Source organism: Stegodyphus dumicola, chromosome 5 (genome assembly GCF_044657685.1).
Source record: "Stegodyphus dumicola isolate Sdum_Otavi_A_Nest chromosome 5, ASM4465768v1".
In the NCBI taxonomy this organism is placed as follows: domain Eukaryota; kingdom Metazoa; phylum Arthropoda; class Arachnida; order Araneae; family Eresidae; genus Stegodyphus; species Stegodyphus dumicola.
Window position 1 is genome coordinate 158,219,214 of NC_140772.1, and position 144,179 is coordinate 158,363,392.

The 144,179-nt window shown below is 33.4% G+C and overlaps 2 long non-coding RNA genes across 5 annotated transcripts; one reads left to right on the forward strand and one right to left on the reverse strand.

The window, feature by feature from the left end:
- Positions 1-3,176: 3,176 nt before the first annotated feature.
- Positions 3,177-90,313, reverse strand: LOC146997304 (uncharacterized). Of its 4 annotated transcripts, none has more exons than XR_015041310.1 (3): positions 89,578-90,313; positions 79,213-79,418; positions 3,177-4,538 (listed from the first exon to the last, which is right to left on the reverse strand). It is a non-coding gene; the product is annotated as an uncharacterized LOC146997304 (long non-coding RNA). The 4 variants fall into 4 exon arrangements; XR_015041311.1 differs by lacking the exon at positions 3,177-4,538 and adding an exon at positions 8,757-9,896 and having other exon boundaries at positions 89,578-89,786; XR_015041313.1 differs by lacking the exon at positions 3,177-4,538 and adding an exon at positions 75,402-75,922.
- LOC146997305 (uncharacterized) lies at positions 7,995-109,122 on the forward strand. The gene is made up of 3 exons (XR_015041314.1): positions 7,995-8,031; positions 71,204-71,266; positions 108,708-109,122. It is a non-coding gene; the product is annotated as an uncharacterized LOC146997305 (long non-coding RNA).
- The last annotated feature ends 35,057 nt before the right edge of the window (positions 109,123-144,179 follow it).

Here is a 144,179-nt window from a genome sequence, read left to right on the forward strand (position 1 = left end):
TATTATGCTCGGAGGGGGGTGGAATCAAATGTGCATGCGTAAAACCTAGGAGAAAAATGTTGTTGGTGGTTTTGAGGTCCGGATTTTAGATCATTTCGGATAATGGACGTCTGGATTTCAGACTTTGTACTGAATTTCTTATTTATTTTGATTAATATAGCAATTGGATTATATGGATGATCTTTAACTTTGTTAGAGATTTCTTGCTGGTAACTTTATGCTTTCTTGACTACTGTTATTATAATGACTTTTGAAATTGCTTGTTTTCATGAATGTGTTTGATTGATTTAGAAATTCTGAATTTTCATCCACAGAGAACCCGTTGGCGCCGTTGCTGTTTTACTCGCCAAGTTCACCTATGGTTGATGGGCGTTGGTTATGAGATATTAAAACACATGGAAGTAAGCCGCGTAAACATGATATTTAAAGAATATAATCAAAGTAATTAAAGAATAAGTAACATAAATTCACGTTAGCAGAGAAAACAATATATTAAGCATATGAAAGTGAAAATTCAAAATTAACTGGTTAAACACGATGCACGAAAATAAATTTGTATTTAATTCAAGTTAGCACAGAAAACAATATGTAAAGCTTAATGGAAGTAGAAAAATCATGTAATATTGAGCTTTGTAATAATGACCCTTTTTCTTGGCAATTTCTTGGGAAAATTGAGATCTGTCTTTGAATATCTTTCAGTATTATAAAATTCCAAAATATTTATGTTTTTAACAGTGCAGTTTCTAAAGAAATTGTGAATTTACGATTAATATCTTCATTGCATAATTTTAAAGTACTTCCAAAACTACGATTGAAAATCCATTATGATCGCATAAATGAAATGAATAGATATTCTCATTTAAATAGAAACTTAATTGCAACTGATTATATAAAAGTTTTTTTAGTAATAAATTATATTCTGCTCTGACTTATTTTTTTAAATTTTATGTATATGTTCATGTATTGCACGAAAAAACCAACGTATTAACTTTACATTTGGCATATCGATTTTTATTAAGACTTGCTTTTTTGCATGTAACCAGGGTTCATAGCGGTCCTTATAAGTGCTTATAAGTCCTTATATTTGAAAATAAAATATAAAGGCCCTTATAGGTGCTTACTTTTTCTTTAAAGCCCTTATTTTTTTGTTTTTAGTGCTTATTTTTTGCTTTTAGTGCTTTTTTTTTAATGAACGCGCTATTTTCCCCCTACCAAAGCCGAAACTAAATAAACAACTTTTCTTAATATTGAATGTCAGGTGGTGAATCATACTCCCGGAAATAGCTTTTCCCCCTTTCTCTGCATTAACATAACCTTTGGTGCGCACAAAGAGTACAGACAGGTGCCCGTCGTTATATTGGTCAAAGAATTGCGAAAGCAGTAGAAGATTTCGGTACATTCGGCATTCTTTTCCTCTCACCCAAATACTATACACGTTTAAATTTCTATCCAGATCTTTATAATTTGCATTCTCGTTCCGCTTGGTCAGTTCATATTTGTGTTTATTATGATCATTTTGCTTATATTATGAGTATATGTATGAATGTTTATAATAAGAGTTGCAGTAACTGCTGAAGTATAGTAAACTTCCAAAAATGGTTGTATTTTAACACAGCGTTTTAGGAATAATACTCGGAATGGCTTAAATAAAGGGAAAGTAATCGAATAGTCAAAATAATTTAATTTTTTTTGGCCAATACATTATATAGTGCGAAGATTGGGAGGTTCTCCCCTTTCTCCGCAAAATCTCAAATATTGAAACTGTTACAAGTTCGCTGCAAAACAAGCAACGGACTTTTTTTTTTTTTTTTTGTCACTTTCCAATCTGGATTGAATAGGACTAAAAGTTCTGCGGTCTACCAACCCAAGCGAAGAATGATTCTATTGCGGAAATTTAACGCCGTCTGTTGAAAATTAGAATGAAAAACACCCCAGTTACTCATATTTAGTTCTTTATTCTCCCAATTTCAGCAGCTGTTGATTCCGATTGCGTAATATCACGTAGGGAAGAATTATGGCAAACGTATTGTGCAATAACGTTTGCGATATTTCGCAGAGATAATTAATTAATTAATTTTGATGTTCTGTTTGAGATTTGTTTATGAACACTTAAAAGAGTTTTACTGTGCTTGCTAAGCAGAATATTTTTCAGTTCCATTGGTTTATTTTTATATGATTCACATATCAAAATGTCAAAAGCATTTATTTAGCGGAAAAATCTAAAAAGTGGCTACAGTCAACCCCCCCCCCCTCCGCTCCTCTTTTTCAAGTTACGCTCAACTGTCCGAATATTCGCCAGTTTCCAAGTATGCGGCTTAGTTAAGCTTTTACTGTTAAAGGATGACTGCATGAAGCAAATTTCTGTCTTCTGATTTCAGAAATGTTCCTCTTTTTTACTTAAATTACTTTGCTTGCAATATCTGTTAAGAGAAAACTGATATACAATGAAAATTTAGAAAATATTCAGAATTTAGATTTAAATTATTTAAATATTAATATGAGTGGAAAAATAAATTGTATTTATTATTAGGTTCCAAGCAAATACAATAAATATGCCTTATTATTATTTATTTTCTCTATTTTGAACTGAAATTTCATCATTAAATCTTGTAATATAGTTTAGTTCTGCATAGTTTTTTTTTTTCTCTCATTGTAAACTAGTTCTGTAAATTGAACTGTTATTTAAAATTTAAAGGGAAAAAAAAAGTAATTATTTTCCATGGTTGAGGTAATGCTTATTCTCTCTTAATAAATACTGCATTTCTCATATTTTAAATTACAAGTCTAATTAAGGTTATGCAGTTGTGTATAATGTCATTAGACAGGTGCTTATTTTTTTTTCTTAAAATGTGCTTGAAAAGTGCTTATTTTTTTAACTAAAATGTGGCTATGAACCCTGTGTAACTCATAACGAGAACCAAGGAATATATCATTTTTTGTGCACTGCTTTGCAACTGATATACAGCTCATCAGCAGCTAAACAGTAAAGTGACTGAACTCTGGTAGTTTAGTTAGCCAAGCTAATGGGCAAGTTGTATGATTGTTTTCATGGTATTCCCAATATGTAACGTGGATTCAAACCAGTGTCCTTCAGAAAGACCTCCTTGAAGGCATCTTTTCTTTTAGGCAGATATCTCTCCCATGCTTTTCCATAATTTAAACAAACCCAAATGATGTATGCTGCTAAAAATTTTATTTAAAGTCCATATTTAATAACATTACAAAAATTGCAAATATGGTCCAAGTTAGATCATTTTTAAATGCATATATTTATTTTAATTACACTAATTGTATATATTTATTATATGAATATTTTAAATGTCCATTTTATCATTAATTATTATTAATATATTTATGGACAACATTTCTTTTTTGATTGTTCTGTCCAATGTATCCTTGATTTTAATTTCACATTTAAATTTTCACACCATAATTTTATAAGTCTTCTGAAATTTAGTCACAATTTCACTCAATTTAACCGCGTAGTTCACAAATGCAGCATAAAAACTATGTTAATATCAGTCACCAAGGATGTATGGATTAGGTTTTTCATGCATAACCATGAGTTTTTGAGTATCCATAAAACTATTCTGTCATTTTAGAGAATCAATAATACTTTTTATTTCAGTTTAATCATCTCTTTGTGTGTCACACCTGAAATCTTCTCAAATGTTATTGTTTTGTTTATTTCATGCTTATGACTGCATAAGAAGACTTAAGTGAAACAAATGTGTCACAAGCAGTGACACTGAGATGTTATTTCACATATAACTGAGAAGTACAGCACTAATTAGCACTGTAATTGTTAAAGAAAGTATCCTGGCTTGTAAAAAGCTTCGTTGCATGTAATGTGAACTTAATAACTTTATCATTTTAAAATTAAGAAGGGTTTGTGTGTACTTAATTCAATATACAAAGCATGTGAGAGCTAGCTGAAAAAGGCATGCTTTTGTGAATATTTTCTAGGGTAAATAGGCTCATGGAAAACCACGAAAATGTCACAAAATTCACAAAACACATACGAAAAAAATAACCTGCACAACCAGCTCGTTTTTCAGGATTTGAGCCGAGATTGAACTACCACTATTCAGCCTTCTTAACCACTCGTAGGACTAAATATGTAATATGTAATATCATGTAATCAAAAGTTAACTATGTGTTGTGTAACAGGATTGCTTTCTCAAGTATCGAGGTAGGAAATACTTAATCTATTCTTTTTTTTAAGTGTTTGGTCATGGTATTATTCATTACATGTACTTTCCATAATTCATATAGAATATTAATATTTCTACTACAAGTGTCTTTTTTAAATTTTTAAGTGTTTTGCTTGTTGATATTCTCAAAATTATATCTGATAATTAGTATAATAGGTATAAATACAGTAGACATATATAATCGATCAGGAGTGGCTAAACTTTATGTCAGTGAGAACCACAACTGCATATTTACATCATAGGTGAAGTAGGTTTCAGACAGCAAGAAATGTCGATTCCAAACAATCATTCAGTGACAGTCTTAGTTCAATAAGAGCCATGTGCCTGTAATAAATTAATGAATGCATGACTTTTAATACATCCATTTTACATAAACAGTTTTTCAATGTTATTTTTATCAATTTACTTGTAAACAGTTTAAAGCATTTTATGTTGAAACAACTGCCTGTCTTTCATAGTATATTTGACAGTGCCAATAATTTTCAGTATTGAAATTCTATTCAGTGGCATTGTTAATAAAACTTTTGAAGAGTCATTTGCACTTGGATTCATTACACAAGTAGTGGTTTGCTAATTTTGATGACTTTGAGTATCCATAAAACTATTCTGTCATTTTAGAGAATCAATAATACTTTTTATTTCAGTTTAATCATCTCTTTGTGTGTCACACCTGAAATCTTCTCAAATGTTATTGTTGGAAAAGCATTAACAATATATTATCTGGTTAAAGTTTTAAGCCATAAATATTGTTTTTCTCATAATTTTAGATGACCATACCAATAATAAAAACATTACTTAATTAATTATTTAAAATGCATATTTTGGCAGGTGATGAAGTCAAAATATTTTATCGGTTGGAAACCTCATGATTCTGTGTGCTTAACGCTACGTTAACAGCCATGTTACCAATTATCATTAACCCCTCTCCCGCCATATTTTCTTCCACAAACTAGCATCTGTCACCGAAAACTTCCTTTATTATATGAAAATATTTCTATCTATTTGTTAAAAGTTCATAAATAATAACGTGAAAATACAAAAAAATAATAATAAATAAGTGAAGAATAATTTAAATTGGCAAATGCGAACAATGACGGTGATAATTCAACAAAATGAACGTTAGAGGAATGGTTGCAACCTTCTTACAAGCGAATAGGTTGAATCTGCCGGATTACCAGGTTTGAACTATTATCGCCAAAGTTGGCGATGTTTACATTTGCCGGGTTCTTTGCGGAAGTGTTCCGAAATTCTAATTAGATGTAAACAAATTTCATTTAATAATAATTAAATGCCGTGTAAAGGTTCAAACTTATTTTTTTTTAACTAATACTTAAAAGATCTAACATTGTGGTTCTCAACCTATTTTGCCCTATTCCACCCCTTTCACTATTGCTAGAAGATCATTCCCATCATGCCCTTCCTTTTCAGTACTTGAAAAATGCATATATATATTTATTTAGATTGCTTTTGAACTTACTTTATAAATTAAACCAAAAAAAGTACAGAAAATGTTGGTATATACCAGGATTCGAATAAAAATAGTTTTTTATATTTATAAACCACAGCTGCCAACTCTGCTTTTTCTTCTGGTCTCCTGGTAGATCACCAAATCTCGATAAACTTGTCTCAGTTGCAACAAACAGGGCGAAAAGAATGACCGGGGTAAGAAACGTTTTTGTTATTATTTTGAAAGGAAAAATCAGTGACAAGATCTTACTTACCATTGTATCATTCATCAAGAAGCGCTTTGTGCTCGACATTTCCAGAAGAAATTTGCAAAGTTATGGAATTCATAATTATATTATTGTTAACCTCATTATTACTACAGCTTTTAATCATCGCCAGTTTAAAGAATTTTTAGTTGAAATGGAGAGCGAGTACTCAGATCTTCTGCTGAATAATAAAGTGCGTTGGTTATCAAGAGGAAATGTTTTGAAATGTTTTGCATCCTTATTAACAGAAGTTAAAGCATTACTCCTTGAAATGAGTGTTTATAATCCAGAACTAATGAATGATCAGTAGATCCAAAAATTTTATTTTATGGTAGACGTTACATCTCATCTAAATCAGCTTAATCAAAAAACTATAGGGAAGAGGTGTGTGTGTGTGTGTGTGATTATGGCAAAGCCTCGAGGGCTATCTGCCTAAGAGGAGGGATGCCTTCCTGGAGGACTTTCTAAGGGAAACTGGCTCGTTTTTAACACGTTACACATGGGGAAAACCACGAAAACGCCCATGCAGCCAGCCCGTTCGCGGGATTCGAACCTCCTATAGGGAAGAGGAAACACAATTTTTCTGATGTTGGAAGAAGTTATTTCATTTGAAAGCAAATTATCTCTTTCTGCTCAAGATTTTTGAAACAGAAACTTTGGTTCACTTTCCAAGCCTGTTGAAACATTCTCAAGAAAATAGATCTAATATTGACATTTGCCATTTCAAAACAACAGTTTTATGACAGAAGTTTTTCTCAGCAGGTTTCAGGAATTCTGAATCAGCAAAGCAACATTAGCCTTTGTTAAAAAACCTCTTAATACTAGTGCAACGGAATTGCATTTCTCTGTTTAATATTCACATTGGCAACTCTGAAATCAATTGCTGAATTTAAAAAAAAAAAAAATTATGAAACTTGAAATTTGAACATTTTAAGTGCTGATGTAGAAACATTGGAGAAAAATAAATGTGTGCTTAGTTCACAGCACAAGTAATCTGGAGAAGGAAAACATGTGGAATAATATTATTCCCGACTCATGTAATCAGCTTAAAAAACTAACGTTTGATGTTTTTCTTATTCGAGTCTACATATTCATACGATCAATAATTTTCAAGCATGAACTTTTTGTCAAGAGTAAATAGAGAAGTCATCTTATTCATGAAAACTTGTAATAAGGCTTAAAATGAAAAACAACATACAAAATGCAAACTTTTCAAGAAGATGCAAGGCCATTGTTTACATTAGTGTTTTGTTAGTCATTATTGCGATTCAAGTTTTTCAATATATTGCAATTCTCTTTTATCAATAAAAATAGTATCGTTATTAAGTATAATATCAAGTTTTATTCGACATATATATATAGTTTAACTAAGACTTAAAAACTGAAATATTGAGTTAATTTTAGGGAGTGTTGTGGAGCGAAAGAAGATGTAGTGTTGAGAAAGGTATAAGATGGTTTGGACATATGCAGAGAATGAATGGAAGAAGATACTTGAAAAGAGAATACAAGTATTAATAAATGCAGTGCTGAACTGTTGATAATTGACTCTGTTGACTAATGAGTTTGCCTTCACTGGCCAAAGGGATATAAAACTGAACTGAGAGCAAATTGTGTGCCATCTCAAACCTTTTCTGCTGCATGTACTATGCCCTAAAAGGCTGAATTGTTATTATGCCCAACAGTGTTATGTTGTTATATGTAAAGATTTTAAACAATTATTTTTTTGTAACTGTTTCTGAAATTATTAACTTAGTGTTTTATGTTCAGTTTCAGCAGTTTTCTTAGTGTTGATTAAAGAGTTACTGTTTATTACATTTGCTATTCCTTATTACTGCACTAAAGGCTATGATTCTGTATACATTAATTAGCAGCATGTTTAAATTCTTAGTTAAAGGTCTTCAATTTAGTTTCATAATTATTTATTGTATACCTTCTTCATATTCATCTTAAATTTCAGAAGAAATTTACTTCCCAGTTTAGTCCTTTGAAGCAACTTATATGTAAATATTGTATAGCATATTCTGTTATGTACTGACTATTGAAATGCATTTTTATTTCTTTTTTGCAGGACATTTTGCAGTTTGAAGTCTCTATGTACTACTGAGGTAAAAAAATTCTTTTATATCTAATCTGAAAATGAAATATTTTTTCATAGGCAATAAATTCAGTTCTTGACAACTGCATTCTAAATTAGAATTTTAAGCACATGTGAGAAAACAGGAAAGTGCTTTCCAGTATTTAATTTTAAAAAAAGTTGAATTTTTATTTTCAGAAATCATCTTAAATTTATTTAATAAAGATCATGGCAAATGATTCCAAAATTTTTGGTGCATGTTTTACTTGTCCCCAGAACTTTCTGAGTTGTCCTGCTGTGGATAATTTCTACATAACCACTGAATTTCTGTGATTCTGATTAATTCAGGCTCCTAAGAACTTGATGTTTGTGTCATTATTTGATTTTTAGGAAAGTGATTATTCTAAACCTCATGTTTATAAAAAAATTTACTGTAGTTTGAAAATATGAGTCTTGGATGATAATATCAGCGACTCTTTTAAATATAAGCTACAACTTGCTTAAAAGTATCTTATGCAGTTAATGCCACTAGATACCTTTCAACATAAAAAACATCTTCAGAATTATTTTTATTTCTTGCATTTGCTGCAAACATGAAAGAAAAGAAAAATCTTATAATTAAATTTTGTTGCTGTTAAACATTTCTGTAGTAGAAGATAAGCATGTTTAATTTATAATACTTTTTATGTATTGTTTGACATATTTAGAAGTATTAAATATGTATATGATGCACAATTTTGAAATCTACAAAATAAATTTTGTTGTATATAAAATTTAATTATAAATATTGAAGTAAAATAACAGACAATAACATTGCAAAATTAAAAATTTACTCTTACAAACACTTCAAAAAAGTGAGAATAAAATGCATTAAAAATTTAAGCAATATTTTTTATAATTTAAAAAAGTATCTCTTCATATAGTATTAATAAATACAGTACAAAGTTCGAAATCCGCACTAGCCGATTCCGGATTTGGGATATTTCCAAATCCTGTGGGGGGCTGTAAAGTAATGTTGCTTTCTTACATTAAATTCAAACAAATAAATTTGTAACAAGTTTTTATTTTTAAGCAATAATATAATCACCCTCGTTATCAGCAACCTTTTGCCATCTAGTATGCAGATTTCAATCCCAGATCAATAAAAATCAATTGGTTTTTGAGTAAAATATCTCAAGATGGCATTTTGGACATCATCAAAATTTTGAAATTTTTTGTTACTAAGAAAATGTTGTAGGGATTGGAATAAATGGAAATCCGAGGGTGCGATATCGGTCGAATATGGTGGGTGAGGCAGTACCTCCCACCCCAATTCATTATGTTTTTCCAGTGTTCGTCTTGCACAGTCGTGTTGCAGAATGACGCCTTTTCCGTTGACAATCGCCGGATATTTTCCAATTAAAGATTGATTCACTAGATCCAATTGTTCAGAATAAAGGTCTACATTAACAGTTTTTCCAGATTTCAGCAATTCAAAATGAACAATTCCACGAATACTCCACCAAATACCCAGAAGTGCCTTTTCGGGATGTAAACCCTTTGTAACCCCTATTAAAACTGCCTTTTGAGTTTTGGATTATCATATAGGACTTATTTTTCTGTCTCCACTAATCAAGCGATCAAAAAATGGTTCTGTATGGTGCCGTTGAAGCAATACATTGCGTGTGATGGATAGGTTGGCTTTGTTCTCTTCGAACAGATTATGGGGGACTCAAACACCTGCTTTGCTTATTTTTCCATTCTGCTTTAAATGTTTTTGGTCGACCAAGGTTGGTTAAGAGTGTTTGACAGTTCCTCGATTGTTTGACATTGATTTGCGTCCACTTCTGCCCTTAGCATGTTGTTGTCTATCGTTGTTGTCGACATGCGTAGAAACGACATTACTTTTTGGTCCCCCTAATAATAGATCATCAATTTAAATCTGGTAAGATGGCATGCAGAAATTATACAAATAAATTATGAAATTGTAATTTATGAAATAAAGAACAATTATGATCTAAAGGGTATCAAAATTTACAAAAGAAAGCTTAATATTTGTTTACTTTATTAAACATTTCGTTCAATGCAAGTTGTTTAAGATGCTCCCACAAAAAATTCAAAAAGTTCCTTTTTCTTTTTTCTTGTGTCATATACAGTGGACTTTCCAATGCCATACTCCTCACATAATTTTAAGACGAATATGCCTGTATGCATTTTTTGCAGCAATTCCACATTTTGTTTAATGGACTTCTAAACATGGTTTCGCTTTGTAGATCCCTTTTGTAACTCCAGAATTGGAAACTCTTTTCGACATAATCGAAAGTTCAAGCTTAGTTTTTATAAAATTTCTGTAATAATAACAGTCTGCGAAAATTAATAAACTGGGTCAAATTAGAAGGTCAGGGAGCAGCGCAGTCTGCTACATTAATTTAAAATGCCTTAGAATCAGTAATGATAATTTTAGCCTAACTTAATAGCGTGTGTTATACGTTATTGGCTATGTATCACAAGATTGGCAACGAAACCCAAGTGGTTTCGCTAAATTTTGACTTGCTCCTATAGCGTTCTGAATTAAGCCTGAATTGTAATAGTTTAGTTTTTTACTATACCTACGTTTATTTCTTGCACATGCTTCAAACTAATATGAGTCCTGAATAAATAAACTCCCACATATATACTTAAGGCTTTATCTAGGGCTGGCGCTTGAAACCGCCTGGTATCGCCTCTACAGGTCCTAAATTCTGCTGCAAAGCGCTTTTGTAAGTTCTAAATTTTAACCATGCCTAAACTTTGGATCCCAGTGCTTTCCCTAAATCATAAATACTTCTCATCCCTTAATTTTGACACTCGGTGCTTTCCCAAATTCCAAAAATTTCAACTTCCCTAAATTCTGCCGTCCAATACACACATATCTATAGTGCAGGACGGGTTTAAAAATTTTGCTTTTAATTTTTAGCCTATTATTATGTTTTTTTTATATGTATGTATATAGGCATAAATAAATGCAACAAAATAAAGAACAAGGTTATAAGGTATTTCTCCCGCCTTCCTAGCATCCCTTCGTGGTATAGTGGTTCTGCATGCTGAGCCGGTATTGTCAGAGGTCCGTGGTTCGATTCCCAGCAAAGGCGTTGTTAATTTTTCATCTTGCCTGCTTCCAGAAAAAAATACCTAATGTCTCTAAAGTGGCGCCCGAACTAAAAGGGTGTTTCATGAGGATTCTCTGCGCCCAGGATTTGGCGATTGGGTCCCCTAAAAACCTCAGTCGCCCTTTCAAAAGGGGAGTATGTAAGGTATTTCTCGTGCCTTCATAGCACCCCTTCATGGTGTAGTGGTTCTGCACGCTGAGCCGGTATTGTCAGAGGTCCGTGGTTCGATTCCCGGCGAAGGCTCTGTTAATTTTCATTTTGCCTGATTCCGGAAAAAAATACCTAATGTCTCTACCAGGTATAAAATATCAAAGAAAAAAATCTTAAATATACAATGTTCATTAATGTATGTATATGTATATAATATCAATATAAATGTTAGGTTCTGAAGCAATTAGAAAATTTTTAATTACGCATACACACACATATATATATACATTTTATAAGCATATATAAAATAAAGCGATTTTTAAATTACTTATATGGTTTGTTGTGGTTTATTTAAATATAGCAAAGCACTCGACGGCTATCTGCCTAAGGGTAAGGATGCCTCTGTAGAGGACTTTCTAAGCAAAACTGGATCGTATATGCGTTATACATGGGGAAAACCACGTAAACGCCCATACAACATGAAAATGGATTGTCTGGTCCGCACTTCTTAAGCAGAAGTATCACCAGAGCCAATAGGCTAAGGAAATTTTCAATTTTGGAGCAAGAGCTCAAAGATCAAATAATGCCAATTAGAATTTTTGAAAGACCTAGTTAGAATTTTGAGGTCTTCTGACTAGGAGATGTGTTGGCCTCGCCAACGTCTTTATTGAAAAAATACATTACATAGCATGTTTTTATATTTACAAAACAAATTATTTTTTGAACATAAATTGAGTTATACAATGCAACATAGAATGATAGGAAGAACAAAGTAAAGAATCAGTATTAAGTATTACAATAATTAAATGATTAATAACATGGCAAATAAAAGTACAAAGATATTACATGATACGATTGAATTTACAAGTACAGATCTAATTCATTGTGATATGAGTATTCCAATATAAGTACAATAATATTATATAATACAATCAATTTATAAGTACAGATCTGATTCATTATGGTATATGTATTCCATAAAACTTGATAACAAAGATCGTCCCTTGTCGTTCTTAATTAGTTGTTTTAGAGTTTCTAAAGTTATATTTTGTTTGAAAATTTCTCTACGTTTTGTTGATACACTGGAACAGTCTATAATCATATGAAGTGCATCTGCGGATTCACTACCACATTGACACTTGCATGTAGATTCCTTTAGTTTGAATCTGTTAATATAAATCGGAAAGGCTCCGTGATTAGTGATAACTTGATTTAAAAAAAATCACTGAAATGCCGTTTCTCCGAAACATTCGGTAGAAGAGTGAACGTTTGTCGTCCTGTTTCTTCATCGTTCCATTGTCTTTGCCATAGATCGAGAGCTTTCATCTTTGTCGTCCTGATGCTATTACTCATAGGGATCTTGCAGTCTAGGTACGTGTTCGAGTAAATCCCTTGTTTGGCTAGCTCGTCGGCTTTTTCATTGCCGGCAGTGCCTTGGTGTCCTCTTATCCAATGAAGCTTTGCTTTTGTAAAAGCCAGTAATTTCTTTATGGCGATAATGTTCTGATTATAGATATTGTATTTATGGATAGACTTTAAAACAGCCTGGCTATCCGAATATATATGCGCAGGACTGGGGTGTGATTTTAACCATAGTAATGCCGACTTTAATGCTAAAGTTTCAGCTTGATCAGTATATCAAGCTGAAACTTTAGCATTGATCAGTATATCAAGCTGAAACTAGTCTTATCCAGTTTAAACATAAATTGATCGTGACAAACTCCATTCATGAAGGAACAGAAGCCAGCTCCAGTGCCGTCTTCACTTTTTGAACCGTCCGTATAAATTTCTAAACCTTTATTGATTGGAGGCTTGTTGTCCCATCCGAAGACTTGAATATGAGCTGGATGAGAATGCCATTTAGGTACTGGGAATTCAATCTGATCCCGTGAAAGTTCTAAGTCCTCATATTTAAAGTCAGTCCATCCTCGTTTGGTACATTGGATGATGCTTTCCATGTCCAATTTAAGATCAAGCGGTATAATTCCAGCAATCACTTGAAGAGCTGCAGTAGGGGCAGTCTTATAGCTTTTGGTCATTGCAAGAAGTGCTATGCGTTGTATAGAGTTTGTTTTGTTTCGCATTTTTACCGTAGGTGGGTACCACCAGGCAGGACATGTGTATACTATGGTACGCTCTATTGCACGTTTATAAAGTTCTTTCAGAACTGGTTTGGGCATCCCAAGTAATCTAAGAAGATTGTTCATTATTTTACAAACTTTAGATTTAATATAATCTAGATGAGGTAGCCAGGTAAGGCATTCATCTATGACTATTCCAAGATATTGAATGGATTTTTGTTGCTTAATGGTATGATCGTTCATCTTTATTGTCGGTGCTGAATAGGCTGCACCACGCTTTTTGATTGCTATAAACATAGACTTTGACTTTTCGGGAGAGAATTGAAGTTTGCACTTGAGTGCCCATTCTGATAGTTTTTGAAGCGCCAACTTTGCCTTGGTTTGAATTTGCATATGCATAGATCCTGTTACTAGGAGTGAAACGTCGTCCGCATAAGCTTGGATGTGGATTCCATCTTCAAATTCGAGTTTTAAAGCTATATTCATTACTATATTCCAGAATAGTGGTCCAGAGTTGGATCCTTGTACACATCCTTTTTCTTGTTTTATGGAGTATTGAACATTATTTATTTCATAGATTATATGTCTATTATCCAATAAACTTTCAATAACTTTATAAATATTTAGAGGACATCCCAGATTGCGGAGTTCCTGTAGTAGGAACGGCCACCAAATATTGTTGAATGCACTCTTGATATCCAAAGAGATAACATTGGTGTAATTATTATTACGTCGGTTTGCTTCTATTTGTGAGACTATGTTGTCCTTGATGGCATCTGCTGAGCATTTTCCCGCCGTGAAGCCATATTGTTGTTCACTTAATTTGGAATTCGATACTAAGAAATAAGTCAATCTGTTAGTGATTAATTTATCATAGACTTTACTCCATGCGTTAAGCAAGCAAATAGGGCGGTAAGCATCAGGAAGCTCACCATTTTTTCCTTCTTTTGAGAATAATACTAATTTCGCTGTCTTCCAGCAGTTAGGAAATATTCCTCGACGGAAGAGTTCATTAAGTAACGCTACTTGTAATTGTGGGTTAGCATAGAAAACTTCAGCTATAATTTCTTTAGATATATTGTCCATTCCAGGTGCTTTGCCTGGATTGAGGGATTTGATAGCATTTTCCACTTCTGGAATCGTAAACGGAACATCATTTATTGAATTATATGGATTCCTTAAGTTGTTACGAATTGTCGTATGAAACTCCGTGTCTTCGCTGATTATATCTTTAGGAAAGTGGTAATCCATTAGGAAACGTATAGTTTCTTCTATTGTGGAAGTCTTGGTTTTATCTGGTTTGAGTAACGCTTTTAATTGTAGAGGGGATTGCATAGTCCCCTTAGCAATGTCATAGTGTACCCCGAAGGGTGAACTAGGACTTAGACGCTCCAGATATCTTTTCCAGGTTGTTCTTTTGGCTTGCATAAGTTTTCTTTTATAGAGAGCAAGGTCTTTTTCATAGACTTGCTTATAGTGTGCTCTTAGTTCGTCATCATGAATACATTTGTGATAACGCTTTCTCAAAGCGAGGATTCTTTTTCGTAATATTGAGAGTTCCGGGGTCCACCAAGGGACACCTTTGTGTTGAGTTTTAACATATTTTCCCTTGGCGTGGGTTGCCAAGTCACAGTATTCCTGTATTTTCTGAGTCCACTTAATTATAAGTTGATTAAGATCAACTGTATCTTTAGGCAAGTAAGATTCCATTGAACCAAAAAAGTGACCAATTTTTGCCTTCAGTAAGAGCCAATCCATTTGTGTAAGTTTATATTTGACTCTTTGAGTTGAGCTAGAATGTTGATACGTAATTTCAAAAGAGATATAACAATGATCACTTAAAGTGATACAGTCCATAACTTTCCAATTATGAATGAAAGACGTGGAAGAGATTGATCTGGAAGCTGTAATATCAATCCAGCTCTTTCCCCTTGTGCAGTTGTAGGTAGGGGGACCATCCGGATCGTTTTCAACAGCCAGTCTATGCATTGTTAAGAATTCTCTAAGTGTGCGTTTTCTGGGATCCTTGAAGGGGGAGCCCCAGAGCACACTTTTCGCGTTTAAGTCGCCAAGGAGAAGAAGATCATGTTGATCGTCAAAGTAACGTTCAGCTAAGTTTAACAGAGTAGTTAAATCTGTTAAGTCCGTTATAGGTTGAGTATAACAGTTAAAAATGGTTATTGTCCTATGTTCAATCTTTAATGTAATAACATTTAAAGTAGAAGAAGCGTAAGTATTCAGAACCGTAAGTCGTGGGTTAACCACCACTGTGGCTGTTTTGGGGTGGTCATTTGGAGAAAAAATGTTTGAGTCGGAAAGCCAGACGGCTTGTCATTGATACAGTATGGTTCTTGAATAAAAATCAAGTCGTATTCAAAGATACAAGTCTTTAGTTGTGCTGTTGCGACATGTGATCTCGCTAAATTAATTTGCAACGCTTTTATATTTTGAATAAGTTCTCTAGCCATAATTGATTTTTCTTCGAAGATCTTCAATTTCTAGCTGTCTGCTAGGACAGTCTTTTGAGAAACTTGAGTGCTGCTCGTCAAGGTGCTTATCACTATTCGCATTTCTTTCTGCACAATGAATACATCTTTGGTAGTTATTGTCACAATTTTTGTGGGAATGTCCCACTTCTCCACAATGTCCACATGCCTCTTCTGTTTGGCATTGTTTAGAAATATGTCGGTATTGGCAGCATTTAAAACACTGCGTTGGTCTGATGTATTCTCTTAAATTGAAACGTTCCCAATTAACGCACAGTTTGCGTAACTTAGTAAGTGTTTGAAAACCTCCGGTGAGGTTTCACAAACCCAATGATTTCCGTTCTTATGCTTGATAGGAAATTTAACCTGTAGGCCATCACCATCGATGCCTTCGTTTTGGGCTAAAATGGCTTCCTTAAGTTCTTCCTTAGTCAAGTCCCTTGGAATATCATATATTATAATTTTAGGAAGCCTACGTGTAGGACGAACAATTTGTAGGTCCTTTTTAAGTTCTGGTACAGTATTTATTTCATTTTCTAGCGTCTCTATGTCTTCCGCTTTATTGGTCTCTATTAAGAGACCACCTTTTGCCTCATTTTTAAGTCTTTTCACTCCAATGTGGAGCTTTGTGGGATCAATAGTTTTTAAGAGCTTCTTTCTGATGTTGTCTGGTTTATCCCCTTCATTTGTGGGGTATAAAATAGTGACATGTTGTTTATCTGGTTTTCTCCATGTTTTGGATCGGTCACGAGCTGGACGTTTAAGTACGTCCGCATAAGAGTCTTTAATGTTTGGCGTTTGATGAATTTGTCCTTCCATGTGTGCCATCTCGACACACTGTTCAGTTAGAAGGTTGAACATCAATTGAAATTGATGTCGAATATCAGCGGCTACTGCCTTGTTTATGCCAGAAGCTTTATTTGTCAATATTGTCTCTAAGGTGGCAATATATGCCTGTCCTTCTTTGAGAATGTCTTTAGAACTCATTTTGATGTAGGTAGAGTTATTCAACGCTTAACTAAATAAGATGCACTGGGTCTGTAGACCGACCTGGTACCCTGGGGTTCACACCAAGTCAGTAAGTAGTAGGCACTTTTGCTCAGGCTTTCGACCCTCCTTGGAGAGGGAGCCCCCCGACCTTGCCAAGGTACCCGAGCACTGGGAAAGCACGAATGAACAGGTGAAACAAATATTCAAAATTATATCAATTTTGCACATTAATATCGCATTTCAATTGCATACAAATCGTATTTCTAATCGCTTTCCCCGGGGAGCGTAAACGCCCATACAGCCATTCCGTTCACTGGAATGCGAACTCCGGACCGAACTATCACTGTTTAGCGGCTTTACCACTCAGACGCTAATGAACCTTCTCCTCACATATACATGCATATATATATTATAATATTTACATGTAGAACATATGTTATGGTGAAATACCGAAATCTGGAGAATGTCGACTTTCACCGGTGAATGTTGAACATATAAGAATATATTTCTTCTCCGTAATTCAGTCACGAAAAAAAGCACTTGAGACTTAAAATAAGAACTTAAAACACACAGTACATTGAAAATGAGAAAGGAAAATAATAGAAGTTAAAAACTTACTTAATTATACAGTGCGTTCTAAATGAGAAAATAAAATAATAGTAATAAAAAGCTTACTAAATTATGTGACTCAAATCTTATTTATTGCAACAACTTAAACTATTATGACTTCTTATGAACTCTCTTTTCGACCTACACCAGAGCATATCTGTGATTGTCGACATAACACCGGTGAGGGTCCGAATGTACAAGAATGTAATGCAATATTCGATCTTTCACCGATGTATGTGGTAAATGTTGTCATTCTCCGGTGAAAGTCGATATTCTCCAATTTCGGTGTTTCACGGTAACATATACGTACACATTAAATTATTAAATTATATTTGCATGTCGATAAATTATATTTACAGGTTGATCATTGATAAAAAATTATAAAATATTGTACGGAATTACTTCGCTTCCTAGATTTTTCGTAAGCTTCATCATATTTCTAAAACAGAATCTAAGTGGTGATCCCATTTGCAAGCTGTTTATATATCTTATTTTTTCTGCACTGAATTATATTTAGAGAATTATTTCACATGATTATAGCTGAAAATGCAGTTTTACAAATGAAGAATTTAAAGGCAAGAAGAGAATTAGGTCCTTTTCTAATTATTCTTGAAGCATTTAAATTAAGAAAAACAAATGGCAGATTAATAGAGATCACTGAAATAAAGTGCTCATAGAGGACAGATTAATATGCAAATAAATTTTAGTTTTCATTAAGTAAAACAGAATTCATCTGGCTTCTGTGAGAAAGGAATCAATCCAAGAAACTATTTTTCTATTTTCGCAATCATAATTTTTTAAAAAAATATTCAAAGAATTCATATTCAAACATTGCAGTCTATTATAATCAGTAATAATTACCTAAAATGCAATTTTAATCAATATTAATTCTCATTTTCTCTTTGATAACCCCTCTTTAGAGTTAAATAGCAGTCACAGCATTTTTCGGCTACATTTTCCTTTATAATATGCTTACGTTTTCATTTACAACTTTTAATACTCTGGGAAAATTTCAGTATGAGAACCCAGAAAATTATTCTTAGTGATGCTAAGATTATTGATCATTGTCATGCCGCTGTGCTTCAAAAGAAATCCTATTGTTTAAAGGTTCATATCCTTAACCTTCCGACGTTCATATCCTGGCCTTAACATTACATTCATATCCTGACCTAAAAATAAAAGCTGCGAGTCAGAATTAAAGGGGTTGCTCATAGGCAACCTTAGTTAAAAAGAAGTTAGAGGAAATGTTAATCAATGCATAATATTATCTTTTGAATTAAACACTAACACACTATTTGATCAAGTTCAAATAGAAAACAGATATTCGGCATTTGATTTGAAAACAGATTAGACTTGCAAACAGATATTCGGCATTTGTAAAGAAAATAAGGATGAATCAATATGAGTTTGTTTTCTGATTGCAAAACCATCTTAAGATACTATCGGATTTAATCTTTAAATTATTCCAATAATATTCAGAATAGTGGGGAGCCACTATTCTTAACTAAAATTCACTAACGCAAATCCTATTTTGGGTTGAAATGATTTTCATTAATTACGTTTTAGAATCTATTAGGTTATTTTTTTATAATACGCCGAGAGGTATTTTTGAAAATGAGCAATGCCTTTTGCCAGGACTCGAACCTGAACCTCTCGAATACGCGCCTAGTGTGCTAACCGTCACACCACAAAGGCATACTGGAAGGAGAGAGAAAATACATTATCCCTTTTAAAGGGCAAATGGAAATTAGGAAACCCGATCGTTAAATCCTGGTTGTGAAGAATCATCGTTCACAACATTTTAGTTCGAGCGCCACTGTAGAGTCATTAGGTTATTTTAAAGGAGCTGTGAAAAATGTGCAAAGGAGTCGCCGGAACTTGAACCTGCACCTCTCGAATACGCGCCGAGTGTGCTACGGTTACACCACGAAGGCATGCAGAAAGGAGGGAGAAAATACCTTATAACGTTAATGAAAAAATACTAAAAATATCTAAAAAGTTAATTTTTTAATTACCTCAGTTTTTGTACTGATAAATGATAAACTATTATAATATGAAAGAACAAAAGGAATAAAATTAATTATTTACTGATATTTGAGAACTCACTTTTTTACTTCCTTGTACGAAGTAAGTTGTAAATAATGAGACAGACAGTGAACGAAGTAAGTTGTAAGTAAATCAAACGAAGTAAGTTGTACTTTTGTAAGAAGTGTCGCAGCCATGAAAATTTTCGGGTATCATATTTCAATGAAAATACCCATATATTAACTGCTATCAGATACAATGAACGATGTTTTTGCATGACATCTGTAGGTAAGAACAGAATAAAGGACTCTTTTTCCCAAAACGGTTTGCAAAAAGGATTTAAAATGGATTCAGGACAGATTTTTTTGTGATGTCTAGATGTACGTATGTAAGTATGTAGCTCGCATAAATCAAAAACGAGTAGACTCAAAACGTTGAAATTTTGTATATGATATAACATGTAGTTGTGCACCTACCTTTTTGGTTGGATTCGGCTGCACCAAAAGTGTATAAATAAGCAAATATACCCACTTTGTAACTCAGCTGCGTGAGCTCAGTTTTTTTTAAAAATATTTTTTATATATTGGTAAATTGTGTATGTTTTGCTTTAAAAATGATTGAATTATGTTGTTCTTATCTCCCAGTTAAAGTTCTTATGCCTTTAGTTAATCTGCATGCAATAGTTGTAGAATTATTAGCTATTTAAAAGTTTTTTAAGTGCGGCTAAGCCTAATTTTTTTTTACTATAGCTGCCATATTTGTTTGCATTTGAAACTTAGCGAAATAGTGAATTCAGTTTCTGCACTTTTAGTGTCTTTTTGCCAAGTGGGACCCAAAGTAAAAGTTTTGTGCACCGAAAAATCTGCCTTCTTGTCGCTGGCATAACTACTTGTTTTTGCGTAGAAACAATAATTTTAATTGTAAAAATTGTTTTTTTTTAATTGTTTTAATTGTATTTGGTGTTTCAAGTCTCTATATTTTGCAATTTTTAATAAAGCTATTTTGAGGTTTTATGTATTTTTGTCTTGTCGCAAAGTGAGAATTGAATTAATTGAAAGAGAAAACTATCTCTAATGAGAGAGGAAATAAGTTTCAATGAAATGCAGAAAAAAAATGTGCGTATAATTTAATATTCCGCGCAAGGGAAGTCGTGGTCTACATATCAGACTTTTTAATGCTGTGCTTACAACAAGAAGTGAAATAGATTTTGACAAGTAAATATAGCAGTACAAAATTGGGTGTGTTTCATTCACTATATGCGTAAAGTTCTTGATATTATCTATATCCATCACATTTAGGAGCTCACTTTCAGTTATATTAATACCAAATAATTCAGTGAAATACTTAAACCAGCTAATTTAATAAAAAAAATTCACACTTGTATTTTCGTACACTGAAAATTTTCTTATCCGTAATATAAAACACAGCACAAGAAATAAATATTTTGCAAAACAGACAAATATATATATATATATATTAATATTTAATAAGAATAAATCTTATTATGCAAATTTGAAAGGTAGTTCTGAATATTTTTTAATTGGCTGTTACATTGGCGAATGGCAACTGTGTGATGAAATGACTTGAAAAAGTGGTGGCGCTGTCTGTTACAAAAGTAATAACTAAGTACCAAAATTCGCCACATCGCAAGTCACGACAATACCCCTTTCCTGGCTTCCGGCCACTTTATAGTTGAGAAAAACGGGTCATACCAGTACAGCAGTAAAGTCGCTGAACGCTGGTAGTTTGACCTGGACTCAATTTTGGGCGAACGGGCTGGCTGCATCGGCGTTATCGTCTTTTCCCCCATACATAACGTGGGTATGAGTCAGTTTTCCTTAGACATTTCTCCAGGAAAGTATCACTGCCCTTACTGAGGTAGTGTGCTATGCCGTAATCAAATAAACCAAGCCAAAAATGTGAAGAAAACGACGAAACTGCGATGCAGCTAGGATATGAACCCTGTTCGAACTACCTGTTTTCACCTATTTTTCCGCTTTGCCTCTGGTGAGCTAAATACAATTTGAAATGAATTGTATTAAGGAACTGGCAGAATTGAAGACTTTTAAGATTATATGACTGAATGTTGCTAAACATGATAGAAGCGGTAAAGCCATGTAAGAAATTATTTGACTTTATATGATATATCTCAAGATTTGTAAGCAATAAAAATAAACAATTCTCCCTGAATAAAACAAAAATCGGCTGCGTTTTCTTTCGATCTAGTTCCTTTCCAGTTTGTAGAATTAATAACTAAATTACGTTTAGACTTTTTAAAGGTTCATGTCGTAACAAGCAAACCTTTTCTTTATGTTTGAACGTAAAGAGCTCTTTGTCCCCGCTAAGGTCTTTGAAATATTAAATTATAAACTGTTAGCTAAAAGTTGATTACGTTCGATTAGTAATTTACTTAAATAAGTGATTAGACAGAAATTATAATTATTTAATCGTCCATGTACTCGTATGAACTTTTTAAAAGTCGCACAACATATTAAGCAGCAAGTTTTCTGTTTATGCTTCAACCTAAGACAGACAGAAGTCTTTCTTCCCGCAGGGTGTTGATTTTGATTGATGTATTGAGATTACGGTAAAGCACACTAGAGCTATCTGCCTAAGGAAAGGGATGCCTTTGTGGAGGTCTTTCTAAGGGAAACTGGCTCGTATACACATTACACGTGCGGAAAACCACGAGAACGTGCATGCAGCTAGAGGATTCGAACCTCGCCCGAACTGCCAGTGTTCAGCAACTTTTACCGCTCGGCCGCTAGTGGGCCTCTCCTCGCAGGTCGAAAGATCAAGCTTAGAGCGAACAAAGGGAAATTCTGTGTGAGAGAAAGCTAATTGTGCAGCATTTTAATACAGAATTTTTTAAAGACCAGATAAAATACTGCATTAAAAAAATGTTTGATTGGAATGTATTAATTTCTTCTCATTCAAGGCGATTACACTTAATTAACCATTCACTTTTTGTTGGGAATTAACAGAAATATTTCGAAAACTAGATCATTTGGGATACGGTTTATATGCTTTCACTATAAAGAATCAAATTGGAAAAAGGTTAAAAAATCGCGAAGAAAAGTCTCTTTTTTGTTATAAGGGCAAAAAAATATCTTTTACTTATATATGCTATTAAAGAAGTGTGTGTCTTAATACAGTGTAAATTGATGGTTTAAAATTCATTTTATCTGGTAGTATCATTTAACTTTTACAGTGAGTGTTATTTTATCCTACGAGTATCACCCATAAGGAAGGTTTCTTTCTAGCAAGTTGTAAAAAAAGTCGATTGCAAAATTTGTGTCGTATTTTTAACTGCCTACCTTCAAAGTGAAAATCTGATCTTTTGCTTTTGTTTATTATTTGAAAGAAAATTACTAAGTAGTAGCATTATTTTCAAATAATAATTGTGAGGGAAAAAATCAAATAAATATAAATAAAAAAATTTTTGAAAGCATTCAGATTTTACATTACGCCCAAAGGGGCGCTTTTTTAACATTTTGTATGTTACCTTTACTTATTAAATATCATGTTCTTCGCATTTAAACCATAAAATTCAGTTCGTCAGCAATATTGCAAAATAATGTTAAACGGGGCATAGCTTTAGAATTTCCAATACACAGTCTCGCGCTCTGGAGATAAAAATGATTTTTCCTTACAGTCTTGCCGTTGTTCGCTTTGAAATCGTGGAGTTTGTTAATAAAAAATTTGTTAAAGTTTTACAAAATATAAAATCGAGAATTAAACAAATTCTAAATTTCGGCTTCCAAATGCCCATATTTGGGTGGAAATGTTCAGTATTCAAAGTTTGATGACTCTAGGTATTGTTGTTTTATCACAATGCGAGAAACATACAGGGGTTGGACAAAAATATGGAAACACCTTTAAAAAAACATGTTTCTTTGCTTAATATGAGGTAGGAAACCCGTTGGTATCCAAAACAGCTTGCAGTCTTCTCGGAATGGATAAATACAGTTCCTGTATGTTTGCCAAGGGAATATTATACCATTCTTCCTGCAAAACGGTGGCAAGTTCAGATAACGATGTTGGCGGTGGATAACGAGAACGCACTTTCCGTTCCAATGTAGACCACAAAGGTTCGATAATATTCAGGTCTGGTGACTGTGGTGGCCAGGGGAGATGGGACAACTCATCCTCGTGCTCAGAAAACCAGTCCTGGACAATGTGAGCTGTGTGAACAGGGGCTTTGTCATCTTGGAAGACACCATCACCATCGGGGAACAAAGTTTGTACCATGGGATGAACTTGATCGGCCAAAATGGTCACATAAGTCTTGGCAGTCATGTGCTCTGACACAGTTATCATGGGGCTAGCAGAGAACCACGATATGGCTGCCCAAACCATAACAGAACCCCTGCCATGTTTCACTCTTGGCAACAAGCAGTCTGTATTATAGGCTTGAGATGGCGTTCTTCAGACGTAAACTCGGCCAGAAGTGGGAAACAATGTGAAAGAAGACTCGTCAGACCATATTACTCGCTTCCACTGCTCTGTAGTCCAGGCTTTATGACTTAAACACCACCTTTTCCTGTTACGGGCATTAGCATCACTGATGAGTGGCTTCTCAATTGCAGCACGGCCAGCAATTCCCTGTTTATGAAGCTCCCTTCTAATTGTTTTGGTACTCACAGGGTTTAATAACACAACATTCATTTCAGCAGTAACTTTTGGAGCTGTGGTCTTCTTATTTTTCGTCACAATTGCCCTTAATGATCGTCTGTCACGATCACTCAGGACACACTTTCGTCCGCGCTGTGATTTAGCAGATGATGTTTTTCCGCTTTTCAAATATGCGGAATAAATCTTTGATACAGTACCTCTTGAAACACTAAACACCTCGGCTACCTTGCTTACGGAAGCACCTACCATACGTGCTCCAACACTTTGCCCACGTTCGAAGTCTCTTAACTCTGACATAATGCAGTGACAACCTCACATAACTGTACTCCGACAACAACTGAACTGTTTACCACATTTACGAAGTTGTATAGGTGGCGTCAGTAGTCAAAAATGCCAGCGCCACCTACATATTTCATTAAAATCAATCTTTCTTTTCAAACGTGCATTTCACAAGGTGTTTCCATATTTTTGTCCATCCACTGTACATAACATTCATGCAGACTCTTCATTAAATATAACACAACGGGGCTCTAATATTCGGCGGCAACAATTTAAAAAGTGAACCGACATTTATAGTGAGCCAACGTAGAATGCTGAAACGAAATTAATAGTCCTTCTGGGCAAATCGCCTCTTTGGAAAAATAAAAATACAATTTATTACAATGATGGGAACGAAAAGCGGAATATTGGGACATTAATTTATTCAGAAATGCTTATAAGGTATTTCTCCCACTTCCCTAGCGTGCCTTCATGGTGTAATGGTAGTACGCTGGGCCGGTATTCCAGAGGTCCGTTGTTCGATTCCAAGTGAAGGCGGTTGCATATTTTTGCATCTTTTCTGCTTCTAATTAACCTAATGACTCTACAAGTGACACCCAAATTAAAAGGGTTGTGGATGAAGATTCTCCACACCCAGGATTTGGCGACTAGGTCCCCTAAAACCCTAGTCACCCTTTCAAAAAGGGGAGTATATAATGTATTTCTCCCACTTTCCTAGCGTTCTTCGGGTGTAATGGTTCTGCACGTTGGGCCGGTATTCCAGAGGTCCGTGGTTCGATTCCCGGCGAAGGCGGTTGTTAATTTTTCATCTCTCTGGCTTCCAAAAAATCCTAATGATTCTACATGCTTTATTAATGTCGCTTTTAATTTAGATGATTTTGTAGAGTAAACCATTAGGCCAAATTTTGTCAAATGCGATGTCCAGGAAGCAGGCAACGAAACAAGATTTATTATTAAAAGCTTCTGCAATTTTTTTCTGCTAAAATTGAGAATTAGTTGTTGAATGTCCTTGACGAAAGCCGAATTGATTATTCTGAATGTTGGAGTGGGATCTGACCTTTCAGGTCAGGTCAGGTCATAACGTTATACTTCAAGTTTTGTACTAATAAAAGTACATTACTTGACCTGTTATATTATCCATTAAAGGCCTTAGAAATGTATTGGTGCTTGTCTCATAAGGATGCATGTAAGTAGTAAAATAGATTCCTGAATCACAGTGTTAATTCGAGATGTTGATTACAAAAGTGACATCTATGCCAGGGATGTAATTTCAATTTACTAACGTAAGTCAGAGGTGCTGGTCACGTGTGCTATTTCCGTGATGTTGATTGGCAGAGTCGAGAGATGCTCAAGATGACATATTTTGCTTTATATTAAAATAAATAATAGACTATTTACAAATCTGATGAATAGAATTGTATTCTAACATTATCAGTAAACTTAGAAAAATATCAGTATGATGATGCTGATGCATGATGATTAAAGAAAAATATAACTTGAGTATAGAGGTGTAGCTGCTAATCGGCCAATACAGTTGCAGATAAATAAGGTAATTCCTTCAATAAAAGTTCATTCAAGGTTCAAAAGAATTGAAGTATAGCAAAAATCTTGAGTAAATACTGAATAATAAAATAATAAAATACGATGATGAGTATATACATATGTTACCAACGAACATTGTGATGAATTGTCCTTGGTCTTTTGTACGGCTGTTCTATAATGTAATCGTAATTGCCCATGTTTTTGACGAGATTTGAGGGATGATTTTCGATTTTATTGTAGAATTTATAGACGGTCTTTAGTATTTCTTCGTTAGTTGTGTTAATTTTCATATGTCTATGTAGGACTTCATTTCTTACGAACCACGGAGCACCCAGCATGGTTCTTATGATTTTATTTTGCAATGTTTGCAGAGGCTTTCTGTTCGTGCGTGCTGCTGCTGCCCACTGGCGAACCGTAAAGCATTACAGGACTTATGAGTTGTAAATAGATAATTTTTTTTGTATTTATGCTCAGTTTCGAGTGTCTATTGATTATTGAATATACACTCATAAAAGCTTGCATAGTTTTGGCTTTGGTAGCTTGTGGATGAATTTTAAAATTAAGTTTGGAATCTAGGTTAATGCCAAGATATTTGACTGAGTTATCTGTATTGACCGGTTGATTATTAATGTACAGATGATCGCATACAGGTCTTCTATTAGTGCGTTTGAAGATGATATTAGTACTTTCCTGTGAATTAATTTTAATCTTCCATTTTTGAAGTCAATCTTGGATATTATTAACAGCATTTTGCAATTTGTGTTGAGCATAGGTAAGGTTGATGGATGTAGAAAAGATAGCAGTACTATCAGCATACTGAGCTAACTCAGTACCTGGATAATTTGGGAAATCATTTATATAAATAATGTAGAGATAAGGAGCCAAATTTGCTCCCTGAGGGACGCCAGCATTAATTTTTCTTTTGTTTGAGTAGTCAGAGTTGATTCTAACTTGGAAGTATCTGTTTTGCAGATAATTGAAGATAATGATGATTAGAGCAGGAGGGAAATTGTAGGTAATAAGTTTGAATATAAGGCCAGTATGCCAAACTTTGTCAAATGCTTTTTCCACATCGAGGAAAAGAGCAGCTACTGTTTCCTTTTTATTAAAGGCTTCACCGATCTTTTCAACGATGCGGGAGACTTGGTGAGTGGTGGAGTAATTTTTCCTGAAGCCAAACTGATAAGGAGAAATTATGCTATTATCTTGAGCATATTGTTGCAATCTTTTTTGAATGATTTTTTCAAATAATTTGGAAATAGTAGGTAAAAGAGAAAATGGTGTAACTTGTGGTTAATTTTTTGTCCTTTCCAGGTTTTTTAATGGCAATAATAGTAGCAATTTTCCAGACATTAGGGATGTAATTATTCCTCAGGCTGTCATTGAATAAGTTGACAAGAAAGATCATAGCTTTTTTAGGAAGATTCTGTATGGCAGTATTTGAAATTTTGTCATAACCGCTGGCTTTTTTAGGATTTAAATGCTTAATCAGATAGAATACTTCAGAGGGAGTGTTAGGAGGATTAGCTGTGCTCCTATTGGAATTAATAAAGTTATGAACTTGTTCTTTAATGTTGTTGTCTTCCGGGTGCGAAAAGTTATTTTTGAATTGTTCTTCATAGACATCTGCAAATTCATTGGCAATATCTACAGGATGATAAATAACTGTGTTGTTGTTCTCAATAGGTCCAATTTTCTGGTTGGTATTTCTTAGTTTTCTGGCTAATTTTCAAACAGAATGATCTGTATGAGATAAGTTTTCTACAGAGTCGTTCCAGCTGTCTTTTTTAAATTCAAAGATAGAATGATCTGTATGAGATAAGTTTTCTACAGAGTCGTTCCAGCTGTCTTTTTTAAATTCAAAGCATAATTTTTTGACTGTGTAGTCACATCTTTTATAATTATTATGATCTCTCTGGTCTCTAGTTCTCTGCCAGATCTTCCTTAATCTGTTCTTGTTTCTAATTTCTTCTACAATATTGATAGGAAGGGAGTAGTCTTTTTTGGATGAATTTCTAGTTGCTTTATTGATGGCATCCAGAATTTTATTGTTAAATTTAGTAGTTGCTTCTTCTATTAAGTCTGGAGTAGTCATTTTAGCTGCAGCAGAGATATTGTTGTATAAGATATTAAACTAGTATATTTAAAGTCAGTCGAGTTTACTTGAGTAGGCTGTGGGGGCATATAATGCTTAATATTATTCAAAATGAACATAATGGGATTATGATCAGAGTCCAGGTCTGTGATATTGATAAGGTCTGGAATTTGAGGGATATTGCAGGTAATAAGTATGTCTATAACATAAGAGATGTGGTTATTATTAGCCGAAATGTGTGTTGGCTCTGTGGTAGCTAGAATATTGATAGGAGAGTTTTGCATATAATTATACAATCTAACTCCATTACTGTTAGTAAGTCTGGAGTGCCATGCTGGGTGTTTGCAATTTAGATCACCTGCAATGATGATAGGGTATCCCAAGTTGGAGATATAGTCAATTTCGGCAGTATTGATAATTTTTTGAGGTGGTTTGTGCACTGAAACAATTAGATATGGAGTATAATTATTGCTTTAGATTAGGCAGGCACAAGCTTCTATTGTAGAAAAATTTGGCAGAAGATATTCAGTATGTTTGACAGAATTTTTTACAATGATAGCTGTACCTCCTCCACTTTTGTGCATTTTATCATTTCTATAGACTCCATAATTTGCAACTTTGAATTTTTTATTGGGCTTGAGATGTTTCATTGAGTAACATCATATCTAGGTTGTTTTCAAACAAAAATTTAGTATTTTGTAAATGCTGCCTTAGTAAACCATCACAATTGTAGAAAATTATCTTGGTGTAGTTTAGTCTATTAAAATTTGAATAATTTTGGAAATTGTTTGTATTAGTCATTATTGATATTTTTGTAGATCCTGAGTGCTTCAAATCCTACAGTCATTTTGTCAGTGACAAATTTAGCATTACAGAAGTCATCATAAAGATCATATATTGAAGCCATGAAAGCTATGAATTTGTCTAGGTTTTCCCCTGTACGTCGTTCATGCCTGTTATTTATATTTTTTCTCGGGATTGTTCCTTTTTGGCATTAGAATTGGAATTTTTGATGGGATTTATTTTATTTTAAACTTCAGTTGCATATGAGTTAGTGTTTTCAGATTGGTTAGCAGTATCACGTGACCTGTCATAACTTTTTTGAGAGTTTTCTGAGGTAGCATTGCTTTGAATATTTTCCATTTCAGAATATTTAATATTTTTTTATTTCTTCATTGTGGTTATCCTTACTATTTAGATTTCCTGGTCTGCGTGGGCAAGAGATAGAGGATGCTAGGTGCGGTCCCAGGCATAGGATACACTTTGCATTATAATTTTGGGTGCCCTTAAAAGAGCAGAGATGGGATCTGTGATTTTCAGCACATCTTACAAAGAACAGACACTATAGTACCATATGATTCCTGCCGCGCCTGAACACAGCGAGGTGTATTATGACACGCTCGCTGTGTATGATTGTATCGTTGACAGTTATAACACTGGGTAGGCCCAGGTTTAGATTTGTATTTAATAATGCGGACCCATAGTCTTATGATTTTTTCGAGGACTATGGGTCCGCATTATTAAATACAAATCTAAACCTGGGCCTACCCAGCGGTACAACTGTCAACGATACAATCATAGTGATAATTTTTCGCGTTTTCACTCTTCTCATTTAAAGCATAGTTGCTGCAGTGGACGATTTTTCACCAAATATAAACAAATATTTCACTTCTTTTCTCATGATTCACTCTTCCACACATGCAGATGCAACTTTTAAGTAATTTAAGGGGCGTTTTTTTAACATTTTGTGTGTTGCCTTTATTTATTAAATATCGTGTTCTTCGCACTTAAACCATAAAATTCAGTTCAACAGCAATATCCAAAATAATTTTAAAATCAGCATATTTTTAGAATTTCCAAAACACAGTCTCGTGTGCTGGAGTGTTTCTTTTTTTTTTTTTTTTTTTTTTTTTTGTTTTGTTGTTGTTGCCAATTCTCGCTTTGAAATCGTTGAGTTTCTTAATCAAAAAACTCATAAATGTTTTACAAAATATGAAACAGATAATAAAGCAAATTCCAGATTCCCAATTTGGGCTTCCAGTTGCCTATATTCGGATGGAGACGTGCGTTATTCAAAATTGGATGGCACTACGTACCGTTGTTTTATCACAATGCGAGAAACAAGCATACATTTATGCAGATTCTTCACTATTTAATTTCTTTAAATATAATACAGGGCTCTAATATTTGGTGGGAACAATATAAAAAGTGATTCGCCGTTTATAGTGAATAAACGCAAAATATAAAAACGAAACTAACAACCCTTCTTGGCTAACGCCCTTTGGGCTAAAAATGTGTTTATCTGTAGGAATAAGCGCGTTTGAATAGAGTAAGTAAAAAAAAAATAAAAAAAAAGTTCAGATTTTAATGATTGCCCAGATGAACTATTTTAAAGTTAATATTTTTTAACAGTAGGAATTATCGATCGAGATGTCCATGGATAACATGGGGACGTTATGTATCTTCTCTATATTTAAAAAATGACAAGGTGTGGAAAGTAATTCTATAAAAGTACTGAATGTTTTTTATTATATATATCATGAACGAAATATGCTTATTTTTTTAAATAAGTCGGATTAAAAAGGGAGGAAAATAATATTTCTCTTAAACAGTTTAGTTTGTTCATGAATAATAGATAGATTAAATATGAAATAAGAATGTCACGTTTGCGAACGGGAACAGACTCGAAATAAATAGAAACGACGCAAAATCTCTTTTCGAGACCAATAGCCCTTTTAAGTAAAAAAAGAGAAAGGTAACTGGGTACAGGACATTTAGTAATTAAAAATTCAACTATTATTAAAAAAAATGTTTTTTGTAGGTAATACTGTATTAAATCTTTTACGATGAAATTGATAAAACTAATAAAGGATGAAATTAAATAAAACTAATAAAGGAATTAGTTATTTTGTGTATTTAAGTATTTTGTTTATTTTATTTATTTTATCGTTGGAAAATTAAAGTTAAAAATGTCTTGGAACATTGCGGTAATAGGTATGAGAAAGAACCAGTTCTGATAGGCTTTTCTTGTAAAACAGCTGGAAGAATTTTAAACTTTTGAAAATATAAGATTCTAGTTTTTCTTTGTTAAAATGCGTCGAAAAAATTCTGAGATATTTTTTTGACGAGAGAAAATATACAACTTGCTTTTTATAATCGTGGAAAATTGAAGAGAAAAATAAGTGTAAAGTAAGCGTGCATGAAATCTACTAATTCAAAATATTTACTTCGAAATACAGCAGAAATTTTTTTTAAAAAAATAAATTGCGAACAAAGCGTCCAAGGCATTTCAATAGCCGTGGAAGCTGGATCATTAAAAATAATATTAGTAATCTTTTAAAACGATAGCAGTTAAACTGAACGAATATTTAGAAAATCCGCTAATTAAGAAACCGTTGGGCCTATTTTAAGAAAAAATAATTTTCATGACCAAATAACTTGAAATAACCATTTCTCGTTGAAGCGAATTGAAAGGCAAATTTACACTTCGTTAAGATGTTTTGAAAACCTTCAAGGTTCTTCGTATTCAGTCAAATTGTAGGATTTTATGGTAAAATTAACCGGTTATGATTTGAAATTTTACTATTAATCTTTATCAAAATGAAACTTGATGATTATTTAAGTTGATGTTTTGAATGTTTCAGAATTAGAGCTCGCTTACAGTTACATATTATCGCCAGCTCTGCCAGAATTTAATCCGGCTTTAGATATTTTGCTAGCCGACTTTTGAAAAAGCGCGCCGTTATTTACTTAAGTAAACTATTTTGTGTGTAGTATCAGCCTTCTTTACTTGAATTTAAACGCTCAGTTCTATGTTATTTTAAGTACCGGAGGTGGTAGAGTTTCATCTGTACACAAGCAGTGCCTCCTGTTAATTTCAACAGTTCAATAAAAACGTTATTGCCTTTAAAAAAAAAAAAAAAAAAAAAAAAAAAAAAAAAAAAAAAAACTTTAAAAAAGACCTTTTTAAGAAACCTTAAAAACCTTAAAAAAATTTCTGTCATTTGAATTCAAGCTGGAGCGATAACTTATTGTCATTATAATAGGATCTGGGATAGGTCTTACAAGTTTGTTATTGTCTTACAAGTGAAGCTTTTCACATTGAGTTAACATAAGCTTCTATGTAAGTAAAACCCTATGATATTTGTAGGTAAAAATGAAGTCAGCATTTTTGGGAGTGATAGAAATCGAATGGTGTGAGGTATGGAAAAAAAACCCCATATTGAACTTCAAATGAAAATTTTACATTTATAAGGTATTTCTCCCGCCTTCCTAGCGTGCCTTCGTGGTGTAGTGGTTCTGCACGCTGGGCCGGTATTCCAGACGTCTGTGGTTCGATTCCCGGCGAAGGCATTGCTCATTTTTCATCTTGCCTGCTTCCAAAAATGCCTAATGTTTCTACAGTGGCGCCGGAACTAAAAGGGTGTTGGATGAGGATTCTCCACACCCAGGATTTGGCGATTGGGCCCTCCAAAAACCCCAGTCGCCCTTAAAAAGGGAGTGTATAAGGTATTTCTCCCAGCTTCCTAGCTTGCCTTCGTGGTGTAGTGGTTCTGCACGCTGGGCCGGTATTCCAGAGGTCCTGGTTCGATTCCCGGCGAAGGCGATTGCTCATTTTTTATCTCTCCGGCTTCCAAGAAATACCTAATGTCTCTACAGGTTAGGTTATAAATATGGTAAAGCGCACTTGTCCAAGGGGAGAGATGCCTTCATTGAGGATATTGTAAGGTAAACTGGCTCGATATGCGCATGGAGTTCAGGATTTACGCCAGCAAAATGCTCTATCTACCGATTAAAAAGAGTCCTGTACCACCTTAGCGCGCGATTTCCGCGAGCGTATTCTATTATAAAATTTGCTTATTTTGGTCCCTTTGTACACTGCGCAAATAAATAAATAAATAAAAATACAAGGACAATTCTAAATGTCCCATTCTACTGGGCCTATTGACGAAATTCAAACTGTATTTTTCATGTCTCGAAAGTGCGACTTATGATATATATTAGATAGAAATGGGAGCTTTAGAACTGTCTCTTTTTTTTTTTCCCAGTGTACATATTTATTTTACTCCCTTTTTACCAGGAATACATACCATATTCCCGCGCATAACAGGCACCTGTAATTTCAAATTGCATTTTTTAATTTTTAGGTATATTCGCTGCATAACGGTGTAGAGTTCTTGGGATTTTTGAAGGAGACATGAAAAATGAGCAGTGCCCTCTCCCGGAGACGTAGCTAAGGTTTTGAGCGCTCGGGGACAACTGAAGATTTTGCGCCCATTTCTGTGTGCAAGAATGGAAAACATTTCATTTTAAAATTCGGTAACATCAATTTGGCGCTCCCTCGTTGCTGCGCCCGGTGACAGATGTCTCCCGCCACTGCCGTCGCCGGGACTCGAACCTGGACCTCTAGATTACGCACCCAGTTGCTAATATACTTCATACTACAAAAGGAAAAAAAAAAAAAAAATGACATCGTATGTTAATTAGCACAAGACACAAAATGTGTTCTAAACCAATGTTTCTCAACCGCCGGTCCGCAAAAAAATATTTGCCGTCCGCGAAATATCCAGCTATGTGTCCAAAAATTGTGCCAATGGGTCGAATTATTAAACTTACCGGTCCGCTAGAACGTACCGAAATATTTTACCGGTCTTTGGAGTAAATCTAGTAGAGAAACACTGTTCTAAACTACAGATAGATATTATTTTTATTATCTTTTTACTTCTGCAAATAAATCTTTCCTTCTACGTAAATTAGGTTTAGAAATTCGATGAATTTGAACAGGCTAGTCTATTGAACATGAAATTAATGGTATATGTCTTTAAACAAATTTTATTCAGCGAAATTTTCTGCAAAAATTTGCATTAAGATCATGTTTATTATATTCATACAAGTGTTTGTGGCTGTAATATCCCAGCTTTACTTCTTGAAAATCGTTAATCGCTCTTTACAATTCAGATGATTTTTTTTTTCATTTAATTCGCATTTTAGAAAAGTTAATTTTTTAAGAGAAGAACTCGGTCTATCTCAAATAATTTATGATAGAAATCTAAACTATAATCACATAACTGAAAACTATTACAAAAAAAAAAAAAAAAAATTCCAGCGCACGAGACTGTCTATCGGAAATTCCAACAATATGCTCTTTAAAACATTTTGTGATACTGCTATTGAACAGATTTTTATGGTTTAAGTAAGAACATGATATTTAATAAAGAATAAAGGTAACACACAAAACGTTAAAAAACGCCCCTCTGGACGTAATATAAAAATCTGTTTTTTTTTTTTTTTTTTTTTTTTTTTTTTTTTTTTTGAGCCCAAAGGGCGTTAGCCCAGAAGGGCTATTAATTTCGTTTGGCATTTTGCGTCGAAAACTTTAAATGTTCGTTTGACTTTTCAAATTTTTGGCACCAAATATTATCACCCTGCGTTACATTTAAATAAATTATATAATAAAGAATTTACATAAATGTGTGTATGTTTCTCGCTCTGTACACGGTACCTAGAGCCATCTAATTTTGAATAACGTAATCCTCCCTCGAATATGGGCATCTAGAAGCCCTAATTTGGGATTTAAAATTCATTTTATTATCGATTTCATATTTTACAACACTTTAACGAATTTTTGATTAATAACTGAACGATTTCAAAGCGAGCAATGGAACACTATAGGGAGAGGGGGGAGCAGTTTCATCTCCAGCGCGCGAGACTGTGTATCGGAAATTCTAAAGATATGCTCATTTTAAAATTATTTTGCGTTATTGTTGTTGAATTTATGGTTTAAGTGCGAAGAAAATTTATTTAATAAATAACGGTGACACACAAAACTTTAAAAAAGCGCACCTTAGGGCGTAATGTAAAATCTAAAAGCTTTCAGATTTGTAATTAAAAAAAACATCTTTTTTCCCATAAATATTTTTGTTTGCCTGATTCCTAGAAATAAAATCAGGAGTAATAATCACTCTTACTTGGAAATTCTGTTTTCCTTTTACGAAATCGTTTACATTTATCTTATCTAAAAACAATAAATTGTAATTTAAAAAGTTAAACGTTATTGATGCTACAGATTTTCAAATAGTTTTATAAGGTAAAAGCTCCGTTAAAAAGGATGATGTCAAGCAGAATGTAATTGTTTAGTTCATTAAAATCACCGCACTTAGCGTTATTTATTCTCAAGAACTAATAAATTTAGAAAATATTTTAGGAATATAATGATAACAAATTGCCAAATCAGACTGGAGTGAAAAACAAAAAAAAGTTCTAGAAATACAATTTTGGAACACGTTGTTTATGTTCAGAGGCTATATTCTCTCGTCAATGTATAAGGCTTAAATGCTTCTGATGAAGTAAAACATGTTAGAGTATTAATAATAAAATACTGTGTAAGAATTTTTTGCAAGCCCTTTTTACTTCCTTGTACGAAGTAAAAAGGAAGTATTGTAATCGCGAAAAGTTTCAGGCAGCATATTTCAACGAAAATATCCATTTTGACCGCTATCGAATGCAATTTAACGATGTTTTTGCGCGATATCTGTGCGTGAGGACAGAATAAAATACTCTTTTCCTTCAAAAAAATTATAAAACTGCTTTAAAATTAATTCTGAAGAGAATTTTTCGTCGCGTCTGTATGAACGTATGTACGTACGTGCATGCGTACGTACGTATCTCGCATAACTCAAAAACGAGTAGCCTCAGAACGTTGAAATCTTGTATATAGGACTGCTATAACATTTAGATGTGCACCTCGTATTTTGGTGCAATCGGCCGCACCAAACGTATATTTATATATATATCCACTATGTTACCCGGCTCAGTAATGTCAGTTTCTTTACTCTTATATGTTTGTAAATTGTACATTTTTTGCTTTAAAAATAATTGAATTATGTTGTTTTTATCTTCCGGTTAAGGATTTTATGCCTTTAGTAAATCTGTGTGCAATATTTTTAGAATTATCAGCAATTTTAAAGTTATTTAATTGCCGCTAAGCTTTTTTTAATGGCGGCCATTTGATGTTTACATTTGAAACAGGAGACTAGTGGATTTGTTGCCAATCTAGAGAAACTTAGCTTCGCAACAACAAAGATAACGCCTTCATTTATTATTTAAATCATGCTTAATCCTTTCTGGAATTTTTTCGAGGAAATAAGCGTTTAAAATTTACTTCGTAATTTTTAATATGGATATTTTGAGTTTTTATGTATTTTTGCCTTCTCGCGAAGTGAGAACTGAATTAATTAAATGAGAAACACTCAATCGTCTGTGAAAAACTATTTTTTTTTTTTTTTTTTTTTTTTTTTGCTTAATTTCTTTTATACATCATTCTAGCTTTATTATAGTATTTGAATAGAACATGTGGCAACGATTAGATAATTCTATTCTTTAAATGATATAAATTTTGTGCATTATGAGTTATAATATGAACGAAATATATGAGTTAACTGTTATATAATTATTGGATTATATAACAGTTAACTTAGTTTCCGTTATAAAATTATTATATAAGTTAACTGTTATATAATTATTAATACTGTTAAGTGAACCTAGCGCCAGAGTGTCGCTATGGTAAACAAATACTAGAGTTAATTTTAAAGAATGCATTTATTCTATTGTGGTTTATGCGCTGTCGGCGAAGTAGATTTAATTCAATCCAATAAGTTTAAATGAAATGCAAGAAAAAATGCGTATAATTTAATATTCCAATACAAGGAAGTCATGGTGTACACATCAGATTTTTAATTCCGTAAGAAAGAGAGACTGTAATAAAAAATTCAGATTTTACATTACGGCCACACAGCCGTTTTTTTTTAACGTTTTGTGTGTTACCTTTATTTATTAAATATCATATTCTTCGCACTTAACCATAAAATTCAATTCAACGGCACTATCGCAAAATAATTTTTAAAATGAGCCTATCTTTAGAATATCCGATATACAGTCTCGCGCGCTGGAGACAATTAGCCCATAGGGGCTTTGTCCCTGAAGAACTATTGTTTTCGCTTTGCGATTTTGCGTTGGATCACTATAAATGTCCGTTCCACTTTTCAAACTGTTGCCACCAAATGTTAGAGACCTGCATTATATTTGAAGAAATTAAATAATGAAGAATCTGCATAAATATAAGTATGTTTTTCGCATTGTGATAAAACAACGAGACCTAGGGCCATCCAGTTTTGAATGACGTAATCCTACTGCGAATATGGACATCTGAAAGCCCAGATTTGAAATTTGTTTCATTATCGATTTCATATTTTGTAAAACTTTTACGAATTTGATTAACAAACTCTACGATTTGAAAGCGAGCAATGGCAACGTTGTACAGGGAAAGAAAAGAAAAAAAAATAAATAAATAAAAAATAAAAAATAAAAAAAATATATATATATATATATATATATATATACACAGTAAGACCCCGCTTAACGCTGTTTCGTTTAGCGCTGTTTCGGTTTAGCGCTCTTTTATTTCAACCCGGGGATTCCACGAAATCGCTCGCAGCATAAGGGGATTCCCCGAAATATTATGCAGCGATAGGTTTCAAATACATATCCGAAAGAGTGTACTTGTATTTCTTGTTTGGTGCGGTATTGTACAGACATATTTTTATTATTGAAAACATTTGTTGACATTATTGTAAGTATTAATTTACATATTTAATACTATATTACAGTGTCAAATATTTTGATCTTTAGTTTTTTACTATGGGTGATAATGAAAAAGAAAAGAAAGCATTCAGAAAAAGCATTTCACTCAAAACTAAAATGGAAGTGATTAGAAGATTAGATTCTGGTGAACGTCAAACTCTAATTAGTGCTTCATTGAATTTGCCAACTTCAACAATAAGGACCATCATGAAGAATAAAGAAAAAATACTGTCATCGGCAACTGCAACTACGTCAAGCTCTGCAACTAAAATTACCCGTTCTAGAAATAATATCATAGAGGAAATGGAAAAACGACTGTCTATATGGATTGACGACGAAATTGACCGCAATATGCCATTAAGCCAATCTATCATAATGGAAAAAGCTAGAAGAATTTTTTATTACATTCAGGCTGAGACAATTGACAAAAGTGAAACTTTCGTTGCTAGTCGAAGATGGTTTAATAGATTTAAACATCGAAATAACCTTCACAACATAAAGATTACAGGAGAAGCAGCAAGTGGTGATACAAAAGCGGCGGCTGAATTTCCAGCGATATTAAAAAAAAAATAATTGAAGAAGGAAACTATCCTCCAGAATTGGTTTTTAATGTTGATGAAACAGGCTTGTTTTGGAAAAGAATGCCGAAACGAACATTTCTATCCCGTGAAGAGAAACGGGCACCAGGATTTAAAGCTGCAAAAGATCGCTTAACCCTTCTACTAGGTGGTAACGCAAGCGGAGATTTTAAATTAAAACCATTACTAATTTACCATTCCAAAAACCCAAGAGCGATGAAAGGCATATCTAAATCAACTTTACTTGTAATTTGGGAGTCTAATAAAAAATCATGGATAACTGCGAAAATTTTCCAGGATTGGTTCACTGAACATTTCTGCCCGTCTGTTAAACGTTATTGCAAAATTAAAAAACTTGAACAAAAAGCACTTCTGTTAATTGATAATGCTCCAAGCCACCCAACAAATTTATCAGACTTAACAACATGCATTCCAGTCGAAGTGGTTTTCTTGCCGCCTAACACAACTGCCTTAATTCAACCAATGGACCAAGGCGTTATATCAAATTTTAAGGCTTATTACTTGCGGCGAACCTTTAAGCAAATGTTTGAAAAAACAGACGGAAAAGAGAACCAGTCCATAAGAGAATTTTGGAAAAACTACAACATCGTGGATGCTGTAGAAAACATAGGCCTTTCTTGGAATGAGGTAACAGAAAGATCTTTGAAAGGAGTATGGAAGAATATTTGGCCGGATTTAAGTAAGAGCGATGACGTTGGACACTCTGTCGATGTGGATGAAATAGTGGAAGAGATAGTGAAATTAACGAAGCAAACCGGTTTTGAAGGGGTAAATGTGGAAGATGTCGTAGAAATAATTCAAGAAGCAGCGGCTAGTCTTTCTAATGATGAGCTCAAGGAATTAACTGAACAAGAAGAAAACAAAAATGTTGACAGCAGTGATTCAGAAGAAGAGCAAAAAGAACTTTCGATGGCGTTTGTAAAAAGGAGTTTGTCTACCATAACTGAAATAATGGATCAATTCATTGAAAATGATCCGAATTTTGACAGGAGCTCAAAAGTAAGGCGTGGTTTTAGAGATGCTCTATCCGTTTATGAAGAACTTTTAAGAGAACAACGCAAAAGAAAAAAGCAAACAACATTAGATGCTTTTGTCACAAAAAGGCAGAACACTGAAAACGCGGAAGGCTAACTAAATATGACTGACTGAGAATTTTATTTGTTTTTTTTAAGAATATTCGTTTTGTTATTTATATTTTGTTTTTATTTTTGCAAGAAATAATAATGTGGTATTAATTTGGGCTTTAAGAAATAAATGTTTGGTTTTATTTTTATTAAAAAAAACATACTTTTTAAATTTAATACCTAACCAATTTCCTAGCCATCTTCCCCTAACCCCAATATTTACATGTAAAGATAGCCTCGTTTAGCGTTGTTTCGCATTACGCTCTACTTTGATGGAACGTATCCCCCGCGTTAAGCGGGGTCTTACTGTATTTTTTATCCTGCAGTTGTTTCTTATCCTTAGTTAAAATTGCTCTTCTTGACCGAAAGAGAAATTCACCCCACCTCATAAATTATTCACTTCCGAGGTTGGGAAACACAAAGCTTGGACCCACATAAGCTTTGTTTTTCCCGACGTAGTTAGTTTTTACAGAAGATTCGCTGCTTCTGACGTAAAAGGAGGTGCATCACTAGTTTTCCGCTGATACCATCACTGACCAGAGTTTTCTGCAGATTATGCTCTTCCAGCGTAGTAAATCTTCAAGGGAAACTCAAATTTTAAATTCTGAGAATTTTTTTTTTTCAGGTGTACAGGAATATTAATTAAAAATACTGATAAAAGTGTTAAAATATCAAACAATAACGGCACTCTTCTGTTATCGGGACTGGATTCAGAAATGTATGTATGTGTGTGTATGTATGCATGTAAGAAATGTATGTATTCAGAAATGTATGTGTGTGTATGTAACATATATACGTCCATACATACTATGTATGTATGTATGTATGGACGTATATATGTTAGAGTTGCCACGCTACCTGCAAAATCGGGAAAACCGGAAAAAGTCAGGGCATTCGAAAATTGACCAAAAAAGTCGGGGAAAAGTCAGGGAATTTAAATATTTTAGTCAAAATCGGGAAAAGTCAGGGAATGTCATACGGCCCAAGGCGTTTGACTTCCGGAGTACCTTCGCAACTTAATGCAATTACCTCCACAACTTCGATAAGGAAAACTGAGTTGAATAAGAAAAAGCAATGGCTAAAGAAAAATGAACAAACCGTTAAGGGTTTACTATGAAAGAAATGAATAAGGAGTCCGCGCAAGGGACGAGTAATTCTCTCTGCTTTCAACTTGTAATCCAAGATTGAAAGAGAGAGAGGTGTTGATTGAGGCGAATTCCAGAACGCATTGCATTAATGGAATCGGAAAGGTTGGAAGAGAACAGCCGGGAAACATGTTGTTCCAGGGCTTGGGAAAGGTAATATTAGGTAATACGGACAGCCGCAGTGATGGCTGATGCCTTGGGGATGAACGGGGGGGGGAAGAGTCTTGCGACTAAACTGGAATCCAGGGAAGAAGGAGCGAAGAGGCATGGAGGTAGGAAAGGAACTTCCTACCTCCATGCGAAGAGGAGGGAGGGGATAGCCTATTCAGGAAGGCGAAAAGTTCTCCGACCGCCCGTGGCGAGTAGAGAATGGGAGCAACTTTTCGAGCGGAAGAGAACCGTGAAGAAAGTTAACTGCGAAAAAGACGGAGAAATTTTTAGAAGAGGATTTAAAGGGACTGGTATTGAGCAAAAGAAGGAAAGCAGGGAAAATAAAGGAAGGATTAAAAAGAGAAATTATATTAAATTTAATTATGGAAAAGGGTCGTGAAGTGATGAAATGCAAGCTTGTAATACCTGTGAAAAAATAAGGAATTGGAACTTAAATTTAAATAAAAGGTGGTCTGCAGGAATGATTAAATTAAAGATAATTTATTGCAGGATTATTTAAGTCTCAAATTTAACGAAATTTTACTAGAAGTTAAATTAGTTTAATAAGTTGATGTTTAATATTGCTTATTTTTAAAGTTAACTTTAATGCTATAAGTCTGGTCCGTGAAAAATGAAAAGGTGAGGTCCTGATAAATGGGGGGAGGTCATGTTTAGTGGTACAGGTGTAGGTCGCGATGAACGAGGCCAGATTAGATCCGGCGGGCAGTGATGTAAAAAGGAGAGTTAGTTAAGGGTCGCCGGGTTAGGCCCGTGAAGTGCTGGTTAAAGTTTAAAGTTTAAGATTAGAAAGAATTCCTAGTCAAGCAAGCACCTCCGCTTTGGCTTCCTAGGAAAGATGTTAAATGTTCTATCAAGAACGCTCTTAGGTCGCTTAGCAGAGCTGGGCTCTGCTGGATTATAGGCAGGAAGTGAATGCAAGACTGGGTTTTCAATCTGAGAAAGTCTATTGAAAAACTTGGCCGAATTTTGCCGAAAAAAGGCATCTAGGGGTAAAATTTTGAGATCGTTATGGAGCACTTCATTCCGGACGAAATAATGAGCATTGGTGAGTATGCGAAGCGTGACGCTCTGGAATACTTGGAGTTTCTTTAGGTGGCTGTTGGCTGCGGTTGACCAGATGATAGCTGCATAGGTGAGGATGGGAAGGATGGTACTGCGATAAAGGAGGATCTTGTTGCTGAGAGAGAGGTTGCTGGTTCGGTTGATAAGTGACATTAGTTGGGTTCTGACAGTTCTTGCTTTGGCTATTGTATAGTTGATATGGGTACTCCAGAGCAGCTTCGCATCTAGATAAACTCCCAGATATTTATAGGAATCCACCCAGGGTATCTCCTCTTCAAATAACCTGAGTGGTTGGAGTTGACTATGGACGTTCCTCTTTCTGGAAAAGAAAACGGTGGCGGCACTTTTTGCGACGTTAATTTTGATTTTCCAGGTAATGAGCCAGGACTCCATGTCTGTTAAATAAAGTTGAAGGTGATTGAGAGTGGCGTTAAGTGTTGGCTGCTGAGAAATGATGGCTGTGTCGTCCGCACAAAGGGCTAGATCGACACTTGGTGATTGTGGTATGTCATTTACATACAAGTTGAAGAGCGTAGCGCTAAGAATTCCTCCCTGAGGCACCCCCGCCAGGATAGGCCGAGGAGAAGAAACAGAATATTTAACTTTGACAGAAAAGGTACGATTATTGAGGTAAGAGTGCATTATGTGCACGAAATTAGCCGAAATTTCAAGTCGCATGAGCTTGAATAAAATTCCGATATGCCAACACCTGTCGAAAGCCTTTGCTACGTCTAAATAGACTATAGTTGTAGGCTTTCCACTGCGAGATCCTGTGTGAATGATTTCTACTACCCTCAGTAGCTGGGTCTGAGTTGAGTGTTTTGCGCGAAAACCGAATTGTTGAGGAATAATAATATTTCGGTTTCGGCAGAAATCATTCAGGTATCTAAGCAGTATAGCTTCGTAGATTTTACTAAGTGAAGACAGGAGGCTGATCGGTCTGTAATTTTGAGGGACTTTGGGTCCATACCAGGTTTTAGAATAGGAATGACTAAAGCATTCTTCCAGCTATTAGGATAATATTTTAACCTTAGCATTGAGTTAATCAAAACTGCTAGGTAAAATATGAATTTAATAGGCAAATTTTTAATCATGCGATTAGAAATCCTATCAAGGCCAGGTGCTTTTGCAGGGGTGAGATTTTTGACAATTGCAGAAATCTCAGTCATGGTTGTGGTAATGGGTTCCTCAGAATGTGTATCTGAGGAGAGAAATTCTTCAACTTGGTGTTGGACTTCATGCGTGTGCGTTGCACAGGTATCGAACATGAGTCCAGTGTTTAATGAGAATTGTGTTTGAAGACTGTCCGCTATGCGTTCAGCCTTCTCAGTATCTGTTAATGCCATCCGGTCATTGACCGTGCTCATTAGGGGGGGAATGTCATGTTTAGGTTTGCGAAGCCGTGCGCTAGCAACCCAAAGGCTATTGTCAGAAGTCTTTAAGGACTTAAGATAATTTGAGTATTTATCATCTGCGTACTTTTTAATGTCAGACTTGATCTCATTCTGGATTCTTCGCAGTTGTACTCGAAAGGATTCTAAAAGTGTGTTTTGCCAATCTCTGCGAAGACGGTTTTTAATTTTGATTTTATCCTTAATGAAGTCAGGTAATTTATAGTGATTAGGCTTGAATTTGGGTTTGGAAGCAGCCGTGAACGCACTTCCCAGGGTTTGGTTGAGCCTGTCAATGGCTAAGTCAACCTCCTGATTATCGTTAATTTTGATAGGGGGGAGAATACTATTTTCCAAAACATACCGAAAGTTGTCCCAGTTAGTCGAGACTTGCGCCGGTAAATTTTGATTGATTTTGGTAGTTTTAAGGGTGAAGTGAACCGGATAATGGTCAGAGGACAATTCCGGAATCACTTTGATCGAATAATCTAATGGAATATTTTTAAATAAAGCCAAATCAATAATGGAAGGAGCACCTAACCCCCCAGGAAACTGGTAATGGGTAGGTGAGTTCGGCGCTATAATTTGGGTACGGGCGTCCTGAGCCCAAATTTTGAGTTTATCGCCATAGTTGTTGGCATTGACACAATCCCAACTTCTATGACGGGCATTTAAGTCTCCTGCGATAATCAGGTTATTTGCTACACCACTTAATTTTCTGAGATCAGAGAGAAAGGCAGGTCCCTGTCTCGGAGGCATATAGCAGGACGCTACTGCTATTGGGGGGGGGAATTTTGAGTATGAATTTGAATAATTGTCGCTTCTAGGGCCTCCAGTGGTGGCGTGGGTATTCTAGAATGCTTTAATGAGCGTTTTACATATATGCTAGTACCGCCACTAGCACGAACAGTGTCACTGATGCATACCTCTCTATCATTTCGGTAGCATAACATAATTCGCGATGTTCGCGCTAAGTCCCTCAACCAGATGTACAATCCTGTACGAGGAAGAGGTCCATGTGGTGCTCATTAATAAAATCCCGGACTTCGTGGATCTTGTTCTTTATTCCGTTGGCATTCCAGAACGAAATCAGTAGCTCTTCATCTCTATTTGGATCGTTGAACGTGCTGGTTTAGTTGAGGAGTCCAACGTAGGCCTCGTAGATAAAAAATGCTCGCTCAGGTCCGGTGGAGACTGTCCGTAGCTGAGGCAGGGCATTTCTGAAGGCTTGTAGTAAGGTTTTGTGGTCGATTCCGAACTCAGATGAGATCTGGAATACTCAACGGAGAGTGTCGGTACAGCTGCAGTCCTCAGGAGTTGGGGCTAGAGCCTGGGCCGGTGGTGCTGGCTGTGATGCAGGTCGCAGTGCCGGGGCTTGCTATGTCATACGGTGATCCTCCAAAAAGCGAGTTTTGCGCCAATGTTGGAAACGATCACTTTGTTGGCGACTTATGTATCGGATGAGTGTCATTCGGCCAGCTGGCGTAGAGCCAATTTTCGCATTGTCTTTTAGAAAGGCAAAGCAAGTTTTCGAACCGCGAGAATCCTAAAGACTCGCTTGTGCAGATTATGTTGAACTGAAGAAAATACTTTTCCATTCTCGTATGCAACAAAATCGGTTTAATCCTAATATACGGTACCATGGACTCTGATCTAATGTAAGAATGTCTATGTAAAGAAAGAAAGGTTCCATAGACGTAATGTAAATCAGTTTGCTAGAGTGTCGGTAGAAAGCGGAGGGAAAAACTCGCCAAGGGAAAAGAATGCCAAGGGGATTTGGCGACGGAACCTGACGGCCAGAATTTCCCTTTCCGCGATGTTCTTAGACTTTCGTGATAATTTATACTCGGATTTTCGTACTTTTTTTTGCTCAAAATAGCTAATCTATTAATTAATTTACTCGCACAAAAATTATTTTCTTTTCCTTTAAAGGAAATTTAAAACGATGTTCGTTTTATGTACTCTTGATAAACTTGACCTTTGAATTTCGCGAGCTCCGGCGACAGATATTTCGCGCATACGGAGCTGTTTCCCTCAACGTTGAGACGGAGCCATTTCTGTTGCAGAGAAGTTTTTTTTATCTTAACAATACATATTTAGTTTATTCTAACCTCCATGTACGGTACACACAGGATTTGGTGATATTATGATGAGCAGTAACAACAGTTACCTTTTTCTGTCTCTTAGTCTCTGTTTAAGAAGATGTTGGGCAGTAAACCGGTCATTTTGGTGTTGGCGGCAGTTTTCAAAATTCTACCAAGGCCGTAGCAAAGACTAGGATTTTATCGCAAAATCTTTTGAACTTTTTTTTTTTTTTCATTTTAATAAATGCCTTATTTTTCATTTTGCAGTAAAATAAAAAATCGTAATCAGTCAGTAAAAATAGTAATCGTTTAATCTGACTATATTCGCCAAAATATCATTGATTATGGTAATTCAATTTTTAAGTAATTAACTTCATTTTAATGTTATTTATAGCATTTAATGTTTAAATCCTCTAAATTTATTTATTATTAGTTAACAATACTTTCAAATTTAGGCAAATTTCTCTGGCATAATTCTGAAACTAAATCTAGCAGTATGATGACATACTATCACGAAATTTAATGCACATATTTTTGTTTATGTATGCTGCTAAATAAATATAAAATACCTGAATTTATTTTAAAATATCATTAAATAGATTTATTTATTTCGTTTAGCTGCAAAATGTCTGCAAAAAAACTCGTTTTTTAATCCAGATCGGGCAGATTCTAATCTCAATCTTCAGTGGAGAAAACAGCTCCTATTATAGCTATAATAGTAATTCTTTCAGGATTTTATTATATAATGCCTCTGATGCAATTGACAAACTTTTGTGTTTACAAATGGTACTATAATTAATTTACTTCTCAGCGCAGCCAACACGCACTATGCGAATAGACTGGAGTTTTCTCAAAACACACCTGGAAAATCTGGAAAAGTCGGAATTTCATTCTCCTCTTTAAGAGGCATACATACTATGTATGTGCTTATATGTGTATATGTATGTGCGGACTTACAGTTAGTCAATAAAGTCTGCGTACATCAAGAAAAGTAATATCAAATCCAAATTTTAAGGTGCGAAAAGGGTAGTTTCTTAAAGTTTTTTTTTTTTAAATATTTAGTTTCAATAAGGGACTTTGAAATTATTTAACTGTAATATTTTCATATCTAATAATTTATGCACACTAATTTTTAAAAGATAAGTGGCCAGAAATTAAAGCCTATAAAGTTTGCGTACAATGCGAAGGAGGCAGGGGATTTCTTATCTAACTTTTAAACTTCAAACTTGAGAATGCAAAGAAGGTTACACTTTGAAGGTCATTGACTTCCGAAGCAAATTTCACGTTGATTGGAAGTTGCTATTTCTATTTTCTTTGACGAAAATTACAACCAATAAAGAAATTCCTTTAGTTACGAGACAACTAATTATCAAATTGAGAGATGAAGGTAAAACTCTTCGTTATATTGGTAAAACCATTAGAAAACCATTTTCTAGTGTGCAAAGAGTTATTCAAAACTATCTTGACACTGGTAGTCTTGCTGTAAAACCAAGATGTGGGAGACCGAAGAAGCTAACGCAGAGAGAAGAAAGAAAAATTCTTTTACGAATTAAACAAAATCCTAAACTTTCTTCTGCAAGCATTGCAAAAGACATTTTTTTAACTAGCAACAAGGAAATTTCTACTGAAACTGTACGAAAAGTGCTGCGAAAGTCCAAATATCATAGACGCAAACCTAGGTCTAAGCCATACATTTCCGAGACAAATAGAAAGAAAAGAATTGCTTTTGCCAAAACATATTTAAACTCTTCGCAGGACTTCTGGAACAATGTAATTTGGTCAGATGAAAGTAAATTTACAATATTTAAAGTTAATGACCACCCTATTGTATGAAGAAAACCAGGAACAGAACTGAATCTGAGAAATTTAAATCCAACTGTCAAACATGGAGTTGGCGGTGTGGTAGTATGGTGGTGTATGTCGTCGAAAGGAGTAGGAAATTTTCACATTATTGATGAAGTCATGGATAAGTATGTTTATCTGGATATTCTGAAGAAAAATCTACGAGACAGTGCCCGAAATTTAAACCTTTCTAATACCTTTATTTTCCAACAAGACAACGACCCGAAACATACAGCTAAAATTGTGAAGGAATATCTCCTCTATCACACTCCAAAACAGTTGCGTACTCCACCACAGTCACCAGACCTCAATCCAATCGAATATTTGTGGGCAAAATTGGAGAAATGAATTCGAAAACACAATATTACGTCGCGAAATAAGCTAATTAGTAAATTGCAGGAAGAATGGGCGAAATTTACGTCGGATGACACTGAAAAACTAGTTCAGTCAATGCCCAGACGTCTGCAAGCTGTTTTGAAGAATAAAGGATATCCTACAAAGTATTGAAGTAATGTAAAAAACTTATATTTTGCTTTTTTTTTAAAGTGTACGCAGACTTAACTGGAGGGAATTTCTGAGTTTTTTTGACAAAATATATTTTTGAAAAAATGTAAAAAGTATTACACTGATATTATTTACTTTTTATTTAAGCTTACAATTTTAGATAATAGAAGAAAAAAAATGCAATGATTAAAATACATTTTTCTATGCTTTAAGTGTTTTTTTAATTTAAAATTTAGTCTGTATGCAGACTTTCGTGACTAACTGTATGTAGGTGCCTGTATGTGTGCGTGTATACACAGACATGCATACGTTTTTACACTGCGCGAAAAGCGGGGGGGGGGGAGTTCTTTATACCTTGTTCTACTGGGCCGATTGACAAAATTCAACTTGCGTTTTTCATGTCTCGAAAGCGCGACTTAGGATATGTATTAGAGTTATATATAGCATTGCTCTAACATAGGCATTTTGACACAAAATCGGACTTTTTCTGAAATAACGTACCAATTTTTTTCCCCTCTATATTTCGATTCTACGAGTTAATATTAAATTTTCTAATTTATTCTACGAGTTAATATTAAATTTTCTAATTTTTGGTGAAAAATTTATGGAGAAATTTCAAAAATCCACCTTGGAGCATTTTTTTTTTTTTTTTTTTTTTTTTTTTTTTTTTGTTTCCCAGTTTGAGCCAAGATTAATTCACTCAGCGAACTTCTTAATTGGTACTTACGTATTATCGCAACCAGGTTGGCGCTATTTGTAAGTTTGAGTAAAAAAGTATGAATAGAAAGAAAATGTACATTTATTAATTACAGATAATTTTTAATACAGTTTTTTATATTATTTTGTTTTAAAATATAAAATAGCAATTAAACCCTTCCGGTTTCGAATTTGAATAAGTTGCAGAATTATTTTTTCGGCGGAAATCTTTTGGCTATTGCTTTTAGCACTGATTGAAAACCGTATTCGCCATAACCATGTACACGTCGACTTATTTTTACTTAAAAAAACATCCCAGAATTGCACAAAAATGGCACTGCGCACACTGTTGACTTTATCCATGTACACTGCTATTTTCTCATAAATTACAAAAATTTGCACGAAAATGCAGGAAAATTTTGTGAATTTCCACATGCTCTTTTTACAAAACTACGTATAACACGTAGGGGTGCCGTAAGTAGGGTAGCCAAATTTGGCAATTTATGCGAATTTTGGCCTGGTTGCGATAATACGTATGTACCTCTTAATTTATTGCAATCTATTTTCCGTTCCTTTTTTTTTAATTATACAGGAGCGGGAAAAAGTCATCGTTCTTACTTTCAACTAATTTTAACAAAGTGCGTAAATGAGATTTGGCGTTATTATCGCTTATAGCAAATATGCCAAATTTCAAAACGCCCCAATGTGTAAATTCACGTATATCTTAGGAAATTCTGGATAAAAAAAACTCGAATTTTCGTAGATATGCTTAGAAATACAACTACTTTAAGATGATGGTAAAAATTTTATAGGTCAGAATTCAAAATTTGTTTCGAAAAATTGATAAAATTTGTTTAAAAATACAAATTAACAAATAAATCATAAAAAATGGGTGAATTTGATTTGGAATGAACTTAAATTTCGAAATGTGGAAGGAAAAATACAAAAAGTTTAATAAAAAAGAGATATTAATAAATATATATATTAAATTCAATTAACATGGAGGAGCTAAAATTTTGAGAGCGAATTTTTTAAAAATTCCCGTGCGAGTTTTTACAAAACTTGGCAATCTGGCATCATTTGAGTCGTAGAATCGAAATATGGAAAGAAGTAACATACTGTGGGTAAAAAAAAGTATTTGCACACCTACATTTTTGTTTGCAATTCATAAAAAGAAGCATTAAGAAATAAAAAAATTGGTATTTCCAAATCAGAATAAGTTTAATCATCCGAAACAAACAGAAAAATTACAATAATATAAATAACAATGCTTTTTTGTAACAAAATTAAAATATCTCATATCAAAAAATATTTGCACACCTGCATGAATACAAAAGAAATAAAATATATAAGCAAATTTCAAATAACTAATATTTAGTATGCATTCCTTTAGCATCTATTACTGCTTGTAATCTTGCTGGCATTGATTTAATTAAATTTTCTGTAACAGTAGGGTCAGTATTCGACCACTCTTCAATAAGGGCTTAAGAGCAGATTTGCTTGAAATCTTCCTTTTTCTTATTTTTAAATCCAAAGAATTCCACAAATTTTCCAAAGGATTTAAGTCTGGTGATTGTGGTGAAGTGGCAAGTTTTCTGGGTACATTATAAAGCAACCACATACGTGTTATACCGGCAGTGTTCTTGGGATCATTGTCTTTCTGAAAATAGTACGAATTACTGATACCAATTTTATTGCACTTTGTGGCAAATTATCTCGCAACACATCAATATAGGTTCGAGCTATCATATTCCCATCAATAAAACACAAATTACCAACTCCTTTGCTAGCCATGCACCCCCAAATCATAACATAACCTCCTCCATGTTTAACTGTAGGTAACACATTTTGGGTATGAAAAGCAGTACAAGGTTTTCTCCAAATTATTTTCCTGCCATCTGATTTAAAGATATTGAACTTACTCTCGTCGGAGAATATGACATTTTTCCAGAAATGAATTGGCTTATTGTTATATTCCTTAGCGAATTCAAGTCTCTTCAGACTATTTCGTTCAGTTATGAGAGGTTTTTTTTCCTTGGTGATCTCCCATAAATGTGTGCTTCCTGCAGGACATTTCGAACACTTTGGGCACAGGTTTGAACTCCAGATGTTGAAGCGACATCATTGGCTAAAGTAATTGCACTAACAAATGGACTTTTTGATGCTTCTCTTATGAATTTTCGCTTCATTCGCAGTGAAAGTTTCTTTGGGCGTCCAGAGCGCAAGTTATTTGATGTAGATCCTCTTTCTTTATAACGTTTTATAATATACCGAACAGTAGAGAAGCAAACATTTACTTTTTTACCTATTTCTCGATAACTTAGGCCATTTTCACGTAGAGACACAATTTTTTCTCGCAACGAAATCGGCAATTCAGATTTCTTAGGTGCCATTACAATTTGAATCGACAATCAACTGATAACGTTTCGACAACACCTAGTCGTCTTACGTACGTTATTTACTGCGGGATGACTGTCAAATAATAGCATAAAAATGCAAATTTGCTAAAGTTGAGTTGAGTGTGCAAATACTTTTTTGACATAAGCTATTTTAATATTGTTGCAAAAAATGTTTTTTTATTAATATTATTGTATTTTTTAATTAATTTATATAAATAAGCTTATTCTATTTTTAAATGCCAATTTTTGTATTTCTTAATGCATTTTCTTATAAATTGTGAACAAAAATGTATGTGTGCAAATACTTTTTGTACCCACTGTACGTATCTTAAGTCGCGCTTTCGAGACATGAAAAACGCAATTTGAATTTTGTTAATCGGCTCAGTAGAACGGCAGATACGGGAAGTGTCCCATTTTGTGTTTTTGCGCAGTGTACTTCGCCAACATCACGCCAAAGTCGCCTAATCTGTACTTTTACTATTTTCACTTAAACGCATTTCTTGTATTATTTTCAATGCTTCGCATTGTATCAGAAGGGAACACGCATATTTTGTGATAGTATTAGAAGAGATATTTTTTCTAGGAACGATAACTTGTTCGGTTTTCAGTCTCTTGAAGCAAACATTTTTAAATATTCTTGATTTTTGGTACGATGTCGACGACACATAAATCCACATGGCTCAATTTCTCTTCCTTGTTCTAAATCATGGGTATCTAAACTATGACCGTTTGAGGGCCACTTTGTAAAGGATAAAAATTTGCGAGGCCGCATTGCAAAGAAAGAAAAATTTGCTGGGCCACACGTACAATATTTTTAACAAATTGAAATAAAAATTAGCTCTATGTTGTTTTATTAAAATTAATTAATTTCTTTTTATTATTAATTTATTAATATTTGAATTAGATATTTATGTTATTATTAATTAGTAAAAGTTTCATTTCATTTAGTTCGGATTTCATACAAATGGAAAAAGTTCGAATTAATGAAGATGGTTGAATTTGCTTTTGTTGAACAAGCAAATCGATATCGGGTTCAATAGACGAGATAGCAATTCTTAATGCATTTTCAGGATGTTTGTCAGTGATCTTTGTTCTATATTTGTATACTTCATTCTTGAAAATAATTGTTCACGAATATAAGTGAAGACATTAATAAAGCATGATTGTTAAAATTAGGATATTTATCGCGGGGTAGGTAATCTTTATAAAACTCCAGTAAAAAAAAAATTTCAAATTTTTCTTTCAGTTGAATGTCACTTTGCATATCAACATGACATACTAAGATGTTTTTATTTAAATTTTTATTTTAAAATAAATGCCAACGAATCGAGTTCAAACATTTATTTTTTAATAAAAAAGTATAAATTTAAATACTTTCACAATTTGCGTTTGGGCCGCACTTTAGACACCCATGTTCTAAATGTGTGATAACAAAATGGATTGCGAAAATGCGTATAAATCTAATTAAAATTAAATACAGTAGAATCCCGCAAACATGACTCCCCATATCCAGACATTCCGTATAACTCGACAACCTTTTTAAGATATTTCTAGGCCAAACAGAGCAAATATTACGTACAGTACATATAATTATTGTTTACGCGTTTATCTTTCCTGTTCTCTTCAAGGATTTGAGTGTTCTTTTTCCGTAATTTTTGCCGTTTTTGCATTTTGCCATTAATTCTTGGAACTGTCTAACAAATTTCAAGGTATGTTGTAATACATGGCAACGCTGATTGCTTCTTTAGAGGTGGTGGTGGTGTAATTAATTATGGCAAAGCACACTAGGGCTATCTGCCTAAGGGGAGGGATACCTTCGTGGAGGCCGTTCTAAGGAAAACTGGCTCGTATACACGTTACACATGGGTAAAAACCACGAAAACACCCATGCAGCCAGCCCGTTCGCGGGATTCGAACCTCGGACCGAACTACCAGTGTCAGCGACTTTACCGCTCGGCCGCTGGTAGGCCGCTTCTTTAGAGGATACGAAAAAAGTCGGGTAGCGGCTGGCCGCTGTCTCACATACCTTTATATTGTTGCGAAATCAGAGCTTAAATTGCACGGGTTCTGGTACTTAATTACCGGAACTCGGCTATTAAGTACCGGGTTCCGGTACTTCTTAGTTTTTAGGATAAATAATAATGCTAGCCGGAGCCCTAAAAAAGAAGGCTTCGGTACTTCTTCTATGGAACTGAACAACAATTTCAGTGGAAATTTGATATCGAAAATTTTATTTTAAGCAATAAAATTATATTAAAAATTACTTATTAGATTTATTAAAATTAGAGATAAATTTAAAAAAAAAGACAAAAAAGAAAATCTGAAAGGTTTCAGATTCTAAAGTACGTCCAAAGAGGCGTTTTTTTAAACATTTTGTGTGTTACCTTTACTTATTTAATATCCTGTTCTTTGCACTTAAACCATAAAATTCAGTTCAAGATAAATATCGCAAAATAATTTTAAATTGAACATATCTTTGTTTCCGAGACACAGTCTCACGCGCTGGAGATAAAAATGTTTTTTCTGTACAACGTTGCCATAGCTCGCTTTGAAATCGTAGAGTTTGTAAATCAAAAATTCGTTAAAGTTTTACAAAATATGAAATCGATAATGAAACAAATTTCAAATCTGTGCTTTCAGATGCCCATATTCGCAGTAGGATTACGTCATTCAAAATTGGATGGCTCTAGGTATCGTTCTTTTATCACAATGCGAAACACATACTTACATTTATGCAGATTCTTCATTATTTAATTTCTTCAAATATAATACAGGGCGATAATATTAGGTGACTACAGTTTGAAAAGTGAAGCGGGCATTCAGAGTGATTCGACACAAAATCGCAAACGAAAACAATAGTCTTTCAGAGACAAAGCCCCTTTGGACTACTAATCTAATATATAGTACGTATATTTAATCGAATAATAAATTATTAGATTAAATTATTATCTAATAATAAAGTTATTAGATTAAGTTATATTTAAAATCACCAAAGAAATAAATTTTAATATATTTCTTTTATTATTTATCACTTTGATCATTAATTATTTTAATGATTAACAATTTTATTAATTATTTTATTTATTTATTTCTTCTTGTTCCTCTTTCCTGAGGGTCTACGGTAGGGCTTCGGCTCTCCTAATCTTAGAAATTAAGCCCTGTGTGAAACGTTAGAACAGCAGTTTTCAACCTTTTGTCTAACGCGTACCATCTAAACAAAAATTGATTGGATTGGATTATTTAATTATGACAAAGCACACGAGGGCTATCTGCCTAAAGGTAGGGATGCCTTTGTGGAGGACTTAAGGGAAACTGGCTCGTATACACGTTACACATGGGGAAAACCACGAAAACGCCTATGCAGCCAGCCCGTTCGTGGGATTCGAATCTCGGACCGAACTACCAGTGTTCAGCGTCTTTACCGCTCGACCGCTGGTAGGCCCTAAACAAAAATTGAAAAACTTTAGTTCCACCACTACATTTTACATTGATTATTTTTCAATTTCTCAAATGGAGGAAAAAAAAGTTTGCCATTTGCACAACCTGTTGGCTATTTGCATTAAATATGCACGCATAAAAAATATTCGATTAAAAATGGGTTTCCATTTTAATTATCAAAATTTAAGTTATAATAATTAAATTCTAAAATTGAGTGCGAAATTGGGGCCCATTTAAGAGAGATAATTTTCATTATTTCTGGTTTTATTTCACTTAGTTTTAACCGTAAATTAGGATCCACTTTTAATTTAGTTCTGTATTTATTTTTAAAATACAGCATGGAAGAAAATCCTTATTCACACAAATAGGTTTTGCAAAAAGGCAATAAAATTTTAATAACTTTATTTGAAATGCCTTTAATTTTTTTCCACGGTTGAGCCGCTAGTTAGCCAGTTTTCTTCACGAGATTTTTTTGTGTGTGTGTGTGATTATGGCAAAGCCTCGAGGGCTATCACAACGAGATTTTTGAATTTAATATTTAAAAATATTTTGTTTCTCTTGATCCCAAAAGTGGCTCCCAAAAGTGTTCTTACACTTATGATTTTCATTGAAATAGGGCTCTATCCATTAATTAAAAGTAAACTTTCTGAATCAGATTTTAATAATAAGAAACTATAATCTATTCGTAACAAAATGACATGTAATATATTTAAAATAAGCGAAACTTTATTTTTAAGGAAATAATAATCAAAAAATGACAAACATTTTATCTCACAAAAGTCTTCGTACACTTCAAAAAAATCTTGACATATTATTAAATATTTTCATTTTTCGTTCAATTAATATTAGTAGGATATCCTTTAGCATCCACAACAGCTTTTAAATGTCTGGGAATAGATTTTAATTTTTTTTGTAATTTCTGTATCAATGTTCATCCATTCTTCCATCATGGCTGTTTTGAGTTCGCTTTTCGTTTTGATGTCGTGTTTTTGTACTTTAACCTCTAGCTCTTTCCAAATGTGTTCTATGAGGTTTAAATCTGGCGACTGAGTTGGTGTTTTCAAAACCTGTGGACAATTGTAGAGACACTACAGGCGAACGTTGAGAGAACTTAGAATCGTTATCATGAATAAAAATAAAGTTGTTTCCAATACCCAAATTTTGGGCTGATAATTTTAAATTGTCTCTTAAAATATTTAAATAAAGAGAATGATTCATTATGCATCAATTAATACCAAATTACCTAGTCCTGATGCTGTTATGCCCTCCCCCCACACAAGTACACCTCCACCGCTTTGCTTAACTGTTCCAACTAAGTTCTTAGAATAAAGTTCCTCATTTTTTCTTCTCCATACAGTTATTCGACCATCGGAACCAAAAATGTTAAATTTGCTTTCCTCAGCGAATAGGACATTATTCCAGTACGTTTCGGGTGTATTTATCTCTGATTTTGCGAATGAATGCCTAAGCTTTCTGTTTTTCTCACTAACAAAATTTTTTTACGGGGTGAACGCCCATGTAATCCAGCTTCTCTGAGAACTTGTCGAACAGTTTAAGGTGAAATTGAAGTAGAAAACTTTGCATTAATTTCTGCAGAAACTTTTACAGCACTCAAATGTGGGTTTTTCACAAATTTTCTAATAATAAATCTCTCATCACGTTTAAATAGTTCGTATATCACGTTTAAATAGTCTCATCACGTTTAGTTAACTTTCTCGGTCGACCTTTTTTTACCTTGTTTTCAATCCGATTTTCTTCTTTAAAGCGTTTTATCACATACTGCACTGTAGAATGTGATACGTTAACTAATTTAGCGATATTTCGAATTGATTTAACTCTACTGTGGTGACAAATTATCAATATTCGAATGCTGTTTGTAATTTCTTTACGACTGCAACCCATTTTTCAATAATAAATAGAATATTATGAAGTAAACAATAAAAAATTAAAGCAAGCGATTTTTTAAATGTCACCACATTGCAAAAGTTAAAAAAAGCGGCGAACTGTAATTCTAATTTTGATTTTATCTAAAAATATTTCAGTGTACAAAGACTTTTGTGAGATAAAATGTTTGTCATTTTTTTATTATTAATTTCTTAAAAATAAAGTTTCGCTATATTTTAAAAATCATGTAATTTTGTTATGAATATGTTATAGATCTTATTATTAAAATCTCATTGAAAAAGTTTACTTTTGATTAATGGATAGAGCCCTATTTCAATGAAAATCATAAGTGTTCGAACACTTTTGGGAGCCACTGTACCTAGCCAACCGGAAAAAAGAAGAAAGAAACAAAGTTCTTTCATTTCGTTAGAGATATATCCGAGTTCTTTAGGGTGAAAGGCAACAGCAAGAGCAAAGTTAAATTCCCAGCGAGTAACTAAAGGACATGTCTGAATATAATAACAGAAAATACGAATAAAATTCTGTTGACTTTGCATCTTTCGATACGCGCCAAAGCGGAAAAATAGATACTGTTTATGAGCTTTGCATCTGCCTTTTAAAACACTGCAGTTGAAGTGAACTAACTTCGTGATTCATGGATTTCCTTACATCTACCTTTTCGTTTCCAACGTTTTCGTATAGTAGCTAGGGTTGCCATAAGGTAACTAAGATTAATTAGGAAAAAAAAAAAAAAAAAAAGAATACTATTTAAAACTGTGTGATTACTTTGAAAATGGCTAAATTTCTTACAGATACAAAGCATACTGATCGGAAATCATATCCAAGAAAGCTAAGCTAATTCTCATTCTAGCCCACGATGCAAATTTCCAGAGAATATTTTCATTAATGGTCCTCAGGAATCGGATAAAAGTAACAAGTTTGCAGTGGAGGCAGTTGAAGCAATTCTGATTTGTCATTACAATGACTCACGCTCAATTTTGAAATTATGTGAAAGAAGAAAATGATATAAGTAAGAAAGTAAAATCAACATAAAATATGACTGGCATAAAAAGGATTGGTTTTACATCTTTTTTATTACTCATTGTTTAGGTTCCAAAAACTTTATTCATTTTTTGTCAGAGTAAAATAAACCATTTTAAATGTAGCCTGTAAACATCCCCTATCAATGCTTAACAGTTATGCCATTCCTATTCATAGCAGTTAAATTTTAACGTAGGAGGTCCACCAGCTGCCGAGCGCTAAAGTCGCTGAACACTGGTAGTTCGAGTCCTGGCTAACGGGCTGGCATGGGTGTTTTCTTAGTTTTCCCCAGTTTGAGCCAATTTCACTTAGGAACTCCTCCACGAAGGCATCCCTTCTCTCAGGCAGATAGTCCTCGTGTACTTTGCAGTAATTTAACAAAACATTAATTTAGGAAACCTGCCGTCCAGACGGGAACGTACCGTAACCGAAGAGCCTGATTTCGAATCCCGGAGAAGGCATGTATGTAAATTGTCTGTGCCTTCATAGGACGTAACGGTGGCCGCCGGCCCCATAATAAGACGACCTCCTTTTCTGACCTTAGTAGGGGGCAACGCCTATAATCGGTTAGTACCCGCCATAATTTAAAAAATAAATAAATAAATAAAATAAAATAGAAAGGCTTTCACGTGTTATATTACTCTCAAAGGAGGTTTTTTTTTTTTTTTTTTTTTTTTTTTTTTTAATTACGTACATATACACGTTTGTGTTGGTTGTGCTGCGTTAACCATGAGGCCTATTATTATCGGCTAGGAGGGTTGCAGTACACTCGTATATATTACATTACGTTACACATACACATTTCGAGAGCATTTGGGCTAAAAATATTTAAAAACAGCATATCTTTAGAATTTCCGACAGATAGTCTTGCGCGCTGGAGATAAAAGTGTTTTTTCAATACAATGTTACCGTTACTTGATTTGAAATCGTTGAGTTTGCTAATCAAAAATTCGTTTTGACAAGTTTTACAAAATATGAAATAGACAATAAAAGAAATTCTAAATTCGGGTTTCCGGGTATCCATATTCGGGTAGAGAACTACGATATTCAGAGTTTAACGTCTCTAAGTAACCCCCCCTTTTTTTTTCCCGCACGATGCGAGAACCATACATGCATTCATGCAGATTCTGCATTATTTAATTTCTTTAAATATAATACAGGCTCTAATATTTGGGGGCAACAATTTAAAAAGTGATTCGCTGTTTATAGTGAATCCACGCAAAATGCCAAAACGAAATTAATAGCCCTGCTGAGCCAACGCCCTTTGGGCTAAAAAAAATAGGAAAGCTAAACTTCAGTCCACTTCAGGTAGTTTTTATTAGAATTTACGACTACCTGGATTTAGTGTCAAAATGGTCTTCAGTTTTTAATTTTTTTCGAAATTGTTTATGTCGCCAATATCGCCAATTTAAAAAATAATAATGAAAAATCTGAAAGGGTTGATTTTACCGATCGTCCAGAAGGGCCTTTTTTTCCCTTTGAAAGTGGAGATTATGGGCAGAGACGTCCCAGGTGGAATAACGGAATATTTTAAAGGATAATACAGGTACATAATACATTTAGGGTAACACAGGAATGTTCTGTATCTCTTGTGTACTTAAAAACTGAACGAAATATAAAATGCAATTCTATATAATTAGATGTATCATGAATTAAGTGCATTTTTACTTAAACATATTAAAATGTAAATAGATAATATTCTTTAGAATTGCATCTATTTCTTTTAAATAGCTTAGTTGTTAATACTGGACAAACGAAAGAATTATATCTTCCGTTTTTCCGAAAGGCAACTGACTCGCATGAAAAGTGAAACAACGAAAAATCTTGTTTCAAGCGGGGGGGGGGCGACAGAGGCAAGACAACACGCGCCAAACAATTTTCTCTAGACTAAGTTTCGATCAAGGTTAATTTTTCTAAACTAAAGTTTAGTTTAGAAATCTCTATTTTAATTAGTTACTGAAGTTATCTTTAGTTTCTAAACTAAAGCTGTCTTTAGTTATCTTTAGTTTTTATCCCTGTCTTGAGCTAGCTGTAACGATCTGTAAACAAGTAACGAAGTAAGAATCATATTCAGTTGCTTTGAAAATGTGGAACACATTTAGTTTAATCTTGGTTAAATAAATAAATAAAAATATTTTTTTTTAAAAAATCAATCTTAGCTTTTCCAAAACCCCACGAGTGACCACTCAATACCGGTAGTTCGACTAAAATTGCAAACCTCTTCGAACTAGTGGGCTACATGAGTACTTCTCTTGGTTTTTCACTTGTCTGTAACATGAGTATAATCTAGTTTCCTGAGAAAGACCTCCACAAAGGCGTCCCATCCCTGAAGGTGATACCCCTACAGTACTGTGTGTATTCAGTTAACATAACCTAATTTTTTAACCCGAGCGGGCGGTGAGCCAGAAGGGCTATTAGTCTCAAAACGGCATTTTATGGCGTTTCACTATAAACGGCGAATCACTCTTTAAATTGTTGCCACCAAATATTACCGACCTGTATTATATTTAAAGAAATTAAATAATGAAGAAGCTGCATGAATGTATGCATGTTTTTAGCACTGTGAAGAAAGTACGGTACCTACAGTCATCCAATTTTTAATAACGTAATCCTCCACCCGAACATGAGCACCTGGACCCCCGAATTTTGAATTTCGAATTTTTTCCATATTTTGGAAAATTTTAAGGAATTTTTGATTAACAAACTCAACGATTTTAAAGCCAGTAGTGGCAACACCGTACAGAAAAAAAGTGTTTTTATCTCCTGCGCGCGACACTGTCTACAGATGTTCTGTTTTTAAACATTTTGCGATATTGCTGTTGAATTGAATATTATGTGGCCTGAGTGTGAACACACAAAACGTTAAAAGACGCAGTTTTAAATGTCATATAAAATCTGAAAACTTTCAGAATTTTTTTAAAATTTTACTTACTTATTTGTTTATGTATTTTTCAAAATTGGTTTCACGCTGATTTCCTTCAAATGTTAGGTTAGGTTATTTGGCCAAGCACATTGGCCAAATAACGTAGGTTTGATTTCGCGGAGTAATTTCTAAGGAAAACTGATTGCATAGTAAAAATCACAAAAGCCAACGCAGTAGTCAACTGTTTTAACTACTCGGGTACAGTGGAGCCAGATTTGCTTCTAAAGAATTTGGAATTTAGTGACAGAATATTACAGCCATGCGCCAAAAAATGGATAATGATCCAATTCCAGATGAAAAAAAAAATCATATTTTCTTGAAAGGAAAATCATGCAAACTGTCATTCTGTCAACCAAGAGTTTGAATCCCCCCCCTGTTAATCAGAAATTGTAAAATACAGTAAATGCCCCTTAATGTTATCATTTGGATATTGTTATCGAACTGCAGAAATTCCTCTAATTTGTATATGAAAACATGAAAAATACATCACTCATTGCGATTAACAGTTCGGTTAATACGATCCAAATATTACAAATACATTTTTTAAACAAAGGTTTCTTTTAAAGTTTAATATGGTTTATCAGTTTGAGTTTATGTATAAACATGGCTCAAGTGGAATAGCGACACATTTTACAGGATATTAGATGAATTATGCGTTTAGACTAACGTATTTCGTCCATTTTACGCCTATTTATTTCGTTTTTTCATAGTTGCCGGTTTTTCCCGGTTGCATATTTCCGAATTCTATCCCACCCCCTTTTCGAATTCAAATAAAATCGTGACTGTTTCGTATGATTTAAGTCGTTATTGTATTTTTCTCCATGGATAATTGATGTCATTTTTATTGCCGAAAAGGAAGATTGAGCGATTCTCCAATTGTATGAGGTTTTAGATTTTTCGTAATTAAATATGAAATTTGTAAGGATGCCGATGAAACCTCAGGAACTGTTGTATATTTTCTCAAAAATACATTTTGATATTTCACGCTGTTAGTTAATTTCTTAAAAATTAATCAGATTTATTTACTAAATCGTTATGTTTAGTTTCCAAATATAGTTTTAATTTAACAGGTTTCATGCATTGATTTTTCATTGCATTTAACACACAACGGATATTCATTTTCCACTGATAATGCAACATGTAAAACAGTATCTAATAAACTCTTCTTGATATTTACTTGATTTTTTATTAGAAGTAGAAAGAAAAATGTTTATTAGATGTCTGGCCATCATTCCCATTTTCACTCTTGCCGATTTAATCCCAGTATACGTTACACACGGGATTGGGTGAATTTTGCGACATTATTATAAGCAGTAAACGGGTCATTTTGGTGTTGGCGAAAATTTTCAAACTCGCGCCAAGACCATACCGCGTTCTAGGATTGTACCCTCTTTGTGTAGCCATTTATCCATCGAACAAAACTGATTTTTTTTTTTATCATCCTTCAAGCACGCAATCGAATTTTCCAATACTTCGAAAATGTTATATGCTTGCTTGACAACAAATTTGGTTAGAAATAGGGAACACAAGTGTGTAAACTATGCATATTACAATTATCGCTGCGCGCTTTGAAATTCGATTCTCGAATTGTTCAAGCATAACGCCTGAATCAAGGGGAAAACAATACAATCAAAATTAATATATGGAAATGATTAATTTAAAATTCCTAGTAAATGTTAAACATCCAAAATTCTTTTCAAATGCCGTTATATTTTTTGTTGTCAAATAAATTTTTTTTGAATTTAGCGACCCCCCAAAATTTCTTCGCGACTTGCGTACCATTGCCATAATAACGCTTTGTATTCATGTAAACCTGATTAATTCTGAAGTGGTTTAAATTCTGTCAGAAACAGTACAAGTGATCTATTTTTCAATTGCATTTGGAAAAAATGATTTCAGACTTGTTTTCAACTGCATGTAACAGAGTATTATCAGAATTACGGGAAAGTGCGACTGTGAAAATGGATAAACATCAGCTGTCCAATGTGAAAAATAATGTTATCATTTGGATATTGTTATCGAATTGCAGAACGCCCTTCAGTTTGTATACGAAAACATGGAAAATGCATCGCTTATTGTGATCAACAGTTCGGTTAATACGATCCAAATATTACAAATACATTTTTTTAAACAAGGTTTCTTTTAAATTTTAATATGGTATATCAATAGAGTTTATGGATGGACATGGGTCAAGTGGAATAGCGACACATTCTACAGGATATTAGATGAATATGCGTTTAGACTAACATATAATATAACATCTTTCATATATTCCAAAACGAAAAAAGACTTTCGGCCCGCCGCGTATTTAGAGTGCCCCCCATGCCGCACAGACACTATACATTTACAAACATCCATGCAGTCTCCGGGATTCGAGCGCGAGTCTTTCGGTACGGTACTCAGAGTCACTAATCACTATCCCGGTTGGAAAAATGTGATCACATTTAATGGAGTCTTGGTGTATCACGATGGAACGGTGTTTGGACACAACAGGGTGCCCAGGCACAGTCGCCTTAACCCTTCTACAACAAGTAAAAAATTCCTAAATAGTGCACGAAATAACTAGAGCAACGCATATAATTTATATGTATATTTGTATCTAATTTAATTCTTGCTTTTAATTTATTCCTTTTACAATTGAAATTTTGTTATTCATGATTTAATTCCAGTCCCCGTTAAACATTTTTAACAATTTTCATTCAAGTTGCTTAAAAACATCTTTCGAAATAGAACTTACTAAGTATGGATTCACTCTTTTCAGATAAATCTACTATAATTAATCTTAGAAGATAAATATAATCAATATTATTTAGTAAATAAATTATATATATATATATATATATATATATATATATATGGATATGGTATGTGTGTGTGAGAGAGAGAGAACACGTTTTAATTCTAGTTTGCAGTACATACGGGATTCGGCGGCATTATGTGTCATTTTGGTGTTGGCGACGATTTTTAAAGTCGCGTCAAATGCTGTTCCGTATACTAGGATTTTACCTAGAACAGGGTTTCTTAAACTGTAGGTCACGACTCCCGTGTTGGTCGCGGGACCTGCAGTAGGATGTTGCCAAAATTTTAGCAGTTTTGATATTTCTTTAACTTAATATAATAATTTTACAGTTATCAAATATTTTTACACAATGTATCTGAAAATAAAAAAAGCTAGACAATACAGACAAAGGGAAAAACGAAAACGTTTCGACGCATTCTTTTTATAATATAAACGTTCATTTTCCTTGCTTTGTACGTGAAGCTGTCATTTCGTTTGTTACATATTTAAAAATTTCACATCGTTCTATGTCTTAAAATTAGAAATTAAAGGGAATGACCTGAAACTGCAATAGTATATTACAGTACAAGTGAAAAAAATTGAGAGTTTCGCTCACGCGTGTGTCTTATTTGCGCAATACTTATGGAGTCCCACAAAATTTGTGTAAATATTACGGGGTCCTGAGGTTTAAATGAAAGTTTATTGCAAGGTGGTAGTAGAAAGTTTTCCCTGCCATTTATATAACCGTACTTGCTACAATAAGATATTCCGCCTCTCCCGAGTAGCTAGTCAAATTATTTCGTTTGTCTAAAACTGAAGTGAAACTCATTTCAATTTAAATCTGACAGTTTTCGGAAGCGAAGTGTTTGTTTTAGACTAAAAAAATCACCAGCATTAATTGAAATGGTAACAAAGGATTCGAATTTGCAATGACCAATGCCTTTATCCCCACATCATCAAAGAATTATTTTTATCGCCAAAAAGAGGGTTCCGCAAAGAGGTAAAATTTAGTGCCAAATGTTAAATTTAACAAGAGTAACTGCCTTCTACAGTGAAAAAAAGGTAAAAACACTGAAGGACTTAATTTAGTAAATTTTTTTGTGTCAAAAAAGGGCCAGAATCAATTTTGTGAGGGGTTACATCATGAATTTTGACAAGCATCGACGTTTCCTTGATCAGTGGTTGTTAACAAGAGCAGAGTGAAAACGCTCGAACTTTATGTCGCCAAGTGCTTCGGGTCTGGGAGGGGGCCGAAATTTACAATTAGCAAACGGTGCAAATCCATCCAATGAAATTTTAGTGTAATTTTTAACTGATTTTTCTGATTGGCTAGAAAGGGCACATGACCGTTCGCCACTGACTTCGCGACGAAGTGCAAAAGCTTTACGGCTCATACTAAGGCTATACTAAGGTTTAGAGGAGCCTTAGCTCATACTAGACTTTAACTTTGTTGGATCTAGGTGCTATTCTTGCGATTATAAATTCTCTATATATTTTTCATTGTCTAATTTGATCTAATTTTCTAATTCTTTTTAAGATCTTTAATAGCTTTCTGTTTGATATATTTTTTGTATAATTTTCTAATTCTTTTTAAGATATTTAATCTTAAATATCTTTGTATTTTTGATTTTTTTTAATATAATTTTCTAATTCTTTTTAAGAATCTTTAATATTTTTGTATTTGATATATTTTTTATAAATTTTCTAATTCCTTTTTCAGATATTTTATCTTTGTATTTGATATATTTTTTTATATAATTTTCTAATTCTTTTTCAGATATTTAAGCTTTAATATCTTCGTACATAACTAACCTTACTAACAGTTGTATATAAATACTAATTTTTCTTACTAACTATTAACATTTGTATATAATATTTTTGTAAATAATCTTTGTAATAAATACTTTTTTTCTTGCCATTAAAATTTTTGTATTGTAGTATATATATTGTAATTTACTTGTGTAATAAAAAGAAAAATTTCTGAAATGGAGTCCGAGCCTTTCAGCTCCAGGTAATGTATATTTTCGTATTTATATTGTTTTATTTATTTTTTAGCACTTCACTCGGTTTGTCGGTACTACCAATGTCCCGGTTAAATCTTTGTTGATGAAAATTAAATTATCTGCATTAAGTTTTTCATAATAAACTGTAGTTAAATTCTTTTAATGTATTGCATCAGTCTATTCTATTGGTTATCTATTTAATTAAGTGTTAATATTTGTGTTTAATTTTTTACATCAGTAATTGTTACTTAACGAAAGTTCATCCACTCATTAGTATGTACATGATTATTAATTTTATTTTCATCGTATTTAAAAGTACAGTTGGCGTCGTTTGATTTGCGTAACGTTTGTCTAGAGCTATTTTGTTAACTATATATATCGTTGAGCATAGCAGCAGAATTCAATTAATTTACTATAAATATAACTATAAACGGATAAATCGATGCTTTCACAGTATATTAGGAAAAGGAAACAATTGGTTTAATCCTCTGTTTGAAACAACGCAGCAAATATAAAATTAGGGTGTGAAGTGCAGAATCGCCCACTTATTTGGCGCTTTTTACAAGAGTAAGAAAAACTGGATTTTTGTCAATTTCCTTTGACTTTTTTACATCAATGTGTACTTGAACAACGGAAGATGCACATTGCCGATATTGTGCAATTCTCTGATGTTTTTTTAAGTGAAAATACGTCGATGTGTTACCGGATAGGGTAAATCATCTTTATATGTCACAAATTTCATTTACATGATCAGCGCAAACTGATGCAAAACGGTGATATACAATCTTTTCTAAATTTGAAAAACTGAGATTTTAGTTGGAAAATGAGCTAGACAAGTTAAGGTACTGCTAAAATGCAGCTTTGTATTAACAAAACACAGAATCACAATGAACAGTATTTCGATAGACTTGCTTTCGATCGAATTTCGGATCCTTTAAATTCGGTGATATCGGAAAAGCTGTGATAGAAGTGGCGGTACGCCTCAATGCCGTATAGGCTATCTATCTTGTCCGGAAAAGGTCTAATATTTTTTGCCGATTTGAATATTTTTTTTAAAGTTTGTTCAGCATATTGTGAATTTCAGAAATGTTGCATGAGTATATGAACACAAGATTCATGTAATGAGAAGTGCAGTGCATATGGATTGCTTTTGGAGCAAAAGCTTTAATCTGAGCTCCAATTCCCTTTTTTATCACGTTACCTGCTCCATCATAACTCATAGCTAATGTTGCTACCATCTAACCCGGATTTTGAAATTATTGAGATTATAGAATTATTATTGAGTGGACCTGTAATCTTAGCTAGTCTGAGAAAATGTAGGATGTCTTTCTTATCTAATATTTTTTGACTGTTCACAAATCATCTTGTACACCATCATAAAGTTTCCTTATTATTTGAAGTGACTTCATCAGTTATAATGGAATAAAAGTGAGCAATGGTATTGCTGTATGGGAAAAAAATTTCTTTACCTCTAGCACGCAAGGCTATTGGAAATTTTGAAGATAGGCCTTTTTTAAATATTTTTTTTATATAGCTGTTTACTTGAATTTTATGTGATTTATGTACGAAGAACAGGCTATTTGAGAATTAAAGGTAACACACAAAACATTAAAAGAATTCCCTTTGGGTGTAATATAAAATTTGAAATCTTTCAGCTTTTATTTTAATATTTTTAATTTTATATTTTTTTCTAAAGCACAAATGTGAATTACCCCAGAAGGGCTATTAGTTTCAAAATGGCATTTTGTGTCAAATCACTTTAAATGTCCGAAGCACTTTTCTAATTGTTGTCACCAAATATTATCACCCTGTATCATATTTCATGAAACTAAATAATGATAATTTGCATGAACATATGTATGTTTACGCATTGTTGAAAAACAATGTTACCTATAGTCATTAAATTTTGGATAACATAGTCCTCCACCCGAACATATAGGCACTTGGAAGACTGAATTTGGAATTAACATATTTTTATTATCTATTTTATACTTTGTAGAAATTTAACAAATTTTTGATTAAAAATCATAGTTTTAAAGTGAGCAGTGTAATTATTTTACATTTTGTAAAAATTTAACTAATTTTATATTGTAAACTGAAATTTAATAAAAGTAGTTAAATAAGAAATTAAAAGATCCAACTCAGTAAGTCAGAGCCGGAACAGCTAATGAAGGTTATGAGACTGTGATATTACTTTTGGTTTTGTGAAACGAAGGATTACTAGGATACTTTCAGATTGAAGTTCTGTAGAAACAAAAGTTTAAGTACCCTCCCCCTTTCTGAAGCTCTTTATTTGTTTATTGACTTTTGCTTATTAAAATGTCACTAAAGGAGATATGAGCAGAAAAACGTACATTCGGAGTTGCGATTCGTATGTTACGCTGTAAGAAAGAAACGTAGTGCCAGAGTGTCACTATGGTAAATAAATGTATTGAAAGTAAAAGTGTTATTTTCTGTAATGTGTGTGGTGTTATTTTATTGTGATATATAGCTATTCATGAGAAATAGAATAATTCAATTCAAGTGTGTTTGGTGAATTGAATTATTCTATTTCTCGTCAATAGCTATATATCGCAATAAAATAACACCACACACACATTACAGAAAATAACACTTTTACTTTCAATACATTTATTTTCCATGGCGACAGTCTAGCACTAGCTTTCTTTCTTACAGAGTAACATATGATTCGCAACTCCGAATGTGTACAACAAGAATCAAGTTTATCGAAAATATATTTCAGCGGCGATTCTAGTGGCGCATGCGCTATTAGACAAGATTCTGCTCTGTCGCCAAGTATTTCTCAGCTAATACAAAACAAAGCCACTGTACTGAAGATAACACAGTTCAGTGAAAGAGTCTCTAAATGTCAATTACATTTAATGTTGCTGACGCAGACTCATTTTGCGTAGGATGCATATTCATAAATCGTTTCAGATGAACATACACTTGTTCGTGGTGATTAGAGAACCTTTCTTCTAGTAATGAAAAGGCTAATTTATAATTAGAGTCAACTATGGATATTGACTGAACAATACGATTAGCATCTCCTCTTAGCTCAGATTTTAAGTACTGTAATTTGACCACATCTGTTAAATTAGGATTTGAATCAACACTGGCTAAAAAATATCTTTAAGTGAAAGCTACTCGTGTAAGTTACCCGAAAACGTTGGCAAAATAATTTTGGATAATTTAACATTGACCTAAGCATTCGTGAAAACCAAAGGTTCCTATTCAATTTCTTTGGAAAGCTTAGCTAATTTACGATTTAATTCGACTTCTACATCTAAGACAATATCGTCAATCTCTTCTTTCTCTTTTACATAAGCATCAATACAATCAAAAGTCTTTAATCCGGACTTGTCAGGACTTCAGCGATTCCAGATTATCGGTTTTCCCGGATTATAGATCATCAGTTTAAATCTGGTAAAATGGCATGCATAAATTATAAAATTAAAAATATAAAACCGTAATTTATGAAATAAAGAGCAATTATGATCTAAAGGGTATCAAAATTTACAAAAAAATCTTAATATTTATTTGTTTACTTTATTAAACATTTCTTTCAACCCGCGCATGCGTAAAGCATACATTATGCATAGAAATTAGAAAATTGCAACCAGAAAACTATTTGATGTGTATTCGTGATATTTATAATGACGAGGAATTTGATTTAAATCATATCAAAGAGGGAGCAAATCGAGATGAAATACTACATTTAATAAGGAATTATAAGCCGATTAAAATAAAAACATCTGCCATGAAGATGAGGATAGTGCTGAGAGATCAATTTCCAGTTCATTGCACGCCGTGACGTCCCCCCCCCGCAGAGCAGCTTGAAATTGATAAACAGATTTTGGAATGGTTAGAGAAACAAAGGATATGCCTTTATCCATTTTTTTGCAGCAATTCCACTTTTTGTTTGATGGACATCGAAACATGCTTTCCCTTTGTAGATTCTTTGCAGCTCCAGTATCGGAAATTGTGTTTGACATAATCGAAAGTTCCAACTTACTTTTATTAAATTGCTCTAATAGTCTAAAAGAAAATAATAAGCCGTATCCAATTAGAAGATTAAGGAACAACACAATCTGCAACATTAACTGAAATAGATTATTTTAGCTTAGCTTATACCGTCCGTTATACATTAAACGCGCATGCGTAAACGTATTATGCATATGCGTAAACGCATGCGCGGAAAATTTGTAGCTTTGAGGTCCGGATTATAGATCATTCCGGATTATGGATGTCCGGATTAAAGACTTTTGACTGCACTTTCTTCAATACATAACCCGAACAAAGAATCGAAATTGGAATTTATCTTTGTCTCGAACACTTTAAACTTATTCTTCAGCACTTCCAAATCACTTCTTTGGATATTTTTGTCGGCAACGTTTTGTTTTAACTTTGTTTTCAATGTATGTTTTTTCGCTGATATCTCCTTTAGTGACCTTTTAATTACCAAAAGTCAATAAACAAATAAAGAGCTTCAGAAAGAGGGATGGTACTTACTTTTTTGTTTCTACAGAACTTCAATCTGAAAGTATCCTATGTAATTCTTCATTTCACAAAACCGAAAGTAATATCACAGTCTCATAAACTTCATTAGCTGTTCCGGCTCTGACCGCCTAAACAATTAATTAAACAACGTTGAACAATTTAATTAATTGTAACAAATTGCCTCAGGCTCTTTTATAAGTATTAGTTTATGTTTTATAAAAATTTAGCAAATTTTTGATTAAGAAACATATTTTTAAGGCAAGCAGTGTAATTAATAAAACATTTGTATTTTAAGTGTGCAAGACAGTCTGTCTGAAATTGTAGCTTTTAAATACTTTTAGTCCAAAGTAGCATTAGCCCAAACATCTAATGATTGTCTGTAAATGAAAAAAATTGCCCGTTTGGACCTAATTTTTATCCTATAAAATCTGAGATTGTTTTCATTATTTATTTGAGGGGTACTGAACCCAAGGTTTGCATAACTTTTCAACCACAAGGTTTGTGCTTACATTATTTTCTTATTTTTTATAAAAAGTTTTAGAAAAGTATTTAAAATAAATGGATCTTATATCGAGTTAAAGAAAGTGCTTACAGATTGTATTTTTTAAATAAGCTAATTATCTTTAAGATAAATGCTATTATTTTTTTATGATGACAATAATAGGAAAATAAGGGGAATAAAGTCTCCTGAATATTTCTTTTTGCAGAGTTATTTATATTAAAATAAATTTCATAATCCTTAATTTTATTTGCATGAATTTCACATATTTCATAAAAAAACAGATGCATATTTGTATCCTATAAAATAATTTGTTAAAATTCTACAGGATATTTGAGTGGGCTTCCCAGACACTGTTATTTCATAAAATAACAAGCAAATATTTATATTGTATACATCAATGCCTTTAAAGATTACGTTATTTCATGTAATTGTAAGATACCTGTTTAAGTATTTATTCCATGCTAAAAGAAATTATTTGTAAATTAGGTGATATTAATTTCTTTAAAAGTAATTCATGGGTTCAGTGCAAATTGCATTTTATTTTATAGAAGAAATTTTGTTTCACAAACTTTTTGCATACACAATGCTTTCGGTCGAAGGCTTCTTAGTATTTTTCGGTTTCGGCACGAAAATCGCCTACAGGTCGGCAGATAGTGTGGCTGGATACGAGGTTTTTATTTATGAACCTCGCGCTGTAACATCTTTCTCTATTGATTGCTATTTCCCTACTGCCAGTTGCCGCATTCATTCGAAACCATTTCGTATTTATCAAAATCTGACAAGAATATTCTGCGTGTCGTGATTTGGAAAGCCATCTTTCAATACGAAATAATCCGTAGATACACCTAGAAGATTAAAGGTGCCATTTAGTTGTTGAGTTATCGATGAAATGGTTTCATTTCATGGTTCTTGGACTATAGTTTAAGCCTAATTTTCTATCACGAATGAGGCCCACCAGCGGCCGAGCGGTCGAGTCGCCGAACGCTGGTAGTCGGTCCGAGGTTCGAATCCCAGGAACGGGCTGGGCGTTTTCATGGTTTTCCCCATGTGTAATGTGTATACAAGCCAGTTTCCCTTAGAAAGTGCTCCACAAAGGCACAGGCAGATAGCCCTTGAGGCTTTGTCATAATCACACACAATCATGAATGATGCCTTTTCTTTGTCAAAATTTTATTGCAAATTTTTCATCTCTGGCAATTTCTAAATAGATAGATTCGATGCACTTTTAAAAAGTTTAAAAAGTATACCAGTATTTCAGTGGTAAATTAAAATTTAGAGCTATCTAAATTTATGTGCAGTCATAATTCACTTGCATTTAGAAGTATCTAAATTTATGTGATGTCAATTTATGATTTAAATGGATGTGTGTGCCAAGTTTGGTGCTTTTATGCATGTACTGTCACTGTGGTTTATTATGGTCTCGGTAATAAAATTGTACCTATTTTTGTTTATTATAGGAATGCGAAGCGCCCAAGAAGAGGATGTGAGCAAACAAGCCCTGTGGATGTGGAGGCTGAGAGGTAAGATACCAATTTTTTCTCTTGGCTTCTTTTTTTTGTTATTGTTGCTTCTTTGTCTTTGAGTATGGTAGTAAAGTCATGCTGCGATAATGATGTTAATGTCACACTGCGACTTTTGTATAACTTCACAAAGTGACATAAATTTAATTGCTTTAAAGCAGCGGTTCTCAACCTTTTGACTAACACATACCATCTAAACAAAAATTTAAAAACCTTAGTACAACCAGTATAATTATTGTACATTTTATAATACTTATTCAGTTTCTCAATATAAATAGAAAAAATAAATGTTTTGCCATTTGCACAAGCTATTGGCTATCTGTATTAAATAGGCACACATAAAAAATATTAATTAAGAATTGGTTACCATTTTAATTATCAAAATTTAAGTTATATACTTAAATTTAGTGTAAAATTTGGGCCTGTTTAAGAGAGATCAATTTCTTTGTCTGGTCTTATTTCACTTAGCTTTAAGTGTGATCCACTTTTAATTTTATTCTGTATTCATTTTTCAAATAAAACATGGAAGAAAATCCTTGTTCACACAAATAGGTTGTGCGAAAAGGCAATAAAAATTTAGCTTTATTTGAAATGCCTTTAAATTCTTTTTTTCGGTGTAGCCAAAAGTTGTTATTTATGAAATCTTCAGTGGAAGTGCAATCACAGGAATTTTCTAACAATTGTTCTTTTTTTCTTCATAGAATTTTTGAACTTTGTTTCTTTGCCTACCACCTATTTTTTATCTTGTGTACCACCTGTTGAGAATTGCTGCTTTAAAGATCTGTGTGGGTGTCGCACAGTGTTACATTAGTTTAATCAGTATAATGTCGCAATAGCAGTATTTCAGACATCTCCTCCAGTAAAACTGATAACAGCAGAAAAGTGTTTTATTGATCCAGTAAGAAGTTACTCTTCCAGTTATTAAAATCTTACTGGAATCTTTGGAATTTTTTAATTATTGAATATAGTCATCACAATCATATCAGATTTCCTCAGTGATTATTGTTATATCTCATTGTATTGAAATTATATAACAGATGCATTTATGATTAATTTACATTTTTATGTAAAACTTTGCTCTCATAAATTGCTATAAAACTATATGCTCATAGTTTTTGTGTATCACTTTTGTGTACTTGCGTGTATTGCTATAAAACATATGCTAATAGTTTTTGTGCAAATAAAACTTACATTTCTTCATTCAAATATTTAGTATAGCCAATAACTACAGTGAGCATAGTTATGTGAATGAAATTAAGCATATAAAACAATTTGTTTTCCAATAAATGTAAGAAAGTTTTAAATAGCAAATTTTCTAGTGTATAAGACGCACTTTTTTTCTTTGAAAATAAGTCGGGAAAAAAAGGAGGTGCATCTTGTATGTCGATACTCAGTTTTTGATTGCATTAATTTCTGGAAATTTCCTCTTTTTTTGGAGTTATGTGATTTTTTTCTTGTTTCCTTGCGATGTGTGGGAATATTACAGTTACGGAGAGCTTAGTAAATGTGCATCTGGCATGAAAACTGCAATTTTTGCGAACGACTTTTAAGTGTGGGAAATTTCAACTGTTTGGTGTTTCTTAAGTTTGTTGGCAAATTATGGTTCAAAAACAATGTTGAAATTGCTGTAACAAAGCATGCAAGCTGGATGCAGGCTTCAAATTTTGAGGTTACACCATCAAGAAGAAGGGGAAGGCCTAACATTTGGAAAGTTTGTGAATGGGTCAAAGCATCTTGGGATGCTGTGAAAACAGAGGCAGAGGTTAAATCATGTATGAAGTGTGGCATTATTAATACACTGGATGGTACAGAGGACAATCTGTTGTATAAGGACTCGAATGCTGATTTAGGAGAGGTTTCAAGTGACTTTTCATTTAGCTATGGTGATGAGTGTTTAGGTTTTGATGAAGAAAATTAAAAGCTCTTCCCCAGATGAATTGTGGGTATAAAGTATTACTTTGTATTTATATTTAAAATACTGTAAATTCATTATAATGAAATGTGTATAAAAAAAGGGGGATGTGCCTTATGCGCCTGCAAATACGGTAATAAAGATATAAAAATATCCATTCACTTAAGAGAAACTTAAATTCATTTCCTGCAAAAATTTTAAAAGATTCTTTTAATATATTTAATGCAGCCTTTTCTTAATTAATAAGAAGTTAATATTGTTAATAACATATTTTATTTATATCGGCAATTCTGTCAATGTATACATGTTTTTCGAATGGCCTTTCATCGAATTTTACAAAATATGACTCGTATTCATAATATAAGTTTACAATGTCTCCTTCAGCCTCATGAAATTAAACAAAATATGCATTATTATTATAAAAAATTATAATGCTATTATATGCATTGAGATGAGCAGTGACTGGCAAGAGTTTTAAAGCTATTTATTAAATTTTAAATTACTTTAAAATTGAAAGAAAGCTCCAAATTTTTAAATAGGTACTAAACATTTTGATGATTGTTTGATTTACTATTTTGAAGCTTTATTATTTATCATTTATACTTTTATTATTTTTGAAACTCGGACGCTTCCAAACATATGAATTTATAATACTTACAATTCAGTAAAAACAAATACAAACTTAAAATTTTAGATTCTAAGCTTTCAAGACAGCTTCTGTACACAAAAGTACTCGCTGTTATACACTCATGTCCATAAATTAAGGATAATGCAAAATCAGGCAAAGGAAAAGTTAGAAGCAAAACAAATTTGACTTATTTGTAAAGCTTATTTATTAAACAAAATTTAAAGAGCAAAAACAGATGCTATATGTTTGATATTATTAAAAAAATTAGCGATTTTTTTTCTCCCTGGAGCAAATTACCAAAAAAAAAAAAAAAAAAAAAAAAAAAAAAAATATTTACAAAAAACCAATATTACATGGTTGGTTTGATTGTTAATACATTGTATGTCTCCCAGACGATGCAATACAGTCCGTACAATGCCTAGGCATCTGAGTATCAAATTATCGATCTGATCTTGGGGGATATCACATCACTCAAAAAGCAATGCACTCCGAAGTTCTGGTACACATGTAGAAGGAGGTTGACGGGCTGCAACTCGTCGGCCAAGCATGTCCCACACGTGTTCTACTGGTTCAAGTCTGGTGAGAATGCTGGCCAGTCTGTACGGGTGATATCCTCCGATTGAAGGCATTCGCTTACGATATTTGCACGGTGAGGACTGGCGTTGTCATCCATAAACAAATTGTGTGCCCATGGCACCCCGAAACAAATGTACATGTTGTTCCAGAATGACGTCCCGATAGATATGGCTTGTCATGATTCCAATTTGAACATGAAGGTCAGTTCTGGAACCCAGAATAATTCCACCCCAAACGAGCACTCCTACACCACCGTAACGGTGTCGTTCAATGATGCTTTCTTGGTGGTAACGAATACCTGGAGCTCTCCATATGAAAGTCCGGCGAGAATCAGACTGCAAGCTAAACCTGGACTCGTCGGAAAACATCACACAAGCCCACTGTTGCGGTGTCCACAGTGCATGCTCTCTACTCCAGGCTAACCGCAGGCGACAGTGAGTTGCAGTAAGTGGAACGCATCTGACAGGTCTACGAACATATAAACCAATCTGCCCTAAGCGTCTGTACACGGTCTGCCTTGAAATTGTCGTACCAGTGGCTGAAGAGAGCTGACGAGGCAGGTCTCAGGCTGTGCTCCACCTGTTTGTTTTGGCAGTAACTGCCAAATACCGGTCCTTATTCGGCGCTGTAACTCTGGGGCGACCTGTGCTGTAACGTCTACTCACATTACCATCATCTGGGAATCGTTGCCAAAGCCTGGAGATGACACTCTGGGCAATTCCAAGTTTGTCTGATACTTCCAGTTGGGTACGCCCACATTCCAGACGGCCGATAATTCTACCACGTAAAAAATCATCCAAATGCGTCCTTTGTCGGTTATTGCACTGAAATGCTTATAAAGCCCCTGCGAACTATTTGGTTATTGCACTGAAATGCTTATAAAGTGCCTGCGAACAATTTTACTTCTTTGCCTGTATTCGTTATGTATCACTTTCTTACATTCTCGTCATTGTGAAGTACCATCGGTGTCATCTGGTTACTTCCTAAAATTTGCATATGATTCTTGAAGATGTGTGTTGTGATGTTACAGGTGATATTTTAGTATATTTTAGAGTTCGATTTCCGCGTGACTCCGAATTATCCTTAATTTATGGACATGAGTGTAGTAGCAACTTTGTTGCAGCATATTTTGGGTGCCCCCATGCTGCACAGACACTATACATTTACCACCCACCAACCTTTTTGAGATTAACTGTTATAGTAGCACCTTTCTTTTCAATTGTTGCAGGGAGATGAGTTTGCACTATCTCTAAAAAATACATTAAATGGAAAATTTACTTGTGAATTTTTAATTATAATTACTGCATATTTAAACAGAAAGTCAATTAATTAAAAACCATAACATTTTTGCGATGCAACTATCACACGGAGGACGAGTCCAAGGATTTTCAAGTTCTCTTTCCCTACGATCAGCTTCTTGAAAGAACTTTTCGGCTTGCAGCATATTTTGGGTGCCCCCATGATGCACAGACACTATGCATTTACAACCCCCGAACCTTTTTCGAGATTCGAACCCGAGTGCTTTGGTACGGCAGTCGGCCTGATCGAGCGGTAAAATATAATGTAAAAGAACAAAGCTTTACTTAATTTAGCTCAATTACTGACAAATGGATAGATAACAAACTAAGTAACAATACATCATAAAAATTAAATAGCAGAACAAATGAGGATTAAACATCATTTTAAGAATAAAAAAAAGTTAGACATTTTAAATAACATTTTAAACATTTGCGATCAGATAAAACTGCTATTTTATGTTGTCTTCTAATTCATTTAAAGTCTTCTTGACATAACAGGTTCATACACTAAATATATTACTCTTCCTTCATGCATTGGGATATCTTTCCAGATGCTAATATCTACCTGCTTTATTTCTTCTGGGATGGTCACATATGCATTTAGTAGCACTATGCACTATTCATGGAAGTCTGGTTTTATTTTATTCGATTTTTTGAATAATTAAGATTTGACTCAGGCTGAGAGCTACGGGTGCTGGGTGTGACTTAATTTGGCAGATTTCATATTATACGTAATGTAAGTTATCAAGATATTTTGTAAATGATGATGTACATAAAAATATATTTATAAATGTTGACTTATGTAAAATAACCTATGATAACTTCAGGGATTTAAATGCCCCCCTTTTTTTTTCACTTACCCAACTGTACTCTTCGGCTAGCGTGTCCGACATCACTTCAAAATATTTGTTACGATTACTATTAATATGTTTACGTTAGTCTCCTTTAACATTAATATGTTTCAATTCATTGACCTAAATAAATAAATATATAAATAAAAATTGACTTTAATCTATAAATGCATAACCAACAAGATTTCTTATTCTATCATTTAAGAAAATTATTTCAACTTCACAGAACACTCAAGAAATCTAACTTTCCTCAAAATAAAATGCAAATGTAATGGAAACTTATTTATAAAATCATAACGTTTTCATTGCTTTGAGTTCCATATTTGTATTTTAGTACATTTTATGCAGTTAGTTTTTATATAAAGAAAATAAGATAATACTGAAATAGAAAATTTCATTTAAGCAAAAACGTAACAGAAATTACTTTATAAAATGAAAATGTGTGCAAAAAGTAAACAAAATAAAATAAAATAAAAAAAAACTATTAGGATTAATGTAAAATATTATTTTACAATACCACAGAAGCTATGTTGTTGAGAAACATTCTCTCTAAAAATTGAAGTTCTAATTCAGTTTTTAATTGGAATGTATTTAATTCTGAATTTTTCGGTTGATTGCACAGTTAGGAGTTTTCAGCAACTCCACCTTTTCTTGCAATATTTGTAATCTACTTGATAAAGAATTTAAATTTTTTAAGATTAGATGTTGAAGTTCTGCGGAAGAGAAAAGGTCAGGGTATTACATATTTAATTCAGAAGTCAAACAACAAAAATCAGCGTTATATTTACAAAATTTTCACAGTGACTGTTTACTGTGAAAATTTTGTAAATATAACGCTGATTTTTGTTGTTTGACTTCTGAATTAGTATTTATTCGGCATGTTATTGTGTCTTTATTACATAATTATTCTAAAAACCTGAAAACAGAACACTTTTAAAAAATTGACTATTGGCAAATTCAGAAAGTTACTGTTAAAAAATTTCCAGCTGCGGTAAGATAGATTTCCCACAAAGCAGGTTTAGGATTTGCTAGATTTGGCGAGAAATCACCCATTTGGCAACATCTTTCAGCGAAATTGGCAATATGCCGTAGACGGATGGAGAACCATTTAGAACGAGTTCTTACTGGTTTGACTTAGAATGTTCTCGAATGCATGCTAAAAGCTATATAAACCCTGCCTGTATGCGGAGTAGCAGTAGTATCTCGAGTCTATCGAGTTGATTTTCAGTCTAGTATTGAGTTGATTGGGGAGTGCGTAGAGAGAGTCTCTTAATGTATCGCGAGTTAGTGCATCATAGAGTCTTATCTTGGAGTGTGTTGAGCTCCAAGAACGATTGAACTGAGTCAGAAGCTGTATTCTAGTGCTTATTGTGGAGTGCATCGCGAGTTGTAGCGTCGAGAATCTCGACAGTACGTCGAGTTCTGAGAAGACTGAACCTAGTCGGGAGCTGTACTCTAGCACTTTGCTGTGAAGCTGTCTTCACTGTTACAGCCTAAAGGCTCTGTTGCTGATTGTTTCAATGTGCTAGTCGCAGTTTTTGGACGACTGTAAACATGTTTTTGGAGATGTCCTGAATAATACTGGCAAATACATTGTGTGTTTATTAAGTGTCATCGTTAATCACTCCAAATTGCATGAACCTGTACAGGAATGCAACAGTACGAAACCTTTATTGGGTCTTTCTGATGAGCCTGCTTTTGGAGTATTAGTCCTCAGATTTGCAGTGAGGACTAGCTAAAACAGATGCAGAAAATTCTGGTTGAAAATATTTTCCTTGTGTGCACTCTGGTAGCAATGGCAAGCACAGCTCTGCTAGCTTTTTTACTATAGTACTTTTTTATTGTTTTTTACTTGTTTACTTTTTTTACTCATCTGAAGAATCGGAGAATTTAAATCGCTGGTGTTTTTTTTTTTTTTTTTTTTTTTGTTGTTGTTGTTTCCGCACCAAATTCTGCACTTTTCGATGTCTGAAAACTTCATAGCCAACTTTAACTTTTCTATGCCTTTTTCACTGAAAATTTTAAATTTCCGTTATCACTCATAAACAATAATTTAACATAAAGCAAAAAGAATGAATTAAATAATCGTTTAATGTTAGATTAAACATCTAAATGTTCTAGCAGCATTTATTTGCTCATGTATAATTATCGAAATATTTGATGTAAAATTAAATTAACAGTCATGGCTACATTATTTTATAAAATTCTGCAAATTTCAGATATTTTGCAACAATTTATTCAATAAATAAATCAAATAGAATTTTTATGGGTTCGAATTGTAGAATTATACTATTTCATTATTTTTCCACTGCAAAATTAAGGTGACCGAATAGATTTTGAGAGCATCAAATTTGTATAAAAAAAATGCAGTTAAATGTTAAAGCAAATATATATTATATCCTGATATGATTGTTAATTTTTGAATTTTTTAATACATGCATTCCTATTTTTAAACAACTAGTCTGGTAATTAAAATAATGTTAAGATTCAAAAACCAAACTACCAACTCGTACTAATAATTTATGGATAAAAGTACTAAAAATGGAGATGTTACTATATTTTAAAAATATTTTGGTACTGATGTCATTCATAACAGCATTTTCCATGTTCTATTCAGCTTTCTAAATTATACAGTGAGAAAAATGAGCAACAAGAACACATAATTATAGAAAATATCATACTTGTCGATGCAAAAATTTAGAGAACCCGGTGAAATTGCCAAAGTTCTCAATAATCTGGGGCTTGATGTGATGCAATCATTTTGTTCAGTTTGATTCATTTTTTCATATTACATATGTCATTTATCCATATCAGCCCAAAACCAAGAATTTGGCACCGTTTGTACACCTTCATCAAATTCAGCAATGTAAAAGAAACTCTTGAAAAGCTAAAATAATTATTTTAGGTATTTTAGGTAAATTTAAAATAGATCAAGTCTTAAAATAAATAAAAAAGCACTATTTCATTCAAAATATTTCAGGTTCAAAGCATAAGTTTAGAGAAGAACAATTTACAAATAGATTTGAGTTTTAATACAATTTATTCCTGTGTTCTTATTAAATACGCATTACTGTTCTTTTTTAATCGATACAGATTTAAGTTTTGGTAGAGGGATAATTTTTTTTTACTTTGGTGTAATAAAGGCGTTTCTTCGAAAACATAAATTGGAAGAAATATTCTTGATGAATACTTACAAAATAATCTCTCTCTCTCTTTATTTATTTATTTATTTATTTTTAAATCTTAAATGATCATAAACAGCGTTTTTGTTAAAAATGCTATCTGTAAAATTTTCTTTAGTAAACACCAGCAAAATGGAAACTGCCCTAACATAATTAGAATTTTATTTATTTTATTAATGTATGTATAATGATGTATCTAAGTATGAAATCAATAAAAAATCAGCTTGCCATTTAAAAAAAAGCCTTGCTTTTATCAATTAACCCAAGTACATTTAGAAACAAATTTAATTGGTTTAATTATTCAGAGACTACTTTTAAGGAATGACTATATAGAAAATATTTCATATGAAATAAAGTTGCAACACTTAACTAATAGGATCACGTTCATTATTCTTTGCAGAACTTTATTGACATAGCTAATTTTATCTGCATATACATGTTTATGAATTAAATGTATATTCAACTGAGTAAAAGGAAATAATTATTTAATTTAAATTTTGTATATTTTGCTCTTTAAACAACCTGTTATTAGTAGTATATTCTGAGGCAGGAAAGTGATGTTCTATTTTTATTGCATTGCATGATTATTTTCGTGTTATTTAAAAAAACATTAGCAAGCCTTGTGAAAACATAATCGAGTATATTTAGTTATCAATTAAATAAATTACATCATCAATTAAATAAATTACACAGACATCAGAAGTATGCAACCTGATAATGTAATGAAAGTATGTAGCATTTATGAAAAATTGTGGCTCGAATTGAAAGAACAGGAAATTTCTACAAATATTCTCATATTTAGAGTTGATTTTGGACTGACATCACTTTCATGAATTATTAGTTTTTTCTTCTTGATTGGTATGATGTCTCTTTCATCACTTGAGTATTCGTGATACGATTCTGCTTCAATAGATGATAAATTAGGGGAGATCTCACATCGACTAGACTTCATGATGAAATCCATAATTAACAATTGCCTGTTGTTTTTTTGTCCCCCTAAATCTTTTTAAACATCCGTATATAGATTTAAACACTTATTAAGCTCCCCTTGGAATCGGAGATTTCATTCGACATTTGTGTCATATTGTAAAAAATGATTACCTAATTTTCTTCCCAATTCAAGTCCTACACTGATGACTTTAGCTGTGAATGCAGCTGGTTCAGATTGGTCTTCATCATGTTTATTTGTTTCATGAATCATGTTAACTAACTCATCCTCATTTAGTTCTTCATCAACCATTATTCCTTTAATATATGCTTGAGCTAAATCCTCAAAACCTTCTCCTACTACAGTTTGAGCCAATTTAGTGATCTGAGAATATTCACACTCTAATGGTAATCTATCATTCTCATCTTTAGCAACATCCAGCGTATTGCTTTCCAGCATGCGTTGAGCATTGATTGTTTAATCTGAGTATATGACAGTCCAACACAATCTAAGATTGTAAATTTCTTCCAAGCATCCATAAGAGTAAGATTCATTATTCTCCATTTTTTCTAAAATATACCTAAAGGTTTGTTTGATATACACAATGTTGTAAAAGCCAGAAAATATTACTTGATTCAATGGCTGTAATAAAGAAGTTGTATTTTTTGGGCAAAAAGACTATTTCTACTTTTTTGTGTTGTAAATTTTGAAGATGACCAGGTGCATTATCTATTAAAAGAAGAGTCTTAAAAGGCAATCCTTTTTTACCTAAATAATTTTTGACATCTGGGACAAACATGGTAAGAAATCATTCATTGAACCTTATGGCAGTGACCCGTGCTTTCCTGTTAGGCATCCAATAAAAGGGAAGGTTATTTATATTTGTTCCTTTAAATGAACATGGTGTTTTTGATTTGTTAATAACCAATGGTTTCATTATATAATTGCCTGAAGCATTGCAACAGAAAAAAATTGTATGACTTTTCACTACCTTATGACCACTAGCTGATTTGCAAGGTACAGTCAAAAGTCGTTAATTCGGACACCTATAATCCGGAATGATCTATAATCCGGACTTCAAAGCTAAAAACTTTCTGCGCATGTGCCGCGTTAGCACATGCGCACAGGCGTTTTACGCGAGCGCGTAAGAACTTGACTACTGCGCATATGCGTGTGAGCAAGCGCAGAATACGTTTTCGCCTGCGCGTTTAATGTATAACGGACGGTGTAGGCTAAAATTATCTAATTATCTATTTCAGTTAATGTTAATGATTGCGTTGTTCCTTAATCTTCGAATAGGATCCCGCTTATTATTTTTTGCAGACTGTAAGAGCAATTTTATAAAAGTAAACTTGAACTTTCGATTATGTCAAATAGAATTTCCGATGCTGGAACTTCCAAAGAATCTACAAAACGAAAGTATGTTTCAATGTCCAACAAACAAAAAGTGAAATTGCTGAAAAAAATGGATAAAGACATGAAGAATGTGACAGAGAGGTTAGTGAAAACGAAAAAATTTCCATTGACCAGTTAGTCGGTATTCTCGGCACAGCAATTAACGGGACTTGAACAGCAGAACTTTTTAACTGAAAAGAAATTATGTCTGTTTATAGAATTAAAGAGAAAGTATTAGTATCACATAAAATGAAGCAACTTAAACAACTTACATTGAAAGAAATGTTTAATAAAGTAAACAAATAAATATTAAGCTTTTTTTTTTTGTAAATTTTGATACCCTTTAGATCATAATTGTTCTTTATTTCATAAATTACGGTTTCATATTTTTAATTTTAAAATTTCTGCATGCCATCTTACGAGATTTAAACTGATGATCTATAATCCGGAAAAATCGATAATCCGGAATCGCCGAAGTCCCGACGAGTCCGGATTAACGACTTTTGACTGTATATTTTTTTTTCAGAACAACGTAGACACGTCAGCATTGAAGATCTGATCAGAAATGTAGGAGATCGTGGCAATTGATTTCAGCAAATTTTGCTGGATATTGTTGTTACATTCGAATCAGCAGATGCACTTTCTCCTTTCAATCTTAGATTATGTAAAGAATGCCTTTGTTTAAATATTATTAAATCTCTCAAACCAACCATGACTTGTGGAAAAAGATACCTTTTTTTCATCTGACAAAGTCGATAGTGACCGATTCTTAAGTGCTTTATAAATTTTTAAAGCCTTGTTTCTAATAGCATCAGTATCAATTGGAATCCATTTTAAATTTTCGTCTTCTACCCATATCTAATTCTTTTTCTAGTAGAGTCTTCATTTTTTTTTTTAATTGTCCTTATTGTGGCTTCATTCATGGAGTAAAATTTAGCAACATTTGTTACTCCTTCTCTATTACATAGATGATCTAATATTTTAATTTTTGCTTCTAATTTCATTTTTGATTTTTTTTTAAAAATCGTTTTGGCATTATAATACTTTAAAAAATTTACATAAATTATAAAAAATGCCACAAAAACTATAAATGTTGAAAACTTGCTAGTAAACATTCAGATATGTAGATAAAAATGATGTAATCCTTGCTGCTAAAATACTGATACTGCATTAGTTCGCGTGAACCATATAATTTAAAATTTTACTGTTATGAAATACATATACATACTATTGAGATTCCCCTAACACGGGGAATCCCCATCCTTGTTGTTGCCACCAGTGTTACCAAAGAAATGAGATTAAAAAATGACTTCAAATGTATGTATTTGCATTTATGCAGCAAATACTATTTTACTAAGTTTTTGAAATCTGTTAATTTTTAAACTGTGTAAAACTGAAATCATGTAAAACAGGTAAGTACTGTATAAATCGAGGGATAGGTGTATTTCCACGAGATGTTAATACATCAGAACTTTAAATGTCTGTACATATATACTTGAAGATGAAATCCTGCAAAGTTGACAAATGTTTTTAGGAAAATGAAAATTAAAATGGAAATACAAATTTAAATTTCAATAAATTTGACTTTCTTATCGTCAAGACTGCACTTGCATTGTTTTAGAGTGGAATTCATACAGAAAAGCTTCTAATTTCAAAATTGTCGTGTAGTTTTTGTAGTAAAATATATTCCTGTTTCTAACTTTTCCAGGTCTAATAAAGAATACTGCTTTAACATATGGTTAAATAAAATGAAAAGGCATGATCTTTTGTAGTATTTGTAATAATTTGTCTGTCATGTTACCACAAGTTTTTGTTGGTGTTAATTGTTTTTTATTTTCATTTTTTACTTAGAATTGCAGAATTCCAGGTCTTTAAATTTCTAAAAGATAAGCAACAAAGCATAGTATTTAAGAAAAATTTTTATTATTTGCACTTCAAATGCCGCATATGTCAACTAAGTTTAAAGTTGTATATTTTAATACAGAATTAAAAAGAATTAACACCAACGTGCTGCTAATTTGTGTGTGTCCAGTGAATTAGAGGAAAGACCATTCTTAATGCCCATCAACCATGATTTACCAACAATGCGAGAAACAGGCCATCTTTGGAAATCAGAATTTATTTTAGCAACATAAACGTTATTTATACTAGATTTGCATTTGCTGTCATGTAAGTTTTTGATGGGCTTCTGAAACAAAATATTTGTTGGTGGTATGATGAAATAAAATATTTGATACTAATACTCTCCGACTGTCATCTAAAATCACACAATCGTTTCCTTTGTTGAAACAATTTATTGTGAATAGGTTTTCTTTTCCTTTTTTATTTGGACATCTGCAGCTTCATTTAGAGTATGCCCTTCCTCGATGAACTAATGTTCAGTTGTAGTGGGTTCCTGGGCATAGCCTTATCCCAGTGTAGTAAGTTAATACTTTTACGAATGTTAAAGAAATAATGTTGCTGAAGTTCGTAAAAATAAAAATTCGAAGAGCAGTTATGGCAGTGAAATGAAATGAAAGCAATTGTGACATTATAATCAGTAGTAATGGCAGAGTTTGCAGCAAATATAAGATGATGAGTTTTGAAGTTAAAACCTAGAGCTAGTTGGAGTGTGAGCAGCAGAGGCAATCGGGGGCGGAGAGAGAAGAAAAAGCCCTTTTCTTCTTTTTTCTTCCCCTCTCCTCGAGTATTCAAGGCTGAATGGTTCAGTAGTCAGGTGGTAGGCGGGAGCTTGTTGAACTTCTGTTGGCTGGCAGAGGAGTAATCCTATTGGGTGAAGTGTGATTTACAGTGTGCTACGGGGAAGGCCTAGGCTGTTTTCAATCCATACTCCTTTAGAAGGGTACAAAGACACACATCATTTCCAGGTTCCTGGGTTGTACCTTATCCTGTGTATAGCACGTGAAATACACTGGTGTGCAAAAATTAAGGACGAAGTCGAAAAATTAGCATATCAGCTGAACGAAGAGGCAGAGCGGACAGAAAGACCAATCCCGAGATTAAGTAAGGTGATCTACGGTAGCACTTGCGCAGATATGCAGGTAGACATAATGGGGGAGTGTCTGAGTTGTATAAAGCATGTTCTCGGTGAAAGATCAGTATTTCTGGCAAAGAGATTGCACACCGTATAGCAGTTAAAATCACACTGAGTTGCTGCCTCGGCGAGAAATGGCGAATAATCAATCTGTTAGATGACATCTGGATGCTTTTACCCGAGGTCATTGGGAAGTTGGAGGAAGGCCGCCGTGTGACAAGTGTGGCTGCAGAGATCGGAATTGCTCACAGCATCGTTTCACGACTTTGGAGACAATTTAAAACTACAGGAACAGCTATCCGGGGGTTTAGTAGTGGTCGTTCACGAGGAACCACACCTGCAGATGACCGGTATATTGCCTTACAGGCCAGAAGAAACAGGCGGCAGACAGCGGGAGAAATCGCTAGACACACGACGCAGGCGACTGGACGACAGATATCGCGTTTTACCGTGGCCAGAAGACTGCAGGGTGGTGGTCTGTTTGCACGACGCCCTGTACGGTGTGTACCTCTAACGCCTGCCCATCGGAGAAGGCGTTCTCTGTGGTGCCGGGAACACCGGAATTGGAGAGACAATGAATGGGGACGAGTACTCTTTACAGATGAGAGCAGATTCAGTCTGAGTAGCGATTCTCATCGCATACTCATCTGGAGAGAGCGGGGAAGCCGCAATAATCGATCGAACATCATTGAAAGGGACAGGTATGGAGGTGGCGGTGTTAACTTCCGAAGGTTTAGCAAGACGGATGTTGTCTGTTTTTGGTTATGAAAAGTATAAATTGTTAGTGTAACTAACTGTGCGTTCTGTGTCTGGGTGTGAGATGTTAATGTAAAACTGAGTAGCGTAGTGATCAGCTAGTGACTCAGCTTTCTCAGTTTCTGTGTATGTGATCCCAGAGGGGCCATTAAGGGGCAGAATATTTGTGTAGCATCTATTATATCTAGAAGCAGCTTTCCATATACATGATCATCAGTAGAGAGTGATTCTAAATATCTAGACCATTTGTTTTGTGCGTGTACTGACTTCCTGATTCAGCCGATTTAAAATTCTCTTAACTTCTGGGCATCTGGTCCTCTGCCATATTTTTCTAGCTCTCTTTCTGTTAGCTAAAAGTTCTCTAATAGCAGGATCTCTGGCCCTACCAGTCAACGGGACCGCCTTGCTATTTTTCAGAGCACGGTTAAGTGTGCTAGTAAAATCTTCGATAACTGCGTCTAACTCGTCTTCACTGTGTATCGCGGGTAACGGGTACTGAGTGTTGTTTAGAGCTACCCAGTTCATAATAAAGGCTCTTTTGTGTGATGTACTATAGCTACTGATATTCACCTCCATTAAAACAGGGTTATAATCAGAGAATAGTTCACGTAATCTTTCTATCCTTGATGGTTGATAAATATTTTTTAGCAGGAAAAATTCAATAATGCTTGCAGATCTATAGCATGTTGGGTAGGAGGGAGCTACAACAGTAAAGTTGGCCGTTGAGGCAAATTGATTAACAATGTGACCATTTGAATTATCATTTCTGCAGTTCCGATTTTTGTGGTGTGAGTTAAAGTCTCTACCTATGATAATTTTATTGTTTAGTTTGGATATAGCCATTAAATCGGCGAAAAATCCTTCTGTGGTTTACGGTTGAGTAACTAGATCGAGACGAACGTGATTGGTTGTAGAGTGTGTGGTATGATTATGATAGCTACCGCCTTCATGGCCGAAAGCTGTTGAACTGTGATTACAAAGTGAGAGATGGAGCGCTTAAGGATCCTCGTTAAGCGCTCCATCTCTCACTTATTTCAATTTTTTCCACCAGCATTTTTTGTGATTGGTTGAAATTCTTTCTTGTCTTCAATCCATACTAATTTAAAGGGATGGCTGAGTGAATGAGGGGGTAGAGGACATGATGGAAAAATTAAATTAAGCCTGCTTCAATATTAATTAGTGATCCGATAGGAATAAAAATTTTAATTTTCCCAATTTTTGGTGCTAAGCTAGGCAATTAGGTATATTACAATAATTAGTTAAAGAATAATTAATTAGTTTTTTGGGTCTTTTTTAAACTGGTGTAAAGGCCCTTATTTTCGTGAGCCCGTCGTAATCGCAAAAATCAAAGCTTTGCGAAATACTTTTTTTTTCCCCCAACTTTACTTAAGTACTTTTAAAATTTTTCAACTTTCTGTTCTGTTCATATAAAATTCGTGAAATTTTCAACTCGCGAAATCACCGATATATTCATTTTTGTGAAAATTACGGCCTGCAAAAATAAGGGCCTTTACAGTAATTAAACGTTTATCAAAAACCTTTATTGTATGTCTCTGAGGATGGTTTTAGGCCTTTTCCTGTGTTCTTCGGATTTGATATGATTTAAAATTGGTATTGTGGACTTGTTTGCCCTGGTTATATCATTGTAGAATTTTTGACTGGAGGAACAACTTTTGGTTGTGGTGGTGTAGGTAAATTTTGACTTGAAGTGCTTCGTTGATTTACAGTGTTAACTGCATTCTGGACATAATTAGTATTGTTTTCAGGGTCCAGAGGACGAAATATATTTTTCATGGCAATGAAATTTGATGCATCTCTAAGAATTACAGTTTTTTAAAATCTGTTTTACACGGGAACCGATTGTCCGATTTTGATGCGGTTTCCTGCATTCAATAGCAATTTCATGCTCCACAAATTTTATATCTGCATCTCAAATAGGATGCAAGTTGTAGGAAAATGCTTTTGAAAGCAGCAAGCCGCATCAAAATCACACGACTCGAAAGTTAATGATCCATTTTGATGCGTTTTGCTGCTTTCAACTGCAAATGCATGCCCCATCATTTTGATATAAGTTTTATGTCTGTATCTCAATTAGGGCGTAATTTCGTCGGGTTGTCTGTCTATACCAGGGTTTCTTAAACTGGAGTCGCTGGACTTGCAGCAGGGGGTTGCCTAGAATTTTAGCAGTTTTGATATTTCTTTAATTTATTATAATACTTTTACAATTACCAAATATTTTTACATAATACAATACATCTTAAAATAGATATGGCAATACAGACAAAGAAAAAAAAATGAATCCGTTTCGACGCCTTCATTTTATAATAGAAACGTTCATTTTTCTTGCTTTGCACGTGACGCTGTCATTTCATCTGTTACTTATTTAAAATGTTCACATTGTTCTATGTCTTAAAATTAGAAATTAAATGTAGTGACCTAAAACTGCAAGTGTACAAAAGAAAAAATTGACAGTTTCACTCACGCATGTGTCGGATTTGCGCAGTACTTATTGGGTTCCACAGAATTTTTGTAAATACAGTCAAAAGTAGTTAATCCGGACTCGTCGGGACTTTGGCGATTCCGGATTATAGATCATCAGTTTAAATCTGGTAAGATGGCATGCAGAAATTATACAATTAAAAATATGAAACCGTTATTTATGAAATAAAGAACAATTATGATCTAAAGGGTATCAAAATTTACAAAAAAAAGCTTAATATTTATTTGTTTACTTTATTAAACATTTCTTTCAACAAGCACATGCGTAAAGCATACATTAAGCATAGTCGAAATTAGAAAATTGCAACCAGAAAACTATTTGATGTGTACTTGTGATATTTATAATGACAAGGAATTTGATTTAAATCATATCAAAGACGGAATACATCGGGATGAAATACTACATTTAGTAAGGAATTATAAGCCGAATAAAATAAAAACATTTGCCCTGAAGATAAGGATAGTGCTGACAAATCAACTTCCAGTTCATTGCGCGCTGCGATGTCCCCCCCGCAGAGCAGCATGAAATTGATAAACAGATTTCGGAATGGTTAAGAAACAAAGGATATGCCTTTTTCCATTTTTTGCAGCAATTCCACTTTTTGTTTAATGGACTTCGAAACATACTTTTGCTTTGTAGATCCTGTACATATTAGTAAATATATATCGGAAATTCTGTTTGACATAATCGAAAGTTCAAGCTTACTTTTATAAAATTGCTCTAACAGTCTGCAAAAAATAATAAGCCTGATCCAATTCGAAGATTAAGGAACAACGCAATCTGCAACATTAACTGAATTAGATAATTTTAGCTCAGCTTATACCGTCCGTTATACGTTAAACGCGCATGCGTAAACGTATTATGCGCATGTGCACAGGCAAAGTCACAGCCGTAAAGGTCTTACGAGCACACGTAAACGCGACGCATGCGCAGAAAGTTTGTAACTTTGAGGTCCGGATTATAGATCATTCCGGATTATGGGTGTCTGAATTAATGACTTTTTGACTGTATTATGGCGTCCTGGGAATCGCAAAAAATTCTCAGTGGTAATAAGGTATTGCAACTGAAAAATATACTATACGTATGTATGCCTTATAGGCTTACCATCCTCGTGGTTAGAATTAGCGTTTGAATTATCCGAGATTTCATGTTGTTTTCTTTTTATATTTAACGTAAAATTATCATTAAAAGCATTAGCAAGGCTATCTAAGGTTTTTTTTAGCATACTGAGATATTTAAAAACACACTTACCCTTAAGGGGCTCCAGTACTTTCAATGTATCACAGTTTGCTTTTGCCGTAAGAGGTGTATGCTGGTCCATGTCCGATGCGACTCGTACAGCATCCAATTGTTGCTTGAGGAGATGAGTATTCTCAATCTTAGCTTCTAAGGGGATGATTTGAGTATGGAACGAGTTAAGAGAAGATTAAGAGACATATCCTAAAATAATATGTCCAATTGTATCAAAATATTAGCAGTTTACAGCTATAAGGTGAATTATTCAGTATAATGATTTTTTAATGTTGACACTGATGGCAAATTGCTGCTAGAAATTCTGTGGTTTAGAGATATATAATCGTCCAGAATATAATATTTCATCACAATTATTCTTTTTCAAAGTAAAAAAATAAAATTTACAATAAAGCTTAGAACTAACATGAAAACTAATAGATAGTTCTTGTAACTATGCAATACATCTGGATTTATATCATAAAAATATTTTTCAATAAATAATAGATCAATAAATAAGTATCTTAATATTTTATTCATACTTACGAGCCAGATGATGGGTAACAGGTATAAGAACACACCTCTATTTTCCATGCAATGCAGAAAAATACATAGTAGCTTCATCTGCCAAACGGTCTAGTACATTTATGCAGCATTGTTGTCTAACAAGACTCCAGGTAACTCGAGAATCATGGGAATATTCCAAGTAAACACCACTTTCCCATTGAAATTTTTAAATTTCAGTCACTTAAATCTAATATCCATACATAATTTACATAATCTTACCACATAAATAAAAGATTAATCATTATTATAATTAAAAGATTTACTTCAAAAGATATTTTACAAATAGATATTTTAGATAGGAGAAAAACATATTTATTATATATGCCTTGTACAATGACTAGAACTTTAAGCACTTAAGTGTAACTAAGCAGATGGAACAAATAAATATAATACTGGTTTTTGAGTAAATGGAATCTAATTTCAAATTTTTAAACAAAGTAAGGGGGGTATCAAAGTATCAATATACGACAATTCCAATAATGAGTATAAGCATGGTACCTTACTCTAGATATAATATTACATGAATAATTAATTTTTATTAATCATGTATAAATATTCCTTTCTTTAGTTTTGTTAGTCAAAACATACTTTTATTTTTAATTATTAACTGTACAATGTTTGTCATTTCACAGCAAAATGCTTGTGAAGGAAATACATAAAGTCCATGCGGTGACCAGACAAAAGGACGAAAGTGCACACGACAAAAGCCCACAAAAATGACCCCACTGGGATAATTGCCCACGCGACTAATACCCACACCGATGAAAGCGCACATTGATGAAAGCCCACACAGATAAAAGCCCACATAGATAGAAGGGCACGCTGATAAAAGTCCACACTAACAAAAACCCACACCGATATATACGTCATGAATAGAGATAAAATAAAAAATAAATGAATAAGAAATAATTGAACAATAAATTTAAGTAGCGGAACACATTTCATTTTCGTCTCCGGCTGAATTAAATTCGTATATATATATATAGTACAGAGAGTCAATCAAAATAATATAATTAAAAACATATACATGTATGTATCTTTGTTTTTATATTTACACAAGAAATGGAAGTGCCTTTGTATAAGTGTGACAAAGGGAGGTGAAAGGGAATACTGGCCACACAGCTTATTTTAATTCTACAAAATTATAAGGAGTATAATATGTATGTAAATTTTCAGCATATACAGAGAATAATTTATGAATAATTTAACACTACAGAAAATTTTGCATTATATGAATTTAATATGGAGAATTAAAGCCAAATTTCATTTTAACGAAAAAAAATAAAAGTACAGTATTCTATTATGATTAAGCGCAAACACCGTTTTAATGGTGAATAAAAAGCATGGTTTCAAATAATCCAGTTAAATTTTGACAACTTGGATTTTACATAAATTAATTTCATTCCCACTTGAAATTTAATTTTTTTAATCATAATAATTACTCGTAAAATTTTTCAGGAAGTCATAGTTATTTTGGATTTCCTGAAAATGTGTGCTGGTTTTAAGTGGGCATTCGTCTTGTGGGCTTTTGTCATGTAGTTTTCTAACTGGCCGCTGGCTATTCAGGCAGGAAACCATTGCCTTCCTTTTCTTTTGCCCCCAGCTGCGTGAAAAAGCAGTTAAAGAGAGGAGAGCCTTGCTTAATTGCTTTATTCCCTATGGAACCTGGGGCGCCAAAGAAGGCCTCAGAAGGGAGGGTGTGGCAGGAGAACAATTAAAGAGGATTTTAAATGTTTTTTGTTAGTTACCTACTAGAAAATAACATTATCTGAAATTCCGCTTGTAACTGAAGTTAACCCCTTTCTTACATTTCTTTAGTATAGTTCTTGAATAACCTTTTGTCTAAGGATTTAGTTAGAATTTCAATTATTTTAAAAATTTCAATAATTGGAAAATGAAAGGAATTAAATATTTTTTAACCATTTTTAAAGGGATAATTCACTGTTTTTGCAGTAAAACTGCAGAGTGGAAAAATATGCTAGTTCCTGATTTGATAGTGTCTCTAACAACTTTTTGATGAACTAATTAAACATGCTTGTTATATCAAAGCCATTGTTTAAAAGTAAAACTACTGAACTATTTCTAAAAACATTAAATTATTACATATATTAAAATTTACGTACAAGTAATATTTTTCATTTTAACTTTCATATGGTTGAAAACGCAACCATGTGAAAGTTAAAATGAAAAATATGAAACCGTAATAAAAGTTAAACTATTCGAATAATTTTAATAACACAGGTTTCTGAACTTAGCAACAAGAGGATTTAAGAACCATGAGCCCAGCGTTGTAAGAAAAGTAATCTTGCACATTAAAAATAATTTTTATTTCAATAAAAATATTATATTACTCGATTAACTGTAAACGCTTAAAAAACAGTTCATTTCAATTTACCGTAATTATTTATATACAAAAACTTTGATTGAAGCAAATTTAAACAGCATTTAGAAACTGAAAATTCACTGGAACACTTCTTTTGTGGGTTTTATGCTGTTATTATGTGTTGAATATTATTTCGCCTAGATTAAGAAAAAGAAACTCATAACATGTAAAAATTTATTAGGTAGAAAAACTATCAAATTAAGGTCATTTTCTTCTCCTCGAAGTGCATTGATTTCCTTATACGAATTTCATATTCTGACAGCACAGAAATAGTGGCCACATATCTTGTAGGAGGTATTTCTTAAAAGCCTCATGTGTTGACGATCAAGTAGAAAAAAAATGTTTTGTTATGGAGTTACATTTTGAATAACTTTTTTCTTCTATTGAATGAGTTCAAAGTTTCTAATATCTTGTTTTCTAGCATGAAATGTTTCACCAGTTTTTAAGGTTCTTTTCTAAGAATAATTCTAATTCATTAAGCAGAAGTTAGTAAGAACAAGTAAGGTGTACTTCAAATTTGATCTCTTAGGTTTATTAGGTCTGGCTACCAAATAACTGTTTTTGAATTCAACATCAAATTTTAAACATATATTTTTTTTTAAATTTGTGTCTTTTATTTTCAAAAAACATGCACGTAATCCGAAGTTTCTGTGACAAAAGTTAGTATAAGAAAAGTGGGACAAATTAAATTATCTGTATATTTAGTCACTATTAAAAACGAATTCTGGCTAGACTATGGGTCCTCAATCAGGAGGAATAGCCCTAAGGGGAATTTCAAAGTTTCAGAGAGTAATTTAGTCCACCTTTTCTTTACGTATTAAGTATTTAGATTTAGTTTATGAATACAAAAAAGAACATTTATTCAAATTTTGGTATTTACCAACATGTTTGATACTTGTTTAATTTACTTAAAAAATAATCCGTATTTAAACAAACACATATCTACTTTTCAAGTTTTGGGAAGGAGAGGTTGAATGATCATTTAGCAATGGTGGAAAGGGTATATGGGGAAAAAGCTGGTGAGAATCACTGGTCTAGACTGAGCCAACTTGATTTAAATATAGAATTTTATACTCTATATAGAATTTTATACGAATCTTTAGTTCTTACTGTAGAGTCATTAGGTTATATATATATATATATATATATAATGTTGTATGATCTTAAATCCATTTAGTGCGAATACAAGTTATTATTACTTGCGCAATTGCTGCAAAGTTAGTTAATAATAATTTATTTCCTAAACAGTATTGATTAATTGATTATATTATCTCCCGAGTTTAATTAAAGTAGAATTATTTTAAAAGTGTGAATCTATACTGTATATAGGTATACAAAGATACACATACATATACATGTATGTGTATCTTTGTTTTTATATTTACGCAAGAAATGGAAGTGCCTTTGTATCAGTGTGACAAAGGGAGGTGAAAGGGAATACTGGCCACACTGCTTATTTTAATTCTAAAAACTGGTAAGTTATAACTGGTAAGTTACTGGTTAATACTGGTAAGTTATATTTTGAAAGATGTTTTGAAGTAATTTGAAAGCAAAATGTTAATAATGTTTTAACGGGGACTGGAGTTAAATCATCACGAAGAATAAAATTTCAATTGTAAAAGGAAAATTAAAACATGTAATCATTGTCATTGATCGAAAATTAGTTGACTTTTCAAGGGAATCAAACCAACTCCCGTTCAATGAACAATAATTGATAAAAATACGTAAATACGAAAGTGTTTCGTCTGGTGTCCGCCGACAACATCGCGGCAAAAACATCGCGGAGGAAAACGTCGCGGAGAAAACAACGCAAGGCGAAAACGTCGTGCTACAAAACATCGTGGGAGAACACATCGCAAAGAGAAAAACATCGCAGTTCTAAAACATCGTGGTACAAAATATCGTCGTCGAAAATAAAGCGGTTCAAAAACTTCGCAATTTAAAAACATAGTCGTCGAAAATATCGTGATAAAAAATAAAGTATCTACAAATCATCGCATGACGATAACATCGCAGACATGCTTTAATAACTGTAAATGGATATTCCCATAATGATTCCTGAGCGCAAGAGGGTAAGAAGGATAATTTTTACTTTCATATTTTTTATTAATACATTTTTGCTGAGAAAATAAAAAGGAAACTTAAGCATAGAAAATTAATGCAACTTATAGCACTTAATAGAATTTTAAATCGACATAGTTAACTAACAAAGACCATAATAAATTATTTTTAATAAAGATTTTACAGGTAATTTTTCATAAAAAGTATAATCTATTAAGTTGCATTTAATTTTCTATGCTTAAGTTTCCTTCTTATTTTTTCAGCAAAAATTTATTAGTTAATAAAAAAATGTGAAAGTAAAAATTATCCTTCCTTACATCACTTGCGCTCACAAATCATTATGGGAATATCCATTTACAGTTATTAAAGCCTGAAAAAAGCATGTCTGCGATGTTATCGTCATGCGATGATTAATAGATACTTTATTTCTTACCACGATATTTTCGACGGCGATATTTTTAAACTGCGAAGTTTTTGAACCGCTTTATTTTCGACGACGATGTTTTGTACCACGATGTTTTAGAACTGCGATGTTTTCTCCCACGATGTTTTCGCCTTGCGTTGTTTTCTCCGCGATGTTTTCGTCCGCGATGTTTTTGCCGCGATGTTTTCGGCTGTAACCGTTTCGTCTTTACTCGAGTTATAAGTTAAAGCCAAACCGGCAATTCTAGTCAGGCCAAATATTTCCGCGAATAGAAGGAATTATGAACCAATGCTGATATTGAAAGAACTTATTCTTATGAAGCATTTTAGTGAATTCAATTTGGAGTAAAAATCAATTACTGTAAAGAAATCCTATTTAACTCGAGTAATCGTCCCCGACACTTTCATGTTAATGCATTTGAGTACTATATTATTTGTAGAAATTAAACATTGGAAATTGTCATTATGAAATCGAATTCAAAGTAAAGTTGAAATAAACATAGAAGATTATAAAAAAAAGATAAATAATGCAAAATTTGTAAAAACAAATCAAAGACAATATAAAAATAATATAAAAAATAATATAGAAAATAATATAAATAAGATCAGTGAATGTACATGAAGATATAAAGGCCAGAAAAGGTATTAAGTAACTGTCTATTAGCTCTTGGACAGTGAAAATGCTTTTTTCCTTTCTTAAATTCTTAATCATTGCGACACGACAATTAGCCAGAAATTAATTAATTTCCATTCACTAGTATTTTCAAAAAAATCTTAACAGATGGTGTCTCTCAGATAAGAACTCCACAAAATACATCCCTCAAGAATTCCAAGTCCCACCCACTACCATAAATTGCTTCAAGTTTTACCGACTGATATTATTCAAAGCCCCTACTGCCGTTAAGAATTTTCGGACACCCTACACTTCTGAGTCAGACACGAAGAGAACACTTTGCCAACTCCCCCACTAGAAAGAATGTAAGTTACTTAATACCTTTTCTGGCCTTTATATCTTCCTGTACATTCACTGTTCTTATTATATATTATTTTCTATATTATTTTTTATATTATTTTTATATTGTCTTTGATTTGTTTTTACAAATTTTGCATTATTTATCTTTTTTTATAATCTTCTATGTTTATTTCAACTTTACTTTGAATTCGATTTCATAATGACAATTTCCAATGTTTAATTTCTACAAATAATATGGTACTCAAATGCATAAACATGAAAGTGTCGGGGACGATTACTCGAGTTAAATAGGATTTCTCTACAGTAATTGATTTTTACTCCAAATTGAATTGACTAAAATGCTTCATAAGAATAAGTTCTTTGAATATCAGCATTGGTTCATAATTCCTTCTATTCGCGGAAATATTTGGCCTGACTAGAATTGCCGGTTTGGCTTTAACTTATATTTCGAGTAAAGACGAAACACTTTCGTATTTACGTATTTTTATCAATTATTGTTCATTGAACGGGAGTTGGTTTGTTCCCCTTGAAAAGTCAACTAATTTCCGATCAATGACAATGATTACATGTTTTAATTTTTCCTTTTACAATTGAAATTTTATTCTTCATGATGATTTAACTCCAGTCCCCGTTAAAACATTATTAACATTTTGCTTTCAAATTACTTCAAAACATCTTTCAAAATATAACTTACCAGTATGGATGCACGCTTTTAAAATAATTCTACTTTAATTAAACTTAGGAGATAATATAATCAATTAATCAATACTGTTTAGGAAATAAATTATTATATATATATATATATGTGGGAGAAAGGAAAAATAAGCAATGCCCTCTTCGAGACTCGAGCCTGGATCTTTCGAATACGAGCCAATTGTACTAACCGTTACACCATGAAGGCATTCTAGAAGGAGGGAGAAAATACCTTATATTAATATCAAGTGTCATACATTACAAGTTTAAAAAATTGTATTTGAACTCGAGTGGATAAACTTGAGTATTTTATGAACGATTGGAAATTCGAACAAGATATAGGCAGAGTGTGAGCTAATAGTAGAATTTTAATAAAGGCAATTTTACAGGAAATTAAAGTATTTCAAAATATTTAACCTCATTTTACACTTTTAAAATATATTAAAAGTATTTTAATTGAAATTAATATTTTTATATTCAAAATTCTTGGAAAGAAGATTTGGCTTGTCATCCCAATCGTTTTTCTATTTATTATTCTTAATATTATTACGTTAAAAGCCTTTTTGAAAACAGTGATTTTTTAATATGATAGCTTTATAATTCGTGATGACGAAATTTCTTAAAAGGAATTAAAACAAAATGTTGAATTATACTCCATCCGTCCCAAATTAGTTGTTACGTTTAGGTCGAAAATTTTGTCCCAAATTAGTTGCTACATTTCAAGTCGTCGGAGTTATAAGTAACTTTCTAAGCAGTTTAGTAAATTGACATCCGTAAAATTATATTAACAGTTACAGCAGTTTAAAATCAGATACATCCCATCTACATTAAACATCTAAAAGTTGTTATAAACATAAAAAGCATTTATTATTGGAAACTTTAAATCATATGTTTCAAGTAAACCTTCAGCAAGGGAAAATCTTCAGCAGAGGGAAAAGAAAAAAACACAAGTAGTGTCTTTGTGTGTATGTATGTTTTACGAAAACGAGTACAAACGTTTTCGCTGGGTAAACATTGTTTGGTTCTTTCCACAAACAATCCGATACGGGCTAGTGTATCCGATTGTTTCGAGAAGAGCTGTTGAGTTGGCCCTGAAAAGGCAAAGACGTCTGTGTATATTCTTCGGAAAATTGTCGTAGCATTGAAAATTTTTTAAACGTTAGCGATGGAAAAATAGACGGGAAAATCGCATGTGCAAGAATTCTAGCTTCCCTCTTGGATGAAAGTTATAGAACCGCCTCACATACATACTGACGTTTCGAGATGTAGACAGGAGTGCTGTAATGCCACACTTTATATAAACACCGCTTCGCCTCAAGAGACAACGCAATTTGATTTAAAAAAGAGAAGATACGGCCACGTAATATTAAAATCGTAACACTAGCTGAATTGTTCTAACGTAAAAGTGTACGAGAAATCTGGTGAGTAATAAACAAGTAGTAATGTTTTGTAGAGACTACTAGTTTCGTTAACATAATAATAAATCTAGGATGCCTGTTATGAATCGATCACCCTCTCAAGCGCAACCCTGGTTGGCATTGTGCCAAAACACATAGACTCGTCCAAAAGGGGTGGTATTACTTGCTGCGACGTGAAAGGTCTTCTCATCTCCGGAAAAGCTATGCTGGAGGGAAAGAAAGTCCCCATCCTTTCACCCTATTTTGAGAATAATTCGGTCCGAAATGCGCATGCGTATTTGCGATCATGGTCGCGGATGAGTCGGTCATGCTATATCACAGTTCTTTGTGTTGCCCTCTGCAGCTTAAGCGATGGTGTAAAATTGAAATTACAAACGATAACCGCTTCGCCGACACAGCGTAATGCAAAGTTATGTTCGGGCTGGTAACCCAACATAGCGGAGAGGCGTGGCTTATAGGATGATTATGCTTGGTGGAAGTAAACACAGGAATTTAATTGTAGTTTAAATAACAAGCTTGAAAGATGGTACGAGACAACTGACGAATGTTCGAATTCCGATAATGAAAGTAAACATGCTTTAATTCCGAGTTTTATAAGTAGTGCGAAAAATTGAGAACTAAATGCGAGATAAATGTGATAGATGAAAACTACCAGTTTAAAAGGCAGGTGGTTGATATTTGGAAACCCGTCAGGATACATAATCTAGAGTAGACACTCCCATATGATAGTCAAACATTAAGGCATTAAGCTATACATTGAGGCAAAATTTTAATTATTAATTACAAGTGAAAATTAAGTATTTGTAATAAAATATCAAACGAGAGCATGTTAATGTAAATCCGGGCATAGAATCATAGGTTTAATAATTGAGAATTTCTTTTAAAGGAATGCCATTGATGTAGAGTTGGCTTCGATCGCATCGATTCGATTTATTGCATCATCACGTAGTTTTGATAAACGTTAAGTTGGAGTAGAAGAATTAAACCACCGTGAAATTAAAAAGAACAGTAACTGATTTTCTGTTTGTGAAATCCGATAGGAAAGAATGCAAATAAATGTTAATCTTCAGTGAAGTGTAGGCGTCAGACAAGTGTTTTAGCCTTTTACATAATAAAAACGTTCCAATAAAACCGTTGAAAAAAGAACGCAGAAAATTAAAAACTTGCATTGTCGACTGGTAAATAAAGTTATTCATTCATGATACTGCTTAATATGAGAAATGAACACAAGTTTAAACTGACATGCAAACATTTTAACAATATCTGCTTCACAGCCTAAGCGATAAAATGAATTTAATAACTATTAATCACCCCCTGTGACAGCATATAATTGAAAAATCTCCTCTCTCCACAAACACTTTCATGCGTATGAGTTTTCCTATATTTTAGAAATTAATTTTATCAGATTAGCGGGAAAAGGTTTATTAGTGGTTTGTGACTCAGGACAGTTTAAAGGATTACTTGTATTCTTACACTGTTTAAAACATTCTGCTTTGTACATAGTCCTGCACTTTACAAATTCTACTCTGTACAAATTGGATATATTACACACAATATTTGCCTTTGTTAATAAAATAATTTTATCTTTTCAAATATGTAGTAGTGCACAATATGGGACATCAAACTGAACTCTGACCATCATTAGTGCACACCTGCTTCCTGTTCAAAGTATATGAAATGCAGATATGAAATGTTCTCAGTGATAAATAAACTCACAATTAGGGTTAATTCCCTAGAGAACTCGAGCTTAAATAAGCCTGAAAATTAACCCTCGGGCCGACGCTATCGAACACTTTAGCCACGTTTATCATGACTAAGACAACACATTGTTTATTATTAAAGGCACCTCTAATAAATTCTGTCAGACGCACCAACTGCTTCGTCACAGAGATTTTTTCTAAAGCCAAATTGCTGTGCGGGAAATCTGTCAAAAAAGGATGTATTCTGGCATGGATAACCTTTTCAAAATTTTGCTCGCATCGAAAAGAGGGCTGATAGTACTCAGTTTTTGTGAGGTCTTTGTGAGTGTTAGGCATCTTTTAACAGATTACGCAACGAGTGATGGTGTAGCACCGGGGTGCCTGGGTCTTAGACCCTATCCACAAATGAAAATATGCCACTTCGGGTACAATACAAAGTTACAACTTATAGTATTATATAAATATGCCCAGGATATCTTAAGGGTTTTTTTTCAAATAATTATTTATAATGGCCTTAATAAATGACTTGATGAATATTTGTAAGATGAATATTTGTAACACGCATACATGATTCGGTGATGAAAATGCTGTCCAGAAAAGCTGCAAACTCCGTCGAGCCATTGGGAACAATAATAAATGAACACATGAAAATTGTCAAGCAAACATTTGGTAAATACAAGACCCAGTCAGCATTATTAAAAATGTGATCATAATCATAGAATAAATTAAGTAAGGAGCTCAAGTTAAAAGTAAACAGTTACATACAATACAAAATCATACTATATATAAGGTAGCCATGGTGCAGTTAAGCTTAATCAAGAGTGTAACTAAGAACGGCCATAGGCCTTTTGATATTACATTGATCATTTGCGTCGTAATCATAAATTTTAATTGCAGTGTTGTTAATAAACTCTGTCTTTATAGAATTTCTTAGCAAGGCGATAGTAAAAGGTTAAAATGTGGTCAATTTTCAGTTCAGCATGCAAATCTGTAAATCCGAAGCTACCATAAAACATTACTAATTTGTCTCAAAACCCCGTTTTGTGCAGTTTTCAATTTCTTCCTTAAGGATCAACTAGAATAAGCCCAAACAGAGCAAGCATAAGGCAATATTGGACGTAGAAGGGACTTGTTAAATGAGTAACTTGTTGTCTATAGAAAGAATGCTATTTCACGCTGTTAACCCGCGAAGACGCGCGCTGCTTTTAGCTACGCGAGGACGCGCGTCGGGCTCCGTAGGTCCGAAACGTTATTTCTTAACGAAATAAAAATAAAATTGTTTGTGTAATCGAAGAAAAAAATTAAATAATAAAAAGTATATAAAATATAAAAATATACTTTGAATTTAATAATTCTAAAAAAATTGTATTTTAATACACTTTTAAGATTGAAATTATTTATCATTAACAGAAAAAATCAGACTGATTTCTTTTTGTGAGCAAACGAAATTTAATACTAATTTATGTAATATTAAATTTTTACAGAAATATTTTCAAAAAAAAAACTTACATTTCACATTTTTTTTTGCAAAAAATCGCGCTGTGTTTACCGCAAACATTTTTCTCTCACTTAGCGCAGCAAATTTGTGGTTTTCGGTCCTTTACGCTATTACATATATGGCATCTTTCCCTAGAACACTCCTGTTTTTTTGGCGAGTGTCCTTCCCAATTTTCCCTATATCTGCAATTTCATTTTTCACTCAATTCGCGTGGAAATTTTGCTGCGAGCTTCTTTCTTGAATGTGATCCTTGAAAAGTTCTAATGCAAATTCTTTGATAAATAAACTTCGTTTTCTATATTGCACTACTGGCGTCCTCGAAGATAACAATAATATTCTAGTATTCATAGCTGCAATGTTGAACATACTAAAGAATACTGCCATTGGTCATCTGTTGCTAATTCTAGCAGTACTATAAATGGTTACTACATCTATAGCACCCTTTGTTAAATCATTAAAAGTCATAATTTCTGTTTTTTTTATTTGCTTCTCCAGTCGAAACATCGATGGCTCTGTCATTATGCATGGTGGACAATAGAACAACGCATTTATTTTTGTTTGGTGTGTAGGAAACTAATGTCATATTTCTTTGAAATCCAAATAATGATGATCAAACTTCTCTTTTTCTGCCACAAGTAAAATATATTGGCAGTTCTTTTTTATTTTTTCTGATAGTTCCCACGAGCGTAATTTTCTTTTCAAGGTGATTCTTTACCAAGGTATAACTGGTAAACCAGTTGTACACGGTAAGGTTGCGCCCTGGATTCAAAATAGGCTCTCTAAACCTCTTGACTACTTTATCAAGACCATTTTCTGAGCTGCACGACCGTTTGGGTTGTGTTCCTGCATGAATTTCAAGATTTGAAGTACAAAATGTCCTTGCATCAAAAACAGCAAAAACTTTAATTCCATATTTTGCAGGTTTACTTGGAATGTATTGAAGAAAGGAGCATCTTCTTATAAAAGGTTCTAATTTTTCGTCAGTTGTGATGTATTCGCCAGCATTTTTAACGAACTTTTCAAAATCATTTCTTACCGGAGCCACTCTTCTAGAAGGACGATCTCTTAGGTCATCAAATCCCAAACATCTCATTAGGATTAAAAAACGTTTATGAGACACTGTTCGATGAAAAATGTCAAGCCCTGTCCCGTCAGTCGCCCAAACTTCGCAACATTTACGTGAGAAGCCTTCTATTTTAAAACAAAATTCTCCAAAACAAAGAAGACAGATAAATGATCTGATTTCTGTAATATTCTTGTGTCGAGCAGCTCTCTACCTTTCAAATTTGATGGCTATCTTTGACAAGATATCAATTCACGGAAACAGAAATGCTGAATTCATTACTAGATTCATAGCTTGAATCTAATGTCTCTTCAGAATTCGATTGGTGATCACTAAACTGTTCTTCATCAATTATTTCTTCGTCTTCTTCATTAACTGAATCTTCATCAGTCAACATTTCGGCTAATAGTTTCTGTAATCTTTTCATTTCATCGTCATAAATCAAATAGCGTGACATTTTTGCAACTGCCTGACATCTTTCACATTTTTAAATGACAATGCTAGCGAGGGTCTCGGGCCTGGGAAGCCCGGCTACTCAGTTTCTGAGAAAAGATGGAGGGATAAATTCCGGAAATGATTGTGAATGACATGTACCTGACCTTAAACTCAGCTACTAAGAAGTTCGATAAATTTCACCAAAGGGTGAAATTTTTGTATTATGTTTTTGTAACGACCGGGCCTGGTCGGACTTGCCTGTACCAGGGAATTGACACTCCGTAGAAATGTAGGTTTTTATTGAACTTCTCCTTTTTTGTTAACAGGATTGCCTGACTCTTTTCCACATTAACCTTAATTTTCCATCTGATGAGTCAAGTCTCTAATGCATGTATGTGGTTTTGTAGCTGTTGTATAGCCGGCCTTGTGTAAGGATCGCAGTGTCATCAGCATACATTGCGAGTTTTGTGTTGTTCAGAGTGGGTATGTCATTCACGTATATATTAAAAAGTATAGGTCCGCGAAGACTTCCCTGGGGGACGCCTGCAAGGAAAAGTTTAGGTGTAGAGAGAATTCCTGTGACACGAAAGACAAAGTGTCTACCTGTCATGCAGGATTTAATTATGTGTTTAATGTACTCTTGGAACCCCGAAATGTGTAAATTGTAAATAAGAGCACCCAGCCAAACACGATCGAAAGTCTTAGCTTTGTCGAGAAAAAAGCCTCTTGTGACGTTATTACGTTGCAAGCCTTTACTGATTACTTCTAAATCTCTATACAGCTCTACACAGTAAAAGAGTCACAGAAAAACGGCTCAGAGTAAGTTTGTAATCACGTAAGTCAGGCACAGTCTTCTCATTTTCACTTCGATTAAGGATTCTGTACATACTAGCATAAGAAATATATTAGTTCATGCAGTTTTATACGTCGATATTTATAGATAATTGTTTTGGCTATGTTTATTATAATCTTGTTCACCGTAACGGCTGGAGTGCCTAAACCATCATGCTGTGTAAACAAAACTGAAATCTTCATCTCTGAATACTGTTCCACTAGTGTTTAAACCACTGAAATGGTGATTATGGTAGAACATCTTTGGTAAAAATTTACTCTACGGTAACCCTTGGCAAATCGTTTCTTATTTTATATCAAGATCGTCACCTGGAAGAATCAGCACAAATTTCAAGATTGCCGTTACACAAAACCAAAATAAGAAGTCAAAGACATACACAAACTTGGTGTCCATGTACACATCGACCTATTTTAACTTAAAAAAAAAACAGAAAACTGCACAAACTAGGTATTGTGCACTGCCTTAACTTTGCACATGTACACATTGATCTATTTTCACTTTAAGAAAACCAGAAAGTTAAAAATATCATGTTTACAAGAAAATATTCGCCACTGTCTTAACACACAGAGACAACCAAAAATACAAAAACAGAGAGGAATAAGTTACCAAAAATACATATTTTCTAACATAAAAATATTAAACAACAAAAAGAAAAATTAACACACAGAGACGAATAAATAAATGAAGCGTCATTTTTTTAACATACCTTTTTTTTCACATGCATACGTTTAGGCTTTCCACCACCATTTCCTCCATCCTCCAGATAAGCAATTCAATTAAATTCATCGTCTGTTATTCACCTCAGACATACTCAAACGATGGTACCCACACCAAAATAATAGCAAGTTCAAAATACAAGACCATACCACTTACGTGCAACCAAACATAGCAATTAAAAAGAATGGTAAGAACCAAAAACACGGGTCCGTACAAAAGGGTTACTATTACAAAATGTAGCCCAAAACTAAATTTATCACAACACGTTGGCAATATTTCCAGAAATAACCCCTTTATATTGACAAAAACTTATTTTTTTCAAAGGCTATTTTCGCCAACATTATCAACATTACAATAACGGAAAAACTTATTTGTCGCAATGGGCTTCCAGATTTCACGAACAACCAATACCACTTGGCGATTTTTTCAGACAAAAAACAAGGTGTACCATACAGTAAAGATTAGCCGCATCTTGATTTACTACTGCTACAACATAAAATATACGTCTTTCGTAGATTTCTGCAGTTAAACTCAAAAGTTTAAAATTGCATTTTGCTTATCATGACTAGATTTTATTTTCTGCACGTAGTTAACAATTACTTATGTGTTGTCAGATAAATGTTACCAGATACAGTTAATTATTTTTTACTATCTCATGAGACAAGTTTTTTTGCTCCTGCAAGACAGCTTTACTTTGTGTTGCAAAATAAATTCCTTCTCACTCTTTTTAGACTTGCCTATACATTAAATTTTATGATTAGGTAAGATGTGATTATCATAATTTTGTTTCTCTCCTTATTTTGGCAACTTTATATGTTGATTCGTTATTTAGGTTACCTACCAGTGGCTGACTGATACAACTGCTCATATGGTTCAGCTGGTAGGTTGAGTTTAATTTCTGACATAAAAAATTTAAAAGGCATACCCCATGTTTATTTTACTATAATCGAATAGTCAAATTGAAGAAATAAATGAGCCTAAATAGATTGTAATATCAATGAACATTTTTAATGACAGAGATTAACTTAAACATAGTTGCATACAGCAGAGAAAAAAGGGCGAAGAAGTAAGAATGGTATACATATACATACATACGTAATAAACAGTTACGTCATCATACACCGCGCGGATAAACGCGAACGGCGCATGCGTCAGGAGAAGCTCTCTTAAGCTAAACGTCGTATTATAATTTATGATACAACACAAATAATGGCTACTCTGTTTATAGGTACTATATGTTAAAATATTTTAAAAGCTTCCTTTAATTTGCATTCTAATAGTGATTTGTTTAAATTTAATTATGAATTATATTCACATGTAGTAATTGCATTTTATTTATTTTTGGCAATGGCTAAGCTCCAGTTTAACTCCAGTATTTAGAGTTTTTATATACAGATGAATACATATTCCTCTTTTACATGGATATAAGATTATTTTTCAGGAATTTAAGGAAAATGTGATAAATTGGATTTATAAAAACTATTTTGAATTTTGAAAAGTGTTTTTCCTCTGTTAACCATAATATAGTGCCATAAATTTCTGAATGTGTTTAGTTTTCATCCAAATAAATAGGTTTACAAAAATTTGTCATATTAATAGTTATTGCAGGATTTAGCATTATTATAAATATTTATTATAACAGATTTAGCTGAACTACATGTTTAGTCTCTCTGCAGATGAAGTCAAAAGTAAGTGGTTAGATATTTTTCTGTATTCCCCATTACGTAATTTTATTTGGTAAATTACCATTACTTATATACTAAAGGTGAAAGAATAAGCTTTCCTTGAAAATACAAAAATTTTTAGACATTTAAAAAAATTGGTATACTTAAAAAAAATCTCAAGCTGCCACATATGCGAAATTGAAAATGTTATATATAAAATATTTCAGAAATATAAATATTTTCACTGTTTGTTAACTATAATTCACTGAATTTGTTATATATAATCACAGATTAAGGTAGCAGTGCTTTTTCTCACTGCGATTTCTCATGTATTTTTGATTCATAAATACATAAATATGTTGTATAAATATTTTCAACATTTCTGATTTTTCGATAGTAACCATAGGAGAAGGATTTGAGACTATCTGTGTAAAGTAATTAGGTTTTAGATCATCACTACACCTTCATATACTTTCACTGGAAGTTTTCTCTGTATATATACTGGGATGTGACACTAAGCAGTTGACAGTATGTATTTAAGAGGTCAAAGGTATATTGTAATTAGTATTTAAAATCCTGATAACATCCCATACACTGTCAGTGGAACCTAGATAGGATGTCCAAAGGATATACTGGGATGTGACATTAAGCACTCGGGAAGATGAGTTTAGGAGGAAATTGGAATATTGTGGGATGTCCTGAGGATGTAGTAAGTAGGACTTTAAATCCTACCAACATCCCATACGCTGTTGATGGGACATAGATAGGATGATTTTTGGATAAAATGGGTTGTGTTTAGGAGGTGAGTGGGATGTCCTGAGGATGTAATAAGTAAGAATTCATATCCTAATAACATGCCGTACGCTGTCGATGGGACTTAGTTAGGATGTCCTGAGGATATACTGGGATGTGACACTAAGAACTCTGGAGGAGGTGTTTAGGAGGTTCGAGAGATATTCCGCGATGTCCTGAGGATGTGCGCATACCCCGCGAGCAACATCTTCGGGATATCCCAGGCATGTTTTTGTGCTATGTGGGTTATTTGTTTTTTCATCAAACTTGTTTTCTGATTCCAGTTACATAGCTTTTAAGGCCAGAAATTCGTCAACAAGTTAAAGTAAATTTGAATGATAGACGTTAGATGCAGTTTTCACAAATAGTTTAGCTTTCTAACAAGGTTTACTCATCTCAAGCGAACATAGTTTGCAGATTAGGTTACCGTGCTGTTTGAGCTGTGATAGATTAACAAATAGAATATGGTCTTTGTGCTGAAAATACAGCAAAGTCTAATAGATCGATACCATGAACTATTAGACCAAAACTCTGTTAAAAATTAATGTTTCATTCTGCTCAAAAACACTAATCTTAAAAGCTATTGGTCTGAACCTAGAGGCCATCCAAGTAATCTTAGAGAGCCAGCAAATGCATTTTTCTTCAGTTATTTAGCATTATTATGATACTATTTATCATGTCAAGGATTTGTAAGAACAAAATCGTGAAAATCCCGAGGATTTTCATGATTTTGAATTCAAATTTATATTATTTCGATTCTCACCAAAACCGGAACTGAAAATTGTGATATTAAACAAATTCAGAAATTTGAAGTTATTCATTTGATTATTTATGACTTGGCATTAAAATCGTTATAGACTATTTGGTTTTCATAATTATTTTTTACTTTCACTGCTGCTTGTATACTCATGTTTAAAGAATCAGGGAACTTCCCGAATTAATACAATATACACATTGACTACAGACACCTTGATATATAAAAAACTAAATTTAAGGAAAAAATATCTAGTAACAAAGTGCCAGTGTTTTCACACACGCGTTTTGATACCCAATTGAGACACTTAAACTATACCTGGCTAGTAGAGAAAAATAATATAAAACTGTTAAAATTAAGACTTGGATGTTGAATAAATCTCACAAATACTTCGTTTCTGTTTTTGAACAAATGCATGGTATTCTCGTTCATTACTGTCGAGGAATATTATCATTTGTCTCCGACAGCTCTTAAAAAAATCTGTCATAACACTTTACTAAAACAAATGCATGCAACTTATACGGATTCGAGTATTAAATATTTAGGAAAATTAGTTCTTCAAATTTCACATTTCTTTATGCAATACATGTGACATGGAAACAGGTTTCGATACGATATTGCTATGGATTTTTAAAAGTTTATTTCAAATTTGAAATTATTATGAGAAAAGTTATTACCAATTTCTTACTCAGTGGTTTTTTCGTACATTCTTGAGGTACATATATTATTAAAATTGCGAACTACAACACAATATTTAAGAAGAACTAACACGGCATTTTATGACGCCGCTAAGGAGTGCCAACATATGGACATTTTCAACCTATTTCACTATGAAATTTTACACGAGGACAGGCACCTCCGTCCATATGCCGCTTTTCTACTCAGTGGAAACCAGGATTTTCCAACATAATTTGTGTTTTTAAGTATGTAGTACTCTGAAAAACTTATTTGACTTGTAAATAATGATGTTTAGAAATCTTATCCGGATGATCATGTGACACACACAGCCATGCCCACAAGATATTACTTATATTTTTCCTGTATATACTATTTTACTTTTTGGAATCGTATTTTATTTTCTGCATTTATGACTGCAACACACACCTTTTATGAACTGATTTAGTACTATTTTATGTATAACTATTGTAAAACTTCAGATTTACAGCGCTACGATGCCTGGATACCTCATCGCCAACCAGATGTCTTATCGCTCATCACGTGACATTGGTCACACCCCCTGCATCTGCTATCCTGTCTCCACGAGAACTACGTTCGGCATTTCCTTACCTGCAGCGCTCCTAGAAGCACCAAAGTTCGATAGCCGGAACACAACCTGCGATTTCGCAGGTTAATCGCGGCAAATAAAGCGAGTTGGAGTTGGAGACTGCAACACATAACAATAAATAAACATTTTGTTTTAAATGAAACTGCTTTGTCTTTTTAAGGCAGAGCGGTGGCTTATGAATAAATTCTATTTTTGTATTAATTTGTATGCTAGGTTCTGTCCCTAAATTATTTCTACAGTTTTATGCCCATCACAAAAGATAATAAAAATGTAAAGCTTATGTTTGATTTGCAGCGTGTTGAAGATTTTAATATTTTTTGATTAAAAATTGATTTATGCCTTCAAAAGCTGAATTATGTTTAGTTGAGAACCGCTTTTTATGTAGCCCTTTAAGACGGTCAGAGCATACGCTTGGTTTCAAGATTTCTTTCACGTGCGCGTTCGAAGTTTCATGCCGCATTTCGCTATATAGCTCCCCACCGTTCCCTGGGTATTTATGCCTGTTGCGATCCTTGCTGTTTTGTATTTTTTGAGTGATCGTTTTGCTGTGTTTAATTGCTGCGATATTTTTGGATTACTATGAATATTATTTCGGCCATAGATATTGAATTTTCCCGCTGGGGCATTCTTCGAATTTTACGAGCTAAAATGGCACCAGACCTAGTTCGTAAGCCGATACCTCGTGCTCTTCGTATAAAGATACTATGTCCCTGGATGTGTAATCTTCTACTAATTTTTTTCGTGTGACACTTCAGACATTTTGGCTATTTCCGAATAATAAGATGTTCGACCATAATTATTTGGATAAATTATTATCTCTGGATGTTTCAAAATGTGATACTTCGCGCTGTGCACGTGTTGACTTGCTCATCGAAAATTTGAAACGTATCGGTATTGAAGCATACGCTTTCGCTCTTAAGGATAATATCGGTTCTCTGTTGCATTACTATAATTTACCTCAATCCAATGACCTTCAGGCGTGTGAGCAACAATTTCGTTGTGATAATTTCAAGAAAATTAACAAATGTGAAGACTGTTCTACTTCGATAATGGGTAAATTCGATTTCTTTTGCCAAGCAGAGAACGCGTATCATCAACGGGCAGTATCAAAGGAGTTCCTTGCAGTATGACCCTCGACATAACAGCCAATTTCACCATCACAGGGAAAAATTTAACTCAAAAATTTAGAGATAACCTCATTTAGACGCCATCCTGTGTTACACTTCAGATTCTGTATGGTGACAAAATATCATCTCTGAAAGATGCTAACTTTTTGCAAGGCTCCTCCCTAACTGCGCAGTGACATATTTATTCGCGATTACCAAACCAATTTTAGTTCGAATATCAGATATACAATTTACGAAATACTCGAATATAACTGACAAATGCCCTTCAGAATCACTTTCATTCAAAAATGTTTTCTTATATTACCGAAATTAATTTTATGCTTAGCTTTATGAGAAAACATTTACTATTTGTTTGAAACAATTGACACTTTAAATGATTAATCGTATTCTTGCAATGTTTACAAATCCTGTTTTTACATACTGGATATGTAACATACAATAATTTATTTTTGTTAACCCATTAACCGCTGGTGTTGCGTTCACGCAACGGTCAAAATAAATGCGTATATAAATATAACTACCTAAAATATTTTATACCAGCAGATGATTTTGTGTAGGGAATATTATGAAGATTATATCTGTAAAAAATATTTGCCTTCAACAATTCATTTTGTTTATAATAATTAATCTCATACTTTAAGCAAATTTAAGCAAAATTTTCGACCGTGTATTTTTGCTGAAAATATTTAAAGAAAGAATCGCCGTCTTTATGAGTGATCTATTTTTAGTCAAGGTCACCGTTTATCAGAACATTACATCACTCAGATGTTTAAATTTGATTTGGAAAGGAAAGGAAAATAAGTGTTGCGCTGACGTCAGCAGGAAAAGGGTAGTCGATCTTCTTTTTCACTCATTCCTTTCGATGTTCTGGTTCATGTTCTGGTTGTTTAAAAATGCCTAGAACGAGGTATCTTACATTAGAAGAAGCCCTACCCTTCAAAGATTTTTTGATGAAGAAATAGATGATGATAATGTTAATAATGACCAGAATGAAACTGATATTGTTGTTGTTCCCCCAGAAATTGCAGAATCTGGTGGCGAACAAGAAAGGAATGGCAAGACCTAGTATATTCAGCATTCAAAAACCATTGTATGGAGATGGTAGACATTTTATCGTAAAGTCCGTTGATAACAAAAGACTTTGTTGTAAAGAGTACCATAGCCAGACTATTTATAGATGCGGAGTATGTAATGTAGCTTTACATCATGATTGTAATCAAGCTTGTCATGCTTGAATCTTTCCATTGAAATAATCTGTATTTGTAAAAGAAATACAGTGTATATTTTAATATTAAATTAATTAAAAGTAAAGTGATTTGGTAGATTTATAAAACGTTATACATCAAAAATGTAATCCTGCGCTCCACTCAAAAGAAACATCACACGAGTACAATCCTACTCACTAAACATCCGTAGTCTTATTCCGCTGACGTTGCGCGAACGCAACACTCGCGTTTTCCACAGGTGAGAGCATTTTTTTTTTTTTTTTTTTATTTTCAATGTAAATTTATATTATAAATGCTTAATTTGATATTTGTTATTATTTTCATGAGAAAAGAAACATTCCTTGTAGTTTTGGCGATTAATGGGTTAATAAAGGTATTTTACCGTTTTAAATATGAAAGTCTTAAGATTCTCCTCCCCCGACCATAGCCTACTCACTTCCTCTGAGATTACACTTATTTTAGTATCATCTTTTCCTCTTTTTATCATTTTACGTCTCTACAATAGTTTTTATTTTTTAGTATTCCTTTCGCATTTGGTTATTAATGAGCAGAAACGGACGTTTGTCCCTGATGGGACATTAGACTCGAAACAGCATTTTTGTCGAAGCACTTATATCCGTTGTATTACTTTTTATGTTGATCACACACGATATTATCGCGCTGTACTATATTTAAAGAAATTATATGAAACATCCCTGGGTTAGGTGCTCATTTTCAGCCCGTTAGATCCTCGTGAATGGAAAAAATAAAAACTGGAGCTATATTCCAGGAAAACACTTTTCACAATAAAATGTTCAAATTGCTAACTTTTGACTCTTAGTTCTTTTATGTAAAGAAACAAGTCTGGATTGCCATACTGCTGTGAAAATTATTACTATAAAATAATTTTGAAATTTTCCTATATATTCGCACACTATACATTAAATGCAGCATTGTTGGCACTGAAGTTTCCAATCTACGTTCGGAATTACGTTGCTGCAACGCATAGAAGTAATAAACATGCAGAAAAATTTTCCAGCTGTGACAGAAAACATTAGAAAACCACCGCTTCATCTCTAAGAGACAATGCAGTTCCATTCCAAAAATGAGAAATAGAACATTTCTTGATGCGAAATCAAGGAGAGTATATAAAGTTTTATACCGTATAAAAAATACTCGAAAACTGATATGGAAAAAACGAGCAATATTTTTTAATTGAAAGTACAGGATTCGTTTTGTTAATATTAAAATACAACCATTGCCATAAAAATTTGTGTAAAGAGAGAGTTGTCAGAATTAAACGAAATTTTACATATATAATTATTACTTTGATATAAGTAAGTGATTAGAAAATCAAAGAAAAGAGGATAATTTATTGCAGAAAAAAGTACACATGAACGGAAGTTTTAGTACTCTGTTAAACCACCTGTAGCGCGAATGCACGATGCAATACGAGCGAGCATTGTGGCATACAAGTTCCGTACGGTGTCCTGAGACATATCGTTACACAGTTGCTGTAAATGCGCCTCTGCTTCGGCTGTCCAACTCGCCATCCCAAATGATCCCAGATGGACCCGCTTGGTGACGAATCTGGGGATCGAGCAGGCCAGATAAGGATGGTAATGTGCCGAAGGCAGTCTTGTGAGATCCGTGCTGTGTGTGGCCGAGCATTGTCTTGTTGAAAACAGGCTTTTGGGTGCCCTGCCATGAGTGGCAACACATGTGGCTGAAGGATGTCATGGACGTACCGCTGGCCTGCCATTGTGCCATGGATCAATATTAGGCGTGACCGTGTATCGTAAGCAATGGCACCCCTTACCGTCACACCAACTGTGGGAACGGTCTGTCGCTGTAAAGCGGATCCAGGATTGAGGCGTTCACCACGAGTGCTCCACACACGAAAGGGATTGTCATCACTGGTCAAATTGAATCTAGATTCGTCGCTGAAGGTGACCTGGTTCCATTCCGTTAAAGTACAATCTTGTTGTGCGCGAAATCACTCGAAACGGAGGCGTCGTCGGGTGGGTGTAGTTGGCAGCACACGTAATGGGTGCTACTATACTGGATGTCCCTCAAACCAGGCGCTTTGCGATGGTTCGGGAAGACACAGGATTCCGTATTGAAGCAGCTGCCTGTGTCCGGATAGCGGCCAATGAGGCAGTTGGCTCTACGCGTGCATGTTGTATGATGTGACGGTCGTCTCGACGACTGGTCTGACCAGGTCGTCGCCCTGTAAATGACGTCACGCAGGCCCACAATAAAAATTAATGGAGAGCGGATTAAGATAGTGTCGAAACTCAGATACCTTGGCGTCATTTTTGACGAAAAAATGAATTGGATCCCCCACGTGCAAAGCCTTAAACTAAGGACAACTGCAATAGCTCGACAAATGAAGATGTTCTATGGATATAAATGGGGACTGAACCCCCACATACAAAAGGTGCTGTATTCCACAGTGGTAGAAAGAATAGTCACGTATGCTGCGGCAGTATGGGCCTATCCAATGCAAGGGAGAAAGGTTAAACACACCTTAATGCCATTCAACGACCCTTTGCATTGGGTATTACCCGGGCCTATCGCACCACTTCAAGCGAAGAAATTAATGTGCTGGCAGGCTTACTGCCCCTGCACATCCGTGCTGAGGAGGAGGCGGCACGACAGCAAGTCTTACAACTAAAAAAATGGTCACATTTGATGAAGAAATTTACTCCCCTGAGGAGTATGAGGAAAGCTGCAACCCGTTGGATGTACACCCAGCGGCTAAAGGAAGAGGGGTATACGTCTCGGTGAAGCCTAAGGATAATAACCAGCCACTTGGCCTGACAGCTTACACGGACGGGTCAAAGTTGGACTAGAAAGTGGGCTGTGCCTACGCCGCCATGAGGCAGGGTTCATCATAGAAAAATGGAAGGGCCGGCTCAGACAAAACAACAGCGTTTTCCAAAGTGAAGCCTTGGCCATATTGCAAGCAATCCACTATGTACATTCCATAAGATGCAGGCAGGCCACAATAAAAACTGACAGCTTGTCAACATTACATGCGATATGGAACCCCGACCATCCCTCTGAAATTATTCAAGAGATACAGAAGGCCCTTAGAAATAATCCAAATTTTAAGATCACATTAGAATGGATAAAAGCACACGAGGGCCATGAAGGGAATGAAATGGCAGATCAGCTTGCAAAGGAGGCCACCACAGAAACAGCAATAGCAGAGACAGTTATACCATGGCCGCGTTCTTACTTTAAGCGTACGCTGAGATTGAAAGCCATGGGGAAGTGGCAATGTGAATGGGACGAGAGCAACACAGAGAGGAGGACCCATTACTTCTGTGGTTATGTGGACACAGACAGAAATATAGCAAACACGCAGCTCGCAAGGTTTATCTCAGGGCATGGTCCCTTTCCTGACATTTTCTACAAATGTGGTTTCTGCAATACAAGTCAGTGCGCATGTGGAGAACCGGGCTCGCCAGAGCATTACTTGGAGACATGCCCGCTGACTGAGGGTCTCCACATTAGACTACCAGATAATAACAGACAACCGTTCTGTAAATATCTGATTAAGCAACGGCACCTAATTAAAAAGATTGTGCAGCTAATGGACAAATTAGCGGAACTTAATCTGGATTTGTGCCAAATTGAGCTCCGTCACATAAACCGTATGTTATCCTCAAAATAAAATACCCTATGCAACTATAAGATTTAATTTCAGCAGTAAAAATTATAGACCCAGAATCAATGAGAGTATTAAGAATGTAAATATGTAAATAAATATAATAAGCTCGCGAGTAATACTATATAAATTTGCATGAGTCATACCTTCAACAAGCAATACAAACAGAAATGTAGAGTGGTGCAAGCAAGCAATGTACAGTGCATCCCCCTCAAAGTACAACGTAAATATGCTCAGTGCAAATGTGTTTATTAAGCAAGCGTGTTAATCAAGTGTGTTTTCAAGTGTACTCCAATTTACTGGCACACAGCATTATCACATATGTACCCGAAAATGTGCACTGTATACTCGAAAATGTGCATATAGGCCATCCTTAATATAAGAAATCTTATGCAATCATAAGGCCCAATGGTATCAGTAAAGATTATACATCTAGTATTTAAGAGAATACTCAAGAATGTAACTATGTAAATAGATTTCATAAGCATCGCTTGTAATATGTAATATGCTCCGCGTAAGTAAATATGTAAATATGATTGATGCAAAAGTATTAATCGAGTGCGTCGCAAATTGATTTCAGCATAAATAGTGCAAATATGTAATTAAGCCTCCTCAGTCTAGCAAGCAACATTACAAGTGTTGCCTCAATGTGGAAAGAGAGTTATGTAATGGTGTAAATATGTAAATAAGTTTCTATTGATAGCAAGCACTATTACAGGTGCAAAAACAAACGTTCACAACAGGATATGAATATAAAACTGCAGCAAATAAGGGATGTGAATATAAACTGCAGCGAATAAGTTTAGCAGGAACCCGAGGATGGACGACACTATGAATGTCTCAAAGCTTATAACACATGAACTACTACCAATGAACCGAACTAATAAACAGAAATCCAATGACTGTACTATATGTATCAGTAATTACAGACAATCATATGTAATAATCGAATAACAATGTAACAAACAGAATTATAATGTACTAGAAAGCAATATAATGTGCCAGAAAGAAAAATCTGTATGTAAAACCAGAAAATGCATGTAATCATATGAGTAGCCATTGTAATGCCATCTGTATATTATTTCTATGATTAAATAAATAATGTGCCCGGGCGGTAGGATGGAGTGAGCTCCCGGGGGCAGTTTTAGACAGTAGGACCGCCACCGGGGTGAATTAGGCGTTGGGTTTGGGCGCCAGGTGTGGGGCCCTTGTGTGGCTTCACGGCTGTTTTAGATAAAGGTGGACGTGGTGCTACACCAATTAACCTATGGTGGAGGGGTGGTGCCCACGTCCTCCGTCGCATGTCGCATGTCCACTGGGTCGAACACCTCCTCAAAGAAAACTCAGAACGGCCAACCTGACGAGCTGCTCGCCGAGCTAACCACCCAGCTTCCATCATCCGGATGATTCTCCACCTCTCGAACTGTGACAGCTGCTGATATTGGCTTCGATGGCAGCGTAACGGCATGTCAACCTCAGCGTTTCCTGAGTAAAATATTAAGTACACTCAAACAATTCCTAGTTCCGCTGATATGCTAGAATTATCATGCGAACCTGCGTAACGTGATCCGTCTCTCTGAAGTAGTGCCGTTCGAAGCCTGGGTGTGGCATTTCTTGACTAACTGCTGTCGTGTTTGAAGGAGCGCTGAGGGTGAGGTAAGGAGTGTGACCATTGCCACGTGGGTGGGGAAATTTCAACTCATTGGTCTGGAGGAGTTTTGATTTGCTGTCCTGTGTCTCGTGAGTTGATAATGTCTGCTGATTTGTTGTGAGGATATTATACAGCATTTTTTACAAACAGTAATACAATATGAAACTTAAGATGGATAAGATAAATTTATTTACACTATATACAGGTCACGATAGCATTTCAATATTCGCAAATTAGTTAGGAAAATTTGTATCAATCATATGAGCTACAAAGGGTCTTAGTGTTCGATTTTCGTCTAACAGTTCATAATGGAAGGTAGCGAAATAGCTCAGAGTATCGCACTCAAGGGCTTTCGTAAAAAAACCTTCATTTCTTCGATTGAGATATTTTTACGTCCAATTTGAGGTCTTTATGCAGCTGGTCGTTACGCACGTAATAGTGTGCATTAATTACCAGACGGAGAAATTTAGATTGTAAAATTTTCAGTTTACAGATGCTCTTATCCGTAACCACAGCGCAAGCAGATGAGGCGTAAATTAGGATAGGCCTAAAGGTTAAAGTATAAATAAGTTTTTCTTCTTCAGGTCCACTCTGGAATTTTTCTCTATCATTGAGAAGACACTCAAACAATCTCTGCTTACTTGTTTTATACCCCAAGAAGAACCAAGTTCAACGCCATCAAGTGGCATTACGCAATTGGCTATTTCTAACGCTGCATTTCTAAGCATTTCCATATTTACCCGACATGTATCTTCATGCCAAATCTCCTTACGATCTCACAGTTACTTCTTGGTGTGCAAATTTTTATGGCAATGAGTGTATATTGCGTTGGCATGTGGATGCCTGTTTCCAGAATTCCCTTTGTTGCTGTTTCCAGCTATGTGTTCTATATGAATCTACAGATGTTGATGAACGCTTTACTCAGATTACCATATTGGGTTTGATTACCATATTGCGCACCAGTACATTAATTATAAAAATTTGCAATCACAGAAATAAAAGCAATAGATTTGTAAAGATATATATTAAGGCAAATTCCTTTCTATTATTAAATTGCATTAAATATGAAAATTATTTGAAAATAATTGTAGTATCAGTACATACGGATTTAAACTGCTCTGAAATTTTGTTTGCACTGTTATATACAATTTTAGAAGCTATTTCTATACGCTCAGCATGTGAGGGTCCCACTAGCAATAGAGAATTAAAGTCGCTGGGCACTAGTTCCAATCCACGCGAACGAAAGGGCCAGCTGCAAGGGCGTTTTCTTGATTTTGACTTTCTGCATGCCTTCGTGATGTAACAATAGCATACTCGGAGCGTATTCGAGAGATCCTGGTTCGAGTCCCGGCTGCGGTATTGCTCAATTTTTATGTTTTCACTACGTGATCAGTGCTGGTGTTGTGTTGTACCCCGACAACATCTGACGCATACGGCGAATTCCATAGGTGTCTGAGCCTCCATCCTATAGCTCCCATGTTGCTTTCAAGTATTTCCACTTGTTCTTGCATCTGAAGACTTTCCTGTCCGGGCATCACTTTACCACAAGAGAAATGTTGCAGGCAACTATGACAGGCTGCCTTCCTTCCCAGGCGGCAGACTTCTATGAGACTGGACTGCATATACTTAACCGACGATATAACAATTGATACAGTTCCGATGCTTGTTATGCTGAGAAGCAGCTGAAATATAGCTGTATCTTTTGCAGTAGGTCTTTAAAAGTTATAGTGCTTTGTTTTTTTTTATGGTGTGCGGGAAATTGATTTTTCAGATGACCCTAGTATTGTTTAAATAATCATCATCTAAATCAGTATCTAACCCATTGAAATGATCATCTAAATATAAATCTTCAAAATCCAATCAAATTCATCCGCTAAATTTAAATCAGCATCTAAGTCAGCTAAATAATCATAACTATCCAAAAGATATCATCATTTCAAACCATCATATATATATCATTTCATCATCATTGAAAACATCGCCAAATTAAGATAAATCATCATCGTTCAAATTAAATAAAAAAATCAGTATAATCTAAAGCTTCATCATCAAGAACACCATTCTCATTTGATCAGTATCTTCATCATCTAAACCATGTAAATGATCATCTAAATTTTTATCTAAATCACCAGAATATAGATTATAAAATTATCACCAGATAAATCAAAATTATCATCTAAATCATTTAAATTATCCCCATCATCCAAAACATATCATCAGGTTAAACCGTCGGTTTAACATCAGTTTAACATCGTCACTAACCTCATCGTCGAGATAGATAAATTATAATCCTCCAGTTCACCTAAATAGAAAGCAATGTAACCCAAATCATCTTCTTCTTCATCGTCATTTAACCATCGTCTCCACTGCCGAAACCCTCTAAACTATTCCATAGATCACTATCATATCAGCTATAAAATCCTCATCAGTCAAATCTATATCATCATCAAAATCATCTAAATATTCCTCACCATACAAAACACATCATCATTTTAAACCATCGGATCACTATCACCATCGTCAGAATAAAATAAACCACAATCACACAAATCACATCATCATTCCCATACTAATCATACGAAACTATATATCATCTACACCATCATCAATGAAGTCGTCAAATAAAAAAAAATCACCTAAATACAAAGTACTATCACCTAAACATTTATTACCATCATGCTCAATTAATCATATTCTTCATCACTATAACATATAATCACGATAACTTAAATAAAATATCATCAGCAGTTAGTGTAAATCCTAATCCTTAAAATTCCAGCTATATTATTTAAATCATCATCATTTAAATCAAGGTTTTTTTTTTTGGTGTTTCGCTAGTATAACATCAAAACGAGCCACTTTCATTTAGATACATACATGTACAGGTAAAAGTGTTGGAGCTTCATTAAAGATTGCACATCTATAGCTCCCAATCACTAACCGAATAGAGCACGGACGGAAGCCCAGAAGAAGAATAAACCTGCTGATAGTTCTTTAAAGAGAGATTTAGAAGTTAGTTTTTAAGTGAGGAGGACAAAAAGGGAGAACGGTTAATAGAAGAAATGAAAAAAACTAGAAAAAGGGTCATTAGAAGGTAGTAGTAATATTGTAGTGGGTAAATCAATTATTAGCCCATCGGATGAGACCAGAACTCGAAACTTTGTGCTGTTGGGAAAGGAGGGAAATCTAATAAAACAGGTTTTACATCAAGCTTGTATAGAACACTAGCAGCTTCGTCTGGCTATAAATGTACCGGAAAAATGGCTGAAAGAAACACCAAACGGTAAATTTAAAAACAGCGTAGAATTTTACTCTGCAGAACAACTTCATAAAAAAAGTTATTACGTGTAACAAAACTACAATGAAATAAGCAATATCCCTTAATACAAATATTAATTATCCTAATAAATAAATTAACCAACTTCTCTTTGCAAAATCTTAAGAACTCAAATGGTATACAGGAGGTTAAGAACTTTGTTTCCTAAAAAAATCACTCAGAACTTTTCAAAATCTTAAAAACAGTGAAATGAGCAATAAATAACACAAAATAATACAAGAAACAAAAAATTTCTTGAAAACAAAGTATAATTAATGATATTTTATCTTATATTTTCAAGAGAAAAAAATTACAATGAAATAAGCTATATCTCTTAATGCAAATAATTATTAACCTAATAAAAAATTAACGAACTTTCCGTTTAAGAAAAAAAAAATATGCAAAACTTTTCAGTATCTTACAAAAAGTGAAATAAGCAAAAAATAACATGAAAACAACTCAAAAAACATAAAATTCCGCGGAGAATTTTACTCTACAGAACAACTTTATCAAAAAAAAATTAATAAAAATGTATTATATATATATATATGTGAAGAATTTCAATCATTTATGCTGTGTTTTTTTTAGCAGCACAAAAACGAGCAAGATTAAATAGTGTACTCAACAGCCAAGTAAGAACATATTTTAAGAAATTATTATTTTTTTTTTGAAGAATCATAAATGTAGTCTTAGCTTAAATTATCAGATGATAAGTTTAAAAAACAGGATCCATTTATTATTATTCAGGCGAAATAGCAGTTACAAAAATCAGATATGCGGAGTAAATAAAAAATAATTATTAATAACTTTTTGTATGAAGTTTACTGCATCGTAACATTTAACAAAAAGCCCCGATATTCCTTTTGCGAGTCTTTTTATAGCCTCTGGAAAGGCGGAGCTTCCAAAAATGACGTCAGCCAATCCAGTTCGCTTTAAATATTTCGAGAACATTCTATAACTGTACGTGTAGAAAAGGCGGGAAAAACAACTTGACTACGGGGCTGTGGATTTAATTCCGCGTACTTTCAAATAAGAGCACGTCGCCATTAAAAATGAAAAGACATACAGATAGAATTTCAAGTGTATTCTTGATTATGGAATATTATTATTACATATATATAAATGACAATGAAATATGCCAATCTCTTAAAAACAGTGACATAAGAAATACGATGAAAACTTGTTGCCAAACCCATATTTCTAAAACAATGGTGTATTGGTGTGTATTTTAATTATGGCAAAGCACACTAGAGCTATCTGCCTAAGAGGAGGGATGCCTTCGTGGAGGACTTTCTAAGGGAAACTTGGTCGTATACACGTGGGGAAAACCACGAAAACACCCATGCAGCCAGCCCGTTCGCGGGATTCGAACCTCAGACCGAACTACCAGTGTTCAGCGACTTTACCGCTCGGCCGCTGGTGCGCCTTAAAAGAATGAAACTATTCAAAATGATGCGATTTCATCAAAAATCTATCAACAACAATAAGACAGGAAAATTGTTTCCAAAATCACATTTTTAAAGATGTGAGATGTGCGAAGTGTACTCGGAAACTTCATTTAAAGATTTTTTTAAAAGTACAAAATATTATCAGTTTTCCAAAATTACTTTTGTAAAAGCAGTCGCAAGGATGAAAGTTTAACGTGTCCAAAAATCAAAGAAAAATAAACTGTACATTTTTAAAAATAAACTTTTTTAGAAAATATCCCTTTGAAAATGTGTTAAGCTCCATTTGTTAAATAAAATCGTATTTAATCGATTTATTGAAACAAGAAATATATTTTAAGTTCGTAAAATATCTAAGTGCTTACGTTTCATGACGATTTGAAAATGGAGTGTGTAGAGTAAAATCTCGCTTTCCTATAGGCCATTATGTCTCAAAACGACGCGATTTCGTCACAAAACATAAAATTAAAAAAAAATTCGAATTAGAATTTCGAAACAATCGCTTCGAGGTGCACTGGCCCTTGTCTAGATACACCTATGTAGCAAATTTTGTAGCCGTGTGTCTATTAGCTTACGCGCAGTGCAAAGGAAAGAAACACACAGAACACACAGACAGACTCTTTCTTTTATTATATGTAGAGATATCATATGGCAAATTTGGAATAATTCTTAAAATAGAAGAAAAATATATGTAGAATAATACATCAAGTATACAATAACACATAATGTGCCATTATAATAAAATTATAATTTTGAATAAAGTGCTAAAATATAGGATAATACATGATGAATCATATAATAAAATTAATAAAATATAAGTATAACATGTAGAAGAGAATAAAATTGTATTTTAGAATTCATGATCTCAAATAGTTTTCAGTATTCATTAGGCAGAGTTCATAAGTCAGTAAAGTGTTCATGATTAGAGAGATCATAAAAAGTTCCTCGTTTAAGTTCATATATTTTACATGATTCATACAATATTCATAGCTCATTTTTGTCATGACACAGCAAATCACTATCATGACTCACCTATTCAGTTCTAGTTTACTCTCACGACTCAATTTTTATATTTCATTCTGTTTATTATGGATTTTGCAAGGCTTTTTTTATTACGATCAGTAGAAATAAGTATTTGTGACAAAGATCGATAATTATCTTAAAATTCTACAAGGGTGAAAATTAAATATTTTGTTATATTTCGTCTGTTGTAGATGGGGTTACTCTGCATGGATTTAATCCAATTGTGTTAAGTTTTGGTGAATTTGTTTCATATTAGAATGAACATGTTGAAATTTGCTGATCGTTCTTTTGAATGATATATCAATATTTCTGGGTGCGCGAACAGGATACGTTTTCTTGAGAGGAGATGAGAAAAGATAGTGATCACTGTCTCCTTTCTAGCAGCATATACAGAAGTCAGTGTCTATTAAGTTTCTTTGACGAAAATAAACACGATATGGCCCATGGCCAGTAATATTACATGTTAAAAAGGATTTTGTACTCTTGGTGTCAGTATTGCAATAGGGGTAGAACTAGTAATTTCGTCGACCTGTAGATGCGTTATTCCATTGTTCTTGGCATATTTGGGTAATTTGTTCTTTTATGGAGAATCGAAGATAAGATTTGGGAAATTTCGTATATAGGAAATTGCTTTCTTGATTAGGAACAGCTTCTTTGCAAGTTTGTCGAATGTTTCGTTACCGGCATTTCTGCTATGGCCTCTTATCCATGATATATGAATTTTTAAATTATCTGTTTCTTAGAGAGGTTATTGATGTCATGAGCAATAAAAGACTGATTTTCTGGGTTAGAGATAGCATAGATGGCAGGTTGACGGTCAGTATTAATATTTGATTCTATAATTAAATACTTCAATTGAATTGTTTTTAGTTTTAGTTTTTATTGATGTTCTCATTTTTGGGTGTGATACAGCAGGAGATGTCTATTGTAAGGAGCAGGGCGCATTTCGTAATCCTCTGTGATGTATATGGTTTTGTTATAAGTAATATTATGGCGAAGTTGATATATTGTAGAATAAATTGCTTCTTGAATGGATTCCACATGGAGTAGAATAGTTCCAGCTAAGATATTAAGAGCAGTACTGGAGGTAGTTCCAAAGCCTCTGGTAATATTAAGCGTAAATTGTCGTTGTGTTGAGGTAAGAATTTTTTCTTTTCTTGTTGTTATAGGGAATGGCCAGATGGCAGAGCCGTATGTAATCATTTTGGTTATTACTGTACGATATAGTAATTTGGTGATATGGCGATTTAAACCCCAGTTTGTGCCATGCACATGTCGAAGATTTTGACTTATAGAATGTGTACGAATTTTAAGTTCTTTGAGATATTCGATAAAATTTTGTTTTGATGTATTATAATTTCCTAGGTATTTGATTGATTTAGTATGCTTGATTTTTTTTGCCATTTATTTTAAGAGAAAGTTGCTTAGTAAGATTTTGTCCAGGTTTATTATTTGTCATGATTCTAGATTTGGAGGATGAAATTTCAAGTTTAATTTTCTTGCATTCTTGCTGGAATATGGCTATTATTTCTTGACAATTTCTTCGAAGGATTAAATGGGACCTTCCACTCATAACAAATGCGACATCATCGGCGAAAGCAGTAATTTTAGCAAAAGGAAGCCAAGCACTTTTTATAATTTTATTAAATGTAATATTCCATAATTCTGCGCTTATACATGCGCCTTGTGAACATCCACGAACTTGTTTTCTTCTGATTAAAGAATTATTATATAAAATGAGACTATGCCGATTATCAAGGAAATTATTGATAATTTAATAGATATTATAAGTACATTCAATATTTCTAAGTGCTTCTTTAATTGAGGGCCGCCATAATGAATCAAAGGCTGATTTGAGACCTAAGCTGATTATTGCGGAGTGTAGGTTATTGATTTTATTAACATTGATTTGGTTTAGGACTGCACTGGTTGCATGAATGGTAGATTTTTGCTGCCTAAATCCATACTGATTTTCATTAATGAATTTATGATGGTGAAAATGGTATTCAAGTCTTCCTATAATACAACGTTCAAGAATTTCTCCAAGAGCTTGAAGAAGGTTAATTGGCCGATAGGAATTAGGAATATCAGGAACTTTTTTCGTTTTGAGGAAGAGTGTGATTTGTCCTGTTTTTAAGCAGTCTTGAAAAATACAAAGTTGAAGACATTTATTGCAGATTAGAATTAGCTTACGATTAGTTTTATGTATAATTTGGATGCAGATTCTATCTGGTCCAGGAGCATTTTTGTTATTGAGTTTTTTAATAATTCGATTGAGTTCCATGGATGTAAATGGGATATCATTTTCGTGGAAGTAGATTAAAACGAATTAATCTTTGTTCAGTTGAATCATCATATATGCTTTCGTTTGGTAGAATAACATCTAGGATGTTTTCTAAAGTCATCTTCGTAACATTTTTATCATTATTTCCCGTATTAGTGACTGTAAGTTGCGTTGGGTGGAAGATTTTGTTGGTTTCAATTTCGTACAATGAGCCATACGTATCCTGGTTGTTTGAACAATAGTTGCACCATGCTTAACGTTTTGCAGATATTATTTGCTTTTTATGTGAGGCTTTTCGTTTTTTGTATTTTTGAAGTAGGTTGAGTCGTTCTTCATCAGTTTGCGATGATTTGAGTTTTCTTGATCTTTTGAAGAAGGTACGTTCTTAGGTATCTTGAAACTTTCTGATAAGTTCCTTGGTAATATTATTAAGTTCTGTTTTAGTTGTACACAGAATAATAGAATTTAGAAAGTCATTTGAAATTGGATTGAACTTTCTTTTCTTTGTTATTATTGATTTTAAATCTTGTAAGTGCAGTAAAGGACGTATATTCAGTTATATCAAAAGAGATATATTTGTTATCAGATCAGTGTTCATTTAGTATTGATCTGTTGTTAATTTTATTATCAAGATGTGTTGTAGAAATAAGAAGATCAGTCCAATAATTATTGTAGGTATTATCAAAGGTAGGTCGGTCAGTAAAATGATTATGTAGAATGAGATTGTTTGCATTTAAAAATTCTTCAAGTATTCTTCCTCTGTGATCGGTTTGTAAGTATCCTCATTAAGTACTTTGCGAGTTAAAGTCTCCACAAAAAACATGCGGACTATTATTATTGTTGTAAGATTTCATTTAGTATGGATAAGGTTTGATTTGGATTTTTGACGGAGATATATAGATACTAGTAATAAGAAGCTGAGATGCATTAGTATTGATTGAAATTGTGATTATATCTCGAGTATTAATAATTATTGTAGAATTCCATTTATTGTTTGGAATGAATATGGCTGTACGAGGAGATAAAACACCCGTTGAAGCATGACGTTGAATAATTGCCCAGTTATTTGGACTTCTTCCTAATTTGCCAGTGATGCAATAATGTTCTTGATTTATAATAAAATCTGCCAGATAATCTACTTGATACTGACATAGTTGGTCGGTGGCGGTCTTTGCTCTTTGAAGATTTATTTTGAGAAAGCGGATGCCATTGTTATTCTTTTTATTGATGGAAAGGGTCTATAGATAGTCTGCAGGATCTTGCATTATTGTTGATAATATGTATTGGATTTTACTCGTCTAACTTCTGTTTGATATGTGGACCAGGAAATAGCTAAAGCTGGATGTTTACAGTCAAATTTTGTTTCATACTTTTTATTGTTAATCCAACAGATTATGCAGTACGGAGTTTGGGAATAACAGCAAGAAACGTATTTTCCGCCGTAGAATGAGCATTTTGGTTGGTTTGTCTTATGAGAGAAATCCTGACAGACTTGACATCTGCGTACACCGATAAACTCGGTTATTTTATTGGTGCGCCATCCAATATATATTTGTTTTTTACTCATAAGATTTTGGAAAGTTTGACCGTGACATTTTATGATCCATTTATCAGTATTATTTTGATCATTCAGTTTAAATAAAGGTCTTAGCTCGGAAATATTTGATTATGTTTCTTGGGCTATAATTTGAATCAAGGCGTCAGAGTTGAAATGTTTTTGGAATATTATGAATTGTACATTTTGGTATTCTGGCTTCAGGAAATTTTACGTTAACTATATCTTTTACAACTGTTTTGGCAATGAGGTTATAGCTGATTTTTCCTATACCTTCTAGGTTATGACAGTGTATTGCAAGGCTTCCTTGAAGAAGGGTGTTTATTTTTTTGACGTTGATATTTAATGCTTGCAGTGGTATTATTTGCAGTGGTATATGATTTATTTGTTCTATTTTTCTTTTCCGGATCTTGCTTGGTTTGGTCATTAAATCAATCGTTCTACAGTCGTTATCCAGTTCTGGCTCTTTTCGGTGTTCATCCGGTTTCCTTTTCCGGTTTGACAGTTCTTTTTCGGTTCCAGCTTGTTTTTCAGATTTGGATTCTTTTCCGTTTTTTGCTTCTTTTCCAGGTATTGCGTCTTTTCTGACTCGTCTATATTTTCCAGTTCTGGCATCTTTTCCGGCTCTTGCTTCTTTTCCATTTTTTGCATTTTTTCCAGTTTCTTCTTCATTTTCAGTTCTTTGTTTTTTATTTTTTGCATTTTTTCCAGTTTCTTCTTCTTTTTGAGTTCTTCTTTGTTTTTTAGTTTTTGCATTTTTTCCAGTTTCTTCTGCCTTTTCAGTTCTTCTTTGTTTACTTGTTTTTGTATCTCTTCCAGTTGTTTCTCCATTTTCAGTTCTTCTTTCTTTTCTAGTTTTTGTATCTCCTCCAGTTTTTTCTTGTTTTTTAGTTCTTCTTTCTTTTCTAATTTTTGAATCCATTCCAGTGTTTGCTTCTTTTTCAGTTCTTGCTTCTTTTCTAGTTTCTGTTGCTTTTCCAGTTTTTGTTTGTTTTTCAGTTCTCCCTTCTTTTCCAGTTTTTGCTTCTTTTTCTGCTCTTGTTTCATTTTCAGTTCTTGCTTCTTTTCCAGTTTTTGCTTCGCTTCCTGCTCTTGCTTCTTTTTCAGTTCTTGCTTCTTTTCCAGTTCTTGTATCTTCTCCGGTTCTTGATTCTTTTCTAGTTTTTGTATCTTTTCCAGCTTTTTCTTCTTTTTCAGTTCTTGCTTCTTTTCTAGTTTTTGTGTCAATTCCAGTTTTTTCTTCTTTTTCAGTTCTTGCTTCTTTTCCAGTTTCTCCTTCTTTTCCTGTTCTACCTTTTTATTCAGTTCTTGTTTCTTTTCCAGTTCTTGCATCTTTTCCGGTTCTCGCTTCTTTTCTAGTTCTTTCTCGTTTTCCAGTTTTTGCTCCTTTTCATGATCAGAAGGAGGGTTTTCCAATCTACAAAATAATCAGTATATCTTAATTTAAGTAGTAAAAAAGTGAAAGTAATGCAACGACGATCACGTTTAACATGTACAACACTTCCATATTTAGGTACTATATAACACTTTGGGCTCAGTTTCATAGAGAAAAATCTCCCCGTAGGTTTATTGTTTGACAAAATGTTTTTCTACAAAGGGCGAATTTGTTGTTTTCGTTATAAGGACCTAAAGCCAAGCAAAGAAGTTAAAGAATTTGGCGTGATTTGTATGCAATAAGCTACCACCATGAATCTCACGTAGAGCGTGATAATTTGCAAAGTTTCACTGCCTTACTTTTCCTTACTTAATTTTTACATATGTTGTAATAATAATAATAGTAATAATAAACAGGTGTCTTAAAAACAGAGGGAAAGAATGGCGAAAATTGCAAAATAGGAGGAAAAAATGAAACTGAAATGAAAAATGAAACAACTACAAACAAAGGATGGAAAAAGCATTTTAGAAGATATACACCTAACGTACTTTCTGAATCAGCAAAACCTGTATTTAAACGAGTATAAGTTTGAGAGCTTTAGATTCATTTATTTTTTGAATCAATTACTATTTCTTACGCATGCCAGATATTTTAAATTTCTTCAATTTTTGTATAATTTATTTACGTATTTTGTATTTTAACCTTTTCTTATTATTATCCCAGCAGAGGTAACCTTACACATCATTACATTATCTCCGAGTTTCCTCATTTAAGTCATCTTTCTCTCAGAAGAATCCCTTTGCATCGCTGGCTGCACAGGTTTCAAATTTTCTCTTGTTATTCCAAATTCGGAAAATATTGCTGGTCTATTTCGTCGTCCAGCAGAGCAGCACTAGGAGTTTTGCCACCATTTGTTTTCAATTGAAAATTTTATTCTCATTCTTCAGTTACATTCTTTAAGTTTTAATCATTTATACAGGAAGAAAGAAAGAAATCAAACACAGTAAAACAAATTAGGAAAAGAAATATCTGTTTTCTCCTATATTTATTGTTCCCTGTAATTTCTTTTGCCTGTTCCATTAAATTTATTGAAGGAAAATTTGCTAAGTTTTTCAGAATGTATTTCCTAAATCCTTATGCGAATTAAGCCTTTCGGAGCGTTTCGGCTACACTTTAATGGTTTTTAAAATGTAATGTTTGAATATTGACAGCTGCCTATACTGAAATATTTTCTCCATAGTCTTTAAAAAAAGAAGAATTAAAGTTCCAGGAGATTTTTTTAATGAAGGACACACATTTCTTATTTGAAGGGCAAGAGGAAAAAAAAAGATATTTTCGGATGGGAATATGTAGCATTGTAAACACCGTGTTTGTAAATTTCATCATATAGTAGCGACACTTGAGTCATAAGTAATTATGCACATATATGAGAGAGACGACATCGAGGAAAAATGAAATGGCAAAACAGGGCCGAAACAACTTTCCTGGCCGCTACAAACAACACAAAACACAAGAAAGAACGGACACAAATTATGCTTAGCACAAGAGAAATTAAAAAATAGGAACAAAATTAGACACTTATGGACCTCAAAGAAATTGTGCGAAATTACGACCTGCGCCCTGATGCAGGTATCACATCTCTCGCACATCGACCATAAGATGTTCTGGAAAATACTGTGCATCCTGAGGACTTTCCCAGCAGCTGCCACGATATGTGCCACAAGTTCCTGTTGGACTTCTAACAGGGATTTCGTGCACTAATGTGTTGACGTACCCCGAGCGGAAGTGATAATGCAAGTGAAGTCTCGTGATCTTGCTGAACAATGCACTGGACTACCCCTACCAAACCCATGTTTAGGATACTTTCCTAAGGAACTTTCGAATACTTTCTCTGATGACGATCCAATGTTTTTGTTCTTATTTCATAGTTTCCGCTGCGCTAAGAATAATAAAGAAATATCTTTACACTGTTCGTACCCTATTTTTCTTCTGTAGTCTCTCGTCACTATGGCGCCAGGAAAGCATTTCCGACCATGCATTGCAATAAACGATTATATATATATATAATTTATTTCCTAAACAATATTGATTAATTGATTATATTATCTCCTAAGTTTAATTAAAGTAGAATTATTTTAAAAGAGTGAATCCATACTGGTAAGTTATATTTCGAAAGATGTTTTGAAGTAATTTGAAAGCAAAATGTTTTAACGGGGACTAGAGTTAAACCATCATGAAGAATAAAATTTCAATTGTAAAAGGAAAATTAAAAACATGTAATCATTGTCATTGATCGGAAATTAATTGACTTTTCAAGGGGAACAAACCAACTCCCGTTCAACGAACAATAATTGATAAAAATACGTAAATACGAAGGTATTTCGTCTTTACTCGAGTTATAAGTTAAAGCCAAACCGGCAATTCTAGTCAAATATCCTAAATATCTTCGCGAATAGAAGGGATTATGATCCAAAGCTTATAGTCAAAGAACTTATTCTTATGAAGCAATTTCGTCAATTCAATTTGAAGTAAAAAGCAAAATCTGTAGAGAAATCCGATATAACCCGAGTAACCGTCCCCGACACCTTCATGTTTATGCATTTGAGTTCTATATTATTTGTAAAAATTAAACATTGGAAATTGTTATTATGAAATCGAATTCAAAGTAAAGTTGAAATAAATATAGACGATTACAAAATAAGATAAATAATGCAAAGTTTGTAAAAACAAATCAAAGACAATATAAAGTAATATAGAAAAATGTAAAAAATAATATATAATAAAAACAGTGAATGTACATGAAGATATAAAGGCCAGAAAAGGTATTAAGTAACTTACATTCTTTCTAGTTGGGGAGTTGGCAAAGTGTTCTCTTCGTGTCTGACTCATAAGTGTTGGGTGTCCGAAAATTCTTAGCGGCAGTGGGGGCTTTGAATAATATCAGTCGGTAAGACTTGGGTGAAGTAATTTATGGTAGTGGGTTGGACTCGGAATTCTTGAGGGATGTATTATGTGGAGTTCTTATTTGAGGGAGACTGTGTGTTAAGATTTTTTTGAAAATACTATTGAATGGAAATTATTAATTTTTGGCTAATTGTCGTGCCGCAATGATTAAGAATTTAAGAAAGGAAAAAAGGAATTTTCACTGTCAGAGAGCTATTAGACAGTCATGAAATAGGCCCATTTTTTTAGCTAAAGTCATGAAATAGGCCCATTTTTTTAGTAACAGTATAATAACAGCATGAGTCTGAAGACAATTAGCTTTTTACAATATATACAATTGAGTAATTACATTATATACAAATCCTTCAACTGATAGTCATACAACTTATACCGCCTTCTCAGGTTTAGGAACAAATTATCATATCCCTATCAGTTACATGATTTAGAGTGAGTATTTAACGCCTGCTCTTTTAAGGCAATGGTTGATAAATTGAATGGGTATTAGATTATTTTTGAGAATTTTAATAAGGAGCAAAATTTCGCGTTGTAAATCTATTGTATCTGTGCATATAATTTTAATTCGTTGTATTTGATTAATTATACTATTGTTAATTACTTTTTTGGATATGTTGGAGTTCCAATTTATTAATTTCTTAGTATTGAAATTGAAGTTTCTTGTTTTGTCAAAAAGTAAAATTTTTTTGTAGTTAATGATTTGAAGATCTAGAAAGTCTATGCTATTTTGTGAATTATTAGTTTTATTAAGTGTAAGACAATTCGGATAAATCTCGGAGTGTTCAATTTTATCAAAATTATTAATTGTAATAAGGTCATCAATATATCTGTAGGTGTGTTTGTAGTAATTTAAATCTTGTAGTTGTAGATTTTTTTGGAAGTTAAATTCTTTGACAAATAAAAAGATATTACAGATCGAGGTGCTGGAATGTAAGCCCATTGGCAATCCTTTGACTTGTTTAAAAATTTGATTTTGAAACTTGATGTAGTTATGAAAAAGTGTGCATTTTAGGTAGGTTTCCCATTTGTCAAGAGTCATGATATTGAGCATATCAGGGAAGAGTTTAGTTAGATCAAGTAGACTGGTATAGAGTTCTTCTAGAGGAAGTGAGGTATATAAGTTTTCAAAGTCATAGCAATTAATGTTTTGGATGTTAATGGTTTGAATGGTATTAATGACAGGAGTGTTATTATGAATGATCCAGGATTGTTATGATTAGTCTTACAATCATTGAAAATAAATTTACAGATTTTATTAAGTTGAATTAAAAAATAATAGTCTACATTTTTCTTGTAATTTATTAGTTCCATTAGCAATAAATCTGAATTTTAATTGAATTTTAATTGTGTTTTATGGAAATTGGGAATCGCCTAAAGATTAGTAAATCTGTTGTAGTTTGCATTGAAAGTAATATTGAGTTTCTTATGAAAAGTTTTAAACCTGTTTATTATAGATGTTTCTGTAAGGTTGGCTAATTGATAAGTAGTTGCGTTGAGAAGTTCTTTATGAATAATTTCTGCGTAGAATTGTTTTCATATAATGCTAAAGTTATTAGTTGTTTAACTATTTTTGTAATAGTAAAGAGCTGTTTTAATTTTTTAATATCTGATGTAAGTTGCGACCAATTCAGTGTACTTTTAAACTTGAGGTGACTGATTTCGGTGGATATGCGTTGAAGAATTTTGGCTTTCCATTTTTATAAGGTATCTATGGGTAAATTCAGTTGATAGCTTGCTTTAACTATAACTTTGTTGATGTTGTTTTCGAAAGTCTTGTAACAGAAATTTGTAGTCATGTTTCTGACTGGTCTAAATTTTGTACCATAACTCATTAGTGTTTTAAGTTGATGGTTCTGTATGATATTCAGGTTGCCAGTAATTATGCGCTGGTGATGAGAATCCACGTAATTGCTGTAAATTGGTGTCTTACAATGTCATTCTGCTGTTTCATCTATTTCATGGTGGTTAGTCAGCAAGTTGCTTAAGGTCCTTTGATATTTAAATGCAACCATAGTTAATGTATCAACTGCGGGGAAGTAATCTTTACAATCTCTGATGATTCTTGAGAAATGAATATTGTCAAACTGAGGATGTAGAAAATTGACTTTAAAATAAATTTTGCGTTGAGTGAGACTATTAGAGAGTCCAAAAAAACTAAAATCGAGAATCATGTCTTTAATGATTTGTGTGTCGTCGTAGCTTTATTGAATGAATTTTTTTAATTTGATAAGGAATTTATTAGTACAGGAGTGTAACAGTTGAGAAGTTTCTTGGGAAAGTTGTCTGAGTCAAAGAAACATTTCAATTGTTTTTTCAATGCAAATGTATCCAAAGTGGATAAAAATCTCGCATTATTTTTTATTTTGCTTCCTCTTATTCTTCTCTGCGTTTTGTTGCTGTAGTGCTTAAATTGGCTGAAAATAGACTTCTTAGAAGTATCTCTATGACTATGTATATAAGTGTTAAGTCCATATGGATAAAGTGAACGTTGTTTTAGTATATAGAGAGATTCCTGAAAAATTCGTGTTTTGTGATTGGGTATTATATCTAGTATCTGAAGTTGAATAGAGTTGAAGTCATGGTGTTTAAAGTGCTCTAATTCTGCTGTATTGAGTTGTGATGGTGTACTTATTTTAATGCTATTTTTTGTGCGTTGAATTTTTTGATTTGAGCTCTATGGTTATTGATTCGAAAGTTAAGATAGTTTTTAGTCTGTCCTATATATTTTATATGTCAAGTGCCGCATGTAATCATGTAAATACAGTTAAATGTTTTTTATAAAAATTGTTTTTTGGGTTTATCTGTAGCAGGCATGGCGTTAAATTTTCAAGTTTTTCATCTCGTGGAATGACATTTAATGATTTCAATTTGAGATAAACTAGCAAGATATAAAAGTAAGGAGGCTGCTAACCTTCAATACAGTAAAGGTTTTGTATAAGAACTTTATAAATTTTAAAAATTGAAATATTAAAAAAGAAGAATGGAGGTAATATATAAAGTGGGTACATTAGGCAAGAGATAAATAGCGCTAATAGCTGCTATTTAGCATATCAAATGTTGTATGATCTTAAATTCATTAAGTGCGAAAACAAGTTACTATTACTTGCGCAATTGCTGCAAAGTTAGTTAATAATAATTTATTTCCTAAACAATATTGATTAATTGATTATATTATCTCCTAAGTTTAATTAAAGTAGAATTATTTTAAAAGAGTGAATCCATACTGGTAAGTTATATTTCGAAAGATGTTTTGAAGTAATTTGAAAGCAAAATGTTAATAATGTTTTAACGGGGACTAGAGTTAAATCATCATGAAGAATAAAATTTCAATTGTAAAAGGAAAATCATATATATATATATATATATATATATATATAAAATCTTTATATATATATATATATATATATATAAAATCTTTATATATATATATATATATATATATATGTTACCGTGAAAGACCGAAATTGGAGAATGTCGACTTTCACCGGAGAATGTCAACATTCACCAAATACGTCGGTGAAAGATCGAATATTGCATTACATTCTTGTACATTCGGACCCTCACCGGTGTATGTCGACACTCACGGATGTGTTCTGGTGTAGGTTGAAAAGAGAGGAGTATATGTACACGCTGTCATTGCAAAAGGAAGTGTTCCACAAATAAATGCTGTCGTAAAAGCAAGGGCCTCTTGTGCAATTGAAAGTGTCATAAGAGTTTAAGTTTTTGCAATAAATAAGATTTGAATCACGTAATTTTGTAAGTTTTAAACTTCTATTATTTTCCTTTCTCATTTTGAATGTACAGTGTGTTTTAAGTTCTTATATTCTTAAGTTCTTAATTTAAGTGCGTTTTTTCGTGACCGAATTACGGAGAAAATATAATATTCTTATGTGTTCAACATTCACCATTAGTAGATGGTGAATGTTGACATTTACCGGTGTAAGTCAGAAATAAGAGTATTTGGAAAATATTTCGGACATACAACAAGCGACTATGTGAATGTTGACATTCACCGGTGAAAGTCGACATTCTCCAGATTTCGGCGTTTCACCATAACATATATACGATAAACGTATATATATAGATATATATGTATATGTGTGTGTGTGTGAATTAATGTTAGGAATTCTGATCGCACATATTGATCTATAATACAGAGCAAATTTGGCAGATGAATAAGGTAAAATATTCAGATTTATTTCAATTCACATTTGCGGCCCCAATTCATTTGAAATTCTAAACCTACCTATTTCTAGAATATTTATATTTCTCATATTGTTGGAATAGGAAGAAAGTAGCACGACTTCGTGTCAGCGGTGACAGAGATAGAAAAAATGTGCATAGTTCGACAACATTGTGGCTTAGTAAGAGAAATATTTGATTCAGGAAATTTAAATTCCCACTTAGCTAGGTCATCATCTTTATGTAAATCATGTGATGGGGATATATATATCTACATAAATATATTTTAATTAATTAATTTTTATTTTTTAATTTTCTATTAATTCAAAATTATTTAATATTATATATTAAAAAAATAATTACAATGAAAAGTTGGAATCTGGAAATTTTTATTATGTTTGATGAGTACATTCTCAAAACTCGAGCTAAATAATATTCTAAATCTCTGTAAATCTAGAAATATATAGTCTAACAGAAACAGATGAAGAGAACAATTTATATTAGATTTGTTCCGAATAGAGTATAGGATGGATTTCAGTGTTTACGTAATTTGTTTTACATACATATATATTATTATTTATAAACATAAAGTCCTTTTTGTCTTTGTTACTCTAATTATATCAACTATTTGACATTCAACAACTAACTTCATAACAACTTCTCATTCACAAATTTTACAAACTGGCCGTTTAAACACGTGTATTTTGTATATTAGCTTTCTGTTTAGATATTTCATTAGTTAATGCAATAACGTTTCCTCATAATCAAAAGGTATGACAATAAATTTGAATTCTTCACAATAGGATTTTCCATCTTAAACATTTATAATATATTTTTGTAATGAAGGAATGAAAAAAACATTAAGCATTATAAATCTGAAAACGTATTATTTTCCAGACCAGCGTTTTTGTCAAAAAATTATTAAAGGTATAATTAAACTGGACCTGAAACATTATGTTTTGTTTTATTATTTTTTCCGAAAAGACTTACGTTTCCGACACGTATTGCAATCTTAAACATTGGGGATCCAATTCTTCTAGTAGTTGATCACTGTAGTATATTCCTGCTTCTCCTTCTTCTTCTTCAAATATACGTCGATAATTATTTGCGCTGAAATATTTTTATTTTATTAAATATATATGTTCATATGTTTGAATTCATTAATTTAATAAATGATTACTTATACGTTTTTTGTCAAAAGTAGTAAGTTACAGTTTGCGAGCATTTTTACAGATTGTCAAAGATTTTTAAACGCTCAATGATCCACGAAGAAAATGTCTTTACTTATTCAAAATCTTTTAAAAACAATAAATATGGAAATGAATATTCCTCTTATTAGCCTAAATTCCATTATGAGAATATACAGGTATAATAGGAAATGAAGCTGCTGGCACCAACAGCTCAGGATGCCATATTAAAAGGTCTGATTGACATCTATCATCTCAAATCAAACCATGCAATCAGGAAAAAATTTTCCAAACACGTTTTAATAAAATAACAAACAGGATGGGACGAGACAGATACAAGAAGATTGCTCGACGGTTACCTCCCGCAAGTATCCCTATAAAGAATAAATTTTTTTCTCCAATTAGATTGGCAACAAGTCATGGAAAGTTCCCATTTTATTACCAGAGATTCTTAAGAAGCACGTAAAATGCGAGCGCGAAAAACCTGCAAATCTGGAAAACCTAAGCTTTATAAATGGCACTCTCCCTTACTTTCCCTTCTTAGAAAAAATAACCAGGATTTGCATCAAAAATTCCAGAGAAACGTGTTTCTACAATATGAAGTGTGTGTCTGCACTTCAACAATTTATGAAATATATTATTAAAAGTGAAGGAACTGTGATTATAAGTATCTAATCATATTACAAAAGTGAATAAGCATATATTTAAGAACAAGAAAATTTTTTAAACGGTGGCTTCCGTTGACCATGCTGATGAAATTTCCAGTCGAGCGCAATTAATCAATGTTTGGGATCTCAACCTGATGGCTGCGTATGCTGAGTCGATGACTGATCATTCATTTGGACAATTTCCGCACAGGATTAAAAATTGCCTTCCTACAGACTTCTTCACTTAACGGGCCATGCGTTCAAAACACAGATTTACACGTTAACTGAAATGTATAAAAAAATTAGCGAAAACAAAAAAAGTATTTAAACGCACAATATCTCTTCGGATCTTCCTATGTTCCTGATTATTACATCTGCTGAAAACAATTTAATACGTTTAAATGCAACTACATTTCATTGAAGTGATCTATTAAATGTTTAACAGTTTTCTGCTGTTGACTTCAATAAATTTAATAATGTTTGGTATTTCATTTGTTTCCAGCAACACCTAGTCTCCTTTGCAAAGAAAATTAATATTAACTTTTGAAAATTTTAGAAATGATTTAGATGAAAAATTAAATTGGACTGGAGATAATGTCTCGGTTGTTTTCGTTAAAAGAAGTTGGTGCTTTCCTAATTCAAAAAATATCTCCATATATATACATAACATACATGTAATTAATTTACACACTTAAAAAAAGTATTCTTCACATGGTATCTTCAAATGGGTAGATACGATAGCTGAAAAACAAGTGTCGGACTAAAGCGGAGCTGCAAAGAGCGATTTGTTGTACTGATACTTCCGTTTATATAATTCTTGTTATTCGATGCATGTAGTTTTGTTGAAATTCGTGTTACAAATTGCTTTATTCTCTGATGTAAAATGAATTATCCCAAATTTTATTCAGAAGATTTAAATAACGGTTTCGATCACAATACACAGCAGTTACTAGTAAAATATCTGGATCAGTGACTTTTTGACGTCATTTAAAACGCTTAATTACAGGGCCGTAGTACAATTCCCAACCGGCCCCAAACCCAGGGGTATAGCGATATACAATAGTGACATGATCGAAGATTCTTTGGAAATAATCGCTGTCATCGAATGACATGCATATTCTATTTAAGTAATCATAGTCATCAGCTTTTAATATTCGTTGCAAATAATCATTGTCATCGAATAATCATTGTAAAGAATTATTCTCATCGGATAATCATTGAAAATAATCTTTGTCGTTACATAAAGGGGCATAATAGCTGATGTATAAAGAATTGTACTCAAATTCTCAATAAAACAATCGAATATGTATTGCAATTTATCATATGATCATTATTTACAGGAATGATTCTTAAATGATTTCGACCTACGGCTCCTAATGACGCCGAGAAAAACTTGCGCAACTGTGACAAAAAGAAGATTTTAAAATACAATAAAAGCTTGAAAGCTAGGAAAAATGTCTGAATTTAATTTCCTTTTGTTTAAATGAAGCTTAATGTTTTTAAAGGAAACTGAATATAACGTCATTGTATGTCGAAAATCTTTCGTTAATATCAGTATTTTAAATGAATAGCTGCTTTTGGCAACTTTTATGTTTCACCTTTGGATACGTGACACGATATGCTATCGCTACGTTAATTCCTTTATTGAGATTTTGAAATTTTGTTATATTGAAATAAATTTAAATCATAAACTCTAATGTATTACCTGAAGTGTCAAAGGTCTTTGTTTCCTGAGTTGGCAAGAAAAATTTATTTACGAATCGCTGGTTGCTTGGAAAGAATGAATACATTTTCTTCATAATGAAATGTTTCTATGCAGTTTATGCTATTCTAATTTTATTTATAAAAATTTAATTTCTTTTATTGTATAGTTCCTTTCTGAGTAGAAGTTTAAACTTCTGTAGGTATTTAACGTAATTTAGATGCAATGTTACTTTACTACAGTTACATAATTTTTTTTTTTAATTTACTAAAATGCCTGAACGCAAGAAGACAGCACAAATGTTACAGCGAGCTACATAAAAATGAAGTAAGAAACACTGGGAAACTCAGCAGGCAAGTACAAGAAAACTTGCGAGCTTCAAAAATGAATGAAGATACAACTAGAAACTCAGCAGGCAAGCATAGTGACAAGAAAGCTTACACATTCAAGAAAGTGAAGAAGAAACGAATAGGAGTTCCAGCAGACAAGCAGCAACTCAAGAAACTTCGCGTGCTAAAACTGTATCAGAAACTAGTAGAACACACAAAAGACATTCAGAAAACCAAGAAACACTGCGTGCTTCGGAAAGGGAAGCCGAAGCGAAACGGAGGCCCATTAGATAAGTGGAACGTCAACAGAATATGCGCGATGAAGAGAAGCGATGAAGATAAGTTGCGCGATGAAGATACGTTGCAAGTAAACGAAGGATACAAGACTCTCCGCGTCACCGTAAGATTCGACAGGAAATACCAGAACAGCTCAAGAACCTGCATAAACAACTCAAGACGCTGCAGATTACGAACAATTTCGGTTCGAAGAGGCAGAGCTTGTACGAGAAAACAAGCTTCGCAAGAACGCATTAAGTACTCTTCTCAATGCAGGAAGTTTACTTTGAGCAACACACTGTATACATAGAACTGGTAGACATATATAGTAAAGATTTTGCTTTGGCAACAGCCCCCTAGTAAAATGTATGAAGTTTATATTGGTATCTCACAATACCTGAACGAAATTTTTCTATTTACTTCTTCATTTACTATTTTCTTAAATTTTTTATCAGTAATCCTGTCTATCTATTATAGATATCAAAATCAGAAAAATTTAATTAATTATCTTTAAATGTATCTAAGTACTTCGCCCCTGTTCATACCGAAACAACACGATGTAATTGTAGATAGCTAGAAAGTAAAATGTATTCAGCAGGCTGTACAGCAAGCGACATGTATAAATGGTGATAACACAAGAATGGTATTTAATGTTATATACTGGCAGAGTTTTAAAATAAGAACATATACATCAGTGTTTTAAAAATACGAATTTTGCATCAAATTGCAAAACAAATATCTTAAAATCTGCCTTTTCATGCATAAGAGTTCAGCATTCGGAAAATTATATTTTCGTAAACGGTTTAGCAAAAATAACAAAAATTATTGCCTTGAGAAATGGATAATCTTGGTATGAATCCGAATTACGCCAAGACTACCCGTCAATGGTTGTTTTGAACACGCCCTAAATGTATATATATATAACCCTTAAAAAACGTAAAGTGAGTGAATCTACTATCCGAGTGTGTAATAGTATGATAATGCTATGTCGTATGAACATAACTTCTTGCATTGTAAATAATCTGTAATATTATGATAATGCTATGTCGTATGAACATAACGTTTTGCATTGTAAATAATCTGTAATAGTATGATAATGCTATGTCCTATGAACATAACTTCTTGCATTGTAAATAATCTGTAATATTATGATAATGCTATGTCCTATGTGTTGAAGTATGTTGTAACAGTAAGTTGCGCTATGTCCTAAACGTTGTTAGTGCTATGTCCTATGTTTACTGTAATCAGGTCCCCTGTGTCCAGAGAGCTAGTACATGGGGGCTATACCATTTTTGTCAATGGCGATGGCGTGGTGCCCCCTGTACTTGTTCCTGTCCTGTCCTGTCCTATCCGAGTGTGTCTTTATGTCTTGAGATTTTAAGAAATAAGAAATGCATTTATCAATCTGGATAAAGCTAACGCTATTGCCCGAATAACAACGTTTATTTAACACTTGATATAACCAATTTCATATACATCTTGAAAGAAAAACATAAATTTCCTAATCAGATTCTACCAATTGCAGAAAAAAGACAGAAATAATGGAATTTCTAATAACACTACAAGTAACATACCGAGGAATAAATTGCGCGGCAAAACTGATGCAATCTACAATATGTAAACCAAAAAATTTAGGTTCCGCTATAGAAATGCAATAGAATGAGAAATGAAACTATGATGAGATTTATAATGAAAAATTTACCATAAAGTATTAATATATGGTATTAGTAAATATATACTTTTAATACTACTCATTTAAATATGCTGAAACTTTCATAATATTCATTACTTACAAACGCTTTTTCATCCATCGAAGCATAGCACAAGCCATTCTCAATTCAGTGCTGGTGCACGTCAATAAAATAAGGATAAATCCAAATTTTCACAAAAAATCAATCGCTTTGACTCGTTTCTCAAAAACGTTTATCTACAAATGCAGTATTAATATATCACATCAATATAATTCTGGATCATAAAATCTCCAAACAACGCATTAAACGCAAAAAATCGCATTAAGGCAGAATGAAGAATTTTCACTCTTACAATGGCTTTTACAACAATATACAATAGAATCTAATTTCTAAACTAAGTGTTCATAGTTACACCATATTTCATTCTTGAGGAATCTTTCATGGTTGTTCAGTAATTCTAACTGTTAACTGGTTTAAATCGAATTATGATTTCATATATATGCACAGACTTCTATATGTATATATTAATACGTATCTGTAGTAACATACATCATCTTATTATATGTAGGCGCATAATTCTAAATTAATTATACTAGTCAACATAATTTATATATTGATAGCATCAGACTTTAAAAATTATTTATTACTATCTGCTTGCTAACTATTATATAATTACGTACAGTGGTACCTCGACATACGAGTTTAATTCGTTTCGTAACCTTGCTCGTATCTCAAAGCAATTTTCCCCATTGAAATAATTCGAAATGCCATTAATGTGTGCCAGCTCTCAAATCACGACCTCAGTTGTTTTTGTTAAGTGTTTTCGAATAAGAAATATGTATTTTCTTATTCAAAAACAAGAAGAAACAATTATTTATAAATAACAAATACATATTCTATAAAAACATAATTAAAAGAAAAAGTGAAGTGCCTACGGAAGCGCTTAATTTTTGTCTCTGGTCTTCGCTTTTTTCGTCATGCTCTGCTCATTTTCACCCGCAGATCGTTTAAAAAACTGTCGAAGGAGGTTTGTTTCTTCCTCCGTGTCAAGGATGCACGACTAGTTGCAACATTTTCGCGCGTTGATTTTTATCCACGCACTCTACAACTTTCTCCCACATTCCCAAGACCTAAGATCACGCTCTCTAGAAGAATTTCGGCTCGACAGCAGTTGTCGCCCAACAGTGGCGGAGGGGTAAAATCGCTGAGCACTGGTAGTTTCAAACTGGTTTCGATTCTAGGCGAATAGGTTGACTGCATGGGAGGTTTCGGAGTTTTTCCTATGTGTAACGTGTATATTAGCCAGATTCCCTTAGAATGTTCTCCACGAAGGCATCCTTCATCCTAGGCAGATAGCGCAAGTGTGCTTCGTTATAATCAACTAAATCAAACCAAACACCAGAATTGCCTGTGTGGCACAGACAGACTAAACACTTGTCGAGCACCGAAGCTAGAATCCTAAGATTCGAGGACGAATACGAAGGTTGTGGAAACCGGCTTTCCTATCTCCATGCCAGAAAACCGCTAAGCGGAAAATATTTTCAAGTTTTTTGTGGTGAGTAGGCGAAATAAAGCAGGATTACGATTATCGTAGGATTTACGTTATAATCATGATGGTAAAGTGATGTAATTATATTAAAATCATGACCAGTATATGAAATTATTCGTCAAAGTTTTGGAATGATTTTGGTATATATGGTTCGAAGGTAGCATTTATGACATTGAAGCATCCTTTTTGAATATTTATATAAATATGTCGCGAGACTGCTCAACTAAGGTGAGATCGTTATAGGCAAGGTCGATTATGCTGACATTTTCTCAAGTCAGTAAATTGACCAAAGTATTATACTTTGGTACTTTAGTTTTACACTAATGTTGAGAGGAAATAAATGTTTCTTTGCTCTTATCTGTTCCGTAATAGAGTTCCAGGTAGAGTGTGATATATGTAGGGATTATAGCGATGTTCAAAGTAAAAGGTATACAGGAAAGAAAAGTGACAAAAAGAAAAATGTGCCTTAAGTTATAGTTGATTTCTTTCTTTCAGCAAATCATGTATATTCTAAACGCGATCGTCTAATACTATAACCAAAATTTATCGAAACATCGCGGCATAAAAGTACATAGCAACGAATTTTCAAGCATAATTTTTTTTTATAAACTGACTAACATATTTACATTTTTGTGAAGTAGCATATTTACATGTATACGAAACGAAAAATAGATATGAGGTAATAATAAAAAACTAAATAAAATATGCTCCCAAATAAAGACGTTAAGGCAATAATTGCTACACAAAGACAGAAAGTTGGTAACTAAACTGAGAACTTTTGCGGCGAAGACAATTTATTAGTTCAAAAATCTATAAATATGTCAAAATAGAACAAATTCTATGTAGAAATGTTAGCAAAGATACTGTTACGAATTTGGTATTTAAAAAGCTAATGTTACTTCAATTATAAATTAAATGGTTTTATTTCTCGCGCAGTGCAGGGCGTGACGAATATTAAAAGAAAGCTAAGCAGGAAAATTGAAAATACAAGATGGCGTGCATTAAATAAATAAATATCTCTTTTTGATTTCGAGAAAGTACTGGAAAATTCTAGCGCGTGATTTTAAAATCTTATAAAAGGAGGAAAACGTCTCAGTTCGCAGTAGTTGCTTAGTTTGTTGTTGTTTAGAAAACTGCTCTTGTTGATTGTAGCGAATTCGCGGATTAGCGTTCTTTAGCTGTTTTGAATTACGTTCTATTGGACATTTGAGTAGTTAAAAGATAACTACTGTGAGATATTGTAATACTGCATGATAATTTGAGAAAATGTAAGCATTTTTGTTGTGATAATAATAAATTTTTGTTCATTTTTCATCGGACTTGTGCATTCATTTCATAACGAACTCGTACGCACGCAACAATTTTTGGTGTCAGAAGTGGGATTTGAATGCCAATAACAAGAGCGATGGAAGAGCAATTAAGGCAGTTGATCTCAGCCTTTACCTCGTTGAAAGAAGATATGAAATCTAATCAGGAAAGGATTGAAGCGGGACAAGAATCCGTTAAGGAAGAGATAAAGGCCATTCAAGCTGGTCAATTAACTTTTAAAGACGAAATAAAAGCCGTACAAGTAAAGATTGAAAAAAGTCAATACGAAATGAAAAGAGAAATTGCCTGCATAATGGAAACCAAATTCGATGCTATGGAAGGCAGAATAGATGTGGTTGAAAATAAAGTTGGGCAAATTGAAGAAAAGGTTTCTTCCGTAAAAGGTCAAATTGAAGAAAGAGTTTCTTCGGTGAAAGAAGAAATAGAAGAAAGAGTTCCTTCTGTAAAAGACCATATAGAAGAGCGAGTTTCTGCCGTCGAGCAACAAATTGATGATAGGGTTTCAGCCGTTGCGAAAGAAGTTGACACTTTAAAGAAGAGCATAGCGAACGAAAGAAGCAATTCTGAGGGTTTTAAATTCTTACCGATGCCTGCTCGTCCATCTCTGAAGATATCCACATATGATGGGAATACATCCTGGCAAGTGTATAAAACACAATTTTCTATCGTTTAGGATGCGAATGGATGGGATTCCCAAACTAAGGCCTGCCATCTCGCCGCTTCTCTGAGAGCAGACGCAGCGGATATCCTGCAGACGCTTCCAGAAAACCAAAGACTTGACTTCGAAGCTTTATCCGGCGCATTGGAACTGCGCTTTGGCGAGAAATGTTTAAAAGA